This window comes from Cladophialophora yegresii (assembly GCF_000585515.1).
Source record: "Cladophialophora yegresii CBS 114405 chromosome Unknown aczIN-supercont1.2, whole genome shotgun sequence".
Lineage (NCBI taxonomy): Eukaryota > Fungi > Ascomycota > Eurotiomycetes > Chaetothyriales > Herpotrichiellaceae > Cladophialophora > Cladophialophora yegresii.
The window spans coordinates 3,452,573-3,587,769 of record NW_006913046.1 but is presented as its reverse complement, the minus strand read 5'-3'; the positions used below and the strand labels follow the sequence as shown (position 1 = coordinate 3,587,769).

The window sequence follows — 135,197 nt, the reverse complement described above, 5'->3', positions numbered from 1 at the left end:
AGATCTTCGTTAAGGGGGTTTTCGTTATTTATAGTTACTTTAGTAGTATTTAGAGTCTTAATTTAGTCGTTGGGCGTAGGGATCTATACCTCTATCGCTAAATAAGCCTTTATAAAATTTAGTCGTCGCGAAATCGCGTCCGGTATAATTGCCTTAAAGCCTTTACGGTACTTAATATTAAGTTAGAACTTACTAAACTCGTTAAGCTACCTTACTAGTCTTTTCGAGGGGGTATAAGTCGTATTTATATACTTAAGGCTTTCGTAGTCGGTAATAATCGTGGTTTAATAGCCGTTCTAGATATATATATATTAAGTTTAAAGGGCGTGCTTAATAGCGAGGAGCTCCTTTTCCTATATAAGATAATTAAGTTTAGCCTCTTAAAGCTTCCGCCCTTTAAAGGCGATCGGATACTACTTACTATTAGGTTTAAGCTATAAGAGGACAGCTCTTAAGGCTTATTCCGAGTAGTTAGTTTCGATTCGGAAGGGTTTAGACTTATTAACTTACTAAAGGACTAGCTTCGAAGAGAGTGCTTTCTTTAGAGCGCGAAAGGCTATCTCGCACTTAATATTCTATTTTATAAGACGGAACTTCTTCTTCTAAAGGTCTATATTTACTTTAATTAGTAAGTCGGAAAGGGGTGCTACTATCTTAGCGAAGTCTCGAATATATTAATAATAGTATAAAGCTAGGCCTAGGAACTATCGTACTTTATAAATATTTTAGGGCTAGAGCTAGTCTATAATGGCCTATACTTTAGCGGGAATAAGCTTACTTTATCCGTAGTCCACGATATAGCTATAGAACTCGAGTATTAGCGCTGCTCCTTTTAACTAACCGGTAAGGGTTAGATCTTTAGTTATAATACTCGAATAGGGGTGTAGGTAATACGATACGAGATAAGGTATAGTAGACGACTAGATATAATAAGATACTTAAAGGTAGGTATAAGTAGATAATATAAGTTAGCTATAAAGGAGTGTAACTAAACTGTCTAATAACGAGCGTATATATCTCTACGATACTCTATGCGCTCTACGCGCCCTTCCTGCCCTATTCCCTAGGGCGTCCTAGGGCTAATAAGACCGGTAGGGTATATTACGTAATAAGCTATAGCTAGGCCCTACTCGTCCTGCGCTCCTTTAATATAACTAATAAACGTAGTGAGTCGCTGTTAAGCGATATATAATTAGGCTTATCGCTGGCCTCGTGTAACACCTTATATAACATTATCCCCCCCTTAATTAGGTTCTCGTCTCGAGACCTTTTCTTAGCGATAATATAAAGTCGGGGCTACGCCTAACTTTAAGTTAACTATAGTTAATAATATCTTCTCCCTCTTCCACTATTCCTAAACTTCGTAATTATACTGCTAAGCGACTTCGTTAATCCCGTAATATCCGAGCGACTGGTTTCCCTACGATAGCGCCTTATACTAATTATCTCCGTTTAAACTCGATCTATATAATGAAATACGGGGTAACCCGGTGTTCCGAATATCTCCGAAAGAATACTTAGTGTAATGGTTAATACTTTAAGGAGGGGTATTAAAGTTTAAAGCGTAAGAAGATGGAGCTAAAATAAAAAGTCTAAGAGTTTTAAGCTTAGTTAGCTTAGCGGGCTTAATAGTATATAGGGGAAATAACGCGCCTCGCTCGCCTTTAGGCCTTAGAGATATCTTAAGAGTAGTCCCGTTTAGCCTAGGTAAAGTGTTAACTAAATAAACTCTCGGAAGCCTAGAGTAATATAACGGTTTAGGCTTATCTCGTCTTAAACCGACTAAATAAGGAGGACGGGTTTACTCCGGATAAGCCTGCGTTATTATTTAACCTCTAGTCCCCTAGCGCTCTATTAGCTTTTAACGACGCCTAGCTAGACGCCCTTCTTTCGATAGGAACTACTTAGAATAGGTTTTTTGTGTTTTCTGTAGCGTCTCCGGAGAGAGGTTTATCTCGGGTTTCTTTATATTTTCTATATCGTTATATCCTAACTACTTAATTAGGAAATAAGGTTTACCGCGGATAAGTTTAGTTCGAATAACCTTTTCGACCTTATACTCGTTATCTTCTAGTTCTTTATCTAAGGGTGTAGTTTTAACGATTTTAGCGTTTCTTAGTACGGGTTTTAGTAATAATATATAGAATACGGGATAGATCTTTATATTCTTTAGTAGCTCTAGATAATATATTACTAGTTTAAGTTTCTTCTTAACTTTAAATAGTTTTAGTTTAGTATAATCTAGCTTTCCGCTTAATCTTTTTATTTTAATATTTTTCCGTATTAAGTAGATAGGGTCCCCCCCTAAAAAGGTTAGTCTCTCGATCTTTTTCCTATTTATATACTTTACTATTCTATTTAAGAGGAACTTAATATTTATTTTAAGTTTATTATAAAGTTCGTAGATTTACGTAGCGATTACCGTAGCCCTCTAGTTTAGTTGCTACTCTATAAATTCCTTTAACTATAAGTGGAATTCGTAGTTTACGTAAAACGGTATTATCCCGGTTACTACTTTATAATTATTAAAGTAGAATTAGGCTACTAGTAAGAGTTAAACCTAGTTAGTTTATTTATAGTTAATATATATTTAGAGGTACTATTTAAGGGTTTAATTTATTTATTCTATTTATTTATTTATTTAGGGATGAAACAAAGTTAAGAGTTTATATTTAGTTACGAGTAACTTTATAAGTAACTTCTAGAACTTTAAGGTAAATAGCTTATCTCTATCTAAAATAATCTCCTTAAGTATATCGTAGTTAGTAAATACTGTCTATAGGAACTTATAAGCGAGGTCCTTTACTATTAATAACTCTAGGTATAACTTAAAGTAGCTATATTTTATTAGTTTATTATACACTATTAAGATATTATCGTAGGTTACGCTTATAAGGGGCTCCTTAGACCTAGGTAACTTAGTAATAAAATCTAGCGTGACTAATTTCTATACTTCTTCCGAGACTCTTAACGGTTATAGTAGCTTATAGGGTTTATATCGCGCGTACTTAGTCTTTATATAAGTCTCGCACTCTATAATAAATTATTAAATATCCGTTTATATTCCTTTCTATAGTTTATAGGTTCTTATAATAAGTTCGATTATTTTATCTACTTCTAGGTATTCTATAAGTAGATCGTTATAGTATTTAGCGATTACCGCTCGTTAGTCTTTAGGTTTTAATGTCTTTATTATAGCTAAGATTAGCTATATATATATAAGGTACTCGCCTTCCTATCGTAGTAAGGATATAGGGCTTATTTTAAGATTTTTTATATAGTTTAGTCTTCGGCTTAAGGCGTCGGCCTTACTATTTTCGGTGCTCTTAATATAGAAGATCTAGAAGTTATATACCGCTAGGGTCTTTACTTAGCGTACTTATCGCTTATTAAGAGTCTTTATAGTATTCTAATAAAGTAGATTCTTATAGTCTAAGAATACCTTAACCGGGTACTTAGGTCCCTTTAAGTAAACTCTCTAGGTTCGGAATGCTTTTATAATAGCGAGTAATTCCTTATTATAAATATCGTAGTTTAGTTCGGGTCCCGTTATCTTTCGGGAGTAGTATACTATAGGTTAAGTACGGCCGTCGGGGTAAACTTAGGTTAAGACGGCTATAACTACTTTATTCGAGGCGTTAGTCTTAAGAACCGTCTAGAGACTAAAGTTAAACAGTATTAAGATTAGTGCCTAAGTAAATACTTATTTAAGTTCCTAGAAAGCTGCTCTAGCTTCCTATATAAGAAAGAAGGGTTTATCCTTCTTTTTTATTAAATTCGTTAAAGGCGTCGCGACTTATAAGTATTCTTTAATGAATTTTCGGTAGAAGTTAGTAAATCTTAGAAATACTTAAACTTCTTTTAATGTTTTAGGCTCTTTTTATTTTAATACTAATTTTACCTTATCCGGGTTTATCTATAGGCTTTATTAGGATATAATATATCCGAGGAACTTAACTTATTCCTTATAGAACTTACACTTTTCGATTTTTACTAGGAGGCTATACTCTTTAAGGGCCTTTAAAACCTTTCGAATATATCCTATATATTCTTCGTAAGTTTTAAAGAAGATTAAAATATTATCAAGATAAGCGATATAGAAAATATTTAAGTATTTTTATAAGATATTATTAACTAGGGCTTAGAAAGTTACTAATGCGTTAGTTAACTTAAAGGGTATTATATAATACTCGTATAATCTATATTAAGTTTAGAATACTATTTTCTACTCTTCTTTATTTTTTATTCGGATACGATAATAGGCGTCTCGGATATCGATAGCTAAAAAGAACTATATACCTTAAAGGCGATCTTATAGTTTATCGATTCGAGGTAGGGGGTAAATATTCTTAATAATAATATTATTAAGTTTCTAGAAGTTAATATATAGCCGTAGCTTCTCTCCTTTCTTAAGAACGAAAAGGATTAAATACCCCGCTAGGGATTCCGATAGTCGTATATATCCTTTTACTATATTCTCCTTTAAGTATTATCGTAATACTTCTTCTTCTTTTACTAATAATAAATAGAGAGGTCCGAATATTAGTTATATACCTTCTTTTAAAGGTATCTTATAGTTTTACGGTTTATACTTAAATAATATATTAATACCGTGCTTTTCCTTAAAGAAATCTATAAAGTCTATATATTCTAAGGGATACTTCGCTTAGTTCGCTTTAGCTAGTATTCTCCTTAAGGAACGTACTTATATCGCTTTAGTAAATAGTAGCTTTTTATTAGCCGGCTCTCTATATTCGCACTAGGAAAACGTAAGCTGATTATTTCTCTAGTTAATCTACGGATTATATCTCTTTAGCTATACTATTCTTAAGATAATATTATATTTTATAGTGTTAATATTTAAGTTAAGTATTTCCCTATATTCGTCGATAACTAATTATATCGATCTTAGCTCTTCTAAGATATTAGATATTATAGTTTTATTAAAACCTATAAGATTATAGGTTTTACTTTTAGTAACCTTTTACTTAGTTAATCTTTAGGCTACTCGGGTATAGATAAATATACCCGTACATCCTAAGTTAATTAAGATCTATACTCGTTAATCCTTTAGTATCTCGCCGAGAATAATAACTTATAAATACTAAGTCTAGGCTGTATTAAACTATAGAACTAAAGCACTATCAGCTATCCCTAGTTCGGGATTTAAGGACTGAGTCGTTAATTCGGTTAGTCGTCTCTAGACTACCGAACTTACTCGTTTTTTAGCTAGTAAAGGTAATCTACCTAGTCTTCCCCGTTATATCGTAGCGTGTCGTAATCCTATACGGTATAACGGTCCTCTACTTAGTTATAAGCCTTCTCGGCTTCCTCCCTTATTATCTCTAGTTTTTAGGGTTAAAGATAATTAAAGTACTAACTATATATATAAGGAATCCTCCTTATTAAGTAATTATATACCGAGTTATAAGGATACTATAAAGTTATAAAGACCCCTACTAGTATTTTATTAATTTATAGTATAGGGATACCCTATTCCCTATAGATTTAATATACTTCTTCGACTTTCCCGTTAGTATATACTATACGATGGTTTCGTTTATTCCGTATTTATCGATATTCGTCTTCTGTAGGGTTTAAGGTAGTCCTCTCGTTTTTTACTAAGTACCTTATTACCGTCAATATCCTTTAATCCGTATTACCTTAGTAAAAGTATTAAAATCCCTCTTATTCGTAGAGATAGTTAAGCCTTCGGTAAAACCGTAATATAACTAGTCTTATATAACTTTATAAGTCTCTCTTTAGGAAGTATCCTATATATACGTATTCCTCGCTAATATAATAAGTCTATAAGTTAATATACTCTATAACTACCTAATATCTTATACTAAGAGTTAGGGTGTTCTTTATTTTTAATATATAAGTCGCCTTACCCCTATTAAAGTCTTTACTTATACTGTTCCTCGGCTCCACCGTAGAGTATTCGGGTATCGAGTCTCGCTCTAGATCTATAGGATTCTATATATTATACTGGTGTATATACTATATCTCGGGATTACCTCCTTAATATACGTGTTTTTCCTATAGATTAGCGTTATATCGTGGATATTCTAGTTTATTATAGAACCGAAGTTTAACTACTGTTATTAAAGACTTAACTATTCCTATCGGGTTATATATATAGTAATAGTATTAGTTAGGTCTTTATAGGTAATATAGGTCCGCGTAAGGAGTGATCCTTTAATATTTTATCTAAATATAGAGGTGTGTACTTATAAGTCGCACGACTTCTCCTTAGCCTTTATCTAGTATAGATCCCTTACCTTTCACTACCTCCTTTACTATATTTATCTCCTTAGTAGTAAACTATTTTTCGCCGATATTTATCTAGGTCTTAAATCGATAATTCTTAGCGATATATCCTAGTTTTCTATAATAAAGGTATAGCTTTTCCCTTAAGCGTCGTTCTCTTTCCTCTTTAGGAATCTTAGCGTTTTTATTACCTTTTTAAGGTTTCCTATTTACATTACTTTTCTTTTTCTAGGCTGTATTTAAATCTATAGATATAGGGCTATAGTATAGTTCCCTATATTTTAGTATATTTAGCTTATAGTTTCCCTTAACTATATAGAGTACTCGATTCCCTTTTTATCGGGTTTTCTGTCAGGAATGGCGGTACTCGAGATGTAAAAAGGGGTGTATAAGCTAATATCTATCTAGCTATCGACGAAGACTCAAAGCATGCGGAACGAGGAGGGTTCGCATGCGAGGAGCAAGCTATATAGGCCTAGAGCGCTAAGCCCATCTAGGCGTTCCTGACATTTTCTAAAAATCTTATAGGTCGTTATTAACCTTAATAGTATTCGCTATTAAGTCGGATAATTATCTAGTTATACTATTTCGTAATTCCTAACGGATAGCCGGTTTTAGGCCTTCTTTAAAAATAAGGACTATAACCTCATCGCCCTATTCGAGGATAAACACGAGTCCTCTAAACCTTATTATATACTCCTATACGGATCCGGTCTATTAAAGGTTTATAATTTATCTCTCGGCCTCGTGTTCCTCGTTTTATACTTTAAAAGCGGTTTTAAGTCGTTCCGTGAACCCTAAGTATATATTAAAGACAGTCCTTATATCCGGGCTTCTATCCGTAGGATTATTAGTAGTATAGTCCTATAAATAAGGTCTAAACTAAGTCTCGGCGTCTCCCTTTAAGTATAAACTAATAAATAAAACCTTAGTAAGTTTATCTAGGAACTTAGTAAGGTTTATAAGGAAGAATATATCTATATACTATAAGAAGGGGGTTAACCCTCTTCTTTCTCCTTTATAGGGTTTCGGGGTATTGCCTAGATACCCCTTAACCTCGGTTATTATAGCTAGTCGTGCTAGAATAGAAGGTACTAGTCGTAAAGTACTAGGTCCTAGTGAAATAACCTTGTTTAATAATAGGCGTAAGGCTTATTAAGTAAGATTATTATCGGTAGGGGAAGAAGGTCTAAATAGTCTGCTTATATATATATCCGTATAGTATTAGGGTTAATAGCTAAAGTGTTAGCGCTGCTCCTTTCGACTAATCAGTAAGGGTTAGATCTTTAGTTATAATACTTAAATAGAGGTGTAGGTAATATAACACGAGATAAGGTATAGTAAACAACTAGGTATAATAAGATACTTAAAGGTAGGTATAAGTAGATGATATAAGTTAGCTATAAAGGAGTGTAACTAAACTATTTAATAACGAGCGTATATATCTCTATAATACTCTATACGCTTTACGCGCCCTTCCTACCCTATTCCCTAGGGCGTCCTAGAGCTAATAAGACCGGTAGGGTATATTATATAATAAGCTATAGCTAGGCCCTGCTCGTCCTACACTCCTTCGATATAACTAATAAACATGGTGAGTCGCTATTAAGCGATATATAATCAGGCCTATCGCTAGCCTCGTATAACACCTCGTGTAATATCGGAGTAGCCTAGCCCTATATCTGTAGCTCTCTTTAGAACCCGTTAATATAGTTAAGAGCACGGTAACTAGCTTCTAAATAAGGGAAAGAGTTAGTCTAAGCTAACGGAGGGGGTGTATAAGAAGGAGAAAGTATAATAATATAGTAAGGGTTAGTAAATATTAAGAAGACTAGGTATAAGGAGACGGAGTAAAAGAAAGATAGGGAGCTGTAATAAGCGACCTCCCGATAAGGGTCTTATCCTTTTCCTAAGGGCTTAACTTAGCTAGTAAGGTTTTAACGGGCCGTATCCTTTCGGATAACGCCTCTTCTTAAGTTAATTTCCTCCTTTCCGTATTAGAATAGCCTTATCGCTATTTTATTCCCCTTTTATTTCCTTTCCTCCTCCTTTATATACTTTTCCGGGAAATGTCCGATACTATTATTATAGTCTTGAATCTTCTAGAAGCCTTCGGCCGTTAGGAACTAAGGTATTAACCTACTTAGTTCTTTATTAAGGGTATAGGTAGATTAGGTGTAATTTCTATAGAGTTCTTAAGGCGCTATATCTATATTGTTTTTTAATATTAGGTGGACGGCCTTCTAGTTCTTAGTTTACTTAGGCTCTAGTCTCGGGTTTTATTACTCTTTTATTAGGAAAGCCGTTTTATTCCTAGAGCTAGTAATAGCCGAGTCGCGCTTTAGCGCTCTAGAGCGTTAATAGTAAACGGTATCGAGTAGATTCTTAAGGGGCTCCTTAAGGCGAATAGCGTTTTATCGGCCTTTAATATAGTATAAACTCTAAGGGGACCGGTCTAGTAGCCCCTTTATAGAAGGATAGTTTATACTAGAGGGAGAAGTAACTCTAAGGTCTCTTTTCTAGGTACTTCGAAGGGTTCTTATTATTAAACAGTACTTTAATAGTTATCGAGGCTCCTTAAGAGCCTAAGTATAGATCGGAGGACTATCTCTTTACTATTTAAAAGAGATAGAGGCCTTTAAGGGCCTCAGCCTAAGGCTAGCGAGGGCTGTCTAGAGTGTTGCTACTAGATATGACTTAATTAGAGAACATGATGAATTTTAGAGGGGTCTAGGGGGAGACCTAGCTATATAGTTACGAAGGCCTATGTAAATAATACGGTATCGTACAATAGGGGGTATGGCCCAGTACACCTCTTAGTGCTGTCTGGCCAACCCTTCGGATAACCTTCCCAGTCACAATTGGAGTTGCTCGGAAGAGAGTGTCGCGATCGTAGAATTTACAGTACTGTATCGTGAGGCTTGGGGGCTTTTTCTTTCAAGATCATGTTTGAAGTCGAGGCACAGTACTTAATTCATTATGAGGGCTTAATTCTCCGCCTACGAATGAAAAGGAGAATTCCAGTCTTCGTGCACACCAAGGCATCCAACCCACTGAGTCAGACCCCGTCAGGCCCATCTACCGAGCGTCATTCACCGCGAGCACGAGCATACGGCATCTCGCCAGTGCCGCTGTGCAGTGGGCGTCGTTCACTTTATGTCTGCCTTAGTGGTCGTAAAAATCGATCTTCATAAGCTCCTGCATTTATTCCTTTCGTATATATTGCGCCTAATGCACCAGCCTTTGCCTAGCCAACAAACGAGGGGTATCTATCCACAGTGGTCGTCGCCAAAAAGAAATTTCGTAAACACTGTACCGAATGATGCATGACACGTGGCTTGACATCCACGCCCCTTTGTATGTTGTCCCCAGCCTGCCAATCTCTCCCAGAACTCCTGTTGGAACCAATCCCACTTCGAAAGCTCGACCAAGTGTTCGGCGATCACACCCCTCTATGGACACCTCGGTCGCCTCCATTGGATGTGCAAATCAATTATGGTACCCAAGCGACGCCGCGCATATCGTAAGAAAGTATCAAATCAGAACACCGGATTTTATCACCCGGTACAACGTCCAGGACGTGGCGCGCGTCGCCGCCGAGGACCTTTCGAAGGGCGCTTCGCTCCCGAGTAGGAGCGCCATCGCTATTTGACGTCTGCATAGCGCAAAGAGGGTGCCTCGCTATCGGTGCTGCTTGCGTTTGTGCTCGGCGGGTTAGAGCTGCGACTGCTCGTGGTGGATGTTGGAGCGAGAGGTGGCGGCCCGTTGTTCCCAAACAGGAGCTTTTCAATGGCAATGACCTGCTTGCCGTAACTGGTGCGACGCAGCATGGGATAATTGTGCTCCATGTCTGCCCTCAAGGCCATGAGCTTGATCCCTTGCAATTGATTGAAGACCTTTTCTGTGATTCGAGTCAGCATGAGCAAGACTTCGCCGAAATGTGAGACTTACGTAAAACGTAGTTACCATATTGATCTCTCATCAGTCCCAGCACAGGAGTCACCCCCTGATCGTTGGTTGCGGTTAGCCCACGAAGGATCTGTTCACGCTGGTCCTCATCTGCACAATCGATGCTCTTCTCGACGATGTTGCTGGCAAACTTGTGCTTGGAGAAGCCCAGAAGCTGTGACAGGATGATATCGACAACTTGGCGCCGGTCGCGAGGCTCTCCATTCTGGATGATGTGTTGCACAACGTAGTTGCCATAGGAGTCACCGATGAGTGGATGGATATGCTCTAGAAGCTCGTCCAAGATCACCCGCTTGGCTGGCGGTTGGCAATATTCCAACATCCGCTGGACTACGCGACACCCGTATTGGTGAGTTGACATCTTTGCCATCTGCCCTCGATGGGCGTCAACGATAAATTGTATGTGCTCCCCAGGTATACGCTCGATGGCCTTTTGCACGACATGGTTGCCATTCTGATCTCTGACGACCTTCAAGATTTGCATGTTCGGACCATCAAGTTCTCTGACAAGGCTCGCTTGCTGATCGGTCAGGACGTGTTCAAAGGCCTTCTGTACCACACGACACCCGTACATCTGCATCGACAAATGAAGGACGTGACCTTTCATATGGTGGGCCAAGATCTTCTTTTGTGTTTGGTTGCCATGTTCAAACATTTTCTGGATCACGTAGTTTCCGAACACGTCAGTCATGAGTTGAAGCAGATTGGGCTGGATTTCCTTGAAAATCTGCTCTTTTTCATCACTGTTGGCAGTCTCGAGTTTTTGCTGGATGAATCGTGACCCGTGTTGGTCACCACTGAACTCGACAACATAGCCGTAGATATCTTTGAGCTCAAATTTTCGATTGTTTTTGCTGTTTAGGCGAAAGTCTTCCAGCAGAGGGCTTCTGACAATGTGACTCTGCTCCAGCTCACGAACAGGCATGCGAGGGCCAGTCGGGTAGTTGTGCAGCGTGCCGTGGCCGTGGCCGACGTAGGGATGCGCGAGTGGATTCATCCGCAATGCTTGACCAGATGTCCGGACATCATACTGATAGGCACTCATCATCGGTGGCTGCATAGAAGTCGGACTAAACAGCGACAGTTCCAACCCGTACTGGTCAGGCCCAGCAAACTTGCGATCAAGGACGAACTGCTCATGGTGCGATGTGCGGCTGGATACACCGCTTCCAGGTGTGCTCCCAACCGACTGCGGTCCCGTGGGGGGCGTACCTGTAGCTGAATAGTACGGACTGTTCAGGTTGCTTCTGTAGTCGTTTGGGAGTGGAGGTAGTGAACCACGGCCTGCATATTGGAAGCCACCATACTGATGAGGCGGGGCTTGAGGGTTCAAGCGTGATCCGACTTCCTGTACATGAGGATCTGCTTGATGAAATGTGCTGTCCAGGTGGTCAAGATGAGTGGGGCCATGAGAAATGTCTCGCACAAACTGCGACTGGTTGACCGGCATCCGAGGAGGGAAGGCTCCAACAGTCGCCTGAGCCAAGGTCATGGCTTCGTAGGATTTGAGTATATCATCGTAATCTTGATTCTCAGCTGGACGAAACTGATCCACATGCTCGAAATTCACGAGGCGGCCATTGAACTTTCCATGTATTGCCAACCTGGGTCTGTGCTGGTATAAGGTCTCAGGAGACACTCCGTTGGTCGCTTTGTAAGAGCCATGTCCATCGAGGTATGGCGACATATCTGAAGTCCCGTTTAGTTGGAGGATGCTGCTGGCAGTGCGGTCGTGGCCATTCTCATGCTCCTGGACCGCAGAGAAGGCCCCATTGTGGTGAAGCCTGCTCGAGTTGAACGCCTGGATTTGTGGATCGAGCTGACTTGAGCCGAAGGTGGCCGTCCGGGATGGGGAAGGGATCACTCGAGAACCAGCCGCTGCAAGGGCAGGCCAATGATTCTGTGCTTGATGGGTGTCTGGAACGTCATCCACATCCGGATCACTGCCAGCGAACAAGCTTGGTTCTTGTGTCCCGTTCGAGCCGTTAGCCACAAACTCCAGAATCTGGTTCTGTCTTTGTTTAGTCGGGGACAGGGGTCGGCCCTTTTGCCGTGCCGAAAAGCCAAGGGAGGATGACATCGAGCTCCATGACATCTTGGACTGCGGAACGTTTTCATTGTTGATGTCAGTTGACGTACGCAAGGACGATGTTGCGGTCTTGGCCTCAGCGAAATTCGAAAGAGAGCCTTGACGGACAGGAGATGCTGGAGAAGGATTAGCGGGCATGGTTTTATGGTGTGCCCACAACTTACGTCGTATCGGGTTGTCGTCGACAGCGCCGTCAAGGAATGACTTGGAGGTTCCCCAGATTCGGCTCGAGGCATTCCAGGCATTCTTTCCCAAGTCATAATCGGCCTTCGTATACAGCCTTCGTTCGTATGCTTGTATGCGAGCCCCTCGTGTCTGAAGTGCTTGGTCAGCCCCGCCGTCGCTGACCAGGGAAGTATACTCACGGCTTGAAACGTTGTACCGCCCTCCATCACAGTCATTTTACACTGCGGCCCGACTTGGAGGAGTAGAAGAATGGTGGTGGTCCTCTAACGGGTACTTGTAGCCAGACAATGTACTTGCGGATCGGTGGGGGCGATGCAGAGGATCTCGGCCAGTATCGCTGGGCTCGTAACGAACAGAAAATAGATTATGGACTGTCGCGCCGGTATGTAGTCAGTGCCTGTGCCTGGAATATGAGGGTCGGATTCAACAGGGCGGGATGTGTACCAGAAGCAACAATATGTAGGGTGAGCATGTACACCAGCCCCAAAATATAATAAACCCCGTTGTAGATACAAGGAGGAGAAGGGAAGGAGGCAGAGAAATTAGAAGAGAAGGAGGTGGTTTCGGTAGGAAGCAAGGTTTGGCAGAGTCATGTACCCCTTCGTTCGCCAGCAAAGCAATGGTACAGTTCTGACCAGCAGGCAGCCGTAGGGCAAATGAGAATCAAGGCCTGCGCCTGATCGCGCCGTAGACGGGTAGCCGCAGAAGGCAGACGAGGGAGCATCTGCCAGCAGACGTGCGCCTCGACCACGGCTCACGCATGGAGCAGCAAGGGATGGGTGAAATGATGGGATGTTGACAGTCTGGTGGAATGTTGCGACGCCAGGTTTGTGCAAGGTGAGTCGCAAATGTTGGCGGGGCGCAGGTGGGCTTTGCGGCGAGGGACGAGGAATGGCGGCGGGAAGGGTGGAGCATCCAAGGGCAAGGGCAAACAAAGCGTGGCCGCAGAAGGGATAGAATGTCGGCGAGGAAGCGCAAAAGAAATGCAACAGAGGGTTACACAAAAGGCATGTACCGGTGAGCGCAAAGATGATATGTCACAAAGTCTCCCATGCCATGGAAGAAACAGATAGGCTGTCGATCGGGCTGTCTGGTTTACCCCAGAAGGACCAACACTAGGTAAGAACCGTCAGGCCGAAGGGGTGCCTAAACTCAATCCAGCCTCACCAAGTGGAGTTTCTGCTCGTTTGATCTGTTCCGACCCTCGGGTGGCGTGCCATGGTCACAGGCGAGTTCGGGTGTCCAACGGTCCAGAAAGACGAGTCGCAGGCCCTAAGAAGGATAACGGTCTTGATAGTGGTTACATGATCGTGGGTTTCTGTGATTCCATCAACCATGGACTGTATGGTACGAATACCGAGTTCAGCATTGCACTGCCCACACAACCTTGACCGCATTCGCCCTCTTCAAGCAAACAGGCTGATGGAGCTGACTCAGACATGACGCTTGAAGTCAAGCCTGGGCCCAGGCACCCAACAGGCGGAGAGAGGCATACTGTGTACTGTGCACACTGTTGTACTGCGAACGCTGTCTGAAGAGGATTGTGTCTATGTGCACCACGACGAAACCGCTTTCTTTCGTACAAGGATTTAGCAGGATGGCCGTCGAAGACGGCTTATGCAACCTCATTATTGGAGAGTGAATCATGGTCGCACACAACGCCTGCAGGTTTGTTCATGGTGTGTTACTGCCCAACAAAGATGCGTGCTTGGTCTTTGTGGGCAGGCCGTTACGGCACGCTTTTTGATCGCTCTGGCAGCAAGAACTTATGTAGTTCTCCTCGAGGCGCAAACAAATGGTAACAGTGTCTGTTGTCCTCCGGGGCCTGCATGCCATCCCAAACCCGAGTTGTCTATCATCCATAACTCGCATGTATTAATATGACGACACCCGAGTAGGCGCAATTTTCGGATCCGCGCATAGATATGTCAAGCAACCAGCTTCTGAACCTGAAAGCGGGCTCGCCGCAGACCACATCGTGACCCAGCCACCGTTTCCATGTACACAGTATGACTCGAAGTGAAGCATTATTGGCGAACGGTTCCCAAGGAATATTTGAATGAATACTTAACAGAATTGTAAGTTTGGCTATCGCATTCATTGAAGCTCGATGTCACTTTGGTCGAGCGGCCGAAGTCGGGGTAGGTTGTCGTCGAAGCGGCCCCCTAACATGAGCAAACAGAAGGTGCAACACTAAGCAAGGGACAGGATCACGTTTCCTTTGACCCTCGTAGCCTCGCAATTCGACCCGTGGGGAGGGTTGACGGCCATATAGCCCACAAGCATGAGATGCTTCCTATCGCGATTCTATACATGCAGACACAACCCAACTTCTGCGGCGGGACATGTGAAGGAAGCAGAGGAAGGCTTCGAAGGCTAATTTGTTTGTTGATAAATTGCCGTTTGCAACGGGGCCGCCAGTGATCGGTGCATCAGACTGGCCCGGCTCCATCTCACACGACCAAAGCAGCCTCCGACCGCCGATCTTACGCGGCGCAGTGGATCCTATTGGTCGAATAACGCGCCGGAAGAGATTAATTTTCTAGCAAAGATAAGCAGCGTGTTCAGTCGGTGCTGTGGCATCCCGGCAAGCGTAGGCGAAGCGGGCCTCGGGCGTCACGCTGTGGCTTGCAAAGGCCTGTGCGGGTCTAGAGGAAGCAACAGCACTGGCCAGGCCTGCCTAGTGGATGGGCGTTCATTTGGGAGGTGGACTTATTGTTGCTATCGGCCTTCGCCAACAACATCCGTTGCACCTAATTAGGAGCCTGCTCATATTCATTCGGCTTCTGGTTGCTCTTTCTCATTCTTCTCTTGCTTCCTGTCTGTTCGCGTTGCGCTCAGTCACGAAGCTCACCTTCCTTACCAAATCATTCTCCTTCATTTGGCGGTACCAGCTTCACTCTTTCAGCTGGTATTTGCTGTCCCATCGTTTTGCAAAAACCCCATAGCCGCCAATCACGGTCTTTCCCTGGTGTAAAGACCAAAGGCATCGACAATCATACGCGGATTTCGCTTGACTGTGCATTGCGGTCGGATCCTACACAGTACACGCAATCAACAACTTCTATCGGGCGTCTTGCGTGCACCTCTGAACTGCGGCGAAGAGCAAGTGGCCCCCGAATCCATCCCGCGATATCGCAGTTCTTGCATCCGATTCTCCGTCCAGGCCGGCTTCAGCCTCAACCACAAATCTATATTCGTCTACGTCCTCGAAGGACGCCTTGGCAGCTCACGAACCTCGTAGTCATGGGCTCATTAAAATACACCTACCTAGCACGTCGCGATGCGTCCGACTTCCCAGGCGACGAAGCACCATACTCGATGCATCAACTACTGTTCGTCCTCTTCACCTTGTTGCTAGTGGGTTCTCTCTGCGCCCTAGCCTTGGTCGTTCTTCGTCGAAAGCGACTGGCGAGAGAACATGCCTCAATGCTGACGATCCGTCACCAACCATCACACCAGCGCTCGCCCTCTGTAAGCAACTTCAACTATGGGAAGCACGACTCCGTCTTCGTCTATGACGAGAAAATGAACCTCATTCACAATTCATCAAGTCGGACCTCGGCAGCCGTCCCCGAAATCCATATCACTTTCCCCGACGAAGACGGCAAATCTGGCCTGCAGCAGGGTCGTGTGGTTGTCGTCCACGTTACCGACTCTGGGAGCGTTGGGATGGAACCGCTCCACCAAGAGAATCTGCCACCTTATCAGAAGGAAGATGCCGATCGATTCCAGTCGCTCGACCTCGAACGCATTGGCGGCCTGAGGGAGAAAGAATCCTCGGGACCACGGTTCTCATGAGACCGAGGCCTAGGGCTCGTCGTCCGAATGTCTGGAGTTGCAGATGAGCTGTTGTGCTCCTCTATTCCGTTCTGTAACGACGACACATGTCGGTAATGCTTGGGATCGCGTCAAGGGCCATTGGGGCGCCACGCCTCTTGCGCACAGCCTGACCACTGTATAGCGGGCTAAGCTAGTCCGATGAAATGTTAATAGACCGATCCTTGTTAAGGATCTTGTACATATTGTGTAGTACCCGGGCGTTGGACTCGCCGGCGTGTGCGCCGAAATGCCAGCTGTTGATGAGCACCTTCAGTGCTACTCGCTCCATCTCTCTTTGCGATGCCCCAAGATCCAACAAGTCGCAGTAGAACGAGTTCGTGTGGTTCGGTGACTTCCTGCAGCTAAACTTACGACTGCGCTACGCTCCTGCTGACGGCACATTTGAAGGGAAAATGGCACTTACATACTCCGTAGATGGACCCTGACTACGGAGTACGGAGTAATTGGTTTGCGTACCTAGTACTTGCTGTGGTACAGGAGAACCTTACCACAGTAGATACAAATCGGACCCGAGAAAGCATCTGAGCGCCGCAATCCCTAGTCTGTTCGATACAGTGCATACCAAAGCGATAAAGCATTGATGAATAGGGCAGGCTCCTGCCCGCATCGAGTGCTTGACCGCACTTTCGGCACGGCGCTCTCCAGTCGGACTGCAACGATCCCCACAAGCACCGCATTTGACCACGGCAGCTCTTCTTGCCCCAACAGCTCGTCGATAACGAGCCAGGCCCTGCGCCGCTCATACATCATCACTTTCACTATTGTTACCACCAGACATTCGTTACAATTGCATTCCCTGTTCACTGTGTCGTTCAGAAAGCTTCCACGTGTCACCGGGTCAGCATAGAACCGGTTTTCGAGCATCTCCACCATACTCCAAACGCGTCCCGCCACTGACCAATCACGACGTCTTTCTGCCCGAATCCGCATTTTCTGTGTTGACAGGCCAGACAAACACTGGCACGCCTGCTGTATCGAGACCTCCCTGTCTTTGAATCACGTCAATCTTTTCAGAGAACCCCCTCGTCGTCGATACTGATCGCCCGCGTGTGTCGTCCCGTACCTCCGGGCATGAACTCAACTGTGGCACAGATGCACTCGGAATAGCACCACCCTCCCGCGTTTTTCCATTGTCTCACCTCTTCAGACCTGCCGTCATGGCCGCCGCAGCGGTAGCAGGGAGCGATGACTCCCTCAACAACGGCCTCCGCGCGTCAATAGATGGCATGACGGACCCTTTCGTGGATGATGGCCAGTCGAGACACTCACTCCACGCCCATCGCTACTCTAGTCTAGTCGACCCCGAATCAATAGCCCTGAGCGCAAGCATGTCCCCGTCGCAAGTCAAGCGCAGTCTGGTGGCACATCTTGTCGAAACAGAACGCCGGCTACACGACACGCAAAAGCTTGGAGAGTCTCTGCTCACGCAACAGTCTGAACTCAATGACAAATTGCGTGAAGTGGAGGAGCAGCAAGGCGAGGCGGAAATTACGCCCGAACTGCGGCAACGACTGGCCGAGCTAGAGAAGGAACACAATGATGTTGGGAAGGAGATCGCAAGAGCACTGCTGGGCCCCAAATCCAGAGCTGTCAGTGGGGAAGAGAAGCCGGGATTAGAGCCATCAGTCTATGCAAGCCAGGCGACGGCATCGCCTTCGAAGGTAATGGCTCCTAGTCGGCGGCAACGAAATCAACCCAGCAATCGTGGAGATGATTTACAACTCGCCGCCGATATCAGTACCTCACTCCTCGCTCAAGTGCGCCAGCTTCAAATGGCGGTGGCCGAACGAGACGAGCTTCTGAAGGAGGCCAAGTCGGAGCGCGATCGGCTGGAAAAGGAATCTGCCGTCCATAGCCAGCGCTTGCGAGCTCTAGATGAGAGCGAACAGAAGTATAAGGATGAGAACTGGAATCTAGAAACGCAAACACACGAACTGCTCGCAGCTGCCCGTGATGCTGCCGATCGCGAAAAGCGGCTAAATGCCACCTTGGCTACCACGACAGCGGAAAAAACCCGACTGCAAAGTGAGATGGACGAGATCAGGGTTGCCTTTGAGAAACTGTCAACTGACCACGCAGCGGCCAAGAAGGCTCATGATTCCGAGCTGCATACGCTCAAGCGTACGATAGACTTGGGCGATAGTGATAGGTCATCACTACAAAACAAGATCGAGGAGTTGACAGCACAAAATCAGGAGCTCGCCCGAGCCGTTGCTGCTCGCATTCGCACTGCCCAGCCAGAGACGGCTCCTTTGACCGATGAGCAGGAGGAGAGTTTGGAAGATGTCGACCCCCTGGAACAATCACCACCCCCGTCACCTACCAAGGCTACCCCGAGACCTGGGGCGTTGGAGTCGGAAACACTACGTAGCTCTCTACACCACGCACACCGAATGATTCAAAACCTCAAGAACAACATCCACCGGGAGAAGACGGAGAAGATCGAACTCAGACGTATGCTCCAGGACGCCCGGGACGAGCTTGAGCAACGACGAGGAGACAGTTCCTTTGGAAGCGGCAATAAACGCCAGAAGACCAAGTCTGACACTTTCAAAAAGCAAATTCGTCCTGACATGCTGGGAGGCAGTCGGCGGCCTCGAACCGATGTCGAGCTTGAAGATGAAGACTGGGAAGATCACACTGTCGATACACCAACACACGGGTTCGCTCCAAGGCATTTGACCGTGCCAGGCCGCGGCGAGGGCACCACAGACGTAAGCGATGCATACCAGACTGCCAACGAGACAGAAGGTAATTTCGAGACGGCGGATGAAAGGCAGACCACGGAGAGCGAGGACTTTCAGACCGGCGCTGAAAGTCTGGCCGGTGACAGCACAGATGATCTCACCGAGACTGAAGATACAGCGTCGCATCGAGCAGGTCCTCGTCGCGGTCCGAAACCGACTCTCACGTTCAAGGCTGCCGGCGATCGGCAGTCGTTCGTTAGCACTGCTTCCGACGACGATGAGCTCAAGACTCCTGTTGTCACTCAAGCTCACAAATTCCGCCTCAGAAACGGACGCCAATCATTGGTTCGGTCTAGGGTGCCTACTGATAGCACTCCCTCAAACTTGGACCCAGAAACTCCTTCGCAGGATTCTCCAGCCACTGTCACAAGTGAACGCAGTCTACCTGCAGGACAAAGCCTGTTCGCGGAGCTAGGCGAACTTGACGAAACCACCAGCTTCGGCACTCCGAGTAGAGTAGCTAGCCTCGCTTCGGCGACGTCGACCCCTGGCATTCCTATCTATACACCGAGCAGACGGGTCACTCAGGAAGAGGCGCCAAAGAGCGCTGCGAGGGTGCCAATGGTTGATGCTGGGACAATGACTGAGATGCCGGAGCCCGAACCAACACTGGTCGCACCGGTGCCTCCTGCGAATGACAAAGAAGTGCCTGTCACTGATAATACCAGAGCGCAGTCGCCACTTCCCTCCGACTTCCCCCTGCCTCCGACAGCTCCCACCTCGCCTGTCGAAAACACCGACCACAGCACCCAGTATACTCCGCAGACAAGTCCAATCAGAAATACTGCTTTCATCACACCACCAAAGACTGTCTGGGACGAGGCACAAAGTCCTGAAGCGAACCACGTAGAAGCCGTGGCTACACCTCAGACGCCTAGACGTTTGGATTATTCAGGCCTGGTAATGCACGACACTACACCCGCATCCCCTGACATTCCTCAACGTCTCGTGGAGCTCGTACATAGGACTCTCACCTTCTCCACGATTCATGCTCAAACGACTGAACCAATTGGAACTCCCCCCAAACCCTCCTTTACCGGCGTCAGCGCTGCCACCCAGTCTGATGACCTACCAAGGACCCCCCGAAAAGCAGAGAATACAGCAGGATCTGGTCTGCTTGCTTCCGCTGCCGCTGCCCTGGGCTTTGCCAGATCCAAGGACACTGCCGGCGCCGTCGTGGCGGAGGATGAGACCCGTGAGCCGGAGAGGGTAGTAAATCAGACGATAGCGGAGAAAGATCTCCCTCTTCAGGACATATCTGGGAATAGTGTCTCTTCGAAGGCGGTCACGCCACGACCAGAAAAGCAGGATGAGGAACAACGGCTGCCGGCTAGTCTGAGGCAGGACCAATCCTCTCAAACATCCCTTACTGCCTCACAGATCGAGGAAGCCCTCCGACCTAAGACCGCAATTCTTACGGCTCCTCCTGGACCTGAACAGCCAACACAGAATGCCACGAGGCTGATTAGTCCAATGCCACCAACAGAAGGGGCTCAAAGCCAAGACCATGGTAGCTTAGCCACTCTGAAGCAGACCGTAGATCATGCCCCAGTCGTTGCCGCCCCGATGCCGTCGCCAGTCAAGCGTCCTTCGAGTGCGTCAAGCCGACGTACGTCCTTTAACACAACACACCCACCTCTCCCGTCAGACCACAAGGAAGCCATCGCCAAGGCTAGCGAACGTCCCCTATCGCCGACAAAAGAAATTAGCAGAGCGACGGTTATGGGCCCGCCTCTTCTTCCTGCTTCGGCCATGCGTCGGCCTCGTACGCCTGGAGAATCTGTGCGCTCGCCAACTCGGGATAGCAACGCTCCCAGGACCTCCAATGTCAGTCGTACTCAACGTGGCACTGTCACATCTCAATTATCTCATCGTTCATCTGTATCGTCGTTCGCCTCTGAAATTGACGAACGCTTCAACATGCACCGACCCGGGCAAATGTCCGCTCATGGCTTCAGTACGGATCCAAGAATCATCCAGGCTATCACCCAGACGATGATTGGCGAGTTCTTGTGGAAATACACAAGAAAGGCTGGCCGTTCTGAAATGTCAGAGACACGGCACCGTCGGTATTTCTGGGTGCATCCCTACACCAAGACACTGTATTGGTCGGATCAAGACCCACAAACGGCTGGCAGGACAGAGCTGAAGGCGAAGAGCGTGCTGATAGAGAGCATCCAAGTGGTGCCAGACGACAATCCCATGCCACCTGGGCTTCATAGGAAGAGCCTGGAAGTGGTCACTCCGGGGCGACGTGTCAGATTCACAGCAAGTACAGGCCAGAGACACGAGACCTGGTTTAATGCACTCAACTATCTACTCCTTCGTGGCGAGGATCAGCAATATTCTGCTGGCGGCAATGACATCACCAGAGATGACCTCGACGAATTCAATGTCAACGGCGCTGGTTATGGTGCTACATTGGTACCAGGGGCCAGTCGCATGAGTCTTTCTAGCTACAACTCTCGGACGACTCGTGGTTCAGCTGCCCAACAACAGCAGCTACCGGCCGGACTGGTTGCCTCCAACAGCACACCTAGCATGCCTCGGGCGTCTTTGGCGAGCCGAACAGCACCAAACTCGACTGTGCGCAGAAGCCGTGCCGAACGATCCCAGGATGCTGATAAAGACCGCACAGTTCGTGCTAGCAGTGTGAACCGCTTTTCACGTATGTTGGGCTCAGTAACAGGTCGCACATCGAGAATGAGCGAGCAGCAACCTGCCACACATACTGCTACTGTCGGGGGAACGAGAAGCGAGGGCGGAAGTATATACGACGCTAGCGTTGTCAGTGAAGGTCACAAAGATTCTGCCGAGGAGTTGAGACAGGAGATGCTGCGCCAGGAGGAGGCCATCTGGTCGGGAGGGCTGGAGAACGTACGAGCCTGCTGCGATGGTAAGTCATGTCTCCAGGTGGGCTGTTTCGAGCTAGAAAAATGCTGATATGTAAATCTAGGCAAACACGACGTCTCGACGCTCAGTCATAGCCATCGCCACGCCTCTACCGGTGGGCAGGGGCACCGAAACATCAGAGAGAGTTTCAGTCTGAGAGGATCAACCAGAAGGCGAGAGCAGAGCTCAACCCCGGGCCCTGTTGCCCCTTCAGCGGCATCAGCGATGCCCGCCACTACACCTTCGAGACAGGCGGCTGCCGTCACGGCGTCATAGAGGGCGTTGCGGCTGTGCAGATCCAGCCTGTTGGACGGGGTGTGCCTTGACTACTGACATGGTTTTCACCAATTTCTCTCCTTGAACTATTTCCTAGTTGTCGTGAGAAAAGCCTAGGGATTTTCGACTTTGGGCAGATCAGATCAGCCCACTCTCTACTACGCCTCCTTCCTCTCAAAATTGCTTTGACAGCGTCGCAACGATTTGCCTTTACGAGTTTCATGATGGGCTAGAAAGGGGATTGGAACGGTGTTTGCTAGATGCTGCGCTTGAGCTGGGCATGGGTGGAGGTATGGATGGATGCATGTTCCCCAAAATCTTCCTCGCTACTGTGATAGTGCATAGTACCTACGTACGTCCGTTTTGTTCGAAAGGATTCGAGATGCGTGCATGTGCATGTGCTTATAAGCTGTTCGCTTAATTGGAGCCTTGGTGCCGTCATGCTGGTCCGTTTGACGACATACTCGATGCTGGCCACTCAGGCAGTCAGTCTCGAGGATGTTTGCCAATTCTATATGCTGGACTTCGTCACTGTATCCGCCAGTATGGCGAAGGATAAGTATTGACCTTGAACCTGCGGATATCGTGCAGTACACGCAAACCTACGTCTCGAGGCCAGGCCGGGCCCGGCTAGGCCATTTCATTCATGCCTTCATTCGTCATTTACTTCGTGACACATACAAGTATCTGAACTCGCGAACCCCCGAGCCTCTTGCAGTACGTGCTACAGTATACTGCAGTTGGCCGCCCCCAAGCCCCCGTGATTATTGACGAGTACCGCCTGGAACTACCTCGTCGCTGGCTGGATGCCTCGAGGAGAGCGGCCCTCTCACTTCCTCCCTCGGTGCCGCCCTCGGTGACTCCCTTCCCCTCTCTATATGTGTCTTTGGGGTGTCCTTGTCTGTCTCCGGTACGACCCTTGGAATTGCGCCTCTCGCCCCTCCTACTCTTACCAAAACATACTTCTCTATCTGTCTGTGGCAACGCCGCCCCGCGCTGGTTCGTCGTGGCTGGCCCCGATAGTCGGGCGCGGTCCTTCACTTCCCTCTATACGTACTCGACACACGTACGTAGGATGCGGGCTCCTCGTGCCTGCGTTGATTGATCCACTTGGATCTAGTGTAGTCTCGTCTAGTCTGTTCTGTTCTGCGTGTCGCATTTTGGCCTGTATACTAAAGTGGCTTTGTTGTCCCTCGTGTGCCTCCTTTTTCCCCATAGAGAGAGCTCATATAAGCTTCGACTCCGAACTTTGCCGTGTATAGACAGACCTTGTGGCCTCCTCATGTGGCGATGTTCTTCTGTGTATATCGATCGCTCGGGACCATTCAATGGCACGGTGCATTGGCAGCGAGTCCTCCAGTATGCCGAGTCTTCGAATTTCAACTTCTCACGGACCCAGGAGCCCGTAGCCCGAAGCTACAAGACGCATCGCTAGGCGACTGCAAATCTGTAGGATAGGTTTCGGCGTCTTCCATGCTGTGAAGGATGTAGTTCGTCTCTGTCCCACTGATGCCAAACCTCACCTTGATAAGCGTAGCAGGCAGATACGGATCCGGCAAGAAAGACTGTGGTGTCTGCAACCCCGGTCTGCTGATTCCAATCACATAATATAAACCTTGCGGACTTGATCCCAGGTGAAGCTCTCTCCCGTGGTCGGATCTCTGACCTCTCCTTCCTTGCCGATCTGCAGGTCTTGCATGCCATCCGCTCCGGCACCTCCGCCACAGGCCATGACGAGTTTTCTTTGCAACTCTTCCAGCCTCTCCCGGCCGTATATGCGACCGTTTGGCAGGACCACAGGGTCTGGCTCGACGGAACTGGTCGTGTGATGAGCGTAGGGCACGTTCCGGGCTAGCTCGTTCAACTCCATACTGCATATGGGACACAGAGAAGTGTTTGTTGCGATGCGGGCGTGGCCTGGGGTCGACGAACTCGCTGGGTTGTATGCGCTGTGGCACGCTGGTGTCTTCAAGGCTGAAAGACCCGAGGACAAGGCAACGTGCAAGAGTGGTTGAACAGGGAGCGAGAGGAGCGTATGATGCGTCTCGATGAATAGGTTGGACAAATGGTGCCACCGCGAGGGAGCGAAGAGTGTTCGATATGGCTCAGCTTGCGTCTCTGGTGACTGCGCCAGCAGACCGGCCGCTTGCATGATGGCCTCGGCCCGGGATGAGGTATGCGGGGTCAAATGCTGTTGAGCGTATTGTCTTGCTTCGAGTTTCTTGGGCGTCGTGCCAGCCCGGACAAGCTCGATAAACTGTTGCAGCCTCAGTTCAAATTCCAGGTCGGTCGTTTTGTATGGCAATTGAGTCATTTTCTTGAGCTGCGCCCTATTCTCATTGATCCACGCGAGGGCTTCCTTCGTCTCTCCTCTAGTGAGGGAAGAGGCAATCTTGTGGCATGTGATGAATGTGTCGAGATCGATCAGGTGGGAGATCTGCTTGGACTCGGCCAGCGAGGAGGCTGTTTTGGAGTAGCCCGAACGGAGGAGGTAGTCAATCATGAGCCGGTCAAGGCGGGTGCGTGACCATTGCTCGTACTTGACGTCCACCAGGGAGGGGATTTCGTACAGGTCTTGCAAATGCTTGATTCGCTTGGCCGAGTGGTCATGTAGGGCCTCCTCTTCCGTGTGCAGTTTCTCCAGTTTGCGTTTGAAGCTTTGCATCCGCTGAATCATGGCGTCGAGGGAAGCGAGGGTCTGATCCGGAGTGTGGGACGAGCTGAGCGCCGCATTGGCCGTCTCTTTGAGGGCGGGCAGGATATAGTCTCGTTCTCGCTCCACATAGCGTTGTGTGTTCCTGAAATTGCGTTTGATGAGTTCATGAGGGAGTCGGAGAAGAGGTTGGTCCTGTGCATATATCGGTCAGATGCTGCAACCGGGCCCCCGAGTGAGCACCTACATACAAGAAGGATATGGCTGTCCGGGTTCAGTTTCGTGGCGGTGAATTCTGCTGCCATTGTGCAGCGGAGAGGGTGTCAGCGGGCGAGTGGACACTGAGTAGTCGGCAATCACCAAGGCAGATCAGCGTTTCACCAATTTAAGACCGCCTTATCGTTGCTAAGTTGTGAATGACCTGAAAGTGAGGGCGTACGACGTCGGCAAGTGGGCATCGACGCAGCGAGTGACAGTGGTGTTTTTCCCCGCCGTACTCTCTACGGTGCAACACATCACATCTTTCCAAAATTGGAAACAGCCTCATAGCCAGACCGCGACGACGAGAAGCGGCTTCCGTTCTTCACATCACGGTGAGGTAGATATCATGGGACTCATAGACTGTTTCATCCTGATGGCGCAGATATCACCGGCTGCTGTTCCAAACCATGCTGTTAGGTGCTTGCAATGGAGTCCCTCAATTTGTTTCATAGATGCGGTCGGGATTCCTCGAAAGGCGGCCATCAGGTTCGAGTTGAGGTCGATATTGTTCTGCCGGCCAACTTGTGATCCATTGGTACCTGCGCAGCGCCGGATAAGGCACAGGTAGAAGGGCCACGGACTAAATTCGTCTTCGCAAAGTCTCTCACGCCCTGTCACACGATATAGAACCGGCAAATAACGAAGTGGTATCATACCACACCTCTTGCACTCAGTGTCACGCGTGAAAGAGTCGGGCCCTTCCGGTTGTCGCACATGGAGCCGATGTTATAGTCAAGGACAAACGTGGCTTCTATTCCTTGGAAGTGTGTAGGAACGGAGAATCATGTTCCAACGTCTGAGCTTTCAACCACCCATGCTGGGAAATACACGTTGTATCGTCGAAGAATTCAGTTCACAAACAAGGCCATAGACTCGTAGAAGGCCGTCGCCCCCGAACACTCCGGGTCTGCCGCGCCATGGCCGCTCCGTCCGCTGCATATACCCTACCGTGGTGCGGGTTCCGGATGGGAGGCCGTCCAAATTTTGGCCATCAACCTCAGTGACTGAGGCCTATCGATGGATGCCGAGATTTCGCAGTTGAGGACAAGGTCAGCTATGATGGTGCCCAAGTTTGACACCTGACGACTCATCCTGACGTTGTCCAAGGTTCACCTTTCTTCAACACATCAGTATGTGCCTACGACACCATGTGCCCTTCAGAACAAGCATATGACAAGTAACTCGGAGGCAAATAACCCGAGGCAACGCTCAAAACTCGCTTGAGTGCAGCAGCGGATTCGCTATGTCTTGATCTAATGGGCGGCGAAATACAGTTACCACATAGCCGGCGGCGCATGCTATTGTAAGGTTCAGCATGACAGGGTCACAGGGCTCCTTACCTTTGGAAGCGTCATGAACAGCCAGAGAACTGTCCCGGAAGCAAGCGCCATGTAGGTTTCCGAGGGTTGACAACGGCGTGTCGAGTTCAGCCTCAGAGATGCACTTCTGTTCTAGAATGCCATCAGACACGATGGGCGAACGATAAAGTAATGTCTCGGATCACAAGTTCTGTGGTAGGCGGAAGGTGAGAGTCTAGGCCTAGAAAGACATGCTCGTATCAGCATTCCAACGGATCGCTTCGCTACTCCGATGACGTTGAGTCGCAACTTTTGGCAAGTGCGGTGCTCGAAAGGACTGCCCTTGATCGACCTTGCATGCATATGTCTTTGGACGGGCGTTCGTGTTGCTGGGGTCCAGAGCGATGGTGGCAGTATGGCCACTAGAGCGGATCGGAAGGCGAGAGACATTTGGTTCGTGAACCGAGTCGTTGGTCGTATCAATGGACCGCAAGCCGAGGCTTGCAGGGCCTTCATCTAACTCGTATGGTCACCTGTTCCTTCGGTCGGACAAGGACCTATTGGGTAAGGGCGAGTCGCATCGGAGTCATTGCTGAATATTGCTGAACCAGCCGAACAGCGCCATGGAGACCAGGAAGAACGGAAATCGGTTTGAGACTTGACGTTCTAGACCAGAGAGCGCCCAGTACCCAGCCCATAATAGCTCCTTTGAGCTATGCACCTGGACGCGTATGGAGGAGCTGGCGAGTTTGAGCTGGAAACGAAGGCTACGGGGACTTGCGCTCTGGTGAGTGTTGAGTGAACACCTGGTGAGTGAAGTGCGCCAACAGACGCGCGGTACCGAGATAAACAGCCTACATGGCTTGCATTGCCGGGGTTTAATAGGCTATGTTTTGCTGGTGGTGCTAGACAGCTTCAGCTTGGACCAAACGATCCTTGAACTTCTTCTCACTTCACCATTGCATGCAAGTGATGAATGACGGTGGCGATTGCGGGGATTTGGAGCAGATCACGCAACGATTGCCTACTCCATGCATAATGATGATGAAGCAGGTACGAGTACTCGTTACTTTTCATGGCCCAAACCTGAAACGGCCACTCTTGTGTGGTCCAAGCGAACACCGCGGTAACGAAGACTGAGAGCTGTAAAGTTTCAGCGAGCTGTCTGCTATACTCTCTCTGTTTCAGACGGCAATAGCGGACTCGAGCCCTGGCAGCTTGGAGAGTGTGCGGGTATTCTTCAAGATCTCCTGAGTGATACCAATGGAAGGTCACGGTGACTGTTTCGTGGCGAAGCTGTGAGGCTCAAACGCTCCTCACAACTTCTCAAAGCGGAGATGATCCGTCGGCCCACAGCTGGCGGGGATTGCGGTTTTAGGGATCGCTGTTGCCGCAAGGAGCCACCACAACGGTACCGCATTCATGTATTGTAAGGAGCCAGTCAGTGGTCACAGACCCCTCAGGGACAGGCCTCGCTGATGAGCGCCAGGTTCTTTTGCGCCTGCCAACTTCATTGGCTCATATTGGACGACTGCAAAATGCTCACGCTGCAAGGGGTGAGCTCCTCTTGGAAATCACATATTCAGCGTCCTGGCAGACATCTGGCGAGCTGCCAGCCTTTCCACTAATTATGGGATAGAAATCAGGTCTCGTACGAGTTTAAGCTTCATTTGGGGCCACAATCGCTGCAGACACTCACCGTAAGACATGTGATAGTGCCGAGTTAGGACGATCGAACTTATTCCTAGATCGAAAGTGAGGGATTCTAGATCCTCTGGCAGTTGGTGCTGTGTAGACTCGGAAGCATCTTACAGCTTCTTCAGGTCGAATATACTGTACGCCTATCGCTTCGTGAGCAGTCGCAGCATGTGAATCGAATGCGGGACACACTAATGACTCAGATTCTGTCGGATGTTGAGCAGCTTAACGAAGTTGAACCATACGTGAAAGAAAGCTGCATCGTCGAGCCAGGTGCTACCTGGAGGTGCCGACTTTACTTTCACAGCAATAACACTTGTCAGTGCGGATGAAAGAGCAAGCCAGGAATTGTGGTGAATATTTGCACGGGTCCTGACGCAGAGATGAAAGACAGTGCCGTCTAGCTCAACGATTTATACCGTAATGAGTAAACTGGCAATGGGTTTCCAAGGCAGTGCCTTGTGTTAACGGGTAAGAGCAGGGTTTGAGGGCGGAATGAAGAATGGAACATTGGCCAGCGAGATCCTCGTCGAGGCCACTCACTTCCTGCACTACACAGTGCAGTACAGTCTCACCACTGGCAAGGTCTTCTGGTCCCGAGCCGGACAAGCATCACCGGCACTAGGTGTGACGCGAGTGCTGCTACTGTGTAGTCGTACAAGCCGATCATTATTCGATCTCCTCAAGATAGTCTTTCCTTACCTTTGACCACGCGAAGCGTCAACTGCCTTTCGCACATCCCAGCGCTGTGGTACATCTCCCCATCAAACAGCTGAGTGGCAACCTTGACGGGTGGATGAATGTGTCGAGAAGTGGGAATGGCGTGCCGGCCACGTGAAGCCAAGTTTGGACAATTGTTCATTTAAAAAATATCTTGAAGCTTGCCATGGTTTAGATGCCAAAATCTGTGTAGATTGGGAGGATGGCTTTCTGGATCTTGTTGAGCGCCGTCTTACACACACGTGAGAAGGTTAGGAAGATAGTCGTTCACACCAGATTTGTTCACTGACAGCCCCTGGACGGTCAAATTGTAGTCGCATGCTGAAATCATGGGGAGCACTGTGCACATTTCGAGTCCGGCGTCACTGCTGATCGTGAATTTGGCGTGCCTAGTCGACTTCGCTTGCCGAACTCCGTGGCGTGATCGGTGGTGCAATACGAGTACAGGGTAGCTTGTGGAGACTAATGCTGGGCCTTCTCATCGACTGACCAGTCATCGACACAGGGAATGCTATTGAGATGCTGTACAGTACGGGCACCACCACAAGTACGAGCTATGGGCGGTCATGTCGGATATCGACGTATTTTGTACATACTGTAGGGTGGCTAGATGTTTCCTGATTGATCACCCACGAATACTGACGGAAGTAAGAGTTGACAGGGTAAATCCTGGCCACACATACATGCAGTAAACTAGCCACTTAAACAGGCATGATTGTAGCTGAAACCTTTGCTGGTCTTTGTGTGAGAGCGATGGCAGCAGTCGCCATATCAAAAGTTGCCATTGTGACCCTTGCCATGCGGAATGCGCCTGGCAATCATCGAGGACTGGCGCTCAAAAGGCTTCAGATTCGCACATGGTCCACGCGAAAGCTCTAAAGTGGCAAAACCGCAATCAGCCTGTGACACGCCCAGCACTTCACGCCTCTCTTTGCGGTCCTCTAGGTGTTCGAAGTACCCGGCCTAGAACAGAAAGCTCTCCAGTCTTAACCAGTAGATCTGCGTTACCTTCCAACCTGTACGAGTACAGCGTGACCATGGAAGCAGATGTACGAGTCCGGCTTGCTTTCCGTCCTTGAGACTCTTGTGACATCATGACAGTGACATGCATCACCAAGACAATTCCAAGATCTCCTGGTGGCAAGCGGCGTGCCTCGATGTATTGTGTATATTGCACACATTCCGAGTACACGCGTCTTATCTCTGCAAAGTTACGGGCTTGCCTTCAAAAGACCCGGGGATGTGGTTGCTCGGTGAAATTCCTCGTGCTGTACCCCTCACAGGTATGTAACAACGATGGAGAACCGAAATGCACCTATGGCATATGGGCGTCGCGGTCGCCGGTGCATCTGGACAATCTTCAGCCCAGAGTGGAAGTCGGAAAGGTCGCAATCCACGTGGCCGGACCCGGTAGAGCCACACTGGATGGGGTTGCTCTTTGGAGCGCGACACAACCGACTTGGCCGAAATGGTGCAGATTTGACTTTGGCCATGATTCCCGGCCGGAGGATCTCTATGGGCAGCAGCCGAGCAGCCGCCCACAACAGTGCCTGACAGGCGTCCGGAGGCGCTTTCCGTGGCGAATCTAGACTGCCGCGACTGCCCATGAGCGTTCTTGGACGAGAGGACGATCATCCCCGAGCCCAGGCAGACAGGGCTTCAGTCGACCATTAACTGACTACTCGTACATAGCCGGCACACAGTACTCCGCAGTTCCGCAGGCACGCCTCACTACACCGCCACAATCCCGCCGTCTACCATTCCCCTGCTTGTCGTCATTTCTTGCACTCGTGCGATGAGCGCTTCCAGCCAGAGCGGTCCCCCCATCGTGGAAACCGGATACGAGCAGCATTGAACTTTTGTCTTTGCTACTCCGCTCAGATCGCGTCTAGACTAGCTAGGTCGTTATACCTGTCTTAGGAATGATAGTCTTCACTGCCCAGGTGGAAGCGAGTAGTCAGATTGAAGACAGTACGAATACTCGTACCACTCCACCTCCTCCTGAAAACCAAGCCACTGACGAAGCACCTCTAGGCGCTACATCTAGTTCTCACTAACCGCTTGCGTCTCTATTCTGCCAGTAGGTGGAGTCGATGGGCCCTTCAGGTTCATGAAATCATGTTCCAAACCCACGCGGTCGCAGAGGCTACCGTTCGGTAAAGTCATGCTGACAAACACCCAACAAACTGGAGGCGTTTTTGGTGACGTGAGTGGAATCCATGCTGCTGGATTGAACAGAACTTCCGCGCTTCTCCATGTCGACGTGCATTCGGCCCTCCAATCTCGCCTCCGGCCTTGACGCTTAGCCCCCAAATTCGGGACTTGAAGCTCGCTCTACTGCAAGAGCGATGTACCTACATGATTGAGAGCAACGTTGTGACGGGGAGAAAACAATGCGTGAATCGCTAAGAGGCTGAATGGTATTTTTGGATATGGCGCTTTGTGTGCGACCCACATGCCACGCGCTGACTGGAGCGCTTCATACATCGGTTCAGGGCGTAGGACAAAGAACTTTCCCTCAAGACGGAGCACGTACGCTGAACCTCCCCACTACCGTATGCAGTACCATACTCTGATAGCCGCCTTCGAGGCCACAGTCGCGGCGATTTAGTCCCATCAAGCCACGCACCGGTCTCTCAGTGGCGCTAACGTGATGATCAGCCAACTTGACCCCGAGCAGCAAAGAAGCGCGTCCCTAAGATCTGGGCAGCTCAGGCAATCATCCGTTACAGCCGGCGGCTTGCAATTGGAGATACCTGATAATTCTTGTCCCTGTCGACTACCCCACAAGACTTTAGGTTGCCCTTTTTGGGTACCTGGCCATGACGAGGCGACGATCTTCCTGGCCCTCGGCGTTGACAGCGTGTGCTGAACTCGGCCAGTAATCGACCAAAGATCGGACAACTAAGTTCGATACACAGGGCTGTCCAGACGTCTAGATCCTGGGCCGTCCAATACTTGCGTGCATTTCCTAATCTCTAGCTAAACCATTCCGACCCTTCAGAAAACACGATACTGGGCGGATACACTTGGACGCAGATCGTTCCTGGAAACGTCACCCTGTTACAACATTGTCGGATTGTCGGGTCTCCAGGCCCTAGGTTCCGAAGGAATACTGTAAACTAGTCTCAGGCCGTTCGTTGGGGCAGGACCCGGCCAAAACCACAGGCTAAATAGTGGGCTTCTTCACTGACAGGGCCTTCCCAAACAGGGCTCGATGTGTACCGAGCTTTCTAGAGAGAAGTCAAATTCAGCCATGGCAAGTGACCCTGCCAGATCTCGTACCTCGTATGCCTATGGTCTGAATCTGTTCTGGGCCTCACCGGTCCTGAGAACCAAGATGTGGCTTTCCGACCTGGGGCACCGTGACAACTTCTTCCTCGCGCTCGAAGTCCCATAGACTTCAGCTACCCGAGTCATTGCTCCAAGAGAACCAAAGCCCAATGCGTGGAACTTCCTCTGGCACCGGTGTCGCGTCTTCCTTGACTCACCGTGGTGTCGGGGGTTCTGTTTGCCTACTCCCCTCAGTCATCTGTCGGCGTCTCCTGCAAGACCTCCCATAGATTCCCCGAAGAGGCGAATAGTGCGAGGTGATGTACTGTACCCTGGAGCTATCCAAGAGGCACTACTCTTTCGTAGCGTCGATGTCCAGCAGGAAAGAGCTGAGCCCAATGACTATGCAAGATCCAATGCACTAGTTACCTCTTTCGCGTGTCATTTGGGGACTCTATACCATCTCCTCCACCGTTAAGGCGCTTGTCACTCCCATTGATTCGTCCCTCGCAGATGCCCGAGACTTTTGCCCTTCGGGGACGATCCAGGTGGGATGGACCTAGTGCTTGCGAACTTTAGTTTTAGACCCTACCCCCCGGTTGTGATGCCCTGGTCAAGCAGAACAGTGTATTCCGATGTTCCCCCAATACACAGCCCTCTGATATTGGAGTTGACTGTCTCTGTTCATTCCCCTCCATTTTCTGTCCAGGTCAATCACACGGCTAACAACTTCTTTCTCGTCAGCCTATCGATCAGCGGCTTCCACTACTCGTACATTCAGCGCCTTCGAGTGCGAACGCAACGACTGCACAACCACGGATGACTGACGGCCTGGGGTTTGCGACGATCACCTCAACTTCTAGACCTCCACCCAGATCATTTCCCGGTTCTTCAACATATTAAGAACAGGATAGCAACTTCCCAGACATTGGCTCTCCCGTCTTTGGCTGCTCGGAGTGGTGGCTGGGCCGTGTACCTTGGACGACTGTCGGCGAGGCTGACCGCGACTTTGCAAAAGCACAGCGCCCATATCATTGACTGACCTGGATCACATGGCGTTCACCGGCAACCCAGTCCACACCTTTCGACACCAGTGATGTTGCTAACGTACCCGGCTGGAACGCTCGATTGGTACTGTGGCGGACGAGGACGTCACTAGAAGCATTCTGTTCACGCCCTCCCATGTTCGCGCATCCAGTATCTGTCAACCTAAAGAGATGACAGAGGGTGTAGATAACATTGGGAAATCTGCTGGGGCAAGTGGTCCTGCGCAAGGTCAGATCGACCAGGAGGACAGGCAGCCAACTATGCCTGGTCTGGTTCAGAGTGGTCGCTCATCGCCGAATATGCAGAACATCGCAACGGAGGGGCCAGCTCTGTCGCCCGCTGACAAGAAACGGAACAGATTAGGATACCAACGCACTGCGGTCGCATGCGGTCAGTTCCTCCTCCCGACATCACCAAGTGCGACTTCTCTGACCACGCATAGGCCACTGCCGGCGGCGCAAGATCCGCTGCGTGCCTGCTTTCAATGACACAAGCGGTCGCTGCCAGAACTGTAGTCGCCTCAAAAAAGAGTGTCAGTTCTTCCCTGTCGACTTACCGGGCTCAGCGCCCCCGAAGCGTGTGCGCAAGGCGACGAACAACTCTGAAGCCTTCAATAACGAAGGAGACACTTCGGTCGCCTCATCCTCTCCAGGTGGCATCCTTAGGAGCACCTCAGTGGAACAATTGAATGATGTCGACGATCACTTGGACACTCACCTGTCGCGGGAAAGTCCAGGCCTTCACGGGTTCGACCCTTCTCTACCAATGTCTCTTCAAGGTAGGGTCGTAGGAAGCCTTGCGTGTTCAGCAGCTGATTTTGCCCAGGCCACAACTTCCCAAATTCTTATGATTCTAACCACCAGCACCACCAGGGCCAACAGATGCTCATTCAGTCTTCATACTCACCTCGAACCTACGCTCAAGATCATATCAATTCTCAGTTCTATCAGCAGCAGCAGTATGGACATTCTCTGCCCTCACAATATTCTTCGGCATTTTCACACGGGCCTTTGCCTTCGCCCATGGCGACCATCGCGCAAGAACCCACGTACGAATACCAGACACCAGTGTCAAATCCTCCCTACAGCTGGGGTCAGCCGACACGGTCATTTTCGTCTGACACCCCCGAAGAGTTGTCGTCCGGCTTTACAACGCCTTATCGAACCAACACATTTCCATTTTTCGAGAAAAGAATGACGAACCAAACAATGCAGCTTGCCCCATCGAGCTCGAGCCTGGCGCATTCCGGCATGGAGAGTCAGCAGAATGCAACGCTCGGTGATTTTCGCGAAGACAACCAGTATCAACCCATGCCGATGAGAGTACACCAGGAGTGGGGAGGAGGCGGTCCAGATCCAGCTCAACAAACCTCTGCGCCAGGTTTGGGTATGTACCCTCAGGCCTGGTATCCGCCGCATCCGAATATGGAAGGAATGAGACAGGATGAGGGCCAGCCTCAAGTACTGCCATCGCAAAATCACAACGCAAGAGGAGGTCAGCATAAGCCCTCTGGCTGAGCTGCCCGATATCGCCCGCGAGTTCGCATTCCACTCCACAAGAAACGACTTGCGCCGGCTAGTCCGTACATGACACTCTCAACTCATGGAGGCCCTCTTGTGAGATCCAGCGATCTCCACGGTCGGAGTGTAGCATCGAGAGCTCGAATCTGACGATAACATTTGAGGCCTATCGAAAGTTTCGCACGCCTCGACTGCGGACGCTACCGAGTTAGTAAGCATGAGTCTGAGGAATGAGCTGCTTGCGGTGATAGAGATGTTCGGACTACCCTCCTCTCTTGTGATTGTTTGTGGAAGGGCGAATCCTGAGGACCATATCGCGACCGAGTCGACCAAGACGTCAGAACAAACCCTTGCCGAAGGCACCAGTGGCGAGCATTACACCCAACCAGCGCTCGGACTCGGGTGATAGGCAGGTATGGCAAGGCGCTGGAAACCGTTGGCAGGCAGCACGGCAGATTGTGAAAGTCCAGTGCGTCAAGGTGGCCGAAGTGGCGCGGAGTCTTCTGCGTCAGCAAGCATATGGCCTCCCATGCCAGGAGTTTCGCACAACTATCACGCTGTCTTCGCCAACCTCTGAATCTCCCGGGGTCCGAATCTTCAAGGATGGGCAATCGAGTCGTCATTCTACGCGGTATCCACGATTCGCCGACCTGTGTCAGGGCTACGCCTGTTTCTGTTCTCATAGCCCTCCGCAAAGTCCAGACTTCCGGGTGGTTCCACCCACGGAACCCGGAAATCTCACCACTAGCCGAGTGCCATACCCATGCGCATCAAAAGGTGCGTCAGAACACGACAGGGGCATGCCAGATCCAACTGCGATGGCGAAGAGGACCGAAGGCAGGGCACGGCTTCATAAGTTCTAGAATGCCACAAATGCGCCACGCATTGGTGGAACACGACCTGTCTCATTCGAAACCATCCGGCTTTCGATGGCTGCTACCTCGTGATCGTTCCGTCCGACAATCCGGCAACCAAGAATGCCCGTTCGACACTGGCCCCAGGCCTGGAACGCCTTCTGCGGGGAGTGATGGGTTCGGGTGCTGAGAAAATGAAGCGCCACCAGTCGAGGAAAGTAAGCGTCGTCCGCGAGAACGATGTGGACGAAAGAGGACTGTGCACGTGAATGTGGATTGTCGGCTCGCATGCCAAACGTCCAGTGATCAGAAGCCCTTAGGTGCGATTCTTCTGTCGGATCTGCACCAGTCAACTTCGAGCACTACCAGGGTACTCGCTGCGAGGGAAGATGTGGATGGAATGCGTGGGCAGCAAGGGCAACAATATTGATATGGCCTGCATCGGGTGCGACATGGGATGGAGCTTGAGGATGGACTGGCAGGACTAGGTCGACAACGACGCCGCTGCTTTCACACGAGTCTGGATGCCATCCCACAGTATGAGCCGCAATGCCCATGACACCGTGCAAGGAGTTCGAGAGGAATGTTCTTGACACCAGACACGAATTAATCCAGTCGACAGCTAGTCACCATGTCGGTGCGACTGGTGCGACTGACTAATGCATAATCTAATCCATGCACGTGATTCAGTACCTCCATCCGCTTTCTCTCCAGCTGATTCGTGCCTCACTCATCCCTTCACCCCCTACGACTCGGGTGCTGTTGCTTTGCTGACAGTCTCAAGGTACCGAAGACGGCTCAATAGCGTATGGCGCGACAATGCCGTTGCCTCGCGCCAGCTGCGACCGAACGTCTCTTGGGCGGCTTTGCGTGGATTGCAAGAACACCTCACCTTGGAGTGAGTTGAACGTCCGTTGAAGGCAACGCTATCGTGAACTTCCTCATGCAATAACTCTGAGGCGGTCTTCGGCGCGCTATCAGACCTACTTCCTGCAATGCCGACAATGCGAAAAGAAAAAGGGCTACAAAGTTGATTGAAGTCTAAGTGGACTTCAGATTGAGCTTCCTCACCGTGTGCATCTTTAGTGAAGAGATCTCCTGTAGCTCCAGTACGGTTCTGAAACCGACAGAAGCAACTGAGCATGGCTCTTTCATCCCTCGTGGTTACAGTTTCACGCCGCATGGAAGTTTGGATTTGACAACAACAGACCGCCAGACTCCGAGTCTTCGGTGTCGTAAGTTTCAAGTGAGTCGACTTTCATCCGGAGTCATATTGCGGAGCCATTTTCCGGGCAAGATTTGGATGCTCTTGAGTCTCTCTTTGACCGGATTAACCGCGTCGACAATGGTACTGATCCTCCATCGACGGAACGTCTCCGCTTGTGCCAGTTATAGGCACTGGGATAAAAGCATCTTGAAACGTGTTCGGATACAGAACCTGGGCTGAACAAATACGAAACAAGCCATTATAGCAGGAGATGACTACTTCATTGAGCCGAAGGGATTTCATCTCGACTCCCAAACACCAAAGCCACGGGTATCACAACGGAAAAGTAATCGTCGCCAAATCCATGATGTCCCATCCCGCCTTACGCAATTGATAAGATATACTTTTTTGTGTGCATCGCGGTTGGTGCTGTCAGTCCACTCGTCCTGCTCGCATGTTTCCACCAGCATCCATAGGTACCCACACACCTCATCGTGCCTCACACCACGTCTCTTTCCACTTCGTCGGGCGTTATCTCCGCTAGCCCAAGTCCAGCCTGGCAAGCCATACAAAGGCCTGAGCGCTCACTCGACGTGAGCGTCTCGGTGTGGTCATTGGCCCAGCACCGCATGCACTTGGCACGTCGGGAGAGAGTCCCGGTCCCGCTTGGCGACGACGACACAGGCACCTTCCAGTCCTGCTGCGGCTGCTGCTGCTCGTCCTCGACTTCTGCCTTCTGCTCGAGAGCAGCGACATCCCCGCCCGGGAAAGACAGCCCCTGTGACCAACACGTCATGGAACAGACGCGCTCCCTCCGGCAGAGGGGGTCGGCCTCCCGATTCAGGCCACCGCAGAACCGACAAACGACCACGCATTGGGCTCCGCGTCCAGCAGCGCTGCCTCGCGTCCAGATTCCCTTTCCCCAGCCACAATCGACGCAGAACCGCTTGGCGTGTTCCTTGTGCCCGAGGCTCCGAAGGCCCTTTGTCTGGCCAACGTGGAACTTACCGCGCGGGAGCGTGCGCAGGCAGGCGTAACAGTTGAGATGCTCCACGGGCGTGATCCGGTTATTGTGCAGGTTGGTCACGCCCTCATTTGGGCCTCCCGGGCCAGCAGACCGGGGGAAGAACGCCGCCCAGTTGTGCGCGTTCTGCCAGGCTTCCACACGCCGTTGGCTTTCGGCCCTCTCGGCGGCGAGGAGGCATGCCCTGAGGGTTGCGCGCTTGACGGCCAGGTCCTTCTTGAAGGGAATCAGGTCACGGGCGGACCTGCATGTTAAGCGGAAGGACGTTGCGTCGTGGTAGTCCACCTGGGCTGTAATCTGGCTGGTCAGTTCGGTGGGGAGATCGAACATTGTCGTGGACTGGGCATCAGCACGGGTGTGAGCGGTGGTGGCGCACTGAGCTGCCATCAGTACTCGGTTCATGTCCATTTCGGGTGCTGGTTCGTGTGGAGAGTTTTCGAGGAACACAGGCTCCCTAAGCATGTTGGATGAGGTCGCCGGGTTCGCAATGGCCGCCCTGGATGGTAGATCGATGCGGTGGAGGGATCTCAAAGATCCAACGACAACTTCTCTTGGCGCTAGCATCGGCGGAGTGGGTTGGGGCGTAGCTTTGATCTCCGCAGGATAATCGAGTGCGTTTGAAGAGCTGGGTGCTGAAACATCCATGGCCTGTGCACTTGGAATCAGCTGGATGCACTCATGCACTCATGCCTTTACCGCACGGTGCTGAGGTACGCAGGTAGTAGCCCACAGGCTTGTAGACTAGAGTACAGTACGGAATGAGTCGTCGTCGTCGTCTCTATTCCTGCTGTGTATCCGACCATGCCGAAATAGGGGTATCAATGTCCAAGGTGAGAAGGGATTATAAGACCCATATATATAGTACCGCCATATGCGCGCAGGCACTGGGATCAAAGACGCCCGCACAGTCAGTCACTGTAGTTGAATGTCAGGAGGCAGTGGCAGCGTCAGTGAGGTCGGGTGAGGTGATGCCTCGCGGTCACGGTCATGGTCGCGCGGGGAATACTGAATCCTTGGCCCACGATTCATCGGCATGACTCCTTGGAGACTCGAGGCTTTGGCCCCTTTTTGAGGCGTTTAGGACTCATCGGCGTCGGCAGCGATGTGGCGATTTGGGCGACTGTCATGCACCAAGATATCAGGATCGTTCAGCAGGTTCTCGGGCGGCGTTTGTGGTCAATGCATGACCGTCATTCCTGTGTCTCACGGTGGCGTTTGGCAGTTTAGGGGGGGATCATATGGAAGGTAGTGAATTGGACGGACGGAATGGTTGGAAGTGATCTAAGTACGGTGTAGGCCGTGTGATACTGTATTTGGCTCAGTAACACAGTCACACACAATCATACAACCATACAAGCCAACAAAAAACCGTCACTTTTGTCACGGCAGGCATGGCATGGCATGCATGTTCGATATTGGCAATATAGCAATGATTGCGCCGGTCGCCGGTTGCTCCATAACTCACGCAAACTGTTTGACCTATTCTGCCTATTTGACCTGCGTCTGAGCTGCGGCCTTTGTGGCGGAGTGATTGACGACCCAGTCGTCCGTGTCCTGTTTTTCATTCAACCCCCAAGCCGTGCTGCTGTCATCATGCACGGTAGTCCTCCGCAGATCTCGCTTGTACTTGCCCTCGAACGTGCCCCCGTTTGCGCGGTGCAGAGTACATCTGTTGTCCCAGATGATCATGTCCGACGGGTTCTTCCACTCGACGCTGGTGGTGTACTTCTTCTGCGTCACGTGGTCGAGCAGCTTCTTGATCAACGCGTCGGATTCCTCCTTGGGCAGACCCTCGATCGAGTGGGAATGCGCGGCGATGTAGATGTTCCGGCGGCCGCTGGGTTCGTGGGTCTGGATGAGGCGGTGCCGGGCCATCACGCCGCCGTTGGTCGGGTCGAGGTCCTTGAAGAACTCCGGCGAGCCCAGCTTTCGCGATTGCGCGATCGAGTGGTTGACGGTGTAGTCCTTCTCGAGCAGTTCCTTCTGGAACTCCGGGTCCAGCTCATCCCACGCGGTGCGGGAGTCAGCAAAGTCGGTGTTTCCGCCGTTTCCGGGTGGAGGGATGTGGACCGCGCGGAGGAGTGAGAAGCTCGCACGTCGAGGGTTGAACGAAGAGTCGACGTGGAACAAAGCATTTCCCTGAAGGAGACCATCAGCGTCATTTCAGAGACGGACTAAACTTCGACCGTCGTACCTTCCCGTAGTGTGCTCGCGGACTGTTGGGATCTAGCACGCCGCCTTGGTCGTCAATGTTTCCTGCGTCGAATAGTTCGTAGTGCCCGTATCTCGGCTTGCGGCCATCAACCATGTACCGTCTCATTGTGTCTAGATCACCAATCCGTTTGGAGAATGCAATATGCGCTTCGTCGGAAAGACCAGTGCTGCGGAACATGCAAACGCCATACTGTCGTCAGCGTCAACAATGTCAGTGCTGAATGAAGCCAACATCGCCCAGCAGACCACCAAATGTTGCAGATGCATCGGGAGGAGGTAGTGCCTACCTTGGCCATAGCGGCAAAAATCTCCTGAAACTGTTCATCGGACAGGTTCTGGAAGTTGACGCCCTCGACCTCGGCCGCGAAGGTAGGGTGAAGTTTCTTGATACTAAGAGTTTTGAACTCTGGCTCTTCAGAATAGCTGCCCATTGTGATCTCGAGTTTGGGCGGTGCTTCTGATCACAAGCTCTACTATGTGAAGTCAGATGATTCCCCTGAGCTGATCTTGTTCTTTTGCTTTTCTGTCAGAGTTGTTTGATGTGAGTCGTCGATTTCGATGTATCTCGGTGACGCGCAGTTACAACGGTCTGGTATTGAGATTCTCGTGTCGTGGCGTGGTCAAGCACTGCCTTTTGTGCTTGGCTACGGAGATGGGGCTTCGTCGAGTCACCTACAAAGGAGCGTGGGGCGCGAATGTGGAGGACCCGTGTTCCTGGCTGTAAATAAGCGCATCAATGACCTTGGAATCTTATAGGCAACATGAAACATCACCGGCCTGGTCTGGTTCAATTGCCCATGGATGAACAGCACGCAAGGAGCCGCGTTAGCCGGAGTCGGCGGGGCAGTTGGACTGCGATGATGGCTTGCCAGCCTCGGGAGCAGGATCGACGTGTGGGAGTTTGGAGACCTGGGGAAAGTTGGGGTGGAGAGGAGATGTATCGCTTGGCATCACGCTGCTCATCCAGGTCCCAGGTCACAGCTCAGACGCCATAGCTCTCCTCCCACAGTACAGGACTACGGTGGTATGCGTGGAGTGCTGTCCGCTTGGAGTACCCTGGCATCAGAGTCTTGGCCTTCCTTGATACTCAGACTGGGCTAGCTTGAGATGTAACTCTCTTACCAATTACTATGTGGCACCGGTGAGATGATTTGACTGCCGATATATCGCGTCCGATCGTGCAATTTCTGGGCACTGGTGTCTTGGCTATTGCGATACACTATGCTTGCGCCGATCACTAGAAGCCACCGGCCGTTATGTGTTGCGGACTTCGGCGTCTTCAAGCACTGACTCGGCGCCGAAAGCGACCTCGAAGCTCCCATGGAGGTTCTTGGCTTAAGGCGTGGCAGTCCTTGGGCTGACTATTTCCTGCGGTATCGGTAGGAACAGGGAGCTTGACGAGCTTGTGAGCTGAGAATACTTTTCAAGATCTTGGCTTCTGTAAATACTACCCATGTTTTTGCGGACAGGAAAATCATCATGCGGAGCTTCGAGTGGACACATACTCCACGGAATCTGTCATGCTTTCAAAATCACCTATCGAGGCGTCGAAGCACGTAGAGATCAATTCTTGCCGGATTTTTAGAGTGTCTGGGATGGACACGACGGATTGTGAGCGCGAGGGTAGGCGTCTCGCTCGGCAAACCTGCCGTGATTCTAAGATACCAGTTTACTCCACTTTATTCATTGCAGTCTCAGACATTCACTTTTTGCGTTTGACTACAGACCATAGTCACTCAGGACCATGGAGACCTTGAGCGATGAGCTGTGGGATCTGGTGATTGCTGGGACCAGCATCCCACAGTCCCTTCTAGCCTTGTGGGTTTCCTCCCACCTTCGTCAACCAGACCCTCTCGACTGACTGACCAAGCCATCTGGTTTAGGTCACTCTCGCGTTCGGGCAAGAGGATTCTACATGTTGACCGCCACAGCTATTACGGCGGCGATGATGCCGGCTTGAGTTTGCAAGACGCAGAAAACTGGGTGCAGGAGCTGCGGAACTGTGGGCGATTCCCGCTTGTAGTCTTCCTGCCAGACCTCATTGATGACCTTTACTACAGCCAACAGCACAGTCTACAAAGATGGCTCTATCTTCAAAGCCGCAGCTGAGGCGACGCCCTCCGTCACATCACTGGGACCTTCACGATCGTACACCTTGAGTTTGAACCCCCAGATCATATACGCAAAATCCGACTTCCTTCCCACGCTGGTTTCGTCACGGATCCATACTCAACTGGAGTTCCTCGCTGTTGGGTCATGGTGGGTCCTGCGAAATGGACAGTTGCACAAGATTCCGAGCACGCGTGAGGACGTATTCAACGACGAGTCACTGTCAATGAAGGACAAGCGTGGCCTGATGAAATTCCTTCGATACGTGCTTCAAGAAGAGGAGGAGGGAGCACCAAGCTCCGAGGAGGAAGATACCGGCATGTCACTCAAGGCAGCCATATCAAACAAGTTCAAGATCCCAGTGTCGCTACAGTCGCCTCTACTCGCACTCGCACTGTCTCCTGTTAACGCTGAGTCGATGCCGTTCAACCAGGCGCTGGCAAGGATCAGAAGACACTTGAGGTCCATGGGCTACTTCGGCCCTGGATTTGGTGCTGTGATACCAAAATATGGTGGAACCTCGGAGATCTCACAGGTGGCCTGCAGGACCCAAGCTGTGGGTGGAGGAGTCTACCTGTTGGGTCACGGAGTGAAAAGTCTGCACGTACCTCTACAAAACGAGGAGGACGCTCCAGCGGTCGAAATCTCTCTTTCCAACGGCACACGAGTCCGGTCTCGCTACGTGGCTGGCAGTCTAGACGATATTCCGTCATTAACTGATTCTTCGACAGGTCAGCAATCACCCAGCACGACTTGGAGATCCATCAATGTGGTCGCCAGTCCGCTGAGCTCACTTTTCCCTCCAACCTCTGAGCATGGGCCCAGCCCTGCGGTCGCAATAGTCCTCATCGACGATGGTCTTAGCAACAATCCCATATATCTTCAGGTTCACTCAGAGGACACGGGGGAGTGTCCGGCAGGTCAATGTGAGTCCAATAGCCCTTTACTTACCCTCCTTTCTCATGATGATCCAAAAATCGAATACTTATCTACATTGCCTGAGCACTCTGTGCCTTGCTGATAATCATCCTCTGACAACCTGATGGATCCATATTTCCCCTGATTTACTCGCAGCCACCGATACGATGAATTTTGGCTGATGTGTCTGCTTCTAGGTATTGTGTATGCTTCCACGGTGTCGGAAGAGCACGCTGCCAAAAGTCGACTTGAAGCTGCGGTATCGGCATTCCTTGAGACTGCCAGTGCGACAGATGCAGTTCTTTGGTCTGTGTCTTATCGGAAAAGTGAGCCCTCTCCTGGTGGGACTCCTAGACCTCCATCACTACAGAAACCTTCGCCGCAGGTCTTGGTGTTTGGCCGGCGGGCGCACGATATTGCGTTCGATGACAGTGTGCTTGAGGCTGTTCAAAAAGCTTGGGAGTGTGTTCTGGACGAACACACCGCTGCCGAAAGCTCATTCCTGAGATTCGAAGAACGAGAGGGTGAGGTCGAAGACTAAATGATGCTCATCTGGCCGTCTCTTGCGTTGCGAACCACAACAATTATCCCCGGCGGCGCTGATACGTTCCCATTCCGGGATGCTTGGTAACTAGCCAGCCAGGTGCCAGCGAATCGGACCGTTGTGTGCGCAGATGCATGCCTGTGTCGCTGCAGGCTTGACCCATTTCCTGGTGAAAGAGCAATGAATGCAGGTGTGGAGCACCAGCCCGCCTCACCTCTGCTCAGAGAAGCCAGTTTAGGGATCATGCCTGTGTCTAGCTCTTCTCAGTCGAGCCAGCGCTTCGATGCTATATGAAGAGCAAGTTGACGGCTCCCTTCTAGGGCCTCCAGTTCTCATTACGCTATCTCGAGGGAGCACTGCTCCCTGCAGAGCATTACTTACCCACCAAGAAAGATAGGCAAACGCCCGATTCCTCCTCCATCGAAGTCAAACTCCCACCGAGTGCGTGTGTGCTGCATTGTGATTAACGTGTGACCGACAGCAAAGGTTTGAGCTCCACGTAATGACTGGAACGGCGCAGGACCGTCGTTTCGGCTGTACCTTCGCGCAAACCACATATCTTGTGCAGAGCCTTTCCTATATGGTGTATGTTCCCTCAGGGCTGAGCACACATTGGATGAATGGAGTCTTCGAGGTGTACGATGCAAAGATGCAACGAGGTCATATAGCCAAAGAGGTTTCACGCTGATATTTGGGAATGGTGATTTCATATCAAGCGGGCTCAACCAACTATGCCGACAATAACTCGAGGGTCGTCACCAGCTCGACGCTGCTTTCTTCAATAAATCAACGCACGCGTTCCTCGCTTTCTTTTCCAGCTCGAGCGTCGACACCTGTTTCTCCGTAACGTGTGAAGCTCTCACAGCTCTTATATAGCCAGTTCCCGTGCTAACAGGACATGGAGGCAAGCAAGCTTCGTGCCTTTATTCCAGGGAAATCAGTGTGAAGTTGTCGTTGGCGATGCTGCAGCACCGTCCGTGGCGCTCGGCGAGATTTGAAAACAGGGCTGCTTCCCTATTGAACATCTTGACCAACACCGACCCGACCTAGACGTCCATACGCGTCCAGAAAGTGGTCAGGGCCGGAGATCTTTGATTCATGTCTTGAGAACGCGGTGACGCGGGTAACGCAAAAGTGCCAAACCCCGATAAGCGATAAGGCATTTCTTGGCAGATTTGCTTTCCCCGGGCCAGAAATTTTTGGTTCGCTTTCCAGACTGCTGGACCACCACCACTTACATCGTCCGTCCGCCACCACTCCTCTCGTCATTCTGTAGTTCCACGCCAGCTTCTCTCCCCGAACAAGCCAATATGTCGTCGGACGAGATAGTGTGGCAGGTCATCAACCAGCAATTCTGCTCTTTCAAGTTAAAGTAAGACCCATGTGCACACCGCTGGACCGCAAAAGGCATTGCATGCTAACGCCCCGTACCTCTAGACTCAGCAGCAAAGAACAAAACTTCTGTCGCAACGAATACAATCTTACAGGCTTCTGCAATCGTCAATCCTGCCCCCTCGCAAATTCGCGCTATGCAACGGTTCGTCCGGATCCCGAGAGCGGAGCGCTATGCCTCTTCATCAAGACCCCCGAACGCACACACCTGCCCTCGAAATGGTGGGAAAAGATCAACCTGCCAAACAACTACGAAAAGGCTCTTGCGGCCATTGACGATAAACTACAGTATTGGCCGAGATTCTACATTCACAAGTGCAAACAGCGTTTGACCCGGTTGACGCAAGTGCGTATTCGGCAGTCGAGGATTCTGAAAGAGGAGACCAGACTGGGTGAGAAGAATGTCAGTCGATTAGCCCCGAAGGTTCGAAGAAGGGAGGAGACAAGAGAACGGAAAGCGGAAAGTGCGGCTAAGGTGGAGAGGGAAATTGAGCGAGAGTTGATGGAGAGACTGACAAGTGGCGCCTATGGTGACCGACCAATAAACATTGATGAAGGCTTATGGAAGAAGGTGCTTCGCGGCTTGGAGAGGAAAGAGAGGGGTGACGAGTTGGCAGATGAGGAAGAATTGGAGGATGAAGCCGAGGAGGAAAGAGAGGCCGAGGTAGAGTACGTCTCTGACTTGGAAGAAAGTGAAGATGAGTTGGAGAGAGAGATGGAAGATTTTGACGATTGGCTTGACGGAGAGTCTCCTGAAGAAGATGAAGAGGCCGACGACGATACTGAGGAGTCCGACGGCGAGGACAAGAGCGAATCAAGCGAAGAAGATGAAGACACCGAAGCCAGCAGGAAGAGAAAGCGTGTTTCCAAGCAAACTCCCAAGCCGCAGAAGAAGCCTCGCGGGCGAGTGGAGATCGAGTACGAGATGGAACAGCCTTTGAAAGAAGCGATATTGGCGTAAGCGGTACTGATTGTGGCCAGCGTGGAATCGCCAGGCACCGCGTAGCGCGGCTTGCGGTCTTACAGAGAAGTATGCATAGTTTGTCGAAGGATGATGCAACTTCCAGCACAGCGACGGAGGGAGTCCACGTTACAGGTCCAGTCTCGGCACGGATTGCCTTGAGCGCTTGGTACACTGAAACACCCAACACAAGGCAAGGGGCAAGCATCACAGAAAACCTTCTGCAGCAGCCGAACCAAGTCGTGTCTCTCTCCCAAGTCTTCAGGAGGATGTGTGTGTATGTTGCCGGACCAGCATGAGAAAATCGGTGATGGAGTCTCCTCACGGTTCCTTTTGCTGTTTCATACACACAGGCAAACTGTACCGCTCAAGCCTTACGGCAGATGCCTTTGATATACCTGAAGACCTGGGTTTTGCTCGCATCAGTATCGAGCCCAGTCATATACCACGACAACGAACAGACATACCTCGTGCCCTTTGAAGTCCCCGACAGTGGTTATTGTCCTTTCCTCCCAGCCTCCCATTCCCAGAACGACCTTATCGAGCTTTCCATTCAGCCGACAGCCGCCCATGAACACAGGCCAGATCCAGTCTACGAGCCAGGCGTAGGATATGGTGATTGCGTCTGTGCTGTTGTCAACATGTTCGAAGAACAGGAACTCGCCACCAGGTTTCAGCAGAGCCTGGACCACGGCGACCGTCGCCGCAAGTTGTTTTTGGGGTGCTGAGCACAGAGACTTTACTGCCACGACCGTATCAAAGACACCTTCGTCTAGCAGACTTGAGGTGGTGCTAGGGATCAAACCGGCTCCCTTCAGTGCTGGTAACAAACTCCCGGGCTGAGCACCCGCTTCCAGAGTCACCATCTTGCTTCTCAGACCGTATTTCTCCGCAGCTTCACACAGTTTTCCGTGCAGGAAGGCATTTGGTTCTGCGGCGTATAGCATCTCAATCTGGCCGGCCTTGTAATGAAACATCTGATCACCGGCACCAGGCCCTAGTTCAAGGACCTTCCCGTGCGCCCCAGAAAGGAGCTCGCCGATATGCTTGACCTGGACTTCATTCGCCGCCATCTTGGGGCCCAGCACCCGCCAGAAGTTCTCGAACCATTTCGACCGGAAGGATGATGGAGACACAAGAGGCAGGAAGGGATGAGAAATGAATGTTATCGGCAAGTAAAATATTGAAATACTCAGGAGAAGGAGAGGTTCTATGTAGGCTTGGAGCCTCACAAGAATGGAAGCACCCATCCTCGAGGGATTATATCGGAATTTACGGGAGAGATGGTCGGAGGAAGGAAACGCAAGGGAAAGAGTCACGAGTGACGAAGCTTCCAGTTGCGGACGGAAAGGTTCATAGCTCGTGACCGTGTGATCATGTCCGTAGCCTACTTGGAATACGAGGTCAAGCTATGGCTAGAGCTTCATGCCAGCAGGAGAACATGTCAAGTGTACAGGTATGCTGACTAAGGCACTCACCATCTACCACCACCTCCATCACCACGTGAAGATAACGCGGAGGCGTGGAGGGGCAGGAACAGGGGCACCGCACGCCCAACTCCGTCATCGGCTTCGTGCCTGGTGCAATTTTCTGTCGCGCATTGAAGTTGGAGAAATATTGCAGACAGTTCGACTCATTTTCTCTTTGCTGTTAGTTACATTGATCATTCAAATTCGAGAACCAGCTTCGAAACCACGAATATGGCCTCTTTCATCACGACCATCCAGTCCAAGCTGGGCTATACATCCCAGAAAGCCCTCCTTCTCGGTGCCGGTTTTGTCACGAAACCTACGGTCGAGATCCTCGCAAATGCGGGCGTCGAGGTCACAGTCGGTCAGTGGACTCAATGCTACACCCAAGATGCTTGACTGACGGGATCCAGCTTGTCGGACACTTGAATCTGCGAAGAACTTGTCTGAAGGCATCAAGAACACGCGACCCATATCCCTCGATGTCAATGATGAGAAGGCCCTCGATGCAGAGATGGAAAAGGTGGATCTGGCAATTAGTCTGATCCCCTACACCTACCACGCTACTGTCATCAAGTCTGCCATCAGAAAGAAGAAGAACGTTGTCACTACCAGCTATGTCTCGCCTGCAATGCTGGAGCTGGAAGATCAAGTCAAAGAGGCTGGCATCACAGTCATGAACGAGATTGGCCTGGATCCTGGCATTGTACGTCCTCCACGCAACCGTGGTTGATTACAGGGGTAGCTAATAGCAGTCAGGACCACCTATACGCCGTCAAGACCATCGAAGAAGTCCACAAGGCCGGCGGCAAGATCAAGTCCTTCCTCTCGTATTGCGGCGGCCTACCGGCACCGGAAGCCAGTGACAACCCTTTGGGCTATAAATTCTCCTGGTCAAGTAGAGGCGTACTCTTGGCCTTGCGCAACAGCGCGAAATTCTACCAGGATGGCTCCGTGAAGGAAATCCCCGGTCCCGAGCTGATGGCCAGCGCGAAACCATACTTCATCTACCCTGGTTTCGCTTTCGTCGCATACCCGAACAGAGATTCTACACCCTACCGAGAAAAGTACAACATCCCAGAGGCTGAGACTGTGATTCGTGGCACACTACGATACCAAGGATTTCCCGAGTTCGTGAAGGTGCTAGTCGACATTGGCTTCCTCTCCGAGGCAGAGCAATCCTACCTCAAGCCTTCCCCAGACAAGAAGCCTCTGACCTGGGCTGAAGCCACACAGAAGATCATTGGCGCCACGAGCAGCAAGGAATTCGACCTCGCTTGGGCTATCAGCTCCAAGACCAGCTTCAAGGACAACCCAGAGAAAGACCGCATCCTTTCAGGAATTAGGTGGCTCGGCTTGTTCTCCGACACTCCCATCAAACCGCGAGGCAACCCCCTGGACACCCTCTGTGCCACATTGGAGGAGAAAATGCAGTACGAAAAAGGCGAAAGAGATATGGTCATGCTGCAGCACAAGTTCGAGATTGAGAACAAAGACGGCAGCAAGGAGACGAGGACGAGTACACTGGTGGACTATGGTGATCCGAATGGCTACAGCTCCATGGCGAAGCTGGTCGGCGTGCCTTGTGGTTTGGCCTGTCTTATGGTGTTGGATGGCAGAATTAAAGAGCGAGGCGTATTGGCGCCGCTGAAGTGGGATCTGGCGGAGCCCTTGCTGAACGAGCTAAGGGAGAAATATGGCATCTTCCTGACCGAGAAGACGATCGAGTAAGGGTCCAGCACCAGCGCGTTAAGCCGCGCCGCCGCACTGTCATGGCTATTCTGCAGTATTAAACCTTGGGCGCAAAGTCGTTTGTAGAGGCCTCGCTTGAAGGGCTGCGCAGGAGAGGTCTATGTACCCCTAAGGCAGAATCGGAGATAGATCAGAGGATCCAGAAGATACCGCAGCATTTGGAATTTGGGGGAAGCGGTTGCATGGACTTTTCCGGGTTTCCCATTCAGTGATCACCACGAAACCTCCAAATCCTCTTGAGGACTCAGTATATACCCTGGTACTCCATGGACGTTGTCAGCAGAGGGACTTGAGGGAGCGGAAGTACCTTCCAAAGCAGGCTATGCGGGGACAAAAGGATAGTTAGCGTATATGTTTTTGTTATCGGCAATTTCTGTCCTGATATCATCCTCAGATCGAGGGGTTCAAAGCGCCGATAGTTTAAGGGTAGAATTCGAGCTTCCCATGCTCGAGGCCCGCGTTCGAGTCGCGGTCGGCGCAAGCAGCCCACTTTTTTTTTGCCGTTTCTACATCCTGTATCCTTTTGTTTTTTGACGTATTTCGCATCCAGGTCGAACCAGAGTTGTACTCGGCCGAGGCCGCACTGAGCACCACATGCCATGAGGCCCTGGGATAACGGGTCTTTTACTTCCACAAATGGCAGCGTATGCACCGCCACCGCAGAGTGTCATATACTGTAGCTCTGCTTGCGCAAGTTGGACTCCTTATTGAATCATACTGTATACCCTCCATACTTTATCTTGCCTAGTAATATGTCGGACGCTGGCAGACCTGGACGACACCATCGGGTATGCTCATCTCATCTTGCAGGATCAAGATACTGTACAGTCGGGAGCGGCCCAGAGCGATAGTCTCAGTGTGGCGATGAGATGCACGGAACCCGTCACCGTGCACTACGAGACTATGATTCAGCTTGTCGAAGATGCCGCCAATTTAAGAAAGCGCCGACTATCCGGAGTAGTTCCTCGCTCTCGCGGGCTACGCATCCCACCTTTCTGAAGGCATGGTGCACTGCTCTCTGACTGAATGAGTGCAATGCCTTTCTGAATCGACACTCAACAGCCGAGATGCATTGTAACAGAGTGAAGTTCTAGCAGTCATCGTCCCACCGGCCACTGTCCCTTCAACGTCCTGGTATATCTTCCGAGGACATCTGGCTTCGCCTGATCTATGCATCGAGTCATTTGTGATGAAGGTGGAGCACAATACTCCGTACCAGCATCACGTTTCTGACCACGTGTGGTGGTGACGGCTGTTGACGCTCCTCAGGACAGTAGCGTGGGTGAAGCCTATGAGACAGACCTCCAGCTTCTTACTGAACGCAAGCTTAACTAGATGAAGGGGTGACACAAGGTAGTGCAAGCATCAACACTCCTAGCAAGGCGAGACAAGTTAGGATAGCCCTTCGTTAGCTGTGGATGGATATGATAGTGCTAGATGGCGGGGAATTGTGACGCAAGTCTCTCGTGATCGCGATTCTGGAAGAAAGCAAGTTGATGAAGTCGAGTCAGAGGGCGGCGGAAGGGATTGAGCAGGAGCAGCTCGGTCGCGGCGAAGCAAGGTTGAAAAGGTTGCTTGGCTTTCACATGTACACAGTGAGTACTTTGTCACGAGAAGACCATACTGAGTAATAATGCTGCCTCAAGCGTGCAAGAGCCGTGTCGAGGCCCATGGCCAAGCAGGGAGATTCCGACGGTCCACGTGATTGGCGCGGCCATGCTTGCTGAGGGGGCGCATGATTGGACCGTGTGACTAGAACCTTCGCCGCCTCGCCCGGGCGCTGCGCAGGCGTCACCGTCACCATCCGCAGCATCAACCACGCCACTATTTCTATCCTCCTTTCCTACTGTGTCCGCTCCTTCCCATCCCACAACAACCCTCGTCGATACCTCCACTGCGCGTCGTCGGCAGCGCCTCTCACCAAGATGGCATCCAGCACCAAGTACCAGCCTGCTCCGCAGCGCGACTCGTTCGATGAACAACACTACACCCAGGCCCCTCCCGGCTACCAGGCCGCCGGACCCAGCGATGTCGGCTACGGCACGCCCAGGGCTGAGGACGACAATGTCCCCGATGACTTCAAGGTACGTCTGTTTCGTTTCCGCGACAGGCATCGATTGCAGTACTAACGCTTCGCAGTTCGGCGGCTCCGTCTCTGAGGCGACCCTCGACATCCGCATGCAGTTCATCCGCAAAGTCTACACCATCCTCACAGTCCAGATCCTTCTGACCGCCGGCTTATCTTCCCTCTCCTTCTTCTCACTCAGCTACAGGACCTGGATCCAATCCAACAGCTGGATGATGTGGGTGTCGTTGTTCGGCGCCATCGGCTTCATGCTCCTCACGTTCTGGAAACGCAAGTCCTACCCGACAAATATGCTCTTCCTGGCGGGCTTCACAGCGTTGGAGGCATACAGTATCAGCGTCATCACATCCTTCTACGAGTCTCGCATTGTCATCGAAGCGCTGGTCATCACGCTTGGCATCTTCGTCTTCCTGACGGTGTTCGCTTGCCAGACCAAGTACGATTTTACGAGCTGGATGCCTTACCTGTTTGGCGCGCTGTGGATCCTGATCATCTTTGGTTTCATGGCTGCTTTCTTCCCTCACAGTTCGACCATGGAGACTGTTTATGGCGCTGTTGCTGCACTAATCTTCAGCGGCTATATTCTGGTGGACACCCAATTGGTTATGAGACATTATCACGTCGAAGAGGAGATTGCTGCGAGCATCAGCCTGTATCTGGATGTTCTTAACCTGTTCTTGGCAATCTTGAGGATCTTGAACAGCCAGAACAACAACTAAATCTGGTGAGGAGCTCGAAGGTGGTCAAGGACGGTTTTTTCATGATTGGGCAGACTGGCAGGGGCTGGATGTGGATGCATTTTAGGCCTAGATGGACAACACGCAAGGACCAGAGAGGAGAAACACGACGAATAGCTTTTTGAGCCTGGCCTTCACTTGATCCTGTACAACACGAGCTTCTATACTCTCAACTGCTAGCACTGAAGGGGGATGCAAGAGGACTCAAATCGAGGGCGCAAAAGTCTGGTGTTACGGGTTCATCCTTCTTATGAGCTATGGTTGCGAGCGGAAAGCACAAGGAATTCCACCCAAATGAGTTCGTCTTATATGCCAGGCAGAAATGGCACGTACTTTTTGGCCCAAGTGAACAGTATAATTCTCACTGAGTATTCCAATCCCCATCCCATTCCCAATCTCATCCCATAGCGCCCGCCATACAAATCAAACTCCGCAGCTTCCGCTCCCAATATATCTCATTGAGATACTCGCTCAATGTGCGACAATAAAAAACGTGTTCGTGATCAGACATACAATCATTACGACGATGCCGTATATTGCCAGCGCGAGACTCAACCGCCGGAGTATTTTCCGGCGAAAGTTCTTAGTCCGCTTCAGCAGGCTCACCCCGCCTATGCTCAGGATGCCCGAGTTCGAAAGCAGGCCCTGCCCTTCGCCCTCTTGTGGATCGTCAGTGGCAGTGGCCCTGTCGTCGTCTGACTTGGTGCTTCCTGCATCGTCGTTGCCCTCCCAGTCATAGTCGTCTTCTTCCTTGATGAGCTTTTGATGGAGCGGAGAGTCCGGCGACGAGATCTTATAATAAAACAGCCCGGGCAGGATAAAGGATATGGATGTGCTGCCGGTGGAGCCCACGTAGGCCAGCACGGCTTCGAGGCTGGACACGGTCATGGCCACGATGTAGCTGAGGATGATGATTGCGGTGGTGATGGCCGCGAACCTTGCCTCGCCCATCTCCGTGTTCCGCTGTTGCCTAGCAGGGTGGAGTAAGGGGATATTGCGTGGAGGGCTCGAATCGACTGAGCTCGGTGTGGCCGATGGGGTCAGCTTGGCTCTCAATTTGGCTGAAGGTCTCCATTTGAGGACCGCGTCGACACTGGCTCGGCAAGGGTGGACTTGCAGCGGATAGGAGAACATGACCAGGACCACGATCATGGCTTGTCCGATCGTGGTGGACACTGACGGGGCATACTGAGCCACGATGTTGCCTCCGATTTCGTTGCCGAAGGACAAGTATCCTGTGATGGCGACTAGGATGTAGATTGAAGCCGCTGTGCCGTTGGAAGCGGTCAACACGGCTGTTGTGCGGAAATGGGAGTTGTCTTTGATCTCGTTGAGGATGCTAAACATGTTTTGGTGGCAGGTGTAGGCGAATACGATGACTGGGAAGGACGAGAGAGCCGGGACTGCGCCAGCCCACTTGAAGATCCGTAGTGGTGTCTTGTAGTGCCCATCGGGCAAAGTGTCGTGTGCCGCAAAGTGGTACACCACCAAGATAACCAGATAGCCGATCGATATCAGTGCGATGACGGAAGTGTACTTCAGGGAGTCGAGCCGTCGCAGGAACGAGAATGGGATCACCACCAACATGAAAGCGGTGACCCAGAAATGGCGATCGAACATAAAGGCACTTAGGTCCTCCTCTCGAGCGAAACCCCGAACCACACCCGGCATCAGATCCCCAATAATGATCAGATAGCTGACTCCCACTCCAAAGCACTTGACAGCAATCGCAGCATCGAAGATGACGGCGGCATTAGGATATGTAATTTGCGATAGGGCGAAGAAGCTCGACGACCCCCGTTCCAGATATCGGGCGCATCGTGTCTGTAAGTAGAGTCCGAAGCCCGCCGTAGCTCCTGCCCACAGTATGACTACTGTTCCCAGAAAGATACCCATATGTGACATGGCAAGAGGCATGGCGAGGACACCGGCGCCCACGATGGTATTGAGGAGGTTGATAACGCTGGAGATCCATGACGCTTGGCCTGCGGTACCTATGAGGTCGCGTTTGCTGAGGGTCGGGGTCCCTGGCCGCCTATGGTCTATAAGCATACTGTCGTTCTCTCATGATCACCAGAGATCACATACCGCCGAGCGCGAGACTGTGACCTGCTCGAGGACGCAGGCACGGGTAATGACATGGTGGCTGGGGATAAGGCAAGGCGCAATCAGGTCGGCCTTGCTAACGTACTCATGTCTCGTAGGACTCGGAACAAGGTGACGATGTACCGTGTATGGATATCGTAGCACGTACTGGGGACAACCGTGGACTTGACGGCAGAGCAGTCGCACAATATCGAGGCGAAGCGGAAGTGAAGCGGAGGTGAACTGTGTCACACAAGTCCGATTCGATAATGACAGCAGACAAGGGCGGATACCGGAAAAGGTGTTTATCCGGACGGAGATACCAGGCGATCACGGCTATTACTTGCATCATAGGCGTAATTAGGTAATTAGGCAAAGTGTCTCTCGAGTCTCCCCACCAAACGCGCCTGGTCACGCGAAAATTGGGGAACGCTCTCCATGACCATCTCAGGTACGAGTTACCAACCGACCACCGCTAGAAATGAACGATCCCCATTCAAGCGAACCGACTAGTCAAACTTTGCTATCCTTCCTCATAACTGATGAACCCTTTTGGTCCCTGTCGCTCACAGCTCTGACACGCTCATCTGCTTGGAACTTGTGCGGCCACCCATTCTGAGAATTCGTCCTGATTCCTGGTCTGAATATAGATCCTCCCTGGGCCTGTGAACCTGCAGACGAGTCCCTCTCCGGTTTTCATGCCAGACATTCTTGAACTCCCGGCCGCTTCGATCGTGTACTGACAGCTCCAGGCAACGAGGTGCCCATTGTCGACGATGTGTTGTTCATTCGCTTGGAGCTGTGAGTCTTGTCAACGCGGTCCCCGAGCACATTCAGGGCGGCCAGGGCGCTTCAAGAAGGGCAAAAGACCGCATTGTACCCGAGGCCGGCCAGCACTTACATCTCGTGTCACTATCGCGCCGAACGAGTACACCCAGACCGTGCCCCTTCCACTAAGGCGCCACACGAACAGGTCCTCCCCACTGAAGAGAGCGTTTCCAAGCCCTTGACCCTTGCTTTCTTTGACGACTTCACCAGTGGACGCTAGGAAAGCATCCTTGCCCAAATTCCATCCCTTGTCGCCATTGATGGGGATAGCTGTGATGTCACCAAACAGCGATGGGGCCAGCGACACTTCTCCTGGTCCAGTATACAATGATTCTGCCATCTCGCTAGGGTTGAAGATCTTCCTTATGCTGAACTTGATCTTTCCCTGGAGATTAATACTCGGGGACATTTGAATCATGGCCCCAGGTTTGGACTTGATCACAACTCCTTGTGGAATTCGGACATTTAAGATCGAGTTTGCGTCGCGGTTGGTTATTGAATAGGAAATGCCATCCACGCTCTGGTGCCAGCTTGAATCAAACGACGTCGATTGTCCTCCCTGAGAAGCATGGCGCTGGTGAAGGTATTGCTGTTGCTGCTGGTGGTATTGTTGCGGCGGCTGCTGTTGAACCGGATACTGGCTCTGGTCCTGGTAAGGGACTATCACACTTAGTCTTAGTGGGATGATGTTGAGCAAGCGCCGACTCGCTTACCGCTAACATATTGCTGCTGAGGATAATAGTCGCCTGGACCTTGATTATACGCCATTCTGTCACTCGATTACGACAACCGGTGGGCGGAGGAAATGACAGAGAAACTGCAGGAGAATTCTGGACAATTTTGACTTCGTCTCATGAAGGAGTTGCACTTGTAGGTCTGTCTAGGGTGGCCGACCGTTGTGCTTATAATAGCCATGCATACTGGGTCCCGCAACAGGAGAAGAAGCCATTTGGCCTGTGGAGCGTGAGGTGTCCGCAGCTGATCAGAGTCGAAGCTGCCAGTACTGGTCCCGGTTCCCAGCTGGAACGGTCCCTGTCTTGGGCCCCAAAGAATTCCCGCTCTTCTATTGCCAGGGGCGATTGACCGTCATCAAGAACGAATCCTTCTCTGAGGATAGCCTGCCGAGGCTCATACAAATGCCCTACTCCTATTGGCTATGCAGAATCGATCTGCGCTCTCCATCGTTTAGAGGATACCGTCCGGGAAATACGACGTTGCACACGAAATCCTCGTCAAAAGTTCGCGGCTTGTCGGCCAGTGACTGGGCTAATCCGACTCTGGCTTTCACAATAACCAGATCCGTCACCTACCGGGTACCTGAGCTTTGTTCACTCCACGAGGTAGAGCTCCACAGGTAAGCCCGGAAATATGGCGGATGATTCAGCATATGCGGTCCACACTCCCCCACTGGTCAGCAACAGCGCGGTAAACAAGAGGAGCATCAACACATCTGAGCGTTTGCACTCGGCCCTTCACAATCTGTCCCGGATGTGGTGCAGGCCGACCGTACCGTTTCCGAGTGCTGGGGATATGCTTTTTCAACGCCATCAGATCTACAGGAGGCAGGATTGTTCACCATGCCAGGCCGCAGAAGGCAAATGGAAGCATCTGAGCAATCACCGAGCCTCAAGCGATGGCACCTACAAAAGACCAATCGCCTTTTGCGCACGCCACATACTACACCATTGCTTACGCTCATGGCATGACATACAGATTTTCGGTAACCAATACTCCCGCCAGGCTTAACAGCTAGCTGTGCCACATACTAGGCTCATCTCGGTACTCTCCAATGTCCTCTGGCAAATTGGCATTGCAGCGGCTGATGTCCGTGCCACCATATGATCTCCAGACTCTCACGGAGTAGCTTGACGCTGTCGCTGGGTGACCAGGTTGAGTGGCCACGAAATTGTCGGACTGTTCCGTTGGTGGCTGAGGCCGGAGCAGCTTCGAGCTTTCTGTTTTTGAGCTGGTGCCGCAGCCTACGGCGGGTCCGAAAGCCGCGTGTGTGAGGCTATAGCCGAACAAGGTGACCTTTAGACCTGCGTGGCTCCAATTTAGCCCATGGTCAAATGTGACAACCCAGTGATGCCCAACATGGTCTGCCATTCTACTCGCCAGCTTTCATTGAAGGACCGAAGGATGCACGTTGCGAATCTGGAGAGTCCCCAGCTGAGGCTCTTGTGTCATTCAGGATCCTTAGGGGCAACATCACTTTACAATTTTCTGGGGCAGGATTTGTCGATTTACTACCACGGACCCCTGAATATGAGCGCGGGACTATAAGGAACGTACCTTCCTGCGTCGGACCCGTCTAGGGGCACCAACCCTCCTCGCACTGATCGCACATGGTGTCCCTTACAGCCTTCAAGACCCTTTGGGTACTTCAAGTTGTCCTTGTTGCCACAGCGCGGTCGCAGTCGAATACCACAGGCGCCGATCCAACGTTTGCCGACGAGCCCTGTGCTCGAGTCTCCGCCTTGCAGAGCCAGTATGCTGCCTCCAGTGGAACAGGTATGGATGCTACAGCACGGCCTTTACTGACGGAGAAAAGTGACCGGGTTTCGAGTGTCACCAGACCTCGCATATGCTTGTCAACAATTTGTCCCTTTGGTCAAGGAGGATGCGATCTCTCTCTCCTAAGTGGGCTCAGGGCTTGGGTTTAGTGGCAGAGTAGTCTCGCCTGGTTGAAAGATCTACCCCCAGACTGGCCGTTTCCTCCCGTGGGTTTGACCGAAGAACTACAAAGCTCGGCGATAAAGTGCAAGACGGCAGTATCACGAGCGAGATCGATTTTGAATGGCAGCTGGTTGACATAATCACTTCGGCTCGAGACGGTCATTCCACGTTTGCGCCAGACGCTTACAGTGCCTTCGCGTACTTCAACCCACTCGGGAGCCTCGTCTCTGTCTCGGCGGATGGCAAGAAGCTGCCGGAAGTGTATCTGTATGGTGAGGGCTTTCTTAAGAACTCGATATGAGCAGGTGACTGATGCAGACGAAGACGATCTTCAAAATAGCGCAGCGGAAGGCTGGGATCCATCTCCTGTTGTCAAAATCAACGGAACGGAAGTGGCAACATGGCTAAGTCAGAAGGCTTTCAACGAGACCATGACACACCAAGATTTGGATGCACTGTGGGTTGCTTGGACGCCTCCAATTGCCGCTCTTAATTCTGCCCCCTAGGTACCATCGACTGTTCTTCTCCATCAATGCACCACCTGACGGCTCCGGTTTCGGGTACTTCTACATCCCAGTACTGCCACGGTTCTATGGATGCTTGATCACTGTTGAATTCAAGAACGGGAGCGAAGTTTCTTCTCCGCTTGAAGCGTTTCCAATCTATGACTTCTCGGGGGCTCGTAAACGGTAAGAGCTTCTACCAGTCCTTCTGCAACGTGACAGCAAAGGCGCCATGGCGCAGGAAACGTCGTCCTCCCCCACTGCCACACAACCTTCGTCGAGTGGAGTTCAAGACCCCAACAGTCTGCGACCGCAGTATCCCTCAGCCATAGCGATCAGCAGCGACGCGTCTCTTGCTGGGTATTTCTTGGAAAATGAGCCAAGTGTGGCCGTGTTGTCCGTCACTGCGATATCTGAAACAGCTCAGCTCTCCGTACAGCAAAGCCTCGCCAAGTTCTTGGATCTGTGCCGCGAGAAGACAAGACGCATCTGATCTTGGATGTCAGTCAAAATGGCGGCGGTACTGTATTAGTTGCATATGACATCTTCAAGCAGTTGTTTCTGATAATCGAGCCCTATCTGGGTGCGCAGTTTCGTGCAAATCCCCAGGTATGTCAGCTGATCGAACCTTGGAAATGCACTTCACTGACGGGACAATCTCCAGATCGACGTCCTCGGGACATACTTATTTTACTCCCCGGGCCCAGCAAGCCGAACAAGAGCAACCTGACAATGCCACATTTGCCCTATATATATATTGGGGCATACTCATTGTTCGATGCCAGGTCGGTTAGCAATGACAGCGGCCATCCTTTTAAAAACTGGGACGAATTCTTTGGCCCCGTACAGGTGCACGGTGACGACTTCACCCACCCATCCAGTTGAACACCTCGGATGCTCCCAACGACGAACAGAGTAGCTCCATTGTCGTCTCAGGCTACGCCAACAATTCCGTCATTTCGCCGCAGCCCTTTGGTATCGCGAAACATCATCGTCTTCGGCGACGGATATTGTGGTTCGTCGTGTACAGCCTTTTTGCATTTGCTCAAGTACCAGGGAAAGGTGGAATCAATCGTGGCTGGTGGCCGACCTCAGAACGGGCCAGGACAGGCCATGGGCTGTGTCAAGGGCAGCAGAGTCGAGCCCTTTGCCGACGCGATACAATACGTCGAGTTGTTCTACGAGGAGGCCCCCACGGACTTGCTCGAACAGGCGAACAAGACAGCATTGAAGGACCTGTGGGACAATGCACAGATTCTGCAGCTCCGCAACGACGTGAACAATGGTCACGTTCAAGTCAACATCTTCAACGCGATTGCGCAGTACGATGACACTCAGACTCCCCTCTAATTCGTCTACGAGACAGCCGATTGCAGACTATGGTATCAACCTTCTCATTTGCGCGACATTAGCTCGCTCTGGCGGACGGTCGCCGAACAAGCATTCGGATTGAATGGGCAGGAGAAGTTCTCACTGTGTGTTCCGGGAAGTACGGGCCACCCGAGCAGCTTGAGCGGCAACCAGACTCTCTTTGACGTTGGCCAGATCGCCAATGTCACCGGGTACAACCCCGAAGGCGACGGAAGTGGCAGTGGTGATGGCGCGGATGGCTCTGCTGGTCAAGAGAATGGTTCTGCGGCTGCTTCATCCGTCGGTCTGTCAGGCATGGTCCTGGCGTCCTTTCTGGGTCTGGCGACGCTGGTCGGCGATGTCTTTTTCTAGAACTTCGACTTCTCGTTCTCTGTGACGAGGGATCCGACGTTGGGGAACTGTTCTTGTCAATGAGGGTCCTCGCCGGACACTCCTCTTCGACTTGTACGAAAGGTGACGCTCCGGACAGAAGAAGGCGATGGTCGATATCCGGAATCACGCCTGATGGTATGCGTGGCATTGATTTCTTCTAGAATTGTAACGTTTTCACCTTCACTTGCCCGGCTGTTCACCTCGAGCAAATGAATGCATTGAGGAATGGCACGCGTGTCCTATCTATCCCCTTCGCATTGATCAGAAGCTAGCACACAAAAGGACCACCATCTACACCAGTCCTTGATCTGCCTTTCGTACATGGTAAATTAAAATGTCATGAGTTGGATAAATCATTGCAATGCCACCTTCAAACGCAAGTTGATTGAGAATGTCTCCCGTGTCGTCGCTCCGACCGACATCTTCGCCGAAAGCCTTGGTGCTCAATGGGACATACTAAGTACGGTACAGTAGTAGGGACTTGGACTATATCGCTAGCATTAAGCCCGTGTTACCAGCATCTCCGTCGGAAAGATGAGGGCTGAGAGATGTTCACCACGTTCAGCACCGAGATGAAATGCCCTTTCAAAGCTGCAAAAAGACGTCATGGCAGGCAGGGCCGCTGCAACGTCAGTCGCTCTTGCCTCAAACGGCTCAAACATCCTGTGAGCCTTGTAACCGTGCTTGGTGTGTCGAGAAACATTGATTTTCAAGCCAAATCAAGAAGGTAGACTTCCTAATTGGGCGGAATTCATACCGCATTCATTCACTAAAGACCCGGATACTAAGTATGTACTTTAAGATCTACTACTAGGTTCCAGTTCGACACCAGCTCGATCCCAGCTCGATCCCAGTTCGGTCCCCGTTCAACACTCGTATCAGGGTAGCATTAATAGTAGCACGACTACATCAATGCAGATTGAATATGTACTAGTACAGTATAAATGTAGGCTACGTCTAGTTCTAACCAGAGCTCGGCCTGGTTTAGTGATTCAATGCAGTCTGAAGCAGGCTGGCCTGGGGTGGCCTGGGCTGACTCTGGTTGGACCAGATCAGGCGATTCAGCGTGGTTTAAGCACCGGAGTCGGTTGAAGCCTGAGTCTGATCCACTGCTAATCCGGTTCAGAACCATTTCTAGCCCACCTGAGCCCACCTCAACTCACTTCCAGCCCAGGCTAGCCCATCTTCAGGCCCGCCCGAGCCTGAGCTGAGACTGAGCTAGAACTGAGTTGAGGTGGGCTGGAACTACTTTACTACCACATTTACATAGGCTGACATTTGGGGGAGACGAAGGGCACTCTTGTACAAGTTGTAGTATTGGCAATGATAACAAATGTTCTGAAACTGCTAGGTGGGCAGTTAGTATGTAGCACTCCGTAGGGGGTAGTAGTTTGCGAGTGTCGCAATCAATTGAACTTGGATTCACCGACACACGACGACTGCTTGGAGGATCGTCAGTAACTTGAACCTTCCAGTAGTACGTCCATATATAAGTATAGTATGTACGGGGAACAATATGTGAAACACCAACCAGTCATCTGGCTGATGTGTGAATTTCATTGTTTTACTGGACTGAATGTAAGATGAACCCCCTACGAAGCTGCGGAATTTGGCGCGAGGCAAATGCGAGGGTGTAACGAGGTGTATATGAAAGTGCCAAGCCCAAAAGGCACAGTGCAACCGTTTCTCAAGATGAATCTGGAAGTCCTAAGTTAGTATTCAGGGTTGGGAGTGGACATGATCACGGCAGGACTCGGTCGGTCACAAGCTGTGCTGGCCACAAATAATAGGGAACTTGAACTTGAAGACGTTAGATTCTAGGCCGCGCTTTTACAATTTGGATTCACCGGCTGCACAATGTCATCTAAAGCCTCTTGATCCAGAGTGTCCCCGTCCCTGTTGTGACGCGTTGCGCTATGCACGGCGCTTTCCAGCCATAAAATCAACAGTGCATGCAGCGAACATTTGCCAAACGTGCTCGATTCGAAAGCCTGGATCTACGTACTGGTATGCCGTCGCTGTGGATCGCCACGTAGCCACACAGAATCCGCCGTCCCAGGCGCGACACCTATGAGGTACTGCCCTCGTGCACGAGAGGGTCTGAGCAGCGTCCTGTAAGTGCATAAGTGCTTTGATCCAGTTCAAGCTTCCCGTCGTTTGCGAACAGAGGAGGTGGTTAGAGTAAGTCCCCCTTTCGGGACGCGGTCGGCTATTTTGACGCGTTCAATGGGCTTGCAGGAAACCTGCAGGTCTTCCCGCTCCTATGTCAGCAGTCGATAAATCGATAGCGACCTGTAGACGGACCACGACGCCTGCCTGTGAATCATGTCATTCTATCCCTGTCGTTGAAAGTACTTGTCCCCCGGAGTTTGTGGCCACACCCCTTTCCACCCCTATCCCTTCCCGATGCCCACGTGCGATACATAAGTACTAAGTATGTACCTGGGCGACATCATGCCGCCCCCAGCGGTGGTGGCTTACTTTAACGAGCCGTCGAGTTGAACCCTCCCTGCCACTTTCCCCCACGCTCGTCGGACGGCAGGCCCAGACGCAGCCACGTTGAAAGAGGTGCACTTAATATCGCCACAAGAAGGAAAACCGCGAACGGCACACCTACTTAGCACGCTGTACGCTGCACCCTGGACAGTACGCGGGATGTATGCGAGCTAGTACTGTACGTTTTGGGCAGCATTGCTTAAGACTCTTGGGAATCTTGGGACCTGCCTGCACTGCTGAAGCCGCTTGCTAGCTACTTAGTATGTACCGGCATATTCGCCACAGTATGGAGTAGACGTGAGCCCTTCCCGCCTCACACCCATTGCGAGCATGCATCTACAAGGACAGACTTGAGGAAGCAAAAAGGAGCGAGCCGTGAGTACGGTGAGTACTACTGGGAGCCAGCCAGGCACCAGCACAGACACCGATGAGAAACCGCACTTTGTAATCCTTATGTACATACTTCAAGTTCCCCGGGCCTGCCAGAATCAGTACTTTCGTCCCTTGTGCTATGGATGCGTGTGTGCTGGTGACGGTTCCTGGAATTGGTATCTTGTCTGGTACACCTCCTCCGCGGAAACGTGTTCCTCCAATGAGATCTCACGTGAGTGTCAGGACTCTGTTGTTGTACTACAGCTGTAGTGCGGATATATCACGTCGAGATTTGGATACCGAGCTTGTTGGGATGCTGTATTGTACTCATACAGTGCATGCTGTGTGGCTACTTTTGCGATCCGCTTTGCATTTCCGGCCAAGACGAGGAAGAAAGGTGTACCTGTAGCCGACGCTTGCCAAGCCCGGGTGTATTTGCAGCATGCATATCCGAACAGGAGGGAGTGATTGACAGGGGAATTCTCCGGGGGCAGGTCCCGTCCAGAACGCCTACTGTACCTCGTAAGGCACCCATGCATGCATGCATGCATGCGTACGATGCACATGCACGGCTCCTTCGTGCGTGCTGCGCAAGGACTGCCTGCCATTCTGATCACACCGCCAGTCGAGCTTCAGCTCTATCGCATTCTGTTCTACATGGAATTGTACCTGTCAAACATGTGCTTCGAAGTGGTTGTTCAAACAGCAAGGAGCGACGAACGTCCGTGTCGACTCGAACTTTTTCATGTCCAGAACTTTTTGGTGACCATTGTCACATCCGACACAATATCCCCCAGTGACTTTTGGTAAGCCTGTAAAGGCTGCCTTCTATCGTTAGCGCTATACAGAGTCGCTGTCCCACCCCGGGTCAGCGACTCATTTACACGTCCAGTTTCCGCCACCGGGCTGGGGAACCGAACGTCCAATTTTTCCAAGTAAATTCGTTCCTGCGAATCCGAAGAAAAGGTCTCATAAGTGATTCATAATCGTTCATGGTGGTTTGAAAATACCACCCAATCATTAGTCGTGATAGAAGGGTTCGAAGAGGAACAGCTCGAAGGAGAGGCCGCTCGCGGCCCAAAATCTAGTGAAAGGTACAGTATAAGCCAACGGCTTGGGTGGCCTGGCCGTCAATGTGTTGGGGGCGCAGGGAACAGCGAGTAAGAAATCCGAGTGTTGCGTCGAGGACGGGCAGTACCTGTAGTTCGTTTGCGGCCAATTTGCAGTTTCGAATAGTCAAGGGCGTCTGCGACCGAGGACGTCCTTTCAGGGATACTGGGAGTCTGAGACCGAGCTGCTCGGAAATCACACTTGCCAATTGGAGACATGGACAAAGGTGAAAGGACACCGAGGTCCGCCAGACCCTCCATCGACTTGGGGTGTTGACTATCTTCGCGGATCGTGTCTTGGCTGCCCTCTCGGATGTGCTTTTCCGGCGCTGGAACAGTAGGGAAGTCCTGGAGATCCAGCTTGAGGTGCTCCATAGAACCCCCAAAGCTACCACCAGCCAAGTGGGCGAAGTCGGATAAGGTTGTGCTTGAGTTCGATGACCTGTGGGTGCCAAAGATCGAGGCGATGAAGCTTTCTTGTGAGCTTGAAACGCTCATAACAGATGCTGGACTCCGCAGGTCCCGAGAGCGATAGATTTCGTTCGAAGAGAAATTGTCCTCTGCTTCTTGAGGCACGCTGGCCACACTCTCAGTAAAGAGTACACTCGGGAGTGGCCGGGACGAGTCGATCCCAAGCCCGAGGAGGGGAGATGATGACTGGCCCTCTGCTCTGGCTTCTGACCGAGCAGGTTCATCTCGTGAAGGCTTGTTGGCCGCATGCATCATCAAGGGAGTCGAAGCCGATGACGACGCTTCGTCGACAACGCTTTGTTCCACGACCAGAAAGTTCTCCTGAGGGATGTCGAAGCTATATGGATGCCGAGGTAGGGTGGGCGACATGCCCATGTCATCTTCCGCTTCAAGCTCTGCTGCGTGCTCCCAAGAATAGTCAATAGCGTCCTCCCAGCCTTCGATATCGATTGGTTTCACCCCAATGGAGATGCGGTTCTTGCACTTTCGGTTTGCTTCTTGTCCCGTGTTTTCGATGGTGGCTGCGCCCGGAGTACAAATCCTGGGTGGAATATCGTAAGAGATGACGCCGAACCGGACTTCACCAGAAGACTGGCTTCTTCGCTTGAGCTGCCTCGGTGTAGTCTCGGGTAGTACATGTTGGGCCGGTGGTGGATGACATGAAAAACCTGCTTCTAAGGAGGCTCCTTCTTCCGCCGTCTCTTCTTCGACTACCTCCATCTTGACTTTCGGCGGCGAAGGCAATGGAGCGGTGCGCAGAGGAAGTGCAATGTCATCCCTGGTCGACACAGCGTGCACAACGTGATCACCAGGTAGGTGTGGGAGTGGCTTCGCTAGAGCATTGGTTTGACTAACGGGACTCATAACTGATAATTGCTGAGTTGTCGCCGTGGTTGGAGAAATGTCGAGGGCAGTCACAGACATCCTGGTGGGACGGGAAAAGTTCTCCATTGACCGAGACATTCGGAAATCAGAAGGACTGGATGGTGACATCAAGCCGTCCTTCGGTGGTGGCCGTGGCCGCGTCGGTGTGGTTGGCAATAACGGGATGGCATCGGTGGTCGGCGATGCTGGCTCGTCCAGGCCGATCTCGATATTTGCATCGTCCTGCTTAACAGGCAAGTCCGCAACGGGGATCCCGCGGATCTCGCTGTCTGGTTCCTGACCCGTCTGGAGTGCGTTGAACTCGGACGTCAAATCAGTCTTGCCAACAGAGTCCAGGTTCAGGAAGCGGGCTTGATCACCATGGGTCACGTGTTGAAAAGCAAAAGGTCCTGATATGCTGCGCTTAACACCGGGCCCTTGAGACTGTCAGCACAGGCGACACGATAGAAGAGTGAAATGCTTACGCCTTGAGCTTAGAGTGGGCTGGCGTTGGAGACTCCGAACCGGAGAGGGCTCGCCAGCCCTGACGTCGGGAAGGTCATTCGACCTGTCTTCGAGCTGAGATGAAAGAAGATTGAGCTTGCTGCCCTGTCGCTTCAATATGCGTGTCCCTTTCGCTAAAAAGGCCTTGGCGGTCTTTTCGTGGCGCTCATGCAGCGGCATTCCGCCGTCCGCGGAGCTCTGCCGGGAGGAGGGTCGAGAGGCCAAGTCGCTTGAAATGTCCGACAAAGAACGAGCAGAAATGGAGAGGGACGAAGCCACAGTGTCGGTACGTGATCTTGCTCGCGGCTTGGGGAAGATATCGCTGCTACTCGACTCCAAACTTGAAGTCTCCTTCATCGAGTCGATCAGTGATTGCCTTAACGGCTCGCCATGTGGCCGGGAGGGCCATTCATGGGCAGCTGCGTGTGCCTTGTCACCGGGTTGCTTCGAGTGTCCCTGGCTCCATGGGAAGCGACCCATTTGGGCTGTGCCTTTGCTCCGTCCTTAGGAGCGAGAATGAAGCAAGTGACCTGGGTCTGATCGTTTCATCAAAGCGATGTCGGGCAGTGACCTTCCGAAGGCTAATGGGAGGTGACGTAAGATTTGAGTACAATGAAGAGTCTGTCGGTTCCTTGGACGAGAGGAGAGACGAGCGTGATGGTAGGGCAAATTTCAGGCTGTTCGCAAGCCGTTTCAGGCTGTACCTCAGGTTAATTATATAGCCGTCACGTGAGGGAACTCATTGCCTCAATCTTACAGCCAACAACATCTGAAGGGGGTCAGGTTTCGGATATGCCTCCCTTCAGCGTCCTCAACCTTGCGAAGAGCGAAACTGAAGCCAGACGCCTTTGAGTACCCGTCGTCCAAGGATATAATAGGCTGCTCCGTATGCTGTAGTGCAGAGAATCAACTGCCAATTCGGGCAGTTTTCCGATCGATACGACACATGAAGGACAGACGCGGGAGAGGGCTGCACAAGCAAAGGTGGTCTCACGAGCTTGAAGGCGTGACGGCGGGAAACCAATCTGAACTGCCAGAAGTACAATTTGATGGTATGCAATATCTGGAAGAAGACGAACCTGGATAAGAACGACTGGGAGAAAAGATATTATCTGAGCCCGACCCTACCATTGGCATGTCATAACAAGGTACTCCGTAGAGAGGTGGAGCCAGCATACTTTGTACAGCAGAGCGATCCTCGTCGTTCGCGGCATGAAGGCGTTCTTCATTCGTGCAGGCAGTGAAGCCCGACTAGCAGGGGATCCAGTGGTCCAAACTGCCGGTTAGGCTTGATGATGGGATACCGGGGGAAAGCAAGACCCTAGGCCTCAGTGGTAGTATCTTGTTAGTGTTGGCTTTGGTGCAGACGCGACTGAGACCGACGGCTTGCGCAGTGTCCCCATCTTCGCAAAGCACGAAGCAGGGGCCGTGGGGATAGTTGCGTTATAGTGGAGGTGGGAAGGAGCAGGCGAAGGAGATTTGATGGGGCTGTTCACGTCAGGAACAGGTGGATCCTCGGGTGGGACACAGACGAACTCTGACTGGATCAAGCTGGCTGCATGGGCGGAAGCCACAAGCCGGCACTTTACTATAGTGCTGGGTATACTCGGGGACTAAGAAGGGTCTGGTGAACGAGCGTTCTGGTAGTGCCGTGCTGGCGCCACGGCGTCGTGCTCCGGTGCCGAGATAGGCTAGGCTGCCTCTCCCGCTTCACCCGCCTCTCGTCATTTGTCCGTCTTTTGCTCAGGGCTTCCCCGTCGCCGGCATTGAGATATTGGCACCAGCAGTTTGAGAAGGTGAAAAAAGGGCAGCATGGCCGTGATCTGGTACTGATACTTTGGCCGCAAGGTGAAATCTGGTCAGGAAGAGGTCAGTTGTAGGAGAGGTGTATTTGGTAATCGGCTTGGAGGAAGCGTCTGCTGGGGAGCCGTTACATCTTACACCAAACAGGATTAGCTCGACTCTACCAAGGAAGGAGCCTGACTTTCCAGGCTCCCAGCCAGGGACGCCCTCCAAAGAGCGACCCCACGAGAAGAAGCTCGAGACGATGTGACTGTACGAGGTACGGAGTACTGTATGCTCGGTAGCTCGTAGTCGCTTGGGCCGGTGTCGGCGCCCTCACCTAGAACTTGTTTTCAATCGACACAGGTCCAAGTCAGACCCAGCACCTCCGTCAATGATCAGTCATAAGGAGCTACCACGCATACTCCGCCAGGACTGCAGATTCGGAGGGCCACGTACGAGTAAGTGTACGCCCTAAAGCATCTGGCTGAATTGCGCGAGCGTGTTGCTCTCCGGTGGGGATAATGTTAAGCGACAAAGAAGTTTGCGCAACACGTCTCCATCTCGACGCGGAGGAGAGGCACGTAACAGAGGGAAGAGACCCGGTCAGAAGATGGGTCGAAGCACCTCTCGGTTGACGGCGACTAGGCGTGAGGAAAGAAGAGCCGCGAAGAGCTTTACCGGCACGAAGACACGAAGGTACAGCGGAAGGTGTGAGAAGCGACCCGCCCGCGTCACCTTTGTTTGAGAAAATACTGGATCGGTTAGATTTGTGCGTAGATCTGCTTCAACTAAGCCCTTTTGCGGAAGGGCGCCGGCTAGGCGGAGATAGCCCCCTGCTACGGCAGCGCTAATGGCTGACGCAGTAGCGATAAACGAGTTAGTGCGGCGCTGGCCAATTAGCGGCTTAATTGCGTTCTCCCTGCATCTCGCACAAACGCGCAACCAATAGACGTTCGTTGCTCTTCGAAGGCCAACACCTGACAATCTCATCACCGACTTCAAGGCTTCAACGGCGATCGTCAATGCTGCTGTCAACCTACCTGACAACCTTTACGGCAGATACCCTTCGCCCGCCTCCTCCGATTCCTGTCAACGAAGTCTGTGCACTAGTGCCGAAACTCCCCAGAGCCACATCGCGGCTCTCGAGCGGCTATACGGAGTACACGTCGGAATTAATACTAGGATGCGCGTATGTGTCAGCCAGCTTGACGGTGTGGGCACTTTACACTTTCCCGCAGTGCTGGGGAGAAGGACCAGTACTCGGTACCTTTCGGGTCATGTTCCATAAAACCCTCCTCAAGGCTGAAAGAATCTACCCCGAGGCACGAGTGGAAGTTCACTTCCTGACCCACAGCCTCGGACATCAGTGCTACACGGTCCACGCCGGAGATGGTGTCGATAAGAGGGCAATTTCGTGTTTGGGTTTATCTACCGCGTCCTGAAGACAGTGTCGATCGCAAAGAAAGCAACAAGAACCACGATGGCTAGCGCTGCGATCCGCTTAGCCTCAACAGATGCTTCGTCGCTGTTGCCCGGAAATTATCACGTCCAGTTGGGCAAAGTGTGATATTTGCTTTGACGGATCTCGAGTTTGAGGGCCATGTACAGACACAGTTGGGCTTCCAGCCCATTTGAGGAGGCCAAATTCCTGATAACCACGTAGCGCCGAAGAATCCTCATCTGCAACAGTCATCTTCAGTAAGCGAGTCGAGATTGGATCATGTCTTGCGACTAGACCGCTCCATATGTCTTCGGTATGGAGACCAGTAGTCAGGCGTGAGAAGATGGGCACTGTATCTCTCCAATTCACGTCGAGTAACAGCCTATATATCAGAAGAATTGCAGCAAGAGCCAGATGATCGACGGCCACGGTGAGGAAACCGCCATCTGGAAGAGCCAGGGCGAATCGATCCCTCGGAGAAGCTGGACGGGAGGTTCCCTCTCCTTGGATTTTTCTGCACATTATTCACATGTCCTGTGATGCGGAAAAGCCTTCTGCACTTGCGATTGACCGAAGGTAGCCTGTGCTGATACTGTCTCATCGTCGGTTATCCTTGCTCTGCTGCACTTACCACCTTGCTATATCATCAAAGAGATACTCACAGTACGAGTATTAGTGGCTATCTCGAGTCAACTCGTCTCTCAAGCATGCGTGATAACCACCTTCATTCCAGCCAACCAGGGAGTATCGGGGAATCTCCTCAGTATCTTGTTCAGTAAGTACTGCGTAGTAGTCAGTAGCCAGAGGTCGGCCCCTACTGCCCGTAGATAACAACCCACACCATCATGACATTTCTCGCTTATCTCGCTCGCTTGATGCTACATTCCCAAGATCAATTTATGACAAGCTACTCGCGAGTCACCTGTGGTCGACGCAATTCAAAGGAACAGTACTCCGTAGCAGGGTTCCCGCAGCGATTATCACTTGGCTGGTTGAATTACTGTAGCAGCCGTACGGTGTCCATCGCATGCACAGACAGGGTCGGAACATTCACCTCCTCCATAGACATTCGCGCTGTGTAACGACCCGGACGTGAGCCGTGCGTGCAGACGTCTCGCTCCGTCGAGCTTGAACCCTGCATCAACCCGTATAATTTTTGGTAACAGTAGGGAGTACTCGTCCTGATAACAACCTGCGGCGCGGCTCGCTTCCAACTCCCAACTCTCAACAGCGCTCTTGCTTTCTTCTGAGAGACATTGATCAGGGATTTCCTTACCGGTGCGCTTCCAGCACCCCGCTAGCCGCCAAGAAGGGTGCTTCGGTGCCGGTGCCGAGGCCCTTTTTAGGCTTCAAGGCAACCCGCAACCAGTCCCTGGGCGCTGGACATGCCACCTGAACCTTGCGCACCGCGTCTTTGGTGACCGTGTGCAGCAGAGTTTTGGGCCCTTGAACCCTGACGCTGGTGATGCTTTCCTAGCCTGATTTATCTCGAAGCTACACGGGACACGCTCGCGAACTGACGCAGGTGCAAAGTCCATATCAGTACATTCCGGAGTATGTACAGTACCTCGGACTCTGACAAGGTGCTCCAACCTTTCAAATCCTCCATTCGGCGCGTCTGTAATAGCGCTTCCAGCTACCTACCTTAGCGACCTCGCTATGGCCGGGGACTTTGTCTTGATTCTGCAGCAGGATCCGACGCGTTCTACTCAGCCCGGCTTTCAATAATAACCCACGGGCTCCAGCCACGAATGCACTCATTCCACATGCGAGACGCGCAACCTTGCAAGCGGGACGCACAGTTTGGAATTTTCCCTCACCAAGTGTCCGCACCCATTTCAAACACTAAGTTCTCCTCTACAGTGTACGAGTACTGTGATACAGTCTGTCGGACCCGAACATTCGAGCTGGCCCTCACTTTCCCCGATCCCAATCCTGCTACTGTGTGCACACCAGCCCTTGCCTTGCAGTCTCCAGGACTTACACTCACCATTAATCCAAGAGTTGGTGCACAATACGCTGGGCAAGAGCGCCGGCAAACTCATGGGTTATCGTATGGGCTGCCTTGCCCTGGCGATGTCCACAGTGTGTGTCCAGGTCTTCGCCTAAACGCGTTCAACCGTGGTCCTTGCAGGCTTCCTATCGACATCTCCATCTCGAAGCGACATTCTTCCACAGGTCTCAGCCAACGAAGCTGTGCGCAACCGCAGAGAGAACGCCCCTGGAGCTCTGTAGAGTCGCAGACATCATCCAACTACCTACTGCAGAGGTCAGGACCATCGATGTCTGCCGAAGTGGTCTCACCCTTCGAAGCCGTCGATGGTTTTGCAGGGTGGATTTCATTCCTTGGAAGCTGCTGATTGGTGTTCCTGATTTCTTTTTTCCCGTTAATCATTGCCTTAGAGACTCGTCGGTCTCCAGCACTATCCCATTATCCTGCAGCAAGTGCTTACATTGACGTTTCTTCATAGGTCCATTCGCACGTGTAACCCTTGCAATTCAGCACGGCTTTACGTACACGGTACAGCATGAGTACTTGTCCCCTGTCTTTGCACGCATTTGCGTCGAATGTCCCGGACTAATCTTCCCATCACAACGCGAATCCTGCAAGTTTGTCATCCTAATAGCCATACGCACGGCGGCACCATTGCTGTCAAATCCTGGGCCCCGGACAGCGGCACATGCAATTGAGACATTAGGCCGACAGAGTCTGTTTGCCCACTGTTCCCTGTTGGCGGGCTGACAGCCATTTCGTCATGCCCAGCTGAACAAAACCCTCGATTCTCCACCCTTCTGCTCTCGAGACGTTTCCGATCAGTTTGCCGTGTCTCTCGGTTGGGGTCGGCATGTCTTGTATACCCACTGTCCTCTCCAGGTCTCCTGCATATCGGCTTGAGGGAGAATGTTTGCATACCAGAATATAGCAAGGCCTCCCATCGACTCGCCTATTTGCCTGGCATTGACTATTGTCTCATACGTCCACTTCCGTGTGCGCTTTGGGCTCCGTCGGATGCAGCCTCGTGCACCCGGACGCCGCTCACGCTTCGGCAGTTTGTTACTGCCCGTGGACAAGGCTTGGATCGTCCTCTCCGGTAACAACGCAGAGGCCAGAGCATGAGGGTGTCGCAGAAAGTCCCCAACAGCTTCAAAAGAAAGCACCTCAAGGCATTCTCCTCCTGCTCTGCGGATCACCGTGGACGCTTCTCGTGCAATACGCGCTCTTCAGGATGAAGGTCTCGCAGCAATTGTTGTCATTTTGCAAGGAGCAGTCATCCAAACAAGATTCTGTTGCCACTTTCCAGGACTTTCTGCTCGCCTTCACTCATCGCCGGGCTGACATCCCAGCACCGGTTTCCCAATCCCATAGCCCTTTTGCCCTCCTCACTGACTTGGGTCCAATCAGTAGCTCCTTCAAATCCGATCTCACCGTTACCACCAGCCCCTGGGAAGTCAGGAGGTGGGCTGTATCTCAATGCACTCAAGCGTTGTCTCTTCAGGAACTGGAGATTCGGTTTGGTGACGGCGCATGCAGGAATATACATGACGCTACTGTCACTTGTACCACGATGCTCTTTGTCGACAGCATGGATCATGTCACAGTGCCATGCGACATAGTCACCCGGTTCGACCTGTGGCATGCTCACCATGGTTGTTTCTAGCTCCAGACCCGGATGGGAGACTGGATCGTACTCTTGACAAGCAGCCGGTACTGAGTTCGGAAAGGTGGCGTCCAGGTTTAACTTGCCAGTCTCCAAGTTGATAAAGGGTCTCAACATCAAGTATGAGGTTGCATGCCGAACCAATGGACAAACTTTCAGTGTTCCTTCTCCGGGCCCCGTTGAAGACATCGAAAGCCAGCCCTGGAACAAGCGGAACATGCTGCAAGCCCCCGCACCGTTGTACAAGTCCATTCTTGCTGCGATGCGGTGACGGGCATCAAATGGATCGTACTCTTCCCACCGACCCTCCAAGATGGCCTGATACACCCGGGAATACTCAGGGTCCTCCCAGCGCTCAAGACTTCCGCCATCTGTATGACAGCCCAACGCGAACTTTGCATCCCCGGGTTGACGGATGCGGAATCGATCGGCATACGAGAGAGGGTAGGTTGTCGATATCTCGGACGAAGGGTCCGACGAGTGCCAGAAAGAAGCCAGAAAAGACTGCGCCTTCAGCATGTTTGGGTGTGCCCGTGCCTGGACTTGAGACGGCGTCCAGTACAGCTCATATACAGCGGGGTCATCAGCCGGGAACGCCCTAACTTTGGGCCGATTCGCGGCGATATAATCCCTCGCCTTTTGTTTGAGATCGAGCGCCTGTTCCCGAGGCAAGACATTCCGAATCACAGCTGTGCCTCGACGTCGAACCGCGTCCAGCTTTGATTGAGGGACCGTGCCCGCGGCCACATGCCCGAACTCGATGCTAGGAATGACCTAGATTGCGCGTTAGCAAGTGGTCACCTAGTTCAAAAACATAGGCCATGCCACGTTGTACGACGTAGAGGACTCATACAACTTGGAAAGTCATAAGGTAGGTGGCCAGCATATGTGCATACCTCACTGCCCTGTTCTCTGATCTCGGCAATCTCCCGCTCCAGACTCCCCATAATTCTCTGCCACGAAGCCACCACCGCATCTTCATTGCCCTTGACAAGCGACTTCTTCAGGTCACTGAACCGCGGTGCCAACGGCTCCGGCCTCTTGCCCGACAGGGACGGGAACACCGAGCTGATGTCTCCCGCTTCCTTTGTCAATGTGGACATGGCCCGCCGAAGCGTGAATGTAAGAGTACTCTTCATTGTTCTGAAATGCAGCAATCCAGAAAAGGCAAGTGTACAACAGTTGGGTATATATTCGGGGCTTCGAGGATTTGGTATCGAGCGTCTAAATCAAAAAAAGTATCAAATATGTAGACGCAGGTGAATACTACGATTTATCTTCCCCCCTCCCGACAAGGTGGCCGGGTAGAGTTCTGGGATGGGAATGGCGTGGTGTGGCGTGGATACGGCGAGACATAAACTCCTCGACGCAAACACGTGAGTACGTAAGCTTCCCATTCCCAACGGAGTTGGCGGGCTGGTTTCCGAATGGGGAATAAGGTACTTACTATGGTCCTCGAACACTGTCAGTACAATGCCAGTACTCGGAAAGGTGAAGATGAACACATCTACGCCGTGTGCAGGATTCCCGCGCCCGTAATCTTGTCGCTCGCACTCAATGGACTACCGTTTAGTGCCAGATGAAATTCGCCTCGGGCCAAGTGCTCCCGAAGAACACCGCCCCTCACTCTTTCTCCCACCCGCGTGAGGGGAAACACAAGGCGGAGGGGCCTAGGGCGCGCCTCACCCGCAGAACTCACTTTGGCACGGGCACGGGCACTGCCGGTGGTAGTTGGTCTTACTCGTACCACGGCGAGTCAAGTCAGCGGTTACTCGCATGGAGTCAGCCGTGTAAGCTGGTGTTGGTGGCCGAGGTACTGAGTGGCCTGGACCTGTTGGGGGGAAGATATATACGTACGTGGAGGGCAACACCCACGGTCCATATATCTCTCTGTGCCGAGAGAGATACAGAGCGAAAGTGTGAGGCATCCGTATACATATACACGCATCTACTACATATACACGAGGCACGCCCAGAGACCACGCCTGCCTAAAGAGAGAAATATTCGCACTCGCACACTTGCAGGCGTACACCTGCTGCGCTGTTTAAAGAAAGAGGCTTCGCATACACGCACTGCACTGAGTACGTTCTTACATACCTAGTACTCCGAACATATACCGCGTACGCGCTTCGAGATGGCTCAACAGGTCCAAGGCAAGACGGCCATCGTCACGGGTGCCGGGTCAGGTATGTGTCCCCTCTTCCCCTACCCGACCAGACAAGCCACCTCGACCACAGAACTACACACAATACATGTATTCTATGTGACCTCACGGTGATATCACGTATATCATCGTACCGACAAGCTGACACGCCCACCCACAGGCATCAATCTCGAATTCGCGCGTCTCCTCCTCCAACATGGCGCGAACGTCCTGTTCGCAGACCTGGCGCTCCGGCCCGAGGCCCAAGATCTCGTGGCAAAGTATGCGTCCACGCCCAACAAAGCGGTCTTCCAAAAGACAGACGTGACCTCCTGGCCAGAGTTGGAGGCCATGTTCTCGGCGGCCACGCAGCACTTCGGGGCCATCGACATCGTGTGTCCTGGCGCCGGCGTGTTCGAGCCTCACTGGAGCAATTTCTGGTATCCGCCCGGGACGGCCAAGTCCGGGGACGACCCGGCCAGCGGGCGCTACAAGCTGCTGGACATCAACTTGACGCACCCGATCCGGACGACGCAGCTGGCCATTTCGCACTTCCTGGCCGCCCAGCCGCCGAGCAGTCCCCAGAACCCAAAGTCGATCGTGCACATCGCGAGCATTGCCGGGCAGACGGCCTCGTTGCCTTTCCCGCTGTACCACGTCAGCAAGCATGGCGTGCAGGCGCTGGTGCGGAGTATGGCCGATCTGGAACCCTTGCATGGGATCCGTGTGACGTGCGTCGAGCCGGGGGTGGTCAAGACGCCGCTGTGGATGGACCATCCGGAGAAGTTGAAGATGCTCAAGCTGGATGGCGAGGATGCCGATGCATGGGTCACGCCCGAGGAGGTCGCGCAGGTCATGTTGAGCTGTGTCAAGGACGACGAGATCCCAAACGTCATCGAGGGGAGTCCGAGCGCAAAGGACGTGGCAATAGAGAGAGAGACCATCCGGATCCAGGGCGGGTCGTGTCTGGAAGTCCTTGCAGGGTCCATCAGAGACGTTCCTATGTTCAATAACGTCGGCCCGTATGCGCTGGGGAGGATAGGCGCAACCGTGACGGACAGGGAAAAGATTTATGAAGAGATTTATGAGGTGTTAAAGCCAGGGTGGGGCAAAGCACAGTGAGAGAGAGGTAGAGACTGAGATCTGGCATTTGCGTTGAAGTATGGAATGACTCTCGCTGACAGGTCAAGATATATGCCTCTACGAGCTTGTGGAATCCTGATACTCGAACTCCATTGCCATGGGCGTGGCCGCGTTTATGTTGTCTTCTTCGTCGACTACCGAGTAAACTCCGGCGGCAGTCTTCTCAGGCTGACTGCTTGAGGTAAGGATAGGATCCGGCAGGTGAACAGTCTTGCGTCAAAGCTGCTCTCTCTCCCAAGGTTTTAGTATCAGCCCGAGAACCACTGTTGGCTGGGACAGGAAAGCTCCCAGTAACCAACCAGGGCTGAGGCATACCTACTTGCACGGTCAAGACCACAAGATCAGGCGGTAAGAATATGAGCCCCCAGCAAGTCCATGTTTAATCTATCCTCGTCTGAATGATCTTCACCGGCCTGGCCCTGAAGAGCGACGTTCGGGTCATGGTGGGAATCTCAGGCCAATGGCAGTGGCAGTGGCAGTGGCAGAAACAGCATGACAGCAACTCCTAAGTATTCACACAGAAGTAGACGTGCAAGAGCTGAGTGTCGTGCATTCTACACGGTACGTTGTTAGTGCTTCATGAGCAGAGAGTGAAGGCGAAATGAGCGCTGCTTCAAACCATGGAATGCTCCACCGAAGCATTGACAGCACGTGATCAGACGTCATTGTGAAGATCGCGCAAATCGCATCCACCGAGTCGATCTGCGTCGTCGGCCAGTTTGTCGCTTGCGCCTCTTCGCGCGGTGAGTCTGCTGCGCTGTCCGTTTGCGACGACAAGATGCTCGACGCTTTCGAGATCCTAACGACGTCCGGGGTCGTCTTGTGGTCGCGATCCTCGTCCAAAATCGGGCCAACCGCGGTCAACAGTCTGATCAACGATGTCTTTATCGAAGAGAAGGTCCGTCCCACAGCGACGAACTCGGGCAAACCCACATACAAGTACGACAAATACACCCTCAAGTACACTCTGGTCAAAGACTTGGGACTCATATTTGTCGCGGTCTACCAGTCTCTGCTTCACCTCACCTGGGTTGACAAATTGCTCGACGATGTGCGGACTATCTTTGTCGAAGTCTACCGTGGTCAGCTGGAGGAACTAGACTACGCTGCCCTGAAGTATCCTTTCGACAAGTATTTTGACGAGGAGTTACGTAGACTGGATCAGAATACTGGTGGCGCAGTCACCACACAGCCAACCCAGGTCGCCACGGCGCAGGAGGACAAGAAATTAAGTGCTGAAGAGGCAGACACTGGAGGGCCACCACCACCGGAAATACCTTCGCTGGTCAAGGCGCAGCCAAAAGCTGTGCCAGTGGTGAACGGAGATTCCGCCCGGGAGACACCTGTTCAATCACCTGAAACCTCTCGTCCGTCAACACCTATCCCAGGCATCGCGCCACATCTGTTGACAGAGAACAAGAGACCGGGAAGTCGTGGTTCCAGGAGACAAAGAAAGGCCGCCAATGCTGCTGCGTCTCCAGGCGTCTCTAGTGGGGACGAAGCTAGGAGACCCAAAACATCCAAGGGGACCGCAAAGAAGGGTCGTGTCTGGGGTCCTGACGGAATCGCAGACGACGCCGATGATACCAAGCTCGATTACTCGAACACCGGCGATGATGTCGACGATAAGGGGGTAGCATCTCCGCCACCGGAAGAAATAGCTCAAGAGAGTTGGGGCACGAAGAACAAACAGGGTCAATTCGTCCTCAAAGACCTGGGTGACGAAGTCAACAATATCCTGAAATCTGCAGATCTGAACAAGCCTGCCACCAACGGAGCCGGAAAGTCGACCTTTGGAGCCATTTCGGGCTATTTCAGAAATATTGTCGGCGGCAAAACCTTGACAAAGGAAGACCTTGACAAACCCTTGAAAGCCATGGAAGAACATCTGATCAACAAGAACGTCGCACGCGATGCGGCCATCCGATTGTGCCAGGGAGTCGAAGCTGAAATGCTGGGCAAGAAGACAGGCGCCTTCGAATCCATTGATGCGGCATTGAGACCTGCACTAGAGAACTCGCTGCGACGGATCCTTACGCCTAGATCATCTTTAGACCTGCTGCAGCAAATCGAGACTGTGGCAAATCCCACCGGCGCGAAGGCTCAACCCCGGCCATTCGTGATCACCATTCTGGGTGTCAATGGGGTCGGAAAATCCACCAATCTCTCCAAGCTTTGCTACTTCCTCCTTCAGAACAATTATCGCGTTCTGATTGCAGCAGGAGACACCTTCAGATCTGGCGCCGTGGAGCAGCTGAACGTCCATGTACGCAACTTGAAGGAACTCACCGCCCGCGAACGCCTTGGCGCAGTTAGTATCTACGAGAAAGGCTATGGAAAGGACGCGGCAAACGTGGCTCGAGATGCGGTGGCGTTCGCCAAGGAGAACGACTACCAGGTCGTGCTCGTGGACACGGCCGGGCGAGCCCATACGAACACCCAACTCATGGCTGCGCTGGAAAAGCTCGTCGACTTCGCGAAGCCGGATCTGATCTTGCAGGTCGCCGAGGCCTTGGTCGGGAACGATTCGGTAGGCCAGGCCCAGAACTTCACCAAAGCATTGGGCAAAGGCCGCAAGCTCGACGGGTTCATCGTCTCAAAGGTGGACACTGTGGGCTCGGGCATCGGAACAATGATCTCCCTCGTGCACGCCACGTCGGTGCCTGTCCAATTTATTGGCGTGGGTCAGCATTATGGCGATTTGAGGCAGTTGTCCGTTCCATGGGCGGTGAATATGCTGATGAGTTAATTGGGGACTCTCGTGATGCGGGACCAGATGACACCTCTGGGTGGGTTGGCTGTTTCCAAGGGCCACCAAGATATGTCGTCCTACATTGAGGCAATGAAGACATGACTGCACGATCACGTCCAGGTGTGCGATGAAGAACGAAGAAATTTCACATAAGCGAGCCTGTACTTCTTCGAGTGTCTTCTCGCAGTGGTTCTTAGAACTGCCTTCTTGGTGATAATTGGCTTACGCGTGTTCCTGCTACGAGTGACCGACTTCTTTCCACCTTAGACTCCCACTCCATCCCGTTTCACCTCAAGACACGTGTCAGCATGCGGAAGAACTGCCGCGTCATTCGCGGGACACACTCAGGCATCGTCACGATGACTGACCGGAAAGTGCAATGTGTAAGCAAGAGGTTGTGTGGAAGAGGGTTTGGAATTTCCTTTGCAATATGAGAGAGTCACTGGGTCAACAAGACCGCTCGCTGTAGACCAATGTACAGACCACAAGAACAATAATTGCTTGCCATGTACGTCTCAAATTGGACTATCGTCAGGCTGGGAATCTCGTAAATCATGGGGATCGTGCCAACCCAAGCGGCACCGCGCAAAAGCCCGTCTCGGCCAACCGAAAGCCGACCCCTTCCTCATGCTGCAATATCTCCGTTCTCCTCCTTGTCGTGTCGCAGCTCTTCAAGAATTGCTTCACGTGTGTTCGCTTCTCGCATTGTATGAGTCAACCCCCAGTGCATCTGGCCGTCGACGGGCCCGGCGGACATTGGATACACAAAATGGGCCCAGGCAAGCACATATGTGGTATTGCGTCTGAAGAACCGAGGGAGGCAGGGATCAAGTTGGACAGGAGTGCAACGCATGGCGATCGTGATGTTGCCGTACAGCACAGGCGAACCTTCTGACCATATCCTTCGGCAAACACGGAGAAACTGAGCTGATAAGCCACTGCTGGTGATATAGTAGCGATCATCGTAGAGCTGTGTCCAATCAAGTTGGTCGTGACGGGGAGATTGGTGCGCGGCTACCGCCTGTCCCAAGTGGAAAGACTGGCACGCGGAATCCGAGGAACACAGAAAAGCGAGGACCTGGCTGTTGTCCACGAATACCTCTCGGTAAATTTTGTTCATTATCTCAGGCGGAAAGTTCAAATAACCCAGTGGACCAGTCGGTGTGCGAGGCCGAACGATAGGAAGGTGGTCCATCCCGACGCATGTGCTCTGCCTAGCTAGACGGTGGCGGAGGACGTTGCCAGCAACGGACTGGTAATACTGGAAGGGAAGGCGAGTAGATGTCGGCTTCTGTAGTAGATGCGAGATAAGATGCTGCTGGCGAACGATAGACTTCGGAACGTGGCGATGTTGAGAATGTGGCTGGTTGACGTGAACACGACTCCCGCGAGAGTCCTCACACCGTCCAAGAGCAGGTGCCACGAGCCGGGCGTAGGGTGGGCAGGTGCAAGTCGTTGTCCCTTCATCGCTTAGCCTTTTTCAGGGCCATCTTCTTCCTTCGGGCAATTTCCGAGGGGAACACCATAGAATTCCTGGGCTTTTTCTTCGATATCTTGTGGGCTTTGCGATTGACTCTGTTCTTTCCTGGGGCTGATCTGACGGTCTTCATCTTCGCGCCTCGCGCATCAATGTCCATTTCTACACTACTGGTCAGTGTTGGATGTGGCTTCAAAAGCTGGAAGACCAATACCCTCATTGTTGTTATCTCTAGGCTGGTCTTCAGCGTCTTCCCCATGCCCCTCGTCTACGTTCATAGCCTTTTCAGTTTCGGGCTTCGGTTTGGCGGCCAGTTCCTGCAATTTCGCGGAGAGTCTGGCGGTGCGGGCATCGTGGGCGGGACCGAAAACTGTGGCTCGAAGGGCACGGTGGTTCTTCTTCACAGACAACGCTCTTGCTGATTTAGCCATACCTGCAATAAACGAGTGGGACGCAAGAAGAAAGTAGAGGTACGTACTGTCGCAGAAGTGAGGGAATGGTGAATGTCGAGTAAAGAAATTCTGTAGCACAGCCGGAGTATTGCCGATTCGCTGGCCGGGCTCAACGACTGCGACTTCTTTACGAGGGCAGCAACATCACTTCTTGGGGTTTGGACAGCGGCAGTGTTCTTCACTGCCTACAATCGAGTCTCAACCTCGCTCCTCCCTCCCACCCGCCCGTCCGTCCCGTCTTTCATCGCCCACTCCGCCGTGAAGACAGTGGCAGCCTGACCTACTCATGACCGTGGTTGACCGGCCCTACTCGATCCGCTCCGTCGCCATGTTCGAACAACGACGCCAGAGATAGCCTCATTACGGACTCGGCAGCTTCCGTTGTTTGGTCAATTGTTAAAGGGGATTGAGAAAACGCGCCTCCCACCATGTCGGGCTACCCAGATACCCAGGCGCATGACGATGTGCGAGCCATGATTGCCTCAGTCAAAACCCTCACTGTAGAAAAACTGAAAAACATCCTTCGAGGCGAGGGTCTCCCTCTGTCTGGAGTCAAGAGTGAATTGCAAATCAGGACAATAGCCCGTAGGTCCAACTGTTCCCGAAATCTCAACTGTTTCTCTTTTCCCTCCTTCCACCCTGACATTCACACGAGCAGATATCGAAAAACTGCGCAATGGCGGCGACGTTACGGGCCTGAATCGGATACGAGGGTGCGTCAGAAGCGGCTCTTATCCCTACAGCAACAACAGCAACGGTTCTTACCCTTCACCTTATTCCCGCCACACGCCTACCTCCTCGGCGTCTCCCTCGTTCTCTTCTCCTACCGCTCACAGCTCCTTCAACATGTCCTCGAATTCACATTTCGGCTCCGGTATGGATCATGCATCTGGTGACAGGAGAGCCTCCTCTGACGAGAAAGCAGGCCGAATATCGTTCAAGCCCTCGCCTTTTTACACGATCACACGATCACTCACCCAGATTCACCGATGCGGTCGTGAGTTCTGCTTCAACCTCACGTTACCGAGCAGTTTGCCTGACCAGATTTAGCACAAGAAGGCTCTAGAGAGACCGCCAGGCTTGTAGTCATGCTATCACCGGATGTCATCGACAAGCTCACCAGCGACCCATCATGCCGAGTTATGGTCTTCTGTGCCGCAGAGCCCGTTGGCTCATACACTAATGGCCCATCCGATATTGCCTTCCCCCATAATGTGGAGCTGAAATGCAACGGGGATGATGTTAGGTCGAATTTGCGGGGACTCAAAAATCGGCCGGGATCGACCAGGCCTGCAGATATCACGTCCCTGGTGAGGACTAAACCGGCCAATTACCCCAATGCGGTCGAGATGGTCTACGCGTTGACTACGAAGGTGAGCCAGTATTTCAGCTGACGCTATGTAATGCGTTTTTTGTTCTCGTATTGTGGAATCTTCATGCTGAACTGGCCGCATGGACTGCAGGCATTCTTCCTCGTGGTCAATCTTGTGTCCAAAAAGTCGATCGATGCTTTGGTGGGCCAGATAAGGCTCGGCCGAATGATCAGCAAAGAACAGGTCATTCGAGAGAGTATGTACCCTGCCCCTTGCCGTGGCTTTGACACTTACGTGGGACAGTGCGGCGCAAGGCCGAAGACCCGGACGAGATCGTAGCGACCTCAACAGTTCTGTCACTAAAGGATCCTGTCGGTTACACGCGTATCACGACACCCTGCCGCGGAATTGGCTGCAGCCACGTACAGTGTTTCGATGCGGCCTATTACCTACAGCTTCAGGAACAAGCGCCTACCTGGATGTGTCCGATTTGCAGCAAAGCTGCTCCATGGGAATCGTTGGCTCTAGACCAGTATGTTAATGACATACTGAATCTTACGCCGAGAGACGTTGAAGCAGTCACTCTTGAGCCCAACGGCTCGTGGCATCTTCCGAGTCAAACCGATAACGCTGGTGGGCGGACGTCAAATCCCACGCCTTCAGACGACGAAGATGATGATGATCTTGTTGAGATTGGCGATGGCTCAGGTCATCGCCCACAGAAACTCGAGACGCTGACACCGCACAGTGTCAGGACACCACCGTTATCCTCTAGAGAAGAATCCACAGCACCTTCAGCATCAAGACCGTCAACAAACAGCAACAAGAGATCGCGAGATGTCATTGACTTGACATTGAGCGATGACGAGGATGGCAGACCGGCACCGAAAGCCCGGAGGACAGAGTCGGTCTCGTCAGACAGGGTTATTTCTTCGTCAAGAGCACGGCCTTCTGCCTCATCAGACCGGTATCATTTTAATCTGCCTCCTCCACCAGGGCCACCTCCTTACAACCTTGACAGATTCAACCCGGCGTTATGATTTTATGGTTTTCAACCAATGTGTTCTTCCACTTTCAGCATGGCGCTTGGAAAAGGTGGTAAATATGGGCGGCTTCTTGTGGTTTTGTCAACAGAGAAACCCGCGGGCGAGGCAGGGGCTATGGGAAATGCTGGGATCTTTCTTGAGCCAGGCAGGAGTGTATGCATGCAAGAGTGCTGAGCCTTGATGAGGGCTTATGACGCCGACATGCATCAGGGACAGATGCGCTGCTTCACGACTGACGATTCCCTTAATGTAAGGCAGGACTTCATTCCGTCCAAAGCTAAAGGGGTACAAAACACAGACTAGAGCTGAGGGGCATGGCAATGTTAGCACGAGCCATGCATGAAGACTTATGTGTGTATATGTTTGCCACTGTAGAGAGTAGTCTACACGCGCAGGATATTGAATATCAGTCGACTGCTGGCGTATTAGTCTTTGTGCAACAGCGATCTGCCTTCGTTCTTCACTCAGATGGTCTGGCCATAACAAGTGGCCATTCGCCCGCTACGAACGGCTTCTTTTCCTTGGTGTGGAGGACGCAGACCTCCTTTACACTGAGCTTGTGGCACGAATGGTGAGACTGAAGTATCCAAGCAAGCCCAACAGGTAGCAGACATGTCCAACTAGCCGTGCTCGGCATGCCGAAGCTGATCCAGGTTTAGGCAACTGCCTCAGATAGATCCCCATCGGTCGACACAAGACAGTCCACCATGGCTGTGTTCATTTCCTCACGAGCACGGCCACGACGCACCACCTCTTGGCCCCATCTTTTGTTTCCCCCAACCTCGACGGCTCCCAAGGGCGCCGGACCCCATTCACATCGATCTCGAATATCTCCGCTATCCGAAGAGGGGATCGCACGTCTTCTGGGTCCTTGGTGTCCTTGTTCACCCCGTTCTCCGTTTCCTCAACTCCGTTTTCGTCCTCCAGCGATGACGGCAGAGCATATTGGCCCGTCGCGACTTCGAAGAACTGCCTCACGATTTCCCGTCCGGTATGGAACCCCGCCACGACCAACGCACAACTTCCCGGCCTCGACTCGTCGAGGTAATCCACGATCGTTTTCACCAGGTTGCCGTGTTGGGAGGGCATCCAGAGACAGTCCGCGACGATGATGCGGTCAAAGGCGCGGGGTTGCTGTGGTGACGGTTTGCCGTAGGATGATGGGGAGTAGAATGTCGTAGTCCCCCACGTGTAACCGGAGATGGTGATTTCGGGTGACGATGACGATAACGATGGCGATGAGAAGGAAGAAGATGCACAGGATGCATGGTTATCAGTTCCTCCGCGCATATCGCGCTCCAGGATGTTGATCCGGACGTTTTGCTCAATGGCGTTGGTCGTCAAAGCCGGTGAGGAAGGGTGGTCTGTGATCGTGGTCGAGGCGGCTCCGGACAGCGCGGCCACGATGCTTGGGAGTGCGGTCCCTGGGCGGACCCGTCAGCGACATTCCGTCCGGCGCGTGCGTCAAAGATGTGGAGTGGTGGGTGGTAGGGTGTGTGGGCGACATACGCGCGCGACGAGCGCCTCACGGTCTCTCTCACGGTCTCACGTACCGGCGCCCAACTCCATGACCGTTTGGCCTCGGACGTCCCAATACCGCTTGTCCCACGACGCACTTGCCGGGCGTTCCTGTCCCGGTTCCAATTTCGGGCTCGAGTACAAACCGTGAGGCCGTTCATTTCCACCGTCTTGATCTTGACTCGCCTCCTCGAGTGCGTCCGCGCAGATCACGCCCGCGTTCCACAGATAGTGCGCGAAAAGTTTCCGCCCCTCCTCGGCGTCCGGGTGTTGCGGGATGTGTAGTTGCAGGTCGCCAAATCGCGGACTGTGGTAGATGACGTGTGAGCCTGGGATGCCGTGCGAGTTCTGCACGTCGTCCGTGAAGAGGGCAGAGAGGGCGGAGGAGAAGGTGTCTTCGATCTGAGGATCCGTGGGGGAGGGCATCGTTATGCGGGAGGGGAACATCGTGCTGGTTGCTGCCAGGCTGGCCGGCTGTTCGGTCGTGGGAAGTGGCTTGGATTGTCCCCGTCGTGTGCGCGGCTTATCGAACGCGGTTTCAAGGAGAACGGCCCTTATGGGTTGGCCCGGCACTTGCTCGTGGGTACTCCGTGCGAGGGAGAAAAGTACCAGGTAAAAGTGATGCCCGCGAGGCTGAGACGCGGGGTCGATATTGTCGTTGATAAGATTAGATCCGAGCCAGACGAGGCTCCGTCAAAATTGTTTCTAGAATCGTTAATCTAAGTGGTGAGTGCACCGTACTGTCAACAGCCGAGCCGAGTGTCCTGAATTCATTGGTAGCCTTTACCATCGGAGCAGGTCCGAATCCCGCGCAGGAAAATGCCCGAGGCCTCACATCCTACTCATCTTGACCCCAGCGAACTCGGGACGAAGGAGTAGTAAGTGCGTTGGTAACCCGTGGCCTCGGAGACGTTATCTCGAGTGACTGACGCCTTGGACCACAGCTGGGACGAATACTACGAGCGAGATCTAAATGGCGGCGATGAGGCAGACGAAGATGACAGTGGCGAAGAACCACCCGACCCATCAGAATTAGACTCCTGGTTCGACGACGTCGACGCTCCAGCCAAGACACTCGCGTTCCTCACATCAACGACGTTCCCTCTGTCGCCCAACTACTCTGGACGGGAGAACGACGAACTAGACCGGCTAGACAACGCCTCCCCTGCAGTCCTCGACCTCGGTACGGGGAACGGCAGCGCGCTCTTCTCCCTCCATCTTCATGGAGGATACACTGCCGCTCGCGTGGTCGGGGTCGACTACTCGCGCAGGAGCATCGAGCTGGCAGAGAAGTTGCGTCTCCAATACTCGGCGCATTGGGCCTCGTCACCTACCCATGAGAATGAGACTGCATCCGCAACGGCAGCCGCCCCGCTACACAACATATCCTTCTACACCTTCGACGTGATAAACGAGGATCCGAAAGTCCAAGAGTGGTGGCCGCGAGGCGACTCCGACTGTGATCCCGACTCCACCACGGACCCAATCCCGAAGGGCGCGGGCTTCGACCTCGTCCTCGACAAAGGCACGTTCGACGCCATCTCGCTCTCCTCGGACCGGGCTGTAGACCCCACCAAAGGCCTGGAGCGACGGATCTGCGAGCTCTACCCTACAAAGGTCCTCGCCATGACGCGCCTGGGCGGGTTTCTGCTCGTAACTAGCTGTAATTGGACGGAAAGCGAGGTCATTTCGTGGTTCACCGGCGGCGCGGATGGCGCGAATATTGTTGCCCCGCAGCAGGAGCAGCGGGAAGACAGCTCTCCTAGATTTGAGGTCTACGATACGCTCAAGTATCCGGTCTTTGAATTCGGGGGGCAGAAGGGCCAGGGCGTGGCGACTGTGTGTTTTAAGAAGGTGGCGGGACGTTGATAACCCGTGGATGTAGTAATACGTAGTCCGGCATACTATGGAGTATGTACCGCCACGAACTGAGTGCTACATATCACGGTTAAGGCGAAAGACATGTCTAGGCTGGACCTACCGAACGAACGGGCCGAGGGGGTAGTCTGGATTGACGGAAAGGTCTGACCGCCCTTTCCTTGCCTTCCCATTGCGGAGGAGACATTTGTTTACAGCCGACGGAAGTCTTCGTCGTATGGGAGGATGGACGCACCTAAGTGCTGCCTTTTACACCCGCGTGCTCGGATGCCTGATAGCACAAGAGACGACGAATTCCACGGCCTTGGGCGTAACTTGGGAACCGAACCGGACAAGACAGAACATACCAGAGTACCATCTCACGCAGGCTACGACAACTTAGATACAGTAAGACATAGCATAAGATAACCCGGGCGGTTTTTTTCTTTGCTTCAACCCCGTCCTTGTCTGGCTCCCCTGTCTGTTCACTGTGTTTTTTTACCACACCTTGAACCTCAGACCCCTCTTCCCCGTCTTCGTCGTCGAGTTGGTGTTCGCGACAGTGGCACCCGCGAACCTTGCACTCCCACTTCCACTCTTCAACTGATACACATTCAATCGGCTCCCCGCACCACAGTTCTGTGTGGCATTACCCGCGCAAGTGACGTTGCAGCCGGCCTCGCCCTCGGGGGCCAACACGGCCGAGTTGATCGGCCCCGCGGCATTGCAGAAACACAGGTTGCCATTCTCCACGCCCATCCAGCTGTAGCCCTTTGAGAAGCAAAACGCCGCGCACACCTCGACGGTCAGCGACGTCGACGCCGGCGTGGCGGCCGAGCCGACCTTGTCTGTGGGGCCGAGGGCCCGCGCGCCATTGCCCTCCGTGTAGCAGCCCACGTAGCCGTACTGGCTGCCCGGCTGGTTCGGCACGTTGACCGGGTTCGGGTTGGACGGCTTGATGTACTGCGTGTTGTTGTACAGGCTGATGGCGTTGGAGCCGCCGCACGTCTGGGCCGAATTGCCCGCGCACTTCATGCTGCATTTTGAAGACGCGATGGGCGTGGATGCGGGATTTAGCACGCTCCCGGCCAGGCACTGCGACGCGTACTCGAGGCCGAAGTACTGCAGGTTGAGGGCCTGGGCCTTTTGCGCGCACAGGTCCACGGACATGGTCGAGCCGGAGGTGTACAGCGCCGTGAGGGCGCGGGGGTTGCCGGTCTCGCCGTAGCAGCCCAGGGACGCCACGTTGGTCGCCGCGGGGATGGCACTCGCCGTGGCGGAGGACGAGCCGCCGCCCGAGGTGCCCGTGCCTGTGCCCGTACCTGTGCCGGAGCTTCCAGCGTTGGCCTTGTACTTGTCCAAGCCCCACACAGACAGGCGGGAGCCTGCACCGCAGAGTTCGGTATTGTCGCCTTTGCAGGAGAACGAACAGTTGGATTGCGAGGTCGTCGCAGTCGTGGTGCTGTTGCCGCAATAGCATTCTGAGAGGAAAGGTAAGTAAGTTGGGAACAAAGTGTGGTCAGAATGGCTTACCTTGAGAATACTCGGTGCCGAAAAAAGCAGACTGGCTCTGCGAGCAGAACGCCGCGCACATCTCGAGCGTCATGCCCGTGGTGTTGGAGAAGGAAGGGCCCTGGAGCGCTCGGCTGCCGACACCTTCCAGGTAACAGCCGGCATAAGTAGCGGTTCCGCCGTTGTTCGGCACTGTCAACGTGGTCTGACCGGGCACGGGGACACCCTTGGGAGCGGGACCGGTGTAAGAGGTGTCATTCCACACCTGCATGAGTTCCTTGCCACCGCAAAACTTGAACGTGTCGCCGCTGCAGGTCATGTAATTCTGCTGCGAGCAATTGAGCGGGGACTGAATTGGCTGCTGCAGGGTCCCTCCGCAGTAGCATTGGCTTGAAAACTCCAAGCCAGCGTAGAAATAGCCCTTTGACTTGCAGTAAGCCGTGCAGGTCTCGATTGTCATGCCCGTTTGAGTGCTGTATGTCGCGGCTGACAAGGGTCGGGGGTTGCCGGCATCGAAAGCACAGCCCATGTACTGCCACGCGCCCAATTTATCGCCGGGCTTGGCCACGGAGCGACTCTTCCAGTCTTGGTTGGCAATGTAGTTGAGCTTGGGTTGGATAGGGCAGATGTTTTGAGTGGCACGAATTGGACCTCCTGTCGGGGGATTGCAACCGGGCAGAACTTTCAGCAAACCGTGGACGGTTTCGTTGACGATCGGAGCTTGTTCGGGACAGTTCTGGCTGAAGTACGGGTCGACAGAAGCCTGCAGCGGTGGGCAGAGACCGATCTGTCCATCGTTGGTGGCGCCATCACCCATGCACTGGTCAATGGCCGCGCCGAGGACGTCAGGGTCCCAGCCGTTGAGGAAATCGCCGTGAAAGCCATAGCCTGTTGTGTCGCCTTGGGAGAAGACAAACATGCCACCGCCGGACTGATCGACGCTCTTGACAGAGTAGATGACTTCGAAGAACAGATGGGGCAGGAGGATAGGATGGGTTGGGGGACAGATGCCATTGTCAATCCCAGAGAGGTATGCAACGTGGGATTGATCGCTCTTGTACAAGTTCACGCCATCCCAGCAGCTCTGGAAGTGGATCTGGGCTCGAAGGCCGGAGTCGCATTTGGTCGACTTGAAGCCTGGGGTTTCTGGTTGCGGGCCACTGCTGTCCAGGCAGGCAAAGCTGGCACGATTGCCCACAGGCCGGCCACCATTCAACTTGTCGCCGTACGTCAAGGTTTTATCAAACGATCGGGCAGCCGCATCACCCGAAAGCATGCGGAAGCCCTTCGGGAAAGCTTGCATATTGGCTACATCGACACCACGGTCCAGATAGTATACCACAGTGCCGTCGTGGGGGACTTCCTGGTACGAACCATTGCGGTATCTGTAGTACAAGTTCGGGGTCCAGTAGGCGCTCTTGTCCTTCTGAATGCTGCAGGAAGTGCAGTAGGCGGCCTGAAGACTGTCGAAGTCCGACGTGGTGTTGATGTTGTTCGGTCCGGCAATGGTGTGACAATGACCGGAGATACCGCCAGGGTTAACTATAGGGTCGATCCGGCCTACCTGGACAGTACTGCAGACCATACGCCAGAAGGCATCGACATGGCCGAATGCCAAGCTGAGCACTATGGTCAGAAAGGCACTGTGGAAGCTCCTCATCTTGATCACGTATGATAGACCTCACGCAACGAAATGGGCCAGCCTGGGGACCAGGACGTGGAAGAAGGCGGACAGTGGCCACCTTTTGCTCTTTCAGATTATGTGCAAAGAACTCGTCTCGCTGCTTTGGGATGTAAACTGGCCGCAAAAGGCCGAGGAAGGCATTGTTCGATGATGTCGCCGAAGACATGATGCTACAAACCTATCACATGGCAGCGAGCGTGGACGACAGCTGACCGGGAAAGACACAGAACAAAGACGCCAGACGAACATTCGCAAGCAGCAGGATGCACGTGGTAGGAGGATATGTTGCCAGACAATGCAACCAGATAATACCTTTGTTTGCGGCAACGAGGTCTGGATCGTGTGACCGGGGCGGCGAAACAATTGGTGCCCAGCTGCCGGAAGTGGTCCGCCTCAGCTCATGGTGCAAAGCAATATCCCTGCCAGGACGAAAACAGAAGATGGGTTGGATGAGCAGCAACGCATTAACATGTAGAGGAACAAGCCCAGATCGGTCGAAGAATGTGCGTCGAGCGCAGCCTTGCAGCCTGCAGCCTTGTGAGGGGACATGGTCCAGGCGCTGCGAACCTTTCCGTTTGCGGCTTTAGCGCGTCGGTTTCGCGACTTCGCAGTTTTCACGCGTCGAAGTGGGCCACAGTCGAAGCACCAAGCCCATAGTCCGGCAGCTCATCCCTCAAATTGCGTTTCCTTATCGATTTGCAGCACGCTCACCAGTCTTGGGTTGGCTCAACTGCGCTGTGGGCTTCGACCAGGTTCGCGATAACAAATCTCCGGCGCCAATCGATACGGTGTAGCTCGTACTTATCCAGTAGCGGTGATCGCTGCATGAGCGTTGGACCTTGCAGTGCTAGAGTTCAACGTGCAGGACCCCGCCGTGTAAATAGGAACCCGAACTCCAGGCCTGCGATCACAGGCAAAATACTCGATCCAAGGACGGGAACCAAGTACACCTTCACAGAACACAGCTTGAAGTAGGAACCACGCGTAAAGGAGCTCTCACCCAGCGACTGATGGGGCTTAGTGAGGGATTTAGATGACGACGGAGGCTTGACGCGTTCCCTAGACCGGAACTCGCCAACGCCGACAGCTTGTCTCACCCTCCCTCGAAGCTCGAGCTCCCCAGGCGTGGCCCTGGACTAGTCAAACTGTGCTTCGGGCCTTTCCCTTTGGCTTTGACAGCGGCCGCCCACCTTCCTCCCGGCGCATTCCTGTAGATCCTCCCGCATTCCTCTCACCTGCAGCTTTCGGTGTCCATCTCACACCGCCAACAAACGCCCCCCCTGCGTCGAGTCACATTATCATCAAATGATAGATCCCCAGCTCCAGTACTCCGTGCACACCTCAGGGAACTTGCGCCTTTCTTTTCCCCTTTGCCGCGCCTGTTCGCGCGTCGTTGACAGCTCCGGCGCATCGACATAGACTCACGAATCAATACGCGCAATCCGAAGCGCACCGACCATGTTGCTGCCATCCGCATTCTCGTGCGACGGTGGTGGCCTGCATCCTCAATCGAGGCCATCTCGACCCAAGCTTCCATCTTTCGGCGCATATCAATCAGCATTGTCCATCAACACGCAGCCACATCCGCTCTCGTCGAGTTGTCGCGCGCTTCAAGCAATCCTGGGCGCGCCCGGCGCAAACCAGTCTACGGCACCAAAACCGCCTCGAATGCTATCCAATCCTTTTGCGCCATCAGAAGAGCGCGTGTTATCAGCAAAGGTGGAACCGCGACCACAAAGGGGCGCAAACAAGAGAAGGCGAAGCGAATTTGAGGATGTGGGCTCAGACGTCGTCATGGAAGACTGCCAGCGCACACCAGAACCCGTCCGGACGCCAAAAAGGCGGCGGAGGATACCTTTGTCAATGCCGCTTGGCTTGTCAGCCGATGATTTTCGCGCACTAGAAAGCCCTGTCGAGGAGGTGGAACTCGACATGCCAACCACCAGTTCCCCCACGCGTCACTCGGACGAGGATTCGGCGTACGGGTCGTCTCCTTCACCAGATGACGGGATGTGGACCGATGCCGATGACCGTGTGTTGGTTGAGACGGTTCTCGAGAAGCTCAAGCTATCGAAGCGCGATTGGAACGACTGTGCGAAAATACTGGGTAAGGACAGTGACAGTCTTGAAAGACGTTGGTCTTTGCTGGTGGGTGAGGGCAATGTTGGATTGAGAAGAGGTGGAAGAATCTCGAGGACAAATTTGGACATGTCGAGTTGGTGATGGCACTGCGTGCCACCAACTGGCCCGCGACCTTTCCCGGCATCATTCTTGACTGTATAAATAGCTTCTTCGGCTAGTTCCAGCGAACTGGCACTTCACGGCACATCACGGTTGCTCCATGACTGAACCTCAAGGTCGCTTGATCGTTTTAGACGTCCAAGTTTCAAAAGCCTACAAGCATTCCACCGCCTAGGCCAAGTGACGCTCCGAATCTGCTTAGATGCGTGTCCGTGCTTTGAGCTTCATGTGCTGACCGATTCCATGGTCGTATCAATGATCGAGTGAGGTGCACACGGTAGCCATTCGAGCCATTTCCCCGGGTGCCCGAAGTGACAGAGCCTGGAACCATGGCCGTACAGGATGCCGGCCCTGATACCGGTTCGTACTCGGGCTGACCATCACCAAATCCGGACATGCCGATTTGGAACGCTGCACTCGAGCACAATGCAGACCAACATTTCTGGCTGGTCATCTGCCCGCTCGTAGCGCGGCTCCTTCAGAATCGTATCTCGTAGCTTCCGGCCTTGGTCATGTAGCGGACCCATTTGACACTGCTGTAGTTGTTCTTCTCGAACACCTTCAAGTAACGCACCAGCAGCCCAGAGCTGGTAAACATGAGCAGAGAAAAGTTCATGCTCAAGGGAGGTCGTGACCAGGCTTTTTGATTCGTCATGCTGGTGAGATGAGCTTCGGCGCTGAGGACGAACTCGCTGCCCCCAACGAATCGTGCAATTTTCCACACAATGCAGTTGCTTTCCGGTTCGTACTTGGCCTTGCCTTGCGTGGTCCTTTCTGTGATGTTCGCCGTGTTCAAGGGTGTCGGGATCCTCACCACGACATTGGTCGCGAACAGTTTGCTTCCATAGTTGGCTTTGACGGCAATACTGTATTCGACCTTTGTAGTCCCCACTTCGCGAACAATAGCATGGACCTTGAACGGGAGGTTGACGTTCTCAACGGCTCGATAGCGCATCATTTCGAACTCTCCATCTGGCGGAACGAAGGAGATCGTCCTGTCCGTCTCGAACTTGCCGAGCTGGACGCATTGGTGAAACTGGCAATCCTCCAAGGTCACAGAGCCAGCCGCAGCTCGGGTGGCCTTTCGTCTCGTATTGGGATTTCCCACGGGCCCGTCCATGCCTGGTGCAATGTGGCCCACCACGAGTTGATCATTGAGACCAAATTTACATTCTGGTGTGCCGCTGAGGTATGCCCTCATGACAATCTGACCCGTCACGTCCGCGCGCAGGACCGTCCCGGTGGCACTCATGAGCAGATTGACGTCCTCGATTACGTCCACAAACGCCTCATTCTTTCGGTACTTGATGTCCCCTCTACGCCACGACTGTGCGCCCGTCGCCTGCATTGTGATTTTGGAGGTGTCGGCGGCAGGTGCGGAGACGGATCGAATAGCGGATGAGATGTTGTCAGGAGTAATGTACAGCTTGAGGACGTCGATGTCGGTGTTTTGAGGGTAGCCAAAGTCGAGAATTTCTGTAAGTGCGTTAGAGAGTTGACCAGGGCATCCTTGTCCTCGTTACCGTCTAGTAGCTCGTAGATGAGCACAAAGTTGTTCTTGACTGCTTCTTCATCAAACTTGCCGAAGTACTGCTTTCCCAGCGCAATGAATCGGTAGACGAATTCGAAGATCACGGCGGCGTTGGCGTTGCTTTTCGTGACAGCCACGATATAGATGTTCTCGTGCTTCACATGGCTGAATGTGGTTGAACCCAGGGTCAGAATGGGTGACCTGACCTGCGCATTGGAAATCACTTGGATGCGGAAGATGTCTGCCAATCGCGGCCGACAGTCAGGACGAAAAGCGCGGAAGATGAGGTTCTCGCCCTTCTGATTGAAGAGCAGTATCCCGCTCAACATCTTGCAGGCTGTCTAGGGGCTCAACGGCCGACACAAAGGAATGCTTGTCTGTGGTCGACATGGCGAAGTGAGATGGAGGTGCGGAGGGTTGTCACGTCCATACGACATCGGACCCCGGAGTCTATTTTTCCGACGCCTGTCTTTTGCGACAATGTAGCAGCAAGGCCGTGAGCACTTGATCAAGATCAATAATGGTGGACACTCTATGATCATTCATGTCTTGTGAGGAAAACGTCGTTCCTATCATGCGCCTTGTCTATCAAGATATTCTTACATATATCATCCCGCTGTCCATTCCTTTCATCGTATCCAAGTCTAGTGTCCGTTGATGCTCGCGAGGGTATAAGATAGATGCCCACAAACGCCTGCAAATGCTCACAAGTCATGCTATGCATCCAGAAAAATTAGTACACGTATGGTGGCGGAGCGAAAAGAAATTGCTCCTCAACAAGTCCCAGAAGAAGGTCGAAGGTGCGCAGGCTGACCATCGAATTCGCCTGCGAAGCACCAAGTGCGACTGGCAGACTGAAGTTGGTGGTGAAAGAACTCCTCAACAAGTTGTCCCCGCTGGTCTCAAACTTCATGTTGAGGTCGAGTGTGTGATTGATGTTCAGGATGTCGGTGGAGATGGTCGGTGTTAAGATGGATTCGGGCAGGAGGAGGTCCAGCTCGACTGTGGTTGTGTATTTCGAGCTTTCGGTGCTGGACTTGTACAACGGCGGCAGGGTAACAGCGTAGTTTTGAGTCGAGACCCGATCACTGTGGATAGTAGATTCCACGGCAGAAGAGCCGGTGGTGAACGTCCTCCTCGTGAACCACTTCGCCTTCACAGAAAGTTTCAGCTGTTCATTTTCTAAGAGGGATTGCGACTGCCGCCGAACGTTTGACGGCAGCGAGACGTTGACCAAGATGGGCACCGTGAGCCGCCGGCAGCCAGTGGATACAGTTGAGGCGTCAGGGACGATGCATCCAAGCATCTTCGGTACCTCGATCGACAATCCTGGCTGCGACTGAGTCCCGCGAAACCTGTTCAGGGACCGCAGTTGCGGTTTTGCAAGTTTCTCTACCCTGTCGGATGGACCCGAGGATGTCACCTCGGCACGCAGAGGAGCCAGGCTCGATGAGATGTCGACGGGACAGCTGATCCTGCGTACCAGCTTACTGGTCTCCGATCGCAGGAAGTCCGCCTCGAGGGTGTAAAGCACCTCACAGGAGCCTTGCAACAGCTCTCTGTTCGTCAGCGCTGTGACTTTAGTGAGGTATGTGGTGCCGGACAGCGTCATTGAAGGCACGAATGCTTCCGGGGCGCCATGTCTGGGAGTCGGAACAGCACATGTAAAGTCCAAATATTGTTCTTCGGTCAGCTGTCGAGTTGTGGAATAGACGGGCTTGAAATCGAGGTTCGTCTTGGTAACGCTGGTGGCAGGAATCTTCTCAAGCGCAACCTGCGACCCTATCTGGGTGCGTACAGCGCCCTGTAGCCGTATGCGGACTGTGTCGAAAGTGCCATCTTGGTTGTAGACAGTAACTCGTCCATGCAATCTCAATGTCGACCGAGAATTCACTTTCTTGTCAGTACTCGACCCGGATGCCTCTGCCACAGACACACCCAGGACTTTGATTGTCGGGGTAGACATGGCGTTCGGTGGGAGTTGGTACTGAGCGTGTTGGAGCACCTTCTTTACTTGTGCAATGATCTTCTCCTAAAATATCTGTTGACACGTCAAGAAAAAGCGCGGCTGTGTTTTTGTATGAGGCGCGTGGTCCGAGGGGGCTCTGCAGATCTGTTTCAAGGAGAAGGGTTTGACGCCTTGATGCCCAAGACTCACTCTCACCGTATCGACCGCCTCACTTTATATTTGACTTGCCCGCCCTGACGCCCAACATTAAGTGCGCGCATCCTTGCCTAATTGCAATCCACCTGCTATGCGACGGTGAGAAAATTAGAATCAGTCTGGCACCATGTCAAATTGTGCCTGCTGCGCATAAAATGGCGGGATCCTCGGGAATTGACGGCGCCAGGAGTTGGATTTTCACCAATCTTCTTTAGAGCAGCGCTTGCTGCTTGAACGCGGCCTTGGCGCTCGCTTCCGAACTCCCTAAGAGGCAATTCCGCTCACTGATCCGAGCTCGGTGGTGAATGCCGCTTGTGGTAACGGACAGCGACTGCGGAATTGGTTTCCTTAGCGGCCAGTCGTTCTCCATGCCATCAACGGGCAGAGAGCCATCAACAACGACATCGCCGCCTTGCGAACGACATAGTGTGTCCGTTGTGCTCAACATCGAGTTCTCCTCTGGATACGCAATGGCTAGCAAGCTTAGCAATCACAATGCAGTCCGCAGACTCGATTCCCTTATTCAGCAGTCGTCCCTGCCAATAATAAGTGACCGACAAGGGGACAACAGTAGTAGGTGTATCGACGCATTCCGAGCAACGACAGCAGTTGTCTGAAGACCGGCAATCCCGCAGCACGTCATTATGCCTGCTCAGTCGAAGCTGGACTGCCCTGGAGGGCTTTTGAAAGGCACATATCTATTGATCGGGACCACAGACAGTTCGAAAGAAAAGGCAAGCAGACCACCGAGAACAACAGAACCCAACAATAGAATCCCCTACACAGCAAAAGATATATAGCAATGGCAGCGACTGCAGGCCCCATCTACACCACCTCCAACGGTCGTCCAGTCACCTTTGCCACTGCCTCCCAGACAGTCGGCCCCCATGGACCCATCCTACTGCAAGACTTCCACCTCATTGACCTCCTCGCACACTTCGATAGAGAACGTATTCCCGAGCGTGTAGTCCACGCGAAAGGTGCAGGTGCATTCGGGGAATTTGTGGTCACTCATGACATTACCGATCTGGTACGTCCCATTGCTCCTTGACCAGGGATTCATGCACTAACGTAATTCTCAGACGTCTGCCGATCTATTCAGTCACGTAGGCAAGAAGACGAACGTCGCTGTCCGCATTTCCACGGTTGGTGGTGAGAAAGGCTCCTCGGACTCGGCGCGTGATCCTCGAGGCTTCGCAATCAAATTCTACACAGAAGAGGGCAACTGGGACTTAGTCGGCAACCACACTCCCATCTTCTTCATCCGCGACGGCGTCAAATTCCCCACCTTTATCCATACCCAGAAGCGGAACCCTCGCAACAATCTGAAAGATGCGACCATGTTTTGGGACTTCTTGTCCAGCAACCAAGAGTCCGCTCACCAGGTGGTTCAGCTGTTCAGCGATCGGGGTACACCTCGGACGTTCCGGAATTGCGATACCTTCTCGGTGAGTACTTTCTGGTTCCCGGCGCTACAGAAGCTGACAGCCGTTCACAGGGCCACACCTTCAAATTCACCACGAACGACGGCACGTTCAAGTACGTCAAGTTCCACGTCAAATCGGGCCAAGGCCATGCCGACATGACGAACGAAGAGGCAGTGGCACTCAGCGCTAGCAATCCCGACTATTCCACAGAGGACCTATTCGACGCCATCGAACGGGGCGAGTTCCCGACATGGACACTATATGTCCAAGTGCTGGATCCCAAGGACGCCGAAAAGTTCAGGTGGAACATCCTTGACGTTACAAAGGTCTGGCCTCATTCGGAAGTCCCTCTCCGCCCTGTCGGCAAGATGACCTTGAACCGCAACCCAGAGAACTTCTTCGCCGAAGTTGAACAGCTGGCATTCTCCCCGGCGCATCTGGTCCCCGGGATTGAACCCTCGGCCGACCCAATGCTCCAAGCGCGCCTGTTCTCCTACTCGGACAGTCACCGCCACCGGCTGGGCGTGAACTACCAACAAATCCCGGTGAATCGCCCTCTGCATGCCTACGCTCCGTTCCAGCGTGATGGCCCCATGGCGGTCGCGTACAAGAACTACGGCGCCAACCCGAACTACCCCTCCCCTCTGAAGCCCAACACCTATTTACCCGTGGATCGGCCCATTGACGCCGCCCATGAAACCTGGATCTGCCAAGCTGTCCACAACCTGCAGCCCGTCACGGACGAGGACTTTGTGCAACCAAACATGCTGTGGGAAGTACTGGGCAGGACGGAGGGCCAGCAGGAGCACTTGGTGCACAACATCAGTGTGCACCTCTTCGCAGCCGTCAAGGAGGTGCGGGAGCGCACGTACGGCATGTTCGACCGCGTGAACAAGAATCTTGGTGCGAGGGTGCGCAGCGAGACGGAGAGAGTGAGGGCGGAGAAGGGGTTGAGTCCAGAAGAGTAAAGACCGTCCGGCAGTGGCGGCAACCTAAATAACAGAAGCAACGGAGGCAATGGACGGGCCAATCAGACTGATAAACGAGGTAATTGATTACATCCATCCAATACATACATAGTCTCGTGTAAGAATAGCAAGGTTTGGTATCATCCATCAACCGATATCCTATCGTTCCTGATGGCTCGACAATCAACACCCACTTGTTCACCTACATGTGCTGTACGCTGCGGCGCTGCCTCCAGGTGCGTGAGCGCGAGAAAGTCACCGCTATTGACAGCCTCATTTCCAGCTTCACTTTCTTAGCCTCGCCAGCCTTGTCGTCCTACTTCTCTTGACAAATCACAACCCACAACTCACAACGCACATCCTCTACACAGGCTCGACAGGGCAATCGGCCGATCAGAGTCAAGGCCAGTGCAGCCCGGGCGTGGTGCCGCGTGCTCTGCTCTGCTCTGTCTCGCTCGTATCATCCGAAAGCAGCGAACCGTGACCTTGCCGTAATTAGGTATTTATTTCGCCGAGCCTGTCTTGCGTTATAGCCGTGGCACTTGTCTAGGTAGGTACTGTAGGGTACATTAATACCGTGTGAACGCGACCCGTGCACTTCCATGTCTACTTAGGTACATAATGTGCGCGCGTGTCCGGTACAGCGTACAGTTAGCCTACTGCGCCCCTCCCAGGGTAGAGTCGGCACTAATGTAATCAAGGACTCAAGACGCACGGCGCAAGACGCGAGCGGTCAAGGATGTGATTGTCTATCAGGTGGGGGTCCTAATCAGCTAGGAAGGCGGGTGAAATATTGGTTTCCCCCAGCATGCACGTATGCACGCTCACTCACGGCCCGGCAAGTCGCCGCCGTGTGTACAGTAGTTGGGACATGTAAAGAACTTGCGGCACCCTAATCTGGTTGCTGAAGTGGCCAACCATCGACGCTTGGCCTAGACAAAATGTGGTGATTATGAGTCCGGTGCAGGTCGAGCGGCATGTAATTAGGTATCTTCACCGGTATTATGAACATTTTGCGTCGTCATACCCAGGTAGGGAGGTAGGTACTCTTCTTCTGTGCTCCGTACCTATGTTTCCCTGATTCGTGTGAGTGAGTCAGGATGCGGATATGTGGATAGCACTTTCATGGCCCGTGATCCAGGTCCTGGCTCCGAGCCGCCATATGGATGTACTTAGGTAGATGGTTGGTCATCAAGGCATCATTATCATATATTCCTGGTTTAGTTATTTGAAATTGGCAGTACTGTTCCACATTTTCCCAGAGCGTGCCGCTTTGTAGAGCTTGTGCTTTCCGTAAAGGAGCATGCATCATGCATTATACTGTACGCCGTACCCCTTGCTGCTTTCGCGTTCGCAGTGTTCTTCCCGTTGTGGTGGTGGTGAGATCTCCCGCACGTTCTTCCCGTTATAGTCATCATGAGATCTCTCGCACGTTCTTCCCGTTGTGGTCATGTCATGATATCTCTCGCACCTTGGGCTCGTCCTGCCAGCCCCATTGCTCCTTCAGCTCCCTGATCCGAGGAGCCGTCGGACTGCCGGCCTCCTTGGCGATGTTTGCCAGCAATTCCAGCACGACGGCCCGATCTTCCTTCTCCTCAAAGCAGGATCCAGCCAGGTAGAGCGAGTGCACCATCTGTCTGCTGACAGCCGGGGGTGGCTTGCCCAGGGCGATGCCGCAGATCTGACGGCTGTGATGCTCTGATTCTTCGGCTACTTGTCGGAACATCCGAAGTCGGTTTGCGGGATGTCTCGCGTCGTGTTCGTCCACGGGTTGGTTCAGAAGGAGGAGGATTTGGGCAAAGTGGTAGAGTTGAAGAGCAGCCGCACACATCGGGACGCTGAAAAACAATCTCGCAAACCGCGGTCTCCCATCTGGCAGAAGATCCGAGGGGTGTTGTGCCCCTGCCGCCGCGATCGCGTACGGTTGAAAGGTGAAGGGCAAGTTGTCGTACCAATCTTCCAGCTGTCGGCGTAGCTGGCGCCACCGAGCCACCCGGGGCTGGATGCCGCTTGGCGTCCCCGGCTCTGAACTAGGCCTGCCGAGCGCTGCAGCGGCGGGACTGTCGAAAGGTCGTGGCGTGCCCGTCGTACCGCCTGGCATATCGTCTTGTGGCGCGATGAAGTTCATCGTCCGGAGAACGATCCATATCAGAGTGCACGACACCAAATCCTCTCGGTCGCCCGGTTGGTATGACACAATCGCATTGATTGGAGTCGAGGGATCATTGTAATTTAGGGTGCCATCATCCATGACGGGCAGACCTGCAGCTTTCCACATGGTCAAATTATCGGGATCAAGTCGAGTCTTCGAGTGGTTGACGTAAGCTGCCAGGTAGTCGGCACGAGCGAAATTCCAGAACGCGGCTCGGCCGGCCTTCATAGATATAAAAGGGTCGGCGCGGGGACGAGGCACAGACTGCACTGCCTGTGGCAGGATCTTACTCTCCAGGAGCGCCTTGAACCCATCAAGATGTCTGGGAGCCAGGTGAGCATATTGACACATCCACGAGAAGAATGTCCCGAATGCCAGAAGGACTTACTGTGACCAGTCGTCTGCAAAATTATCCAACGACTCATACAGAGAAAAAACGGATATTGCAGCAACTAAAGCCTCCATGTCCGCACCATCCGAGGGTTGTCCCCGGCTTATGCGCCGTCGCTTGTTGGGAGTAGCGCTGAGGGCGCCGCTATTGCTACCTTCAGATAGATGTCTGCCCGAGTTATACCTCGACGCGTGCCCCGTCAGCCCTTCGTTACTTGTATCGCTGAGCCAGCGTTGGAGAAAGATTCTCAAGTATGATATGCCGCGATCGTAGTAGTTCGCAGCCTTGTAGAACCAGTCAGTATGTTGCAGTGTACCACCTTCTCCGACAAAGGGTAGGAGGTGCTGCAGGTCTTCCAACGGCGAGTGATTGGCCATCATCTGACCGATCTGATTTGCTGCTACCGCAGCCATCGCGGATCGCAGCATGACATTCTGAACAGCCTTCAGCGGCACTATCCGACTGAAGTATGTATCGAGATCGAAAAGGTCCATGCTGGTGGCAGTCAGACACACGGTGGCACAGAATCAGCGCTCGTCAACTCACGATGGTGAGACCGATTGCACAAAATGCCGTGTCAAGCAGGCCAGCTCCGTCGTCTTTTCGTGCAAGTATTTTTGGCTGTACTCCGAGCGGCTGGCCCGGTTCCCCTCAATGCTAGAGTTTGATACTTGTCAGCACATATTCGCTGAGGCGCGCTTCGACCGCAGCATCCTGAATAAGTGGACTCTAATTTGCAGCAGCTTACCCGTCGTAAACGGAAGACCTTCCACTGACGGAACCAAAGTCACTCGTCAGAAAGTCGTCGTCTGTTTCAGGCGGATTGGCGTCCGTGAGGATCACCGGCAGACCCGGGATGAAACCACAGGCATTATTTCCTTTGGAATAATAGGTTTCGATGTCGAGATCGAAATAGTCTTCGTCGACGCTCACGGAAGAGTCCAAGTCGGACGGAGCATACTCTGGCTTCCCATGTAGCAACTTGGCCGTGGTCTGTTCCTGATGTACGTTGTGGGCATATTCTTGTGGCGGTTGAGGAGGTGGTGGTGCATATTGAAAGTTGGTCGGAGCTGTCAATCGTGGTGACAGACTGGCCTGAGGTTGAGGAGGCGTGCCTGGAAATGGTTTAGAGCTGGGGCTCTGCTCATTGAGCACCCCAAAGGCAGGGAACTGTATGTTAGAGGCTGAAGTCCCGCTATCCTCCGGGCCTGCTTGTATGCTTGGCAGATGATGTGCAGAAGAGGTCGGTGGTGATATTATTTGGGGGATGGCCGGAAGGCTTGGGTTGAATTTGAAATCTCCTTGTATCGGAGGGAGATTGATTCTCTGTCCATGCACGGCACCTATACCGGCAGCCGCACCGACACTGGGCGGAGAGGCTACTACCGCCCTAGCAAAGTCCGGGGATTGGAAGTTCCCATCGTACTTTCTTCGGACCTTGACTCCTTCATCGAGGAACTTTCGCTCCAGGTCATAGCCGGTACAGGGCCTTCCAAGCTTCTCACACCGCAGACATGCGGGTAGCCTCTTGTCACACTGGTCAAGTGTGAGCGAGCCAAGCACCCAAGAAGAGCTAGCGGGCAAGAATATCGGATTCAAAAAGGCGGAGAACCTAGGGACAGCCTACCTTGACGCGACGCTGTCTGCAGGCATTGCAGGCACGATCTGCGTATTCCACACCTGGGAGTCTGTTCTCCATGCGCCGAGCTGGCTTCGTCGAAGCTCGCTGTCAGACTGAGATTCGCCTGGATGAGGTTGGAATTAGGTGGCGCGGAAGAGCAGGGATGCGTCCGGTGAGTGGTAGCAGGACGAATCCTACGCAATCGGACACATGTCGCTGGACCCTCCGGTCTCGATGGGATACGTAAGTGGGCTGAAATAAGACTCCGCGACAGGATTAGATGTGATTGTGGAAAAGACAGCGAGAGCGAGGGCGACGGGAGCAGATGGCGAGATGGATCGAGGTGGCAGAAAATGCAGGCCGAGAGAGGCAACGCTCTCCGCTGACAATCCGAGCCTTCGGGGCTGCAGGCGCGTTATGGCAGCATTGATCAGTGGTCGCCAGTGGTAGCGGGGACGCCTAATTGGCTCGATTCGGGGGACCCCGCCGCACCTCGCTGCCGATCTCCACTGCTGAAGAAGGATATGCACGTCCGAGCGAGCGGGCTCCAGCGCTTGGGGTGCGCTTGGGCGTCCGTACCACAGTATAGTACCACAGTAATACGCGCCCACCGCGAGGCACGTGACCACCTTGCTAGGCTGGCTGCCTGCAGCAAACGACAAAAGATGACACACCAGCTGCGCAGGTTTTCGCCATATGATCAAAAGCGCCAGCGAAGCACTCTCGCTCTGCCTCCCGACGCTCCGAAGTCGCCGGCTCAAGATCAGTGGAGAGACTCAAAAGTGGTCTGACTCGCCCTCGCCTCCCTGTTCCGGCCTCTTTCTCCTTTCTCTCCTCTCCTCCTGCTTGTCGCCCATGTATCCCCGATCAGGCTAAGTAAGACGCGAGCACGTCGTCGCGCGATCTTCCAATGTCAACTCTCACCGTACAGCGGGTAAGTGAGCCCAAGTGGCCCCCCGTTGCGACGGGTTTCCAATGGCAACGGCTCCGTCATTGACGATAACAAAGCTGTTCATCTACCCCGTCAAATCACTCCCGCCAGTCCAGGTATCGTCCGTCGAGCTCACCAACGAGGGTCTCCGCTTCGACAGAAGCTTCGTCTTGGTCAATCCACCAAAAGACGATTCGCGACGTGCCAAATTCCTCACCATCAAGAAATTATACAAGCTCGCTCTCTTCAGACCCACCATAGTAAGTCTTTGGGACAGGGTGAGAAGGTCAGGCACGACGGCAGGGCTGACAGACGGTCTGTACTCTGATATAGGATGACAGCTGGACCAAGCTCACGATCCACCATACGAGGGCGACTCCCTCGTCGTCCATCACGGTGCCACTGACGCCCTCGCCGCTGTCTCTGTTGACAAACAAGACCTTCGAGGTGAGTATATTTGGCACGACCGCCATCGGCATTGACCTTGGGGAGGAAGCCGCGGCCTTCTTCTCGAAACACTTGGAGCAGGATGTCCGTCTGCTCTCGATAGGAGGCACGGGTCGTCGCGAGATCCCGGGCGCTGCCTATATCCCCAGCCAACGGAGCGCGCTGTCTCTGGCGTTACAAGAAGGCCTCCAGCCTCAACGCATTCGATTCGCCGACGCTGCACCGTTGCTCATCACGTCGACGGCATCCGAACAAGATGCACGCTCGCGCCTCCCTCCAGCGCATCAGGATGAGGACGTCATCATCCGCTTTCGCCCGAATATTCACATCGACGTGAAGACTCAGCTGCCGCCATACGACGAGGACAACTGGTCTTCGTTGCTTGTTCGCTCACATTCGGACGAAGCACAAGAGGTCACGATCAAATGCATCTTCAGAACGGTGCGCTGCCTCAGCTTGAACGTGGATCCTGACACTGGCGACATGATCAAACGCGACCGACAGCTCTATGGACTCTTGGCCAGTGACAGAAGGGTCAATGACAAGTTCCCTCGTAAGTCATACTCATCTATTTCGTGATGCTGGATCTAGTACGTCCATTGCCCTGACAGGAAGCACAGACAAACCTGTCTTCGGGCAATATGCCTTTGCCGGCCCGTCCGGCGCCATCCTTCGAACAGGAGACACAGTATATGTTACAGAAAGGATCCAGAGGACCTGAGTTCAAGAGTCCAGATCCCGTTGAGCTCGGCTCGGTCCTAGAGGGACATCCATCCATGCTTGCATGCCGTGCTCGCGACCCGCTGACTGCCACCATGATGGTGGGCTGGTCAATAGCGGGTGTTGGCCCCGCGGCCAAAAGCGGCTCCTAGATGTCCTTCAAGGGCGCAGGCTTACGCTGGAAAGTGGCACAGCGCTTGCGTAACTCTCACCCAAATGGTGTCTCTGGTCTCGAGGAGCCTTGGCCATTTCTCCACCTTTGCTCTTTGTCCTTGTCGAATCTCCAGCACCCATTCGTTCCGCGCATCCGTTCGGCGTCATGGTCGTCGAGCTGATCAAAGAGTCTTTTAACTGCATCGTCCTCGTCGACGTCGGCGTCGCATCGGGTAAAGAACATCGTCTCCCATCGCCGGCCCTCCATCTGCTCCTGCTTTCTTAGCTGACGCTGAGCATTCTCGAGCTTCGATTTCTCCCCGTTAATTTTGGCGTGATCACCTCTTCTTATGGCGTCGAAGGTGGCACCCCACGCACGCCTTGCCTCCCAAGGAGACTGTTCTTCCAGCGGCTTGACGGTCATTGGCGCCGGTTGGTTTTGGGCATCTGCCAAGTCGAAGAGCTCGATCTCCTCGCCTGACGCGTTGGAGATCGAGAATTTGGAGCTCCAGCTGCCAGAGGCCGTGAAGATGGCATTCTTCTGCGAGTCCGCCGTGCGATATATCGAAGCATGAAAGCAATTTCGGGAACCGCCCCACATTCTCTTGCCGGTAAATGTCATCTCGGCGGTGAAACCGCTGGAGCTCACGATCTTATATGTGTCATTGAGTTCGGGCCACGGCGCCCCGGTCAGGACACTCCGAGCCTGTACATCCGGCAGTGGCAGGAGGTACGTCTCATTGTACTTGTCAACTTTCAAGACGGCGTGACCGGACTGGCGGATCATTACCGACGTCCCCGATAATGTGGTATATTGGGTAGAATATGCCTGGGCGTGGACGCCATGCTCATCCTCCGAAATGTATGCTGCTGTTGTGGGTGGATGATGCGATACCTGCTCGCTGATGACTCTGACTGTGGATGTCGAGGCTTTCTCTGCTGTCAGGTCATGGTCGCTGAATTCACAGAAGAACAATTCGCCGAGGAAAGAATTCATAGGCTTCTTCAATCCTTCTTTGACGGTTCGTCCGACATAATACTGTCGTTGCAGCGACGCGAGGTACAACTTGAGGACTAGGAGCATGCGCCTTTCTGCCGATGACTCCCGACTTGGGGCTGTGAACAGCGATGGTCGCTCTGCCCAATATGCCGGAAATTCTGTAAGGGACGATGGGGCTAAGATGAAAGGTGGAGCTGTGATGTGCGATATGTCACCACTGACGGTAGCAAGGAACTGTACTTGGTCAGCGACCTCTGCTCTGCGAAGGAGCAATGTGTCACATGGGGCCACTTACGGCAATGAAATCCTTCAAGGCGCTGAGGTTTCCTAGTCTAACCACCATACTGGTCGGATATGTCACAATCCCTCCACTTGTGCTGTCAAAGTGTATTGAATGCGGGTTGAATAGAGCTGGCGATGGAGTGGGAAGACGCAGCAGTAACACAGACGACTCTGTGGGATATCACAAATGGCTGACACAGTGACAAAGAACAATGGAGCCGTGAAGTGGTGGGAAGTTGGTGCAGTATATACTGCAATTCGCAGCAGGGCGGAGGAGGAACATGAGGCTTACTTTGAATCATCTGCACTCGCTTCGTCACTCGAGATCCCCTTCTCGGATCCTGAAGATAACCTGCGGCGGTCGGACTCAGCACCAGATTCGCTTTCACCACCACTCCCTCCCGGGAACCGTTTCACCGATCGCTTGATTTTCTGCATCGCCAGACGCCTCCTGGAAAAAGCGACTAGTCGCGATTCGAGACAGGAGGTGGGGGGTGAGCGCCTCAGCCTCGACGGCTTTTACGCGGCCGTATGGTCAACCCGGTGGCCGCTGCTCCCCGCTCAGAGCACGCGTCCTAACTGGGCGTAGTTGAGACGCAGTGCGTGTGGCCATAATGGCGTTTGGATCGCGGCGAAAGCGCTATCCACACTTGCCTGGACGTTGGAGAAAAGCACAAGAAATGAGGGTAAGTGGGTAGTGAGCAGGGCAGGATTCTCTGCCTGGTGCGCATCGTGTTTCAAAAATAGGAGTTTCCCAAGCGTTGGGCCAATGATGTCAATGATGTCAACGATGTGGATGAGATCTCTGACTGCAGTTCGCGACTAAATCTGTCGCGCGCCACGCTTGCGATCGAAGCTGCTGGCCATGTCATTCGCCACAGTTTGTGGGTGCAGTGAGTGCTGCGTGAGTGGAAAGTGAGCGGATTCTGAGTGGAAGTGAGTGCTAGGTGATAAGGTAAGCAGCCGGCCACGAATCACCAGGAGCGCCCACGAATCGCCTGCTGGGGTAGTTAGGGGCAGCCCAATCAGGTGCTGTAGGTGCCCCTACCGGCATGTGAAAGAGACCGCGGCGTAGCTTACATAGGCAACCTTACAGGAGCCCTGGCATGCACCTAGTTACGTGCGCAAAAGAGAGAGAGACAGGCTGCAGCAAGTCGTGCCTGCAGCATTTCGCGAGGTAGGACGCAAGCACTACCTCTCAAAACTCAATGCAAGACTGACCGCTGATGTCACCGCTGCTACTCATTGGCAGCTCGTCGGTGCTTGTGCTACTCGTACCGAATACGTGCGAAACCTCTCACGGCCGGCGCAATTTCGCGCGGAAGCAGGACAACTCGAGTGATCTCAGTATCTACAAAGGGAAAAGAATACGAGTTTCAATCGAGGCGGGACTCAGTGAACGATTGATGGGTCCGCCGTCCCCATGAAATGAATGTCTGGATTATTTTTAGGCAAGCGCCAGCCGTCAGTCGACGTCAACGTGAGCAGTCAGAAACGTTCTGAAATGCGTCAGCAGTTTATTGAACTCGGCGGCGCAAGACCGAGGACGAAATCCTGGGCTCTCCTTTGGCACGAAGGAGCATCGTCGAGCTATCCTACTGGCCAGTCTTACACTGGGCTCGGGTGCTTCGACCTGTTCACCAACCAGACGACGAGAGTCGATTGGAACACCGCTTCCTCAGCCAGACAGGTGCTTCAGCTGCCTGACTCTTGTGGTAACAGCATTCCTACGAGTACTTGTCAAGCACAGGATCCCGCTTATACCCCGTAGATGTATGCCACTCTCCCTCCAAGGCAAAGGGAGCTGCAGCGGGTACTTGTACAAGGTCACATAGCCAGTCTCCCACCGTCCACCGGCAGGTTGACGCCTGTTACAAAGGCCGCCTCGTCGCTCGCGAGATACACAGCCGCATTAGCGACATCATCTGGCTCCGACATGCGCCGCAGAGGGACAGATTGTGCGAATCTTTGCCTCTCCTCGGGCGTGTCAGGAACTCCACTGAACAATTCAAGCAGACCAGTTGCACTTCTCAAAGGGCAGATGGAATTGACTCGGATACCCTCCGGTCCATATTCCGCGGCAAGTCCCTGAGTTATCTGACGGAGCCATGAGTAGACGTCACCGTGATAGAGTATCCAGGGAGGACTCACCGTGTTCACAAAGCCCTTGGTGCCTCCATAAAACACTTGACCTGGACGCACTCTCATACCGGCAATTGACGAAGTGCTCAGAAAGACACCGCTCTTCCTCCCGACGAAATAAGGCATCACCACCGAGACACTCAGATATATGCTCTTGATGTTCACGGCCACGATCCTGTCAAAGTCCTCCTCGGACACCTCTATGCTCGGTTGCTTCTTGTACGTCGTTCCTGCGTTATTGACCACGATGTCGAGTTTTCCGAACTTTTGCTTCGCCAGTTCCAGACCTTGCTCCCAGTCGCTGCGCTTTGTGACATTCAGCTGCACGAAAATCGCTTCTCCAGGATAGCTCCTAGCTGCAACTGCCTTGGCAACCCTCTGCCCATTGTCCACAGCGATGTCCGCTATAAGCACTTTGGCTCCTTGCGCGGCGTAGGCATGGGCAATAGCTTCACCGAATCCACTGCCTGCTCCAGTGACGAGGGCGACCTTCCCATCGAGGCGGCCCATTGCGCTGTATCTTGAGACGGACCTGATTGACTGAGTAGCTTCCACAGGTTGATTGTTTCGCCCTCTAGGCCTTCCTCGACCGGGAGAACTTTACAAACTTTGATGTAGGTGAGCGAGCCTGGCAACCTAACCTTCTGACGTGAGGAGCTCATCACCCACCACGGTGGCATGCAAGACGAGGCTGAGCAGTGAGGGGACACCGGGACTCCGTACGATGCGGAGGTTCCCCGAGGTGGCCGGTAGGCGACCCCGGTACTCTCCAACTTCACCCCTGCGAGGGATCGCCTTATGGGTAGCATGTCTCCATCTGATGCCGATAGCGGACGTTGCATTTGCCTCATGATTCACCACTGCTGGCCTTGTCTAGACAATACTGTCGTTACAATCGCCGAGGCGAACTTTGGACGGAATCAAGCACCGCGGCGAATATCACAAGTGGTCAGGAAACCTCTCTCTGCGTCTATGGACAATTGATTTCATGGTACAGCAATGGCTCCTCCGCAGCGCTGTGACGTCCTGGTTGCCGGAAGTGGCAATGCTGGCTTCTCAGCCGCCGTTGCTGCCAAACAAGCGGGAGCAAAGCATGTCGTACTGATTGATAAGTGTCCAGAGGAATGGGCAGGAGGCAACACATATTTCACAGCTGGCGCGTACCGGACAGTCCACGGAGGCATTTCCGATCTATTGCCGCTGGTCAACAACGTTGACGATGCGACGGCTAAGAGGATCGACTTGGAGCCGTACACGAATGACGACTTCTCCAAGGACATGAAGCGAGTATGCAGTGGCAGGTCAGACCCCCGACTATCCAAGATACTCATTGAAGAATCAAATGCCACGGTCAAGTGGCTCAAAAGCAATGGGATTCAGTTCCAGTTATCGTTCAACAGGCAGGCATACGAAGTCGACGGACGGTTGAAATTCTGGGGCGGTCTGCATATCAAGACAGAGGATGGAGGGAAAGGGCTGATTGAAGACCATAAGGCCGCAGCAAAGAACCACGGCGTGGAGGTCATCTACTCGGCAGCTCTGAAGCGTCTGATACCAGATTCTCAAACCGGCGCCGTGACTTCGGTCGAAGTGCAGTCGAATGGCAGAGAAGCGGTAATTGAGACGGGTGCCGTCATTCTCGCAGCCGGAGGATTCGAGAGCAATCCTCGAATGCGGTCGCAGTACCTGGGTCCGGGCTGGGATCTGGCAAAAGTCCGCGGCACGCCTCACAACACGGGCGACGTGCTGGAGACAGCCATTCGAGACCTCTCGGCGGCACAAGCGGGAAACTGGTCCGGTTGTCACTCTGTCGCATGGGACGCAAATGCACCAAGCGACACTGGCGACAGAGAAGCATCCAACGAGTTTACAAAGTCCGGGTATCCGCTGGGCTTGATGTTCAACATCCTGGGCCAGCGGTTCGTCGACGAAGGCATCGATCTCCGCAACTACACGTACGCCAAGTTCGGCAGAGCAATTCTAGCTCAACCAGGCCATGTGGCCTACCAGGTCTGGGACTCGCAGACCAGCTCGTGGCTGCGCTCGGAAGAGTACCGGCCTGAAAGAGTGGAGAGGATCTCCGCCGACTCGATCGAGGAGCTGGCAGAGAAATTGACCGCGTATGGCCTGGAAAATAAGGATGCCTTCGTCCGCAACATCAAGGAATACAACGACGCAGTCTACGCATTTCAAAAGGAGAACCCCGATAAGAAGTGGGATCCTGCCGTGCGCGACGGCATGTCCACGCAGTCCAGCACGACTCGATTACCGCTCGGGAAAACGAACTGGGCATTACCCCTGGACAAGGGCCCATTCCTGGCAGTCGCTGTGACGTGCGGCATCACTTTCACGTTCGGTGGGCTGAAGGTCAACCCGGAGACTGCCCAGGTGATTAGCTCTGCCACTGGGAAAGAGGTACCGGGTGTATATGCTGTGGGCGAGATGCTGGGCGGACTGTTCTACGAGAACTATCCCGGCGGCAGTGGGTTGACTTCTGGGGCGGTCTTTGGACGACGAGCCGGAACCGCCGCTGCGAAGGCCGTTGCTGGTGCCACGCGGTGAAGTGCGGCCTCTACCGCAGACAGACAGATCGGATACAAATACAGATTTACTTACACTTACCCGTACAGGCATATACACGTATAGATCGTAGGCATATTTCTCCATCAAGCCAGCGCCAGAAACAGTAGCACCTGTATCACATCACGTATCACGCAGGGTTGGCATCACATAGATCAGACAGGTATCTATCATACGTCCTACATCCTACGATGTACGTATCCCACCCATCAGCATCATATCCCCACCGTAATGCTCTTAATCTCCGTATACTCGTCCAACGCGTCCTTCCCACCCTCCCTTCCCACACCACTATCCTTGATCCCCCCAAACGGCTGCTCACACGCACTGATCAACCCAACTCTCACGCCCACCATGCCGGACTCCAACTCCTCACTGACGTGCCACACGCGCGAGATGTTCTCGGTAAAGAAATACGACGCAAGCCCCGCACTCGTGCCGTTCGCCAGCGCGATCGCCTCATCGTCCGTCTCAAAGGGGACCAGGAACGCCAAGGGCCCGAACGTCTCCTCGCGCATGAACCGCATGTCTTTCGTCGCATGCGTAATGATCCGCGGAGCGTAGAAGTTGGGGCCCAGATCGTTATGCCCGACCTGGCCCGTCTGACTCTGGTCCGTCTGGTCGGCGTGGAGTTTGGCGCCGTGGGCCAGCGCGTCGTCGAGTTGGGCGTGGATCTTGTCGAACGCCCTCGCCGAGTACAAAGGGCCGAAGTTGACGTTTTTGTCCCACACGGAGCCGTAGCGGAAGGTGCTGGCCAGTTTGGTGGCTAGGACGGTGGCGAAGCGGTCCATGACGCTGCGGTGGACGAAGATGCGATTCGCGCACACGCACGTCTGGCCGGAGGAGCGGAACTTTGAGGATATTAGGCCTAGAATGGATGCAAAGATGGGCGCTTAGCGTCAGCAACACAGACATACAATGAGTGGGTGGTGTATGGCGTATGGTGGGATGGTACGGTATGGTATCACTTCCTGGCTCCGCGTCTAGTAATCACTCACCCTCGGCCGCCTTTTCGAGATTTGCATCCTCAAAGACAATAAAAGGCGCGTTGCCGCCTAGTTCCATGCTCGTCTTCTTGAACGACTTGGCGCACTCGGCATGCAGGTACCGCCCGACGGCCGTGCTTCCCGTGAAACTGAGGTGCTTGACGAGCGGGTTTTGCGTCATCTCCTCGCCTACCAGCTTCGATTTCTCCGTGCTGGAGGTCACGATGTTGAGCACGCCCGGCGGGCCGCCCGCGCGCTCGAACAGCTTCGCCACGGCGATGGCGCACAGCGGCGTCTCCGGCGCGGGCTTGCACACGACGGTGTTACCCGCCGCGATCGCGGCGCCGACCTTCCGGGTGACCATGGCGACAGGGGAGTTCCAGGGCGTGATGGCCGCGACCACGCCCTGGGGCTGCCGGATCGTGAAGATCCGGTTCTCCCCCTTCGCCGCGGGGATTGTCTCGCCGTACTGCCGCTCGATGGCGCCCTCGAACCAGTCCAGGAAGTCGGTCCCGTATTTGACGGTGACGAGGGACTCGGTGTAGGGCTTGCCGAGCTCGAGGGTGCAGATCGCCGCGAGGTCGTCCTTGGCTTCCTTGATGAGGTCGGCCCATCGTCGCATCAGCCATCGGCGGTCGCGCGCCGTGGTCTTGCGGTATTTGGTAAATGCTGATCGCGCGGCCTCGATGGCCTGCCTGGTCTCGTCTCGGCCCAAGTCCGCGACATGGCAGATCTGTTCGTTGTCGCTGGGGTCTGGATAGTGTTGAATATCATGAGCAGGGGCGGGTACCATAATGTTGAGGGCTTGCGTTCTTACCGAGCACGGCAAACTTGTCGCCATTGCTGGCGTCAACCCATTTGCCTCCTATGAAAGAGCGGGTGTCCAGTAAGGAAGGGTCTTTGAACTATCGGATCTGTTGGTTAGCATACTGGGTAGATTGCGCCAAGTCAGGCAGGCGTACCGTGTATGGGATCTTCTTCAACAGTATGTCGGCCATGTTTCTGTCAAAGTATATTGAAATGGCCTATGGATGTGTATGTGACTGTTGAACTTGTCTCGATGTCCAAGATCACGGAAGTGCTTGGGCCGTGCCATGGTGTTCTGATACTGCATGTACGGAGTATTGAGCGGGGAAATCGGATTGACACCGCGTTCCCCTTGACGGGCAATGTCCGTGGGGTTTCAGAGCGGTCGAAAGTACGTTGCTCGGCATAAAGGTAAGCAATTCGATCTCCGCATTTCCGTACTACCCATACCCCGACTTTGTGGAGAGGTAGGGATATCTAGGCCCGATCTCGGCTCACTCGTGCCTCTTTCAGAGTTTTCTATCAGACATGTCGTTGTCCTTTGCATGTAACCATAGCAGCTCGGGACATGCGAGGAACGGAACCAGCCACGCCACTCTCCTCATGGTCTCGACACGATTGCTCCTTCTTCTGTACCACTGATGCCAGTGTAAACATGGTCTTGACTGACCATACTGCTCAGTCATCGGTCAGATCAATAACGACCTTTGGCTTCTTGGGAGGCGGTGGCATCTCGACTGGCCCGTCGCCATTGTCAAGCGTTACTTCTTCTCATGATCTCTTCACGCCGTTGCTAGGATTGGTACCCTCCGGCAGACGACGGTTTTCTTGCTTGACGTGGGCGAACAACGGCGGTGGCGGAGGAAATGATTATCGAGGCTCCACCTTGACTCTCGTAGGCCACCCGACACTGGCATTGCTCTCAAGACCGGATACGCTGCTGGCACGACTCCCAGATTTAGCCCGAGCCACACTCTCCTGTTCGGTATTAGGCCCTGCTTGTCTTGTGTATCACTGGAGGTCAGTCACGTACCCTCAATTCTCTAAGCTCCTGCTGCATCGTTAGGATCATCTCGTTATTACGTTGTATCATGAGTCCAGTGTCGAGAACGGGCGAGGGGCTTCTTGGAATGCATCCAAGACACTGGAGTGTTTCTGTAGACATCAGTACGTGAGCCATGAATGTCCTCCCTTGACTCACTTCTGGTTCTGTAGAGAAAATTGAACTCATATGGCACGCCCCTTTCGCTATTGATGGGGACGTAATCATAATGCTGTATTGCATTTGCTGGTGGACCGCTCGTGCCAATGACTGTGTATCTGGACTGTGTTGAGCAGGTACCGGATGACTGGGAGGGAAGACAAATTACTTGACATTGTTTTTGATCGCTTTGCCCTTCAGAGCCCTTTCCGAAATCTCGTCAAGCGGCTTGGCGGGATACCCGTCCCATACATATGGTTCGACTAGCCACTTCCTCTTGGCTCTGTAGACTGACACACGGAGAGATCCTAGTAGGTCGATATCAGAAAGGGTGAGGTTTTCCGGAAGTGGGGCATCTCCATCTGTCACCAGTCAGAGCTGTATGCAAGACCATCAGCACAGGAAGGCTTACCGACAGCGAGGGGACCGAACTCATGACAGACACTGACCCATTGTCCGGTAACTTCGTCTCTGACCGAGCGTAAGTGAAACCAAAACTCCTGACGATGTCGAAGCTCGCCTCTGTGGGCTTCGACGCTCTCGTATGGGCAATTGTGATAGCGCACGTCGTTGTTCTGGTCAATACGGAATTCGATGTGGACATCGCTCGCCGTGAAGAATTTGAAGCCTGGGAGAAGAACTACTTCCACCGAGAACTTCTGACCTGCTTTGACCTCGACATATCGAGTCACGTGGTGGTCATCTTCGACTTCACGTTCGGGGTCGGAGTATTCTCTCAGCGGGTTGCCGTCGACGCATACCTCAACATTGATGTGTCCTAGAGCAGGCATGCTTGCAGAACTCTGTTAAGTTCCTGTGGAGGAGAACTTCAGGATAAAGAGAGGTTACGGTGGATGAAAGAGAAATCAACGGAAACAGAAAGCTGAGTGAAGAAGGAAGTGTAAGTGTGGCTGCTGAAAATCACTTTTCACTCATCAAAATTTTGGCTTGACATCCATTCTTGCCTTGCTGCGCTCGAGAACTTCTTTGCATCTCAGCTATTCCTTTGACGCACCTTATTTAAAAGACGACGCCCCGACATTGGCGATCGAGTACGGTGTTCCAGAAGGTATTCTCACAGAAAGCCACAAGTCACGTTGGCACGGCTCTCCATGACCATGGAACGTGGAGAGATCACTGACATACCGTTGCCAGGACCCCGTAGCTGAACACTGAACCCCCAGCTCTGAGCGATCCGGAAAATCTATGTATCAGGCCTCGACGTGGTAGCAACAGGAGCCCTTCTCCTGCGATTTGAGAGTTGCGGGATCGCCGGTTCGGAATGCTGCCGGGATTGCAGTGGTCGTGCTCACACATTTATCCTGCCTCTTGTCGTCTTGCTTCGCATGCGACCTAGAAGCTCAAGATGATAGGAAGCGCGCGTACTGGCTTTTTGTCGAGTTCCCGCCATACCAGACATGCATCTTCTTCCGATGAGGTAAAGTGTCGTCGCCTGGATCCAGTCCAGAGCTCTTACGGAAGACCAATCAGCCGGGAAGCAAGTTTCGTCATGATACCTAGCGACCTGCTGCCGATGACCTGATGTTTTTCTGGATGACCATCTTACAGGCCGGCGTAGTTAGCACTTCGAGCCACCGCAATGAAATACGCAAGGCAGTCTCGAACATGGACTACGAGACCTCGCGACAAGGGTGGGATCGATTTCAGCCAGTTCGGATACCTATTCTGACGCAGCGTGACCGCCACAAATACACCACAAGATGCGATACGTGCGTAGCGTCGTGTCCGTTATCTCGTTCAAGTTCGGCGAGATCTTTCCCCGCAATTGTGCGATCTTGATCTCCCCAACTCGGCAGTCTCGTCCACATCCCTCGGGCGTAGAGACAGAAAGCATAAAAGATGATTCGATCTGATTCCACCGATAATGCTTGCTCGTACCACGCCGGGAACGGTACACTCCCAGTGCATACAACACACATACAGTGTACATAAAATACCTACCTAAGGCCGTATATATCCTCTAAACCACACCCCTGAAATAACCCCATTCCACGCACGTCGCCCCAGTCCCCAGGACATCCCAGAACACCGCCGCATACATACCGAGGTACGAAGTATTGTACGTAGTGATGGCCAACGACAGCGACAACGACTTCACCAAGAACAAACACAACCTCGTCGGCGTATGGAGCCTCATCTCCGGCGCAATGTACGACTCCGACAAACCCGACCGGACCCTCCTGGCCAAGCCCTACGGCGACAATCCGCACGGTAAAGTCGTCATCTCGTCGTCAGGATACCTGCTCGCGACGCTCGTGACGCCCGAGGGTCTGCAACCCCTCGCGTCCGACGACTGGACGCTAGCGACAGACGAGGAGGTCCTGCGCGTGGGCCGGAGTCTGACCACGTACGGCGGCTTTCTGACGGTGAAGGAACAGGAAGACGGGTCGCTTCTTTGGCATACGACCGTGGAGATCGCGAGTAATCCGAATTGGGTGGGCAAGCCGCAGACGAGGGTTGCGCGGTTCAGCGAGGACGACGGCGAGGCGTACATGACGTTGAATCCGGTGAAGTGGTATACTTTGAAGGTGCGGCCCAGCCCGGCTCCCCCTCTCTATGAATAACGAAGGCATGCATGCGACGGTGCGCTACTGATACTGACCAAGTGCTTGACTCTGTCTAGGATGGGACGAAAGCTCAAGGAGAGTTCAAATGGCGGAGGGTCGGTTCTTGAATAGTAACGAATGATCACTGTGTCTTATCCTGCTTGGCCTCCTCGACAGCCTTCTCCCCCTTCTGCTGCATCTGCTCCTTCGATCGATCCCACGGTTTGCCATCCCGCCAGAAGCCCTCCACGATTGACTTCCTACCTGGCTTCCCGTTGCGCGGTAGTTCATTCAGCCAGTCCCAGCGAGTCTTGTCCTTCCAGCCGCGACTCTGCCAGTCGTTGAGATCTAAACCTGGATTTTCATTCAGAGCGGGTAGGTGCTTCAGCAACGCTTCGTCGTGCGCAAGACACACCATCACATTGGACGACTGTTCGAAATCGAGGAGCTTGTCCACTGAGTGCTGCGCAGCGCGGGGGTCGACATACGCAGAAGCGCTGTGGGTGGACACTTTGTAGAACGGCGTCCGCTGCCGCTCGTGGGACGATGCGTCGTCTGACAGTTGCGGGTGATGATCAGTGAACAGACTGCACGGGCATGGTAGGGGAAAGTACGGAGGATCGTGATCCAGTACATCGGCCGGGATCGTGTCGGGAAGCGGATACGTGACGTTCGGCCTGATATCGCCCACGAAGTGGCATATGTCTCCACCCAGCAAGAGGAACGTGCCGCCGTCGTTGGCGGAAGTCGTGCGTGCAAGTCCGCACATATGCCCGATACAGTGGCCAGGCGTGTCTATAAGTCGGAACGGTGATGAGCATGGCCTCGGCGAGAAGGAGCAAGGTGGCGACCTACCCAGTAGATAGAACGAACCATCCCCAAAGAAGTCATACGCTTTGAACCCGCCCATCTGAAGGTTCGACTTGGTGAAGTCGATCTCTCTGAGCTCTCGACCCTCAAAATCAGACACGAGGAGAGGGGAGTCCACCTTCTGCGGAAACCCAGGTAGCAGCTGCGGAGCGATTTTGAACCCAGGACCAACCACGATCTCGGTCGCGGTCGGGAAGAGAGCCATATTGCCGACGTGATCCCAATGATAATGGGACCAGATCACGGAAGCTGGAAGGACGGGTCGTCAGAAAAACGTGCCGGATAGCATCCCACGCAACTTCGACTCACAAATACTCCCCAGATCAATCCCCTTATCCTCCAAGATCTCTGGAACGCCCTTGTCGACCCGCAGGCTCGGGATGACGGTACCGATTCTCTTCTGTAGGATCGCTGCATAGTTCCAGTAGTCCTTGCGCACGCCCAAGTCAAACATCACCTTGCGGCCGGATGGCTCATGCTCAAGTAAGAATGCGACGGCACTGAGGTTGAGGATCTCGTGGCCTGGTTGGACGGGTTCGACGAATGATTCGGCTCGCACAGTCATGCGGGCCGTGGTGTCGATCATTCGCACCCGGATGGTCGACGGCGAGCGCGGGAAATTGATGGAAGCGGCAGCCATTTCGAATGATGGTATCAGTCAGTCAGATTGCAGCAGTGGATCGTCCTGGTGTTCACACATTTACACAATATGACATTGGTCGACGTGACAGTTTGACATTTGTAGACAACACAACCGGGCACTGCCGGAGAAGCATTTTCGACGATTGTGTAAATGAGACGAATCTCTGGGAGAGTCACCCCGCATTCTGACCTTCGTGCACGCGTAACGGGTTTCTTCTCAACCAGCAACATTCTCAGAAGAGATACGTCGCTGCACGAATTGCGGCATTCATGAGACCTTGACATTCTGCACATAGCAAGGGAAGTGATGTTCGAACGAGAGACCAGGCTGGGAGATCATAAGTAGTGGTCGTTCAGATCAGCTTCACATGAAAGTACCGCTCCCGTATCGCCAGCTTAATTATACAACCGTCTTCGAGATCTTGGCGCATGGCGATCTCCCTCGAAAGCAACCGATGGTCTATGCAGGGTAGGCCATCTCTTGAGCCTTGACATAGCCCGCACCATTGAGCTTCTCGGCCAACTCTTGCTCCCGATGCTCAGCTTCTTTGTCCTGTTGAACAAGGGAACAACATGCGCAGCAGCATGATGTGAATAGATCCGTCACGCAGTCTCCCTGAAGGTTGTACTTCTTGCGGATGTCGGCGCGCTGGAACATCATCGGGATGAAATGCAGACCGAAGCAGGAGAATCCCGTGAACATGAGGCACTGTCGGTATCCCGTCAGTTAGACCCGCTTCACCATCTGCCTCCAGCCCGGACTCACCGAGGCGTTGATGAAGCTATAGCCATTCATATTTCCATGCTTTCGGGTTCGATGGTGTGTCTTGCCAAAAGTCACGCATGGCACGCAGCAAGTAATAAAGCCTGCGCAGGGATATCAGCTCATCTGATGAAATGTGACCGGTTGAAGACAGAGTGCCTACAGGTGTCAATTGGAGCAAAGCAGCTGAAGAAGGATGTGTGCCATGGTCGAGCGTCGGGCGCAGATGGTGCAGCAATGATGGATGAGTCGGCAAGACCCTCATTGAAGCGCTTCATCCAGTCTTGCACGTCCTTCTGGTCGATCATGCCGCCCTGGGCAGGAGCAGGAGCCAGGGGATCGGAAGCCATTGTTGGGATAACAGAAAGAGTGACTAGGGTGAGATGAACTGTAAACAAGACGGAATGAGCGACTGAAAGAAAGACTGGGTTGGGAGTAAGGGAGTCCAGTATCGATTCAATCCGGTAGGGACGCTGCAGTATATAACTCCAGGTACTGTGTATACGAAACCAGCAGCTTCAAGCCACGTTCTGCATCGAGTAGCAGGCTCGGTAGGCCAAGGTGAGCCTTGGTCAATATGCCTGCTTGTGCCACAGTCCTAAGCTGGAAGTGTTTAGTCTTCCAGCGAGCCAAGAAACGTGGTTAGAGATGCGTGCCCGACAGGCTGTTTTTCCTGACCATGAACCTTTCCGTATATCGAAATTCAGGCTCAGCCTTGCGCTGCTAAGCGAACAAAGAGTGGAGGCGCAGGGATCGGAAAAGGGGTCGACCACGCCTTGGGCTAACACGGCGCTCGGCCTCAAAATTCGAGGCTTGACACGGGCCATAGACTCTTCTCACTAGGCGCGTGGATTGAACGTGTTCGGCACGCGTCGCAAATTGAAGCTGTTGAATACGAGAAAGAAACTTTCCATTTGGGGCGAGGATTGACAGGCGGATCGCGTGTCGAGCGAAGTCAAAAGCCACCGTGGCGCGGCGCGGTGCGGAGCAATCTCAACATGATTTCCTCCGTTGTTTCTCTCTCGCGACAAGGAGAGTGGAACTGGTCCTGGTACTGTAGGTCACAGTGACTCAACATGGTCTTGATTCCTGATGAGAATAAGCTTGCACTCGTCGCAGCAGAAGAGGCGTTGACTATGCTGAAGCTTCGGGATGTCAAGAGAAATGCCCCTTTTACCCCGCGTCTCAGCATTTGGCGTTGTTGTACGGAGTAGCCCTGCAGACTTCGCTGGTGCCAAAACTAATTCAAAGTGTCCCGCCAGGTAATTACTGTGAAAGTAAGATACTGGTGAGACAGGATAGAAAGTGACATGAACGCCTGCGATGCGCTGCACGTGTTAGCGCCACCATGAGCGGAAGGAATGGACCGTTGGGTGCCCTCAACCTTTGACTCTTTCGATGTTCAGTCGGCCTCGAGACGTCAGGTATGCGAGCTTTGATGTCAACCGCTGCCTGCCTCCGATAAGTATTGCTTGGATTTAAGCACCTGTGATGCGTGGACGCATCCCTGAGCCGGCACCAGCATCCCGCGTACTTTCGCCGAAGTGCGGAGTACGCGTACAGTCCACAGTCTGGGGCGCTTGGGTTCCGGCAACAAGCGTGAAGCTGGGCTGGGCCTTCAGTAGGCCCAGAAACTGGCAGCGCTCCACAGCCCCTCGACGCAACACTCCCTCTTTACGAAGTACTGTTCCATAGAATGCTTTACCAGATGCCACCAGCTGGCGAGAACATCGTGGTTGGACTCGAGCAGGTTACCGTGAAAATGAATGCAACGGCGCTGACGCCGACTCCGAACTACCCGCGACATGGACCGCCGAGACACAAACAATGATATCCCATTCTTTGCCCTTGACCTGATTTACCTGCTGCAATATTTCCACAGTCTGGTCACCGTGCTCGGGGTCCGTCGCATTGGGGCCAAGGGACTCGCTGCTGTCTCGCTAGGGGTGACAACCATGAACGTTATCGGAGTTGCGGTTGTGGAAGGCATCACGAAAGTCTGGACACATTATGCGCGCGCAAGCCTGCGGGTCGAGTCATCTTAGACTTGGTGGATTGCGTGTCCAAACAATGGTGCTGTTGCTTCTGCTCATGGCTTGTGCCGTAAGTATAATCTAGCTGTGCTCACCATGGATTCTGGCCAGAGTAATCCCGCAGTCGCAACTTGTCGCCTGGCAGCCATGTTGCCTCGGTTGGAGAAATCATCCTGATATCGTGCACCAGAAGTTAGAGGGGTGCAGAGCAAACGCATGGAAGCCTAGCCCACGATAAGGACTGTGTCCTGTTGGATATTCCGATAGACTCTACCATGATATCCGAGAAGTGCCATTATCCCCAGTAATATCGAAGCCAATATGTTCCGGGTATGACGCTAGAATCGAGCCTCTGGGCCCAACCTTGCCGGAGCTCGTGGAATAATCAAACAATGCTGGGCCCGAGATTGTGCATTAGACAAGATCAAAGTGAAGGCACAGTTCGCAGATGAAGCGGATTTGCTGCCAAGACCGAATACGGCGGAGCACAGCAACGGGGTGACACTCGGACGCGGAGAAACTGCGACCGAGACACATTTCCAGATGTTTGTGGACAGCGAAGTCTCAAGATTCGGTGGTGACAGTTTGTCTCTTCGGACACTTCGACATCTAGGTTGCACAATACCCAGGCACATTCTGCCTACACATCACCGTCGAACCTCGTCAAAATGCAGCGGCAACCCTTCTCTCCGCCCCAGAAATCCCCAGAACTGTTCCATCCCCGACCTCAGCACATCTCCCAAGTACCCATGATGCGATCGCCGCCGCCACCTGCCTCCCAGAACTCATCACAACCCCAGCTAAACAGCTATGGAAATCCCTATCAGTCCCCTCCCGCAGGAGCAGGTGGAGGCGCAGGGTTTGGACCGAGCTTCAACTTTATTTCCGACCCAACGGCACAGATGGGATTCCAAGTCGGACAGCATGCAATGAAGGCCGGGCAAGAGTATATGGAGCAGAATGTACGTGTCAGAACAACGCTTTGGACAGAGAGATGAGGGCTATTTCCTAGCAAGAGGAGCGAAGGCTGACATTTTTCGGTACAGTTGAACCGGTATATTTCAGTCTCAGCTCTGAAGCACTACTTCAACGTGTCAAACTCATACGTCGTGCGGAAATTGCTGCTCGTCCTGTTTCCCTGGCGGCATAAGCCATGGACGCGGCAGCAAGCTCGAATGACCACCTCCTCCACCACAGCTGACGGCACAATGACTCAACAATCGTACTCCTTCAACTATCTCCCGCCACGAGATGACCTGAACTCGCCGGACATGTACATCCCGATCATGGCCTTGATTACCTACATTCTCCTGTCAACCGTGCTGGCCGGAGTCAGAGGGTCATTCCACCCCGAATTATTAGGTAGCATCACTAGCACGGCAATCTTCGTCATCATCTTCGAGATCATCGTTCTGAAAATTGCAATGTATATGCTCAGCATCACCAATGACTCGCAGCTCCTTGACCTCGTCGCGTACTCTGGCTACAAATTTGTGGGGGTCATAGTCACTCTTTTTGGCAGTGAGCTCCTTACGGGTGGCAGTGGTACAAACAACTGGGTGGGCTGGACTCTGTTCCTGTACACCTGGTACGCAAACGGGTTTTTCTTGGTACGTATCCGTCTCACTCTCCAGTCATCAGATTGTTGACCTGTTGCAGCTCCGGTCTCTCAAATATGTCTTGTTACCCGATGCGTCAGGGGACCCAACAGCCATGCGAGGCGGAAGTTCCTACACTGTTGCACGAGCGCAAAAGAACCGCCGCACTTATTTTCTGGCGCTTTATGCTTTCGTCATACAAATGTTGTTCATGTGGATCTTGAGCCGCGAGGAAGCTGCGGTCAAGACGGTCGCCACCCGACTCGCAGGTCCAAAAGCTTAGATATGTCACCTAGAGATACTCAGTGGCTGCCGATACCTGCTAGCTCAGATTTCCCGGCTTCGACTGGTCGTTTTCAGATCTCACCAGAGCCCAACTTTCATGCAATATATTACTGTCGAGAGTTGCAAGGCTGAGGCTGAGGGCAGTTGGGACGAGGACATCCGTGGCATCTGAAACCGCGGACATCAATCCCGGCTTCGGTTACCAAGCTCTCATATGGTATTGGACTGAAACGAAGCTAAATCGGACCTTTTATCGAACGTCAAAACCAGAAAGGGCAGATTCCCATCACCATGGAAGCCACAATCCGCTATTCGCACGTGCTTGACCAGCGCAAGACCCTACTGGTGTGACGCATTGCGAGTATCGACAGTCCTGGATTGGCTTCGTGTGCATATCTCGGCAGCCGCCTCCTCAGACGATCTTCCGCTACTAAGGACCTGGTAGCTGCATCAACCAGACCGATGACGCTGAATTGCAAGCGAATACCCATCATGGGATCGATTTATAGCGAAGCCAAAGAGCTGTCTGATTGGCTCGACGAAGAAGATCATGGCAGCAAGCCAGCATTCCACTACATCCGCGGCGCGGGCAAACGTTGATAGAAGTTCAGAAACTCCCAACTTTTGAACCGCAAGTTAAAGCTGCCGCCACATGGGAGCAGCATCAGGATTTATCGGAAAGCAGACCGACTGCTGAAGAGAGTGGACTACTTAGAACCGTGTCCTGGATGTTATACAATGCCTCCTTGAATGAGGCTGGTTCGGCGGCTGCGGGTTAGCATAGCAAGAGCGGCTGCTTTCGGGCCGTCTCGGCTACTTCGCGGCCAGATGGTCGAGAGGTGATGTTGCTCGAGCTTTGATCACTTTGATCTGCGGGTAGAGATACTCCGGTGTCGTTGCTGGCCGCTGTCGACCATTGGGTACCACCTTACTTGTGCTCCGCGCACGATGCCACCCATCGCACCTTAGTGTCGATACCGTAAACGACTTTTCTCCAAAGAGCACCCAATTCTCGACGTCCATAGGAGACTGTTCACAGGAGAGTTCCACAGTCTTGGTTGAGCTCTCCTAAGTCTACCAGAGCGAACTATGTCTATTGCCGCACAATAGACTATTTACCATTCGGCCAGTTCTGCCGCACGCTGGCCTACAGCATAACTGTGCGGGCCCCTTACGCGAGCGCAACACTCCACCATATCAATGGATGCGACAGTCTCCTATCTTTTCCCTCCCCTCCAGGCCAGAGAAGAGAAAAGAACCGGATTCCGTTGTCGGGCCGGAATGAGCCGCATGTTTGCTCGTACAGAACAGGTCTCATATACAGCCAAAGGCTTCAACATTCGACGCTTTCAAAGGTAGGAGTCCTGGCACTCTATTGTACGGAGGACTACAGGTCACCCCTCCAAAATGTCCTTATGGACCCCATTGTCGAATGCGCTCCTATTCCATTAGCGCTTGACGACAACCTCGGGCACGAGCTTGGAAACATCGCAGAACAGAGATAGGCCCAAACAGTCGTGACGGGTGAATAATCTCGACTTGCTTGCTATATGCGTGTTGAGAGTCTGGTAGCCTCACCATGGTGTTGTCCGTCGACCTGAGGGAGAACATTCCAGGACTCTTGCTGCCACGTGACGGGCGCTTCAGCACGTATGGAAACATCGGGTATTGAGGGGGCACCTCAAGCAGCCAGCCGTGTCTCTGTCCAGACACCACCAGAGCAGGGGACGAGGTCATGGTTCTTTTCGGGTGAGACGGTCCGGTCCGTTTGTGCTCCATTAGGACTCGGCTCAGCAACGTCCAGGTCGAGCTCGCGAGCGGGTGCTACTACATAGGATGGCCCCACGTTCGGCGTGCTGACGCCAGACCAGACATCGATAGGGGACAAATATATAAGTCGAGGACTTTCTTTCTGGGTGCCTAGTAGAGCGTGTAGCGTACGTTGTTAAGATCGAGGGCTCTGTACTGTACAGAATTTCCGCATAGCCTCGGGCGCCTGACAATATTGAGGACTTTATTCTAGTGTGAACACCCTGGCTAGGACCCTGCAATTCACGTACTGTAGTATGGTCAACGAACAGGCAGGCCGCTTTGTGGACGCTCAACCCGCCCATCTCAGCACGTCAGCATCGCATCCTTCGATCCGTCAGGATATCCGCCTGCTGCAGCAGACTTGAAGTTCTACACGACGTGCAATGACATGACATGACATGACAATGACATTGTCTTCGAGAGTGTGTGTGTGTGTGTGTGTGTGTGTGTGTGTGTGTGTGTGTGTGTGTGTGTGTGTGTGTGTGTATTTGTTCTTTTCACGACGTCCGCCCGGCGCGGTTGTCACGATACCCATGGCGGACTAGCTTCGTGGAAATAAGGACAGACGTACGTATGTGCCATTCAGAAACATGTAAGCACGTATGTTAAGTAAGTAAGTAAGCAAGGAAGTATATATGTATACCTAGGTAGGTAGGTATGTATGTACAGTCGCTATCCTCCTTCAGCCCTCCCGACTACATCATACGTGCGTCTAGAGACTCATGAGTACAAAGTAAGAGAGGAGACGCGCATCGCTGGGCCTCTTCAGGAATTCGTTCCGAGGAAGCTGGGACGGCACTGTCCTAAAGTCGTGAGTCGTGATGGGGCAGGGCAAGGCGCTTATCACGACGTGAGAGCCGAGACGACTTCGTGGTCGTACGATGAGGGAGTCTCCCTGGTCGCTGTTGGCCACAAACCGACTTTAGAATCATCCGTGGAATGAGCCCAGTGCGCCCAGTAAAGACATCCAAGGCATATGCCACTGCTTCTAGCACGGCTCAGGTCATGTGCGGCAAGAACAAGACATCTCCAAGCTCTTAAATTAGCATCCGTCTAGGGGAATATCGCCGTACGGTGTGACAATAGTTGGCACATGTCGGGATGCGATATACGGAGAGCATTTTCGTGGTTGAAACTCACCTTCCACCAGGTTGACGGGGCCGATTGTGCCATCCCAGCATGCAAGCCAGTGTCTTTGAAGCAACAGTCAGTCATCAGCTTAGGCTGCCCTAGCCCCTTCGAGCACCGGCTGTCTTCTAGTGGAAGAAAGGTGTGATTCGCCCACTAAGAGCAACAACACGCGGAGTAGAAGCGAGGAGGTTATATCGTAAAGCAAAGCCGGAATCGAAGCCATTGGATAAACGGGTGGAAGCGTTCTGGGCCGCTCACCGAGAGGAGAAATTCTTCGAGAAGACGGCCGCACTGCTCAAAGGTGGTCCAGACAGGAGTACCGTTGCATGCCGAGTGACGGCCGAGGAAAAGGATGGTTAAGTAGGTACTTCTCACTTACCGGAACCTTCACCGACCTCCCCGACGATTCCAGGGCGCTTTCACGTGAAGAGCCGTGATTGATGTAGACTGCCGTGACCTTCCTTTTCCGGCCACGCAGCCATGGAGTCACCGTCTCCATGTGGTCATTGATGAAGTCCATATCAGGCTCAGGAGTCCCTGGCGTCGCACCTTGGGTTAGTACGCCATGAGACAGTTGCATTGCTCGCTGATCAGCCATGAGATGATTGCACGGGCTTCGATGACGGAAATGGCAGGTGGCAAAACTCCTGCAAGACATCAAGGTTGAAAATCAGAGTTGCTTGTGAAGGGCAGGCAAGAGGGCATCCTGGATCTTGGACAATGCTTGCCTATCGTCGGTATGGCTGCAAGGTCTCCTGTCCAGTCAAGGGTATCGTGACTCATGTTTCTCCGGTGTCGGTACAGGACCTGGAAGAAGATGGAGCGAACGGTCCTTTCGTGGAGGGCAGGGTGCACAAGAGTAACCCCACATCTACCTCCATAGACGCCATACCACGAACATTCTTAGCCGGATGCCAGGATCAGGTCCGCCACATCGCTGCTCGCTAGAGGAGTGTGCGCATCCATTGAGGACGTTTTGACCCAGACCAGGCAGACATGAAGCTTGTCGTTTGCGTCGCACCGGCGCCGGATAGTGGAGCCCGCCAGGGGCGGGCCGGTGCTGACTCATGAAGCGTGGGAGAGTCGTCGAGCCCAGAAATCGGTGCTGCGATGGTTCAGGTCGTAAGGTCACCATGATGCAGGCTCTGATCCAAAAGAACTTCTAGTTGCAAAGGCAGTCTGAGAGGTCAGCCACTGCGAAGATTGTGTGTATCGATGACAAAGACGACGAACCGATTCGGTCAAACTGCTGAGTCCATAGAGACCTCGCAGTCTCATCGGCTTCACCCGACAAGCCGGATTGGGCGAGATAAGCGTTACTGAGATGTTGTTTCCTCTTGGAGTCTCGGGGACAAAGCCGCTCATTGTCGGCTATGTACGCACTCGAAACGGACATGATTCTCGTAAGCGATCTCGAAAAACTCGCTTAAACCAGGGCCAGGATTCGAGGTGCATATCGACATGCTTGCAGCACAGTAGTTGACTCATCGCAAGCTAGGAATTTCTGTGAGCGCATTTAGTTTATTGCTGATTCGATGTAGATAGACGGGTCATACAGGGTCGGTGCACTGTCCCGCCAATCCCAATATACGCAGTCTTCCGGCAGCGGCAGTATAGTCGAAGCGGGAATTTGTGGCGTCGGGACAAATAGGACTTCCTGACCTGAGGTGCGGACCCAGTCTGTATCCTCGCAGCCGTCTTGAGCAGGGCACCAATCAGCACTCCTTCGGCGTACCAGGAAATATGGCCCTATCAGTCAGGGGTCCAGATTGAAGCCGTTGATGTCCCACATCAGTGCGTTTGGACTTGCTCTTGCTCGCCCTATCCTCATTCCAGGATGGGCCTCTGCGCAAACGGCTCACCGAAAGTGGAACTGCCTCCAGCGTCTTGCGCATGTGCTTGCTGGTTTACCGATACCGTACTGTGCAAGCCGCAGTCAGGTATATGGTAAAGCACGAATCAATGTGGCTGGCTGCTTTAGTGGTGGTTCAGGACTAGATCTAAGCCACAAGCTCGGCGAGACTCCTCGAACTGGGCCCCACGACATTTGGAAACGATGTGCCGGCCAACGATCGTCCCCAGTGTCGAATCAAACCATATGGAGGCAGCAGTGGGGTCGTTTAGGTCAGCAATCACTCGAAAGGTCTCGATGCATATGTAAGCAGGGACCTCTTCGGATTCGCCACAGCGGAAGAGCGCTTGGCCATGTATGTGGATCTGCTTGGCACGTAAGCTTTATGCAGGCATGCAAAAAGCTCGGGAGGTGTGTGTGGCCGAGGCGCTGGCTCCCGACCATGCCACGTCTTTCTCTCCTGCGGGACAGTTTGTTGCTGACGATACCATGTATCCTCCGCATTCGTACAATGGAGTACCACTTCGAGGCTGACACTCCTGAATCGCGAGAGGTTCAAGAGGATCGTCCTGAATCAGGCCTGCCACATGTGGAAAGTCCCCGCTGTCAACGTCCGGGGCGCAGACGGCCTCTGTTCTGCTCGTCGGTGACTGCTCGGTGCAGATTCCGCGGTCGATTGGCAGAGCGTGGGGCCGATCATGATCTTCTGATGACGCGTGGTTGCGAGCCAGGTTAGGACCAAACAAGAAGGATTCCAGTTGCATATTCTAGTCAAGTATAGATATGCAGGCTCGAATGACCATGCTGGAATGATGTGCAGAGAAAGCTGACTGGACACCTTGACTGTCAAAGTCCGGAGAGCCACCAGCGGTGGATACAGATCGCTTCAGAACGTAAGAATAGCTGCTTCACAGGACCATGGGCGTAATAGTGGAGTTTCATCCTTCTAAACGCGACTCGTGAGACAGGGACCCCTCGAGGGTACATTTGCTCCCCAATGTGGATGTGAGGAGCACATATATCCTCACCGCTGTGCTGTTGCCAGTATGGTGATGACCGCATTAGACCGACACTGAATGACTGGTAAGGTGGTCGGTCGCAACTGCCCCGAAAGGATTGCATCGAGCACAATGTGGTGGACGGGCAGCGGTAGGTGTAGCCAATGAACCAATCAGTCGATGATCCCAATACGTAGTCTCGTTCTTGTTAGTGCCGATGATGATGGGGTTGCCTGAACTGAGGGCAAGAGCGGGAAGAAATGAGCGCGTATCGCATGGCAGGATTCTGTCGATCTGTTGTTTCTCGAACAGGACAGGACTTATGCCTTGGGCTTTCCGAGAATGTGGCGGCTCGGCCGGGGTCGGGCTTTGGATGTGGCTCGTGGTGGGACAGTTCAACGGTCCTCCGTGGTCGTCTGCGTAATGTGCATCACTTGTGGAGGTGGCCAACTCCGAGACGTCAGCCTTGTGCCGCTCACGTGGGACAGGTGGGTGACTTTCTGATACATAGCATCAGTCGTGTCTGCAGCCCATGCCGATCTGAAGCTGCGAACAGACCCGGTCGTTCTGGAAGATGCCCCGAAAATGGGGCTCAGGCGCTGCGCTGCAAGTCCCCCATCTGGTGATTCAGGCGGAGTGAAACCATTTACCGACACAGGCACCGCAGCCGTTGCTCTTGGGAATGCTGTCATGAAGGCGACGAGTCGCGGGTGAAGTCAAAGTGAGAAGCTTGTAACTGCGGTGGAGCCGCGCTTGCCGATTCGGGCAAAAGGTAGGGTTCCCGTGGGCCAATCACCGCCCACGCCTTGTCCCCTAAGAAGTATATCATTATTCAGCGTCGTTGCACGGTGGCCACTTCGAACCAACCCGCCGTTCATGTTGTTTTGCCAGATTCCGTGGTCGCGTCATGGTCTGTCTGGTCTGATGCTGGGCATTGTGATTTTGTCACGATTTCATCGATCTATCCGTCAGCAATTTCTCTGGAAAGACTTCGCCTGTGCCGATCATCGTCGTCCCCAGCCCCAGCGTTCATGGATCGCTTTACCGTGTACGGAGCACGCCTCAGCCGCTCTGAATGATTCAGCTTGACCAGTAGAACTTGGTTATGTAATCGCTTCGTGGCGAGGTGATGTGAGAAGACGCGATGTGGTCGTGCGGCCACTACGTGATACCTATGAGTGGCAATACCGTCGACCACGTTCCTTGTCATCCAAGACGGTGTGTGCCGAGCGGTGAGACTTGGGGACTAGGGGTGCTGTAACAAGAGCCTGTAACTATTGCATCTGAGGCAGGTACCGTTAGCCTTACATGCACGGAGCGAAGCGTTCCAGGCTGGGAGGCCCGAGATATGCATGGGGCCGACAACCGTGATTCGAGGGGTGGCAGAGCCTGACACATCAACGTATATCCTGATGTAGACGTCGATGTCCGCTGCCGGTAAATTGCAGCGTCCAATTGATCGTGCGCTGGTCGCTTAGTCGAAGTCGCGTGCGACTACGAGCATCGGGTCCCGTTGCTGGTCTTCGCCCTCATCATGCCCTTTCCGCGATACTGCCACTATTACATCGCCCAAAGATGACACGTCGAGCTTCCGCGATCGTCCAAATTCGCCTTTTCCGACGGAGAAGACCTAGACTTAAGCCTAGTGGGCGGGTGGGCGTTTGTCAGATGTGTGCAGAAGCGTCCTGACTATCGCGCTGGCTGGTGGTCGGCCTGGGCCGAAAGAGGTAGCAGATATTCCCCCAAACCCGCAGAATGATGTCAACGACCTTCTTCTTCTTGTAGTCCCACCGAGCATGTTTGTCTCGCTTGTCCGTACTTGCAGGAGCTGTTAGACGCGAGCCGTTAGATGTTCGAGGTGGTGAGCTGCCAGATTAGGAAACCGACAATGTCCTGCCGGGTCGTGACCACCCATCACTGTGCGCCAGAGCCGGCTTTTCGTATACCCTTTCGTTATGACAGGCTCGGCTCGGCTACATACTTTGAGGTGCGTGTGCTGGGTTCGTGCCATTGCCCGGGGAGCCGCACCGTTCTATGGACCCCTGCATCTCTTCACATATTATCCTCCTAGGATCTGAAACTGTTAGCAGCTGGACAACTGCAGTAGTGGTCCTAATGATAGAAACAGACTTAGGCACGACCACGTCTAGAGTGCGGCTGGACCCAGTGAGATGTACTCGTAGTAGCATTAATGATCCTATTCCAGAGAATCGTACAGTCTCGCACCCATGATGATACGCCTTCCGTGTCCCCAAAGGTCTGTGCCCGCAGGCCCAATCTACTCAAACATGCTCCCGGCATAGAGATTTAAAAAAAACTGGCGAAGACCCGATACCATGCACCTCCATCAGAGAGGGAGCGTCTACCCTGCGAGTTCCGTCGGTGGTGTCAAACAGCCGAGAACCAGTCTCCACTCCACCAGATTTGCGCCCAACTCTTACCCCGACAGTCCCGACCGTCAAGCTTTCGTGAACCAGCTGCAGCCCCGTGCTACAGTGCCCTGGACTCTGCATCCCGAGTGAAAATGAGCGTCCGGTTGCGTAGACGCCGACCCAGTGGCGAGAACGAGAGCTGGGAACTCTCATTTTGCCCCTCGGTCCTTGCTGGTGGCCACCGGCACGCTTTCAATTCCCCGTCGTGCTCGGAGGTTGGTCCCAATGTTTGAGCATCTGCCGGAGTGCGCGGGTCCATTCGGCCACGCAAGCAGCAACAAGTCGTTCGAACTCTTCCTTCGTCGGCCTGCGACCTCCCCATGTGCTAGCCTTGGAAGCAAGAGCGCGCGCGTGTTTGGCGATGAGATTCCTGCGCCAAGGTCAGCGTCCGATCTACTCTCGGGGCCAGACCCATTGTCTCAGAATGGACGGTGCTTACTCCTTCTCCATCTTCACGAGGACTAGCCAGCAGTAGTTCCAGCTGCGGGTGCTACTCGGGTCGCGCACCACCAGAGCTTTGGCTTCATCGAGACACTCAGAACTGAATGGGTATGTCTTGGTGAGGCCACGGAGCTCACTCAACAGGTTGTTAGAGTTGACATAGTGAGCCCACGCCGTCGTCATCGGCTCTGTCACCTCGGCCGAGTCCAGATATGCGAAGATCTTCTCAATACGGCGTAACTCGGTGATGGTGTTGACCCGATGAGTCCGAAGCGATTGGATCAATTGGTCCTTGTTGTTCTGCACCCTCGTTAGCTGCCAGACTCGAGACTGTGTTGTATGCGCCAAGGAACCCAGATATGCCAAGAGATATACTGGAAATGACTTAGGAGAGAGATAGGGGCAAAAGAAAGGCCATAAGGAAGGGGAAGCAAGAACGCCCGCAAACATAGGAAATATTACAAAAATAAAGCCTGGACTAACTTGGCTCATTGTTCGAGGATCAGCCGGTGTGCCAGGGGAGACAAGCTGATACGTCTGCGGCCTTGTTGTCGTGACCGTGGTCGGCCCTTGTGCTGCGTGCCGAGACATGGGGTCTTCGTAAGGACAGGACGGCGACTGATGTGGAATGGCTCGTGAGATTGCTTGCTGCGAAAGAGGATCGGTCCTTGCTGGGAGGCCTGATGATGGTTGGGATGGAGGCTGAGAACCGCGTCCAGCAGGGTGAGATGGCAAAGAGATACGACTCGACGAGTCTCCTCGCTGACCAGGCTGAGGTCGTCTTGGGGTATTTGTACTGCGATTGCCTCCTGAGCCCTGATCGGAGGACTCGTCCATAGACAACAAGCTGCAGTAATGACGTTCTGGTTCCGAGGGAGGAGGTTGGGCGATCTTGAGTAATCGCTGATGATACAACTAAAGGGGGATTGACACGATCCGCCAACCGGTATTGAATGAGGACGCAAACTTAGTAAGATCGCAGCAGCAAGATTGATGAGTTGAGACTGTGGAAGGACGCAGGGCAATGTAGGAGTTGGATGGCCACGGACAAAACAAACCATGGCAGAGAGATGGGCTGACACATACGTGCCTGCAGAAGTATTATGAACTTCTGGCAGAAGCGTGATGTGCCAAGCAAAAGACCTGCCGTTCCGGTGATCTTCTCCAAGCACGAACAGAGCTGTAAATGGACGACTCTAGGAATGATTACCATGGGGTCATTTTGTGCGGCTGTTTCCCTGCCATCGCCGCCACCCCAAGGCGCGGTGGAATGGTCATCATCCGAAGCATTAGATGCTACACCTCCAGTCCGTCTAACGTGAAGAGCGTGGTTTTGACCACCGGGTACCTCAGCCTCAGGCACGCCGCGGAGAGACTTTTGGCGTCATCTGGTGAGGTTCCGAGTATGGCGGGCCACGTGCCGGGCGCCGCGATCTGAAGCCGGCTGGTCAAGCAGGCAGGTCGGCATTGGCGACAAGGTGGAATGGCGCGGGGGGTCATGATGGGGGCCAGATCAGCAAGCTAGTGAGGGTAGGTGAAGGTGAGTGAGGACGCAGAGACTGCCATCAGCTACTGGCAGAAGGGAGAGGAATTTCCGGACGTCACTAAGCGCGGCACGGCGGGAGGGACGCTCTACAATGAGGAAGTGGTTTGTGGTGGTGGGAACGAAGGTAACCTTCCACTCTCTCATACGACGCGAGTGGGGGCCGACGAGCGACGAGCGATGGCCGACGCGGAGCGAATGACCACGGGTGAACAGGGCGACGAGCGGGTAAAGCCTGTCGCAGAAGGCGAGCGTGTAGCCAGTGGTCGTATCCGAGTACGCTTTATGGCTGGTGCGTCGGACCTTTGGCTCCAGTCAATCGGCAGCGCAGCCAAGTGAAAGTGAGAGTGAAAGTGAAAGTGAAAGAGAAGAGAGGTGTGATTGAGAGGTAGACACGCTGCCCCACCGCTGCCCGCCTTAGTCAGGGCCAGCTTCAATTAATTGCTGCGTACTGCACGCCGATGATGCCGAGGCTAGCCTTGTTCGGGCGTGGGCCCACCTCAGCCTCTGTTACTTGGGGCGGTGCTGATGATGAGCTGTGTATGAAACTCGCTGTCCGTCGCCTCATTTGGCCTATGCCTCTGTCTTCCTACCCGAATCTGTACCGCAGCCCTAAATATGGCCCCGACAGACTGTCAAGCAGATTTCCCTACTTGGCTATGGCTGACGATCAGCCACGGTGAAATTTACCGTTCCGACTCGTATACGACCAGATTGCCGATAGCTTCAGGTCGTCCTTGATTTCTTCGCCTGCGAGCCAACGGGAGACGTCTCCGGTGTTCGAGGCTGGCACGGCCCGGTACAGGATCTCGCTTCAGATCTTGAAGTTGCTCCCAATTCCTCGATCCCAGCCAGCCAGATATCCGGCATCCTGAAAGCCCGGGTGCTCGTTTGTCGGGACTCGCTTGCATGGGGTTGGAATAGGTAAGCAAGGCTTGGAACGTTTAGTTTGAAGCTCGCCAGGCGGTCCGATCGGGTCCTATCAAGGTCGAAATCCCGCCTGAAACGGCTATGCTGGCGTCACCTATGGTCTTCGCCCTGTACCCCAGACGCAGGACCTGACCGAGCTGTGATACCTCATCGGGGGCCGCCGGGACGTTGGCGATGATCCTGGGTAGCATACGGATTTGAGGAGCCGCTACCACCGCGGCTACCACCGCCACCACCCGAGTCATAGGCATACGGATCTCCGCCTGTGGACCAAGGCTCTGAGGCTGAAATGTAGGGCTGAGAAGACCCAGTTCGCGAGGGATTGTTAGCCAAGTCTCCGACCCCGGGACCATATGACCCCTGACTAGCACTGTTCAAGCCGGACGAAGGACTACTTCTTCCACTGCCCCCACCTTGCAAGCGAGCTCGAAGACGATCACGAGAGCCCATAGCTCCAGGGTTGGCAGCAGGAGCTGTCTGGTAGCTTCCGGCTCTTTGGCTGGGAAGGGGCCTGGCGCTGGGGATGGGTTGGCCAAAGGACGTGGTCCCACCATTTCCACTTGAGTGAGATCTGGCAGAGTCATTGGAGCGCATGAAATTGGGAGTAGTCCGCGCAGCTCGGAGACTTTGAGGTGGGGCCGTGGTCGCTGCGGGAGCAGAGTCCCAGAGATCAGATAGCCCTCCGGCCCTGCTCCCAGAAGAGCCTCTTGAATGTGTTTGCTGGTTCCCAGACTGGGAAGGAAATTGGTTTCCATATTGGCCATACGGACCCTGAGGCTGGAGTGGAGCCGTCACGGGCCTTTTAGGATCCGGGGGCAGCCACTCCGGGAATGGACGACCTTTCTCCGTGTAATATGCGCGCAGAACATTGGAGATGTGTGAACAGTCTTCATTGTCTGGGTCATCCTCCTCGGAGTCTTTGGTTAGCGCTTTCCGCAGGGTCGCTATCCGGGAGGAAAAGGTGCTCGACCATGTCGAAGCCGCGGCGGCGGTGGTATTCTGAGCCGCCGGCTGGCTGGAGGAGTTGGAGGTGAAGTAGGAGAGGTACGACGCCATGATCTGGCATATGGAGGACTCGTCGACGCTGCGCCCCCTGGGAAATGTGCACGCAGGAGAGGATTCGCCGACGAGGGATGATCGCTGTGTGGCAGATTTGCACGTATGGTCAAATGCAGAGTCACCCGACGTTCACGTGGATCTCAACCCGGATTCACCTGCCCGTGACTTGCCTACACAGGACAGTAGAATCGTGCGGGGAATGTATGCCGAGGACGTTAACTTGGCGGGCGCCTATTGTCTCAGATTCAGACCCCTCTCAGCTCCGGGCGCGTACGCGCTTAGCTAACACGCTAACCTGTTTCCGGAGGAAACAGGCCTTCGCAGAAGGGTCTGAGCTCTAATATGTATATTAGGGTTAACTTTATATTCGCGTCGCGTGAAAACCGTAAAGGTTATTATATTTAGATAATATCTCGACTTTACGTACTATCGACTATATCTATAAAAAAGACTTATATATATCAATAATAACTCTTTTAAAGCTTTATAAAACGCACTTTTTAGAATTTTTAAAGCGGATATACTTTTCTAGATCTTATAGATAGAGGCGTTCTTCTCTCGATATACTTTAACTTTATAACTTACTCCTTAGTACTAAAAAATTATTTTTTAAGTGTTCTTAGTATTAATAAGTAGAGAAATAGCTTTAAAATATAGCTATAAATTTTATAGATATAATAAGTGTATTTAAGATAGTAATATTCTAGTTTTTACTTATATAGCTATCCGTATTTAAGTCTATACTTAGCACTATAAGTATTTTTATAATTAACTAAGAAAATATTAATTATAGCTTAAATATATAAGAATAAATTATATAAACTATTATAGAGAGATACCCTTTTTCTCTTAGGCTTTATTAGATCGATATACTTAAGTCTTTACTACGGGATAAATAAGATACTATCTTATATATACCGACTAGTACTAGTAAGAGCTTAATTATATAGATCTATCTAGCACTAGACTTAGAATAGGTATTATATATTATTCCTTTAACTTAACTAGGTAACGAATAGGTTAGGAAGATTAATACTATACTTAAGCTAAA

General features: G+C 52.8%; 42 protein-coding genes across 42 annotated transcripts; 18 read left to right on the top strand and 24 right to left on the bottom strand.

The window, feature by feature from the left end:
• Nucleotides 1-9,917: 9,917 nt before the first annotated feature.
• On the bottom strand, nt 9,918-12,469 carry A1O7_03203 (uncharacterized protein; the record flags this gene model as incomplete). The annotated part of the gene is made up of 2 exons (XM_007757228.1): nt 9,918-10,174; nt 10,225-12,469. The coding sequence occupies 2 exons, from the start codon at nt 12,467-12,469 to the stop codon at nt 9,918-9,920; spliced, it is 2,502 nt and encodes an 833-aa protein (XP_007755418.1).
• A 3,294-nt stretch (nt 12,470-15,763) lies between these two features.
• Nucleotides 15,764-16,318, top strand: A1O7_03202 (uncharacterized protein; the record flags this gene model as incomplete). Its single annotated transcript, XM_007757227.1, has 1 exon — nt 15,764-16,318. One exon carries the CDS (start codon nt 15,764-15,766, stop codon nt 16,316-16,318), a length of 555 nt encoding a protein of 184 aa, XP_007755417.1.
• A 1,199-nt stretch (nt 16,319-17,517) lies between these two features.
• Nucleotides 17,518-22,275, top strand: A1O7_03201 (uncharacterized protein; the record flags this gene model as incomplete). Its single annotated transcript, XM_007757226.1, has 2 exons — nt 17,518-22,003; nt 22,064-22,275. 2 exons carry the CDS (start codon nt 17,518-17,520, stop codon nt 22,273-22,275), a joined length of 4,698 nt encoding a protein of 1,565 aa, XP_007755416.1.
• Nucleotides 22,276-23,875: 1,600 nt separating this feature from the next.
• A1O7_03200 (uncharacterized protein) lies at nt 23,876-25,233 on the bottom strand (the record flags this gene model as incomplete). The annotated part of the gene is made up of 3 exons (XM_007757225.1): nt 23,876-23,959; nt 24,011-25,123; nt 25,180-25,233. The coding sequence occupies 3 exons, from the start codon at nt 25,231-25,233 to the stop codon at nt 23,876-23,878; spliced, it is 1,251 nt and encodes a 416-aa protein (XP_007755415.1).
• An 8,252-nt stretch (nt 25,234-33,485) lies between these two features.
• A1O7_03199 (uncharacterized protein) lies at nt 33,486-34,742 on the top strand (the record flags this gene model as incomplete). Its single annotated transcript, XM_007757224.1, has 3 exons — nt 33,486-33,615; nt 33,668-34,003; nt 34,051-34,742. The coding sequence occupies 3 exons, from the start codon at nt 33,486-33,488 to the stop codon at nt 34,740-34,742; spliced, it is 1,158 nt and encodes a 385-aa protein (XP_007755414.1).
• A 2,563-nt stretch (nt 34,743-37,305) lies between these two features.
• Nucleotides 37,306-38,292, bottom strand: A1O7_03198 (uncharacterized protein; the record flags this gene model as incomplete). Its single annotated transcript, XM_007757223.1, has 1 exon — nt 37,306-38,292. One exon carries the CDS (start codon nt 38,290-38,292, stop codon nt 37,306-37,308), a length of 987 nt encoding a protein of 328 aa, XP_007755413.1.
• Nucleotides 38,293-39,318: 1,026 nt separating this feature from the next.
• Nucleotides 39,319-40,475, bottom strand: A1O7_03197 (alpha-ketoglutarate-dependent 2,4-dichlorophenoxyacetate dioxygenase; the record flags this gene model as incomplete). The annotated part of the gene is made up of 3 exons (XM_007757222.1): nt 39,319-39,969; nt 40,025-40,234; nt 40,332-40,475. The coding sequence occupies 3 exons, from the start codon at nt 40,473-40,475 to the stop codon at nt 39,319-39,321; spliced, it is 1,005 nt and encodes a 334-aa protein (XP_007755412.1).
• A 1,313-nt stretch (nt 40,476-41,788) lies between these two features.
• On the top strand, nt 41,789-43,612 carry A1O7_03196 (uncharacterized protein; the record flags this gene model as incomplete). The annotated part of the gene is made up of 4 exons (XM_007757221.1): nt 41,789-41,862; nt 41,928-42,046; nt 42,105-43,079; nt 43,269-43,612. The coding sequence occupies 4 exons, from the start codon at nt 41,789-41,791 to the stop codon at nt 43,610-43,612; spliced, it is 1,512 nt and encodes a 503-aa protein (XP_007755411.1).
• A 1,313-nt stretch (nt 43,613-44,925) lies between these two features.
• On the top strand, nt 44,926-45,968 carry A1O7_03195 (uncharacterized protein; the record flags this gene model as incomplete). The annotated part of the gene is made up of 2 exons (XM_007757220.1): nt 44,926-44,987; nt 45,053-45,968. 2 exons carry the CDS (start codon nt 44,926-44,928, stop codon nt 45,966-45,968), a joined length of 978 nt encoding a protein of 325 aa, XP_007755410.1.
• A 367-nt stretch (nt 45,969-46,335) lies between these two features.
• Nucleotides 46,336-47,041, bottom strand: A1O7_03194 (uncharacterized protein; the record flags this gene model as incomplete). The annotated part of the gene is made up of 2 exons (XM_007757219.1): nt 46,336-46,374; nt 46,436-47,041. The coding sequence occupies 2 exons, from the start codon at nt 47,039-47,041 to the stop codon at nt 46,336-46,338; spliced, it is 645 nt and encodes a 214-aa protein (XP_007755409.1).
• A 627-nt stretch (nt 47,042-47,668) lies between these two features.
• Nucleotides 47,669-49,168, top strand: A1O7_03193 (saccharopine dehydrogenase [NADP+, L-glutamate-forming]; the record flags this gene model as incomplete). Its single annotated transcript, XM_007757218.1, has 3 exons — nt 47,669-47,801; nt 47,851-48,143; nt 48,197-49,168. 3 exons carry the CDS (start codon nt 47,669-47,671, stop codon nt 49,166-49,168), a joined length of 1,398 nt encoding a protein of 465 aa, XP_007755408.1.
• Nucleotides 49,169-51,114: 1,946 nt separating this feature from the next.
• Nucleotides 51,115-51,994, top strand: A1O7_03191 (uncharacterized protein; the record flags this gene model as incomplete). The annotated part of the gene is made up of 2 exons (XM_007757217.1): nt 51,115-51,273; nt 51,329-51,994. The coding sequence occupies 2 exons, from the start codon at nt 51,115-51,117 to the stop codon at nt 51,992-51,994; spliced, it is 825 nt and encodes a 274-aa protein (XP_007755407.1).
• Nucleotides 51,995-52,483: 489 nt separating this feature from the next.
• Nucleotides 52,484-54,064, bottom strand: A1O7_03190 (uncharacterized protein; the record flags this gene model as incomplete). Its single annotated transcript, XM_007757216.1, has 1 exon — nt 52,484-54,064. One exon carries the CDS (start codon nt 54,062-54,064, stop codon nt 52,484-52,486), a length of 1,581 nt encoding a protein of 526 aa, XP_007755406.1.
• Nucleotides 54,065-54,680: 616 nt separating this feature from the next.
• A1O7_03189 (uncharacterized protein) lies at nt 54,681-55,693 on the bottom strand (the record flags this gene model as incomplete). The annotated part of the gene is made up of 3 exons (XM_007757215.1): nt 54,681-54,896; nt 54,999-55,585; nt 55,639-55,693. 3 exons carry the CDS (start codon nt 55,691-55,693, stop codon nt 54,681-54,683), a joined length of 858 nt encoding a protein of 285 aa, XP_007755405.1.
• Nucleotides 55,694-59,217: 3,524 nt separating this feature from the next.
• A1O7_03188 (uncharacterized protein) lies at nt 59,218-59,826 on the top strand (the record flags this gene model as incomplete). Its single annotated transcript, XM_007757214.1, has 2 exons — nt 59,218-59,426; nt 59,481-59,826. 2 exons carry the CDS (start codon nt 59,218-59,220, stop codon nt 59,824-59,826), a joined length of 555 nt encoding a protein of 184 aa, XP_007755404.1.
• Nucleotides 59,827-63,845: 4,019 nt separating this feature from the next.
• A1O7_03187 (uncharacterized protein) lies at nt 63,846-66,020 on the bottom strand (the record flags this gene model as incomplete). Its single annotated transcript, XM_007757213.1, has 2 exons — nt 63,846-65,596; nt 65,645-66,020. The coding sequence occupies 2 exons, from the start codon at nt 66,018-66,020 to the stop codon at nt 63,846-63,848; spliced, it is 2,127 nt and encodes a 708-aa protein (XP_007755403.1).
• Nucleotides 66,021-72,158: 6,138 nt separating this feature from the next.
• A1O7_03186 (uncharacterized protein) lies at nt 72,159-73,687 on the bottom strand (the record flags this gene model as incomplete). Its single annotated transcript, XM_007757212.1, has 2 exons — nt 72,159-73,322; nt 73,445-73,687. The coding sequence occupies 2 exons, from the start codon at nt 73,685-73,687 to the stop codon at nt 72,159-72,161; spliced, it is 1,407 nt and encodes a 468-aa protein (XP_007755402.1).
• A 996-nt stretch (nt 73,688-74,683) lies between these two features.
• On the top strand, nt 74,684-75,814 carry A1O7_03185 (3-hydroxybutyrate dehydrogenase; the record flags this gene model as incomplete). The annotated part of the gene is made up of 2 exons (XM_007757211.1): nt 74,684-74,735; nt 74,874-75,814. 2 exons carry the CDS (start codon nt 74,684-74,686, stop codon nt 75,812-75,814), a joined length of 993 nt encoding a protein of 330 aa, XP_007755401.1.
• Nucleotides 75,815-76,613: 799 nt separating this feature from the next.
• Nucleotides 76,614-78,584, top strand: A1O7_03184 (fused signal recognition particle receptor; the record flags this gene model as incomplete). The annotated part of the gene is made up of 1 exon (XM_007757210.1): nt 76,614-78,584. The coding sequence occupies one exon, from the start codon at nt 76,614-76,616 to the stop codon at nt 78,582-78,584; it is 1,971 nt and encodes a 656-aa protein (XP_007755400.1).
• A 760-nt stretch (nt 78,585-79,344) lies between these two features.
• A1O7_03183 (uncharacterized protein) lies at nt 79,345-79,782 on the bottom strand (the record flags this gene model as incomplete). Its single annotated transcript, XM_007757209.1, has 1 exon — nt 79,345-79,782. A coding segment is annotated over one exon (438 nt), but the record flags the coding sequence as incomplete, so codon positions are not given.
• Nucleotides 79,783-80,231: 449 nt separating this feature from the next.
• Nucleotides 80,232-80,495, bottom strand: A1O7_03182 (uncharacterized protein; the record flags this gene model as incomplete). The annotated part of the gene is made up of 1 exon (XM_007757208.1): nt 80,232-80,495. The coding sequence occupies one exon, from the start codon at nt 80,493-80,495 to the stop codon at nt 80,232-80,234; it is 264 nt and encodes an 87-aa protein (XP_007755398.1).
• Nucleotides 80,496-80,944: 449 nt separating this feature from the next.
• A1O7_03181 (uncharacterized protein) lies at nt 80,945-82,869 on the top strand (the record flags this gene model as incomplete). Its single annotated transcript, XM_007757207.1, has 5 exons — nt 80,945-81,101; nt 81,175-81,513; nt 81,567-81,889; nt 81,980-82,085; nt 82,133-82,869. 5 exons carry the CDS (start codon nt 80,945-80,947, stop codon nt 82,867-82,869), a joined length of 1,662 nt encoding a protein of 553 aa, XP_007755397.1.
• A 723-nt stretch (nt 82,870-83,592) lies between these two features.
• Nucleotides 83,593-84,840, bottom strand: A1O7_03180 (uncharacterized protein; the record flags this gene model as incomplete). Its single annotated transcript, XM_007757206.1, has 3 exons — nt 83,593-83,745; nt 83,836-84,299; nt 84,429-84,840. The coding sequence occupies 3 exons, from the start codon at nt 84,838-84,840 to the stop codon at nt 83,593-83,595; spliced, it is 1,029 nt and encodes a 342-aa protein (XP_007755396.1).
• Nucleotides 84,841-85,212: 372 nt separating this feature from the next.
• A1O7_03179 (uncharacterized protein) lies at nt 85,213-86,262 on the top strand (the record flags this gene model as incomplete). The annotated part of the gene is made up of 2 exons (XM_007757205.1): nt 85,213-85,271; nt 85,338-86,262. The coding sequence occupies 2 exons, from the start codon at nt 85,213-85,215 to the stop codon at nt 86,260-86,262; spliced, it is 984 nt and encodes a 327-aa protein (XP_007755395.1).
• Nucleotides 86,263-86,748: 486 nt separating this feature from the next.
• A1O7_03178 (uncharacterized protein) lies at nt 86,749-89,422 on the bottom strand (the record flags this gene model as incomplete). The annotated part of the gene is made up of 2 exons (XM_007757204.1): nt 86,749-87,731; nt 87,784-89,422. 2 exons carry the CDS (start codon nt 89,420-89,422, stop codon nt 86,749-86,751), a joined length of 2,622 nt encoding a protein of 873 aa, XP_007755394.1.
• Nucleotides 89,423-90,904: 1,482 nt separating this feature from the next.
• Nucleotides 90,905-91,669, top strand: A1O7_03177 (uncharacterized protein; the record flags this gene model as incomplete). The annotated part of the gene is made up of 1 exon (XM_007757203.1): nt 90,905-91,669. One exon carries the CDS (start codon nt 90,905-90,907, stop codon nt 91,667-91,669), a length of 765 nt encoding a protein of 254 aa, XP_007755393.1.
• A 496-nt stretch (nt 91,670-92,165) lies between these two features.
• On the bottom strand, nt 92,166-93,547 carry A1O7_03176 (uncharacterized protein; the record flags this gene model as incomplete). Its single annotated transcript, XM_007757202.1, has 2 exons — nt 92,166-93,163; nt 93,211-93,547. The coding sequence occupies 2 exons, from the start codon at nt 93,545-93,547 to the stop codon at nt 92,166-92,168; spliced, it is 1,335 nt and encodes a 444-aa protein (XP_007755392.1).
• Nucleotides 93,548-93,951: 404 nt separating this feature from the next.
• On the bottom strand, nt 93,952-95,184 carry A1O7_03175 (uncharacterized protein; the record flags this gene model as incomplete). The annotated part of the gene is made up of 1 exon (XM_007757201.1): nt 93,952-95,184. The coding sequence occupies one exon, from the start codon at nt 95,182-95,184 to the stop codon at nt 93,952-93,954; it is 1,233 nt and encodes a 410-aa protein (XP_007755391.1).
• A 1,000-nt stretch (nt 95,185-96,184) lies between these two features.
• On the top strand, nt 96,185-97,777 carry A1O7_03174 (catalase; the record flags this gene model as incomplete). The annotated part of the gene is made up of 3 exons (XM_007757200.1): nt 96,185-96,412; nt 96,465-96,830; nt 96,881-97,777. 3 exons carry the CDS (start codon nt 96,185-96,187, stop codon nt 97,775-97,777), a joined length of 1,491 nt encoding a protein of 496 aa, XP_007755390.1.
• A 1,453-nt stretch (nt 97,778-99,230) lies between these two features.
• A1O7_03173 (uncharacterized protein) lies at nt 99,231-102,019 on the bottom strand (the record flags this gene model as incomplete). Its single annotated transcript, XM_007757199.1, has 5 exons — nt 99,231-100,251; nt 100,318-100,815; nt 100,867-100,977; nt 101,069-101,856; nt 101,948-102,019. 5 exons carry the CDS (start codon nt 102,017-102,019, stop codon nt 99,231-99,233), a joined length of 2,490 nt encoding a protein of 829 aa, XP_007755389.1.
• An 897-nt stretch (nt 102,020-102,916) lies between these two features.
• Nucleotides 102,917-104,040, top strand: A1O7_03172 (uncharacterized protein; the record flags this gene model as incomplete). Its single annotated transcript, XM_007757198.1, has 3 exons — nt 102,917-103,132; nt 103,206-103,872; nt 103,940-104,040. The coding sequence occupies 3 exons, from the start codon at nt 102,917-102,919 to the stop codon at nt 104,038-104,040; spliced, it is 984 nt and encodes a 327-aa protein (XP_007755388.1).
• A 207-nt stretch (nt 104,041-104,247) lies between these two features.
• A1O7_03171 (uncharacterized protein) lies at nt 104,248-105,535 on the bottom strand (the record flags this gene model as incomplete). The annotated part of the gene is made up of 2 exons (XM_007757197.1): nt 104,248-105,426; nt 105,488-105,535. 2 exons carry the CDS (start codon nt 105,533-105,535, stop codon nt 104,248-104,250), a joined length of 1,227 nt encoding a protein of 408 aa, XP_007755387.1.
• A 1,766-nt stretch (nt 105,536-107,301) lies between these two features.
• On the bottom strand, nt 107,302-108,126 carry A1O7_03170 (3-oxoacyl-[acyl-carrier protein] reductase; the record flags this gene model as incomplete). The annotated part of the gene is made up of 2 exons (XM_007757196.1): nt 107,302-107,571; nt 107,626-108,126. The coding sequence occupies 2 exons, from the start codon at nt 108,124-108,126 to the stop codon at nt 107,302-107,304; spliced, it is 771 nt and encodes a 256-aa protein (XP_007755386.1).
• Nucleotides 108,127-108,615: 489 nt separating this feature from the next.
• Nucleotides 108,616-110,178, top strand: A1O7_03169 (uncharacterized protein; the record flags this gene model as incomplete). The annotated part of the gene is made up of 1 exon (XM_007757195.1): nt 108,616-110,178. One exon carries the CDS (start codon nt 108,616-108,618, stop codon nt 110,176-110,178), a length of 1,563 nt encoding a protein of 520 aa, XP_007755385.1.
• A 233-nt stretch (nt 110,179-110,411) lies between these two features.
• On the bottom strand, nt 110,412-112,180 carry A1O7_03168 (uncharacterized protein; the record flags this gene model as incomplete). Its single annotated transcript, XM_007757194.1, has 4 exons — nt 110,412-111,064; nt 111,195-111,935; nt 112,000-112,087; nt 112,145-112,180. 4 exons carry the CDS (start codon nt 112,178-112,180, stop codon nt 110,412-110,414), a joined length of 1,518 nt encoding a protein of 505 aa, XP_007755384.1.
• A 1,175-nt stretch (nt 112,181-113,355) lies between these two features.
• On the bottom strand, nt 113,356-113,981 carry A1O7_03167 (uncharacterized protein; the record flags this gene model as incomplete). Its single annotated transcript, XM_007757193.1, has 2 exons — nt 113,356-113,552; nt 113,603-113,981. 2 exons carry the CDS (start codon nt 113,979-113,981, stop codon nt 113,356-113,358), a joined length of 576 nt encoding a protein of 191 aa, XP_007755383.1.
• Nucleotides 113,982-115,280: 1,299 nt separating this feature from the next.
• Nucleotides 115,281-115,775, top strand: A1O7_03166 (uncharacterized protein; the record flags this gene model as incomplete). Its single annotated transcript, XM_007757192.1, has 1 exon — nt 115,281-115,775. One exon carries the CDS (start codon nt 115,281-115,283, stop codon nt 115,773-115,775), a length of 495 nt encoding a protein of 164 aa, XP_007755382.1.
• Nucleotides 115,776-115,899: 124 nt separating this feature from the next.
• A1O7_03165 (uncharacterized protein) lies at nt 115,900-117,267 on the bottom strand (the record flags this gene model as incomplete). Its single annotated transcript, XM_007757191.1, has 3 exons — nt 115,900-116,552; nt 116,613-116,876; nt 116,937-117,267. The coding sequence occupies 3 exons, from the start codon at nt 117,265-117,267 to the stop codon at nt 115,900-115,902; spliced, it is 1,248 nt and encodes a 415-aa protein (XP_007755381.1).
• A 462-nt stretch (nt 117,268-117,729) lies between these two features.
• On the bottom strand, nt 117,730-118,382 carry A1O7_03164 (uncharacterized protein; the record flags this gene model as incomplete). The annotated part of the gene is made up of 3 exons (XM_007757190.1): nt 117,730-117,978; nt 118,036-118,136; nt 118,196-118,382. 3 exons carry the CDS (start codon nt 118,380-118,382, stop codon nt 117,730-117,732), a joined length of 537 nt encoding a protein of 178 aa, XP_007755380.1.
• Nucleotides 118,383-120,733: 2,351 nt separating this feature from the next.
• On the top strand, nt 120,734-121,946 carry A1O7_03163 (uncharacterized protein; the record flags this gene model as incomplete). Its single annotated transcript, XM_007757189.1, has 3 exons — nt 120,734-121,027; nt 121,112-121,675; nt 121,725-121,946. The coding sequence occupies 3 exons, from the start codon at nt 120,734-120,736 to the stop codon at nt 121,944-121,946; spliced, it is 1,080 nt and encodes a 359-aa protein (XP_007755379.1).
• An 8,419-nt stretch (nt 121,947-130,365) lies between these two features.
• A1O7_03162 (uncharacterized protein) lies at nt 130,366-131,064 on the bottom strand (the record flags this gene model as incomplete). The annotated part of the gene is made up of 2 exons (XM_007757188.1): nt 130,366-130,543; nt 130,613-131,064. The coding sequence occupies 2 exons, from the start codon at nt 131,062-131,064 to the stop codon at nt 130,366-130,368; spliced, it is 630 nt and encodes a 209-aa protein (XP_007755378.1).
• A 2,170-nt stretch (nt 131,065-133,234) lies between these two features.
• A1O7_03161 (uncharacterized protein) lies at nt 133,235-134,143 on the bottom strand (the record flags this gene model as incomplete). The annotated part of the gene is made up of 1 exon (XM_007757187.1): nt 133,235-134,143. The coding sequence occupies one exon, from the start codon at nt 134,141-134,143 to the stop codon at nt 133,235-133,237; it is 909 nt and encodes a 302-aa protein (XP_007755377.1).
• Nucleotides 134,144-135,197: the final 1,054 nt, after the last annotated feature.